This window comes from Stenella coeruleoalba (assembly GCF_951394435.1).
Source record: "Stenella coeruleoalba genome assembly, chromosome: 20".
Classification (NCBI taxonomy): domain Eukaryota; kingdom Metazoa; phylum Chordata; class Mammalia; order Artiodactyla; family Delphinidae; genus Stenella; species Stenella coeruleoalba.
In genome coordinates, this window is record NC_137166.1 from 43354368 (window position 1) to 43493857 (window position 139490).

The 139490-nt window shown below is 51.4% G+C and overlaps 8 protein-coding genes across 15 annotated transcripts; 4 read left to right on the forward strand and 4 right to left on the reverse strand.

Moving 5' to 3' along the window:
* Positions 1 to 1639: 1639 nt before the first annotated feature.
* Positions 1640 to 13109, reverse strand: PRODH2 (proline dehydrogenase 2; the record flags this gene model as incomplete). Of its 2 annotated transcripts, none has more annotated exons than XM_079908026.1 (10): positions 1640 to 1824; positions 2784 to 2869; positions 3258 to 3368; positions 6200 to 6366; positions 6472 to 6627; positions 6714 to 6794; positions 12264 to 12350; positions 12434 to 12572; positions 12663 to 12859; positions 12936 to 13109. In XM_079908026.1, 10 exons carry the CDS (start codon positions 13107 to 13109, stop codon positions 1640 to 1642), a joined length of 1383 nt encoding a protein of 460 aa, XP_079764152.1. The 2 variants fall into 2 exon arrangements, with proteins under 2 accessions (XP_079764152.1, XP_079764151.1); XM_079908025.1 differs by lacking the exon at positions 2784 to 2869 and adding an exon at positions 2622 to 2757 and having other exon boundaries at positions 1640 to 1872; positions 3257 to 3368.
* An 8851-nt stretch (positions 13110 to 21960) lies between these two features.
* On the reverse strand, positions 21961 to 39378 carry NPHS1 (NPHS1 adhesion molecule, nephrin; the record flags this gene model as incomplete). The annotated part of the gene is made up of 29 exons (XM_079906634.1): positions 21961 to 22408; positions 24456 to 24562; positions 24659 to 24752; positions 24908 to 24983; positions 25090 to 25114; positions 25255 to 25374; positions 27074 to 27130; positions 28774 to 28955; positions 29039 to 29150; positions 30523 to 30674; positions 30770 to 30926; positions 31022 to 31193; positions 32156 to 32277; positions 32784 to 32924; positions 33015 to 33155; positions 33572 to 33744; positions 33894 to 34023; positions 34249 to 34435; positions 35626 to 35750; positions 35853 to 35997; positions 36264 to 36421; positions 36606 to 36777; positions 36865 to 36992; positions 37176 to 37279; positions 37665 to 37746; positions 38394 to 38522; positions 38718 to 38840; positions 38917 to 39132; positions 39240 to 39378. The coding sequence occupies 29 exons, from the start codon at positions 39376 to 39378 to the stop codon at positions 22277 to 22279; spliced, it is 3801 nt and encodes a 1266-aa protein (XP_079762760.1). The 3' UTR covers positions 21961 to 22276.
* A 3568-nt stretch (positions 39379 to 42946) lies between these two features.
* KIRREL2 (kirre like nephrin family adhesion molecule 2) lies at positions 42947 to 50907 on the forward strand (the record flags this gene model as incomplete). The annotated part of the gene is made up of 15 exons (XM_079907004.1): positions 42947 to 42998; positions 43213 to 43362; positions 43980 to 44129; positions 44291 to 44451; positions 44829 to 44979; positions 45252 to 45357; positions 45474 to 45622; positions 45952 to 46079; positions 46171 to 46303; positions 46605 to 46705; positions 46868 to 47087; positions 47552 to 47656; positions 47973 to 48073; positions 48423 to 48488; positions 50017 to 50907. 15 exons carry the CDS (start codon positions 42947 to 42949, stop codon positions 50350 to 50352), a joined length of 2109 nt encoding a protein of 702 aa, XP_079763130.1. The 3' UTR covers positions 50353 to 50907.
* Positions 50908 to 52240: 1333 nt separating this feature from the next.
* Positions 52241 to 61617, forward strand: APLP1 (amyloid beta precursor like protein 1). Of its 5 annotated transcripts, none has more exons than XM_079907277.1 (17): positions 52241 to 52463; positions 53369 to 53512; positions 54340 to 54472; positions 54698 to 54810; positions 55043 to 55176; positions 55287 to 55471; positions 55933 to 56063; positions 56435 to 56509; positions 57377 to 57535; positions 57614 to 57742; positions 58660 to 58759; positions 59813 to 59920; positions 60167 to 60193; positions 60384 to 60454; positions 60693 to 60755; positions 60887 to 61030; positions 61147 to 61617. In XM_079907277.1, exons 1-17 carry the CDS (start codon positions 52335 to 52337, stop codon positions 61243 to 61245), a joined length of 1944 nt encoding a protein of 647 aa, XP_079763403.1. In that variant the 5' UTR covers positions 52241 to 52334; the 3' UTR covers positions 61246 to 61617. The 5 variants fall into 5 exon arrangements, with proteins under 5 accessions (XP_079763403.1, XP_079763404.1, XP_079763406.1 ...); XM_079907278.1 differs by having other exon boundaries at positions 60170 to 60193; XM_079907280.1 differs by lacking the exon at positions 60693 to 60755.
* A 3758-nt stretch (positions 61618 to 65375) lies between these two features.
* Positions 65376 to 73214, reverse strand: NFKBID (NFKB inhibitor delta). The gene is made up of 12 exons (XM_079908027.1): positions 73121 to 73214; positions 71364 to 71464; positions 71107 to 71167; positions 70496 to 70713; positions 70048 to 70238; positions 69860 to 69965; positions 69595 to 69741; positions 69426 to 69477; positions 69186 to 69334; positions 67098 to 67214; positions 66645 to 66809; positions 65376 to 65945 (listed from the first exon to the last, which is right to left on the reverse strand). The coding sequence occupies exons 4-12, from the start codon at positions 70646 to 70648 to the stop codon at positions 65892 to 65894; spliced, it is 1134 nt and encodes a 377-aa protein (XP_079764153.1). The 5' UTR covers positions 70649 to 70713; positions 71107 to 71167; positions 71364 to 71464; positions 73121 to 73214; the 3' UTR covers positions 65376 to 65891.
* A 1413-nt stretch (positions 73215 to 74627) lies between these two features.
* HCST (hematopoietic cell signal transducer) lies at positions 74628 to 75901 on the forward strand (the record flags this gene model as incomplete). The annotated part of the gene is made up of 4 exons (XM_079908122.1): positions 74628 to 74670; positions 75065 to 75088; positions 75504 to 75635; positions 75861 to 75901. 4 exons carry the CDS (start codon positions 74628 to 74630, stop codon positions 75899 to 75901), a joined length of 240 nt encoding a protein of 79 aa, XP_079764248.1.
* A 260-nt stretch (positions 75902 to 76161) lies between these two features.
* On the reverse strand, positions 76162 to 106123 carry TYROBP (transmembrane immune signaling adaptor TYROBP). Of its 3 annotated transcripts, none has more exons than XM_079907284.1 (7): positions 105542 to 106123; positions 101698 to 101874; positions 79102 to 79350; positions 78694 to 78720; positions 78402 to 78536; positions 78178 to 78221; positions 76162 to 76381 (listed from the first exon to the last, which is right to left on the reverse strand). In XM_079907284.1, the coding sequence occupies exons 3-7, from the start codon at positions 79151 to 79153 to the stop codon at positions 76322 to 76324; spliced, it is 318 nt and encodes a 105-aa protein (XP_079763410.1). In that variant the 5' UTR covers positions 79154 to 79350; positions 101698 to 101874; positions 105542 to 106123; the 3' UTR covers positions 76162 to 76321. The 3 variants fall into 3 exon arrangements, with proteins under 3 accessions (XP_079763410.1, XP_079763408.1, XP_079763409.1); XM_079907282.1 differs by having other exon boundaries at positions 78178 to 78224; XM_079907283.1 differs by lacking the exon at positions 101698 to 101874 and having other exon boundaries at positions 78178 to 78224.
* A 5966-nt stretch (positions 106124 to 112089) lies between these two features.
* Positions 112090 to 118840, forward strand: LRFN3 (leucine rich repeat and fibronectin type III domain containing 3). Its single transcript, XM_079907666.1, has 3 exons — positions 112090 to 112818; positions 114386 to 115822; positions 118212 to 118840. Exons 2-3 carry the CDS (start codon positions 114402 to 114404, stop codon positions 118675 to 118677), a joined length of 1887 nt encoding a protein of 628 aa, XP_079763792.1. The 5' UTR covers positions 112090 to 112818; positions 114386 to 114401; the 3' UTR covers positions 118678 to 118840.
* The last annotated feature ends 20650 nt before the right edge of the window (positions 118841 to 139490 follow it).

Here is a 139490-nt window from a genome sequence, read left to right on the forward strand (position 1 = left end):
CCAGTCGCTGCAGCTTTGTACCTACCGTTGGGCTCCGAGAGCGATCCCCATGTGGCTGCCACGTGACCCCGTGCACTATGGCGATCTGAGCGGGAATCCTAGGCTCGTGCGCACCAGCTGTCTCTGGCCACCTGTGCGCTTGCGCAGTAGCCTCCCTCCCCTGAGAGCTGCCCCTGCGGCCCTGAGGTGCCCCGGTAGGAGGGACAGCAATGGCCACCCCAGAGCTACTGACTGCCCCCTAATGTTACCGCCTTCTTGTTTGGGCTGGCGGGCCCTTTATGATCCCTGCCCTTGGCTGTCTTTCCATGCTTTTCACCCACACCCATGGGCGGTTTCCTCCATCTCAGCCCCAGCCTCTCTTCTTTGCCCCACAATGTCCTGATACTCTGCCTCTCTCTGGACGTCCCCTGGGGCCCTCACACCCACTGGGTCCCACGCTGGCCTCAGTATCTCCCCCAAACTGCATCTCCTCCCAGATCCCCATCTCAGAGTTGGACCCACTGTCCCCTCTTTAAGCCAGAGCCCCGGGCCTGGCCCTGAATGTCTCCCTCAAATCCAGCCTATCAGCTCCACGGCCCTTCCGCTCAGCCTCCTGATTGCTCTTTCCACCAGCCCCCTCCTCCCTTCCCCACACCCTGCCCTGCTCTACCCACCTGCCAGGATTCCCTACCCCAGCTTCCCCTGGGCTCTCAGGCGGAAAGCTCGAGGTCCACTCGCCGTGCTGCAGCCCAGGGACTCTCACTAAAGCCCAACCTGACTCTGTCCCTCCCCTGCTTCAAAGCCTCCTTACTCCCCAGTGCCCTTGGGACAGAGTCGATACCCTGCAGTGTGGCACCAAAGACTGCATCTTCTGGCCCCCCAGCCTCCATCCTTGTCCCCCGACTCCGCAGTCTGTTTATGCACATGCCCTTGTCCTGGAATGCCCTTCTCAGTATTTACTTGGTTATTCTTATGAATTCTCTGGGACGCCCTCTTGATCACCAGGTGTCTCCTCTGGCCTCCTACAGCCTCCAGGCTTTTCCCAACGTTGCCCTGATACTCTGCCTGGGCTCCCCTCATCACAGCCCTGACCACCCTGGGCTGTCGCTGTCTGAAGATGGGTCTGTCTACCCCTACTGGACTAAGAGCTCTGTGAGGCCAGGCCTGGGGTTGTGTTTGGTCACTGTTGTGTCCCTAACCCTGTTCACCTGGAAGCCTAGCTCAGAAGGAGCTTCAGTAAATGCTTATTAAATGAGAGAGCGGCTTGCTTCTTCTCTCTGTCCCTCCGTGGACGTGTGGCCTTAGCCCAGCCTCTAGATTTCAGTGCCTCTGTGTCTGCTCTTCATCTGTGCTCCTCACCTGGGCGTCCACTGGAGTAAAGCAAATTCCCGCGTGAGCCACTAGCTGGCTGAGTAGAGCTGACCCCAGGCCCATCGCAGGATCGTCTGCCTCAGGGTTGGTGGGGGAGCTCATTAGTCTTTGATCAATGCCCTTGCTATGCTCTAGGGTCATCTAAAGATCTCTCTTGAGCCACAGAGCCCCCTGAGCTTGGGCTGGCTGAGGCCGAGATGAGCCCTTCCCCAAGGAGGCGGCTTCCGTACAGGGCAGCTGCCTGGGCAGCAGCTCAGGACCTTTATTGACCATATGAGCCCTGGGGGTGCTAATGGGGTACCCTCAGGCCCCGCCCCAGCAGCCTCCGCCGAAGTTCTTGACTGAGCAGTTCCTGTTCCCTGCGGGCACCCCGCAGTACGCTTTGGTTCTCCTGGGCCCTCCGGATCAGGTAGGGGATCACTTCCTCCAGGGAGCCATAGGGGATGGACTTGTACACAGCATAGCCAGCCTGCCCTGGAGGGAGAGTAGTTGCAGGGTGTGGGCTGGTGTTTGGGGGAGAGGCTCCCCCAGGCCCCATCTGGAACAGAGATTTCCATTTCTGAGAACATGGCAGACTAGGTGGGTTGGACAAAATCTCCCACTGAAAAAACTAAAAATCCTGGAGTAAACATTAAAAAAAAAATCTTCTCAAAGTTATGAAAATGCTTAATCCAAGAATTAAGAGAAAGTGAGAATCCAGAGAAGGAAGGGTTACACAAGAAGCATTTCTATCCTGAAGGCAAAATTGGGCTGCTACTTAATGACTTCAAAGCTCAGGGGGTACAGAAATGGAGGCCCAAAGCCTGACCACGGTAAGAGTTATAAAGGAGAACTTCCCCAGATTAAGTTGGAATCCAAAAATCTAGACCCTCAAAGTAAGAGATAACAAGAAGTCAAACCTCCCACCCTCCCTCACTCCCGGGGAATGGCCTTGACCATGAGCAGAGCAAGGAAAAAACTAGAGAAATCCATCTCTGATAGGTTGTGGCCACGGGTTAGTCCCCTAAAATATTTGCAGCCTCAATTTGCATCCCTGGGATATCTCAAAAAAAACCCCTCAAGCTGTGAAGTTAGGGTACACTGACTTTGTACCCCTCAGCACCTGGCAGAAGAAAACATAAATCTTCTGGTCTCAGGCGCTGGTGAACAACACAGTAAAGAAAACAAAGCACACAGGTGACAAGATACCACGATGAAGAACCAACAGAAACCACAGACCGCAGACACAGAGACACAGGCCCGCAAGGCCTTCAGCTATGGGACAGATCTACCTGGAAGGGTCTGGCGCTCGGACCGGCTGCAGGCTCTGGATGGGAGCCTGGCCAGGCATTGTCTGGGAACGGAAGATGGGATCTGTTTGGGAGGGAATGAGGCCTGGGGCTGACTGGGTGGGATGTGGGAGTGGGGCTGGGAGGGACAGATCATTCACGTACCCAGTGCCAGGGAGACATGGTCACACATCCCCAGAAGTTGTCCAAAACAGACAGGCCCATCCAGAGGAATGCCCAGCTCCCACATGCTACAGAAAAGGCCACATCATCAATCCAGACAGTGGCTGGATCCAGAGCTGAAAGTCAGCCATGATGCGCTCATATGGCTGTGCTAGTTATTCAAATGTTGAAGTACTTCCAAACTCACTGATAAATAACCACTGCCCTGGGCCCCCTGAAGGATCCCCAGTGAGTCCCCACTTCTTCCCTGGAGCCCTGGGACCTCCCCATGCCCCAGCAAATAAGGGGCAATGCCTTGTTCAGCTGGGGCCTATGGGACCTGCAGGTGTAGCAGGAGTTAAATATTTTGAATATCCTCCCCAGATCCCCTTTGAACCTACTGGCCCACACTGTCCCTCCCCTTGTTCCACATCCACCACCCTTTGGGTACCTATTTCCCAGTCCCCTACTTCATACCGCTTGGTTGCCTGGTGAACAGAGTCCTCATTGTGGGAAGCCACCATGAGGGGGCACATGGGGCCACGATGGGACACCTGGGTCAGCATCAGCTCCAGACAGCGGCTGTAACTGAAGGGAGATAAAGGCCTGGCATATGACACCTGGTAAGTGAGAGTTAGGCCCCAGGGACTGGGGATTTCTGTCCTTGGGAGGTGGGGTGCCTAAGGGCAAGGACCCTGAAGTCGGGAAGTACCTGCATCCCACCTGCCTCCCCTGCGAAAGACATCCCCTCTCTGAGGCTTTTTCCTCTCTTTAACAACCCACGTTCACCTAACAGTGTTGTTGTGAGGATGGAGTGAGATGAGGGTGGACATACAGCCTCTGGCACAATGGCACTCCACAGCAAAGGGCCACATCACACAAGATGACATTTATCCAAGGTCATTCACTGCAGCAGTGTCTACAGAGCAGGGTTAGTAACAACCCAAATGTCTGTAAGTGGGGGACCGGCTAAATGAACACCCAGAGGAGAGTGGAGTGCCCCTGCGGGGGCAGGGAGACCCCGTGATTACATGGTGATGGGAGCGGATGTGAGCTGTGTCGGTGTGTTCATTTTCATATCATTTTGATTTTTGAATCATGTGAATGTATTATTTATTCAAAATCTCTATTAAAACATTAACGGTACTGTGCTGGAGAAGATGTGGAGAAATTGGAACCCTCCCACCGTGCTGGTGTGAGTCTAAAATGCTGCAGCCACTTTGGAAAACCATCTGGTAGTTCCTCAAAAAGTTAAACATGGAGTGACCATATGACCCAGCGATTCCAGTCCTAGAGAACTCAACTTTTTTTTTTTTTTTTTTTTTTTTTTTGCTGTACGCGGGCCTCTCACTATTGTGGCCTCTCCGGTTGCGGAGCACAGGCTCCGGACGCTCAGGCTCAGCGGCCATGGCTCACAGGCCCAGCCGCTCCGCGGCATGTGGGATCTTCCCAGGCTGGGGCACGAACCCGTGTCCCCTGCATCGGCAGGCGGACTCCCAACCACTGCGCCACCAGGGAAGCCCTGGGGTTTCTCTTTGAGGTGATGAAAACGTTCTGGAATTAGATAGTGGTGATGGCTGCACAATCTTATGAACATACTAAAGGCCACTGAATTGTACACTTTAAAATAGCAAATTTTACGATATGTGAATTATATCTCAGTAAAAAAAACCAAAAATGGTGCCAAATGATTAAGCCTATGGGACACAAATGTGCCTAGGAAGCTTCATGGGCTTGGATGCAAGCTTAGCCTTCGTGGCTTGGCAACTTGCTCTGGAAGCTTGGTGAGTACTTGCAATTCTACAGACCTCTCCTTGGTCCACTGTGAAATGGAATTGGGCTTTGAAAACTCCATGAAGACAGGGCCTGGTGGCCACCTTGGTTGCCACTGCAACCAGGGTGCAACACAGTTCCTGATCTAAATCAGGTGGTCAGGGACTTCCCTGTTGGCACAGTGGTTAAGAATCTGCCTGCCAGTGCGGGGGACAGGGGTTCGAGCCCTGGTCCGGGAAGATCCCACATGCCGTGGAGCAACTAAGCCCATGCACCACAACTACTGAGCCTGAGTTCTAGGGCCCATGAGCCACAACTACTGAGCCTGCGTGCCATAACTACTGAAGCCCGTGCGCCTAGAGCCCGTGCTCCACAACAAGAGAAGCCACCGCAATGAGAAGCCCACACACAGCAACGAAGAGTAGCCCCCACTTGCTGCAACTAGAGAAAGCCTGAGCGCAGCAACAAAGACCCAACACAGCCAAAAATAAATAAATAAATAAATAAATAAATAAATTTAAAAGAAAAATAAAGTGGTCAGCAAGTATGTATTGAAAGATAAATTCTGTTTTTTTTTTTTTTTTTTGGCTGCGGCCTCTCGGCTCACATGATCTTAGTTCCCCAACCAGGGATTGAACCTGGACCCCTAACAGTGAAAGCCCAGAATCCTAACCACTGGACTGCCAGGGAATTCCCTGAAAGAATAAATTCTTTCTTCCCAGGGCCATGGGATGGTGGCCCAAGGAACTCACAATGATTTGAGGTGAGTAAAAATGTGGGTTCCAGAGCCAGTCTGCCAAAAATCTTGGCCCTGCCACTCACTAGCTGTGCAACCGCGGGTAAGTGATTCCATTTCTCTGTGCCTCGATTTCATCCTCTGTGAAATGGGGATGATAATAATAGTATCTACCGCTTGGGTTGTTTATTCATTCTTTCAACAGATCTGTACCAAGCACCCACCACACAGCAGGCGCAATTTTAAGCACTGGGGGTTCAGCAGTGAACAAATCAGAATGCCCTGCCCTCCTGGGCCCACGCTCCCGTGGGTGAGATGAATAATGAGCAACCGAATGTGAAACCTCAACTGCTGATAAGTGCCGGAAGAAAAATAAATCGAAGAAGTGAGTGGGTGTGGAAAGTTCTAGTTTTTGATAGGAAGGTCCCCTGAGAAGGTACCAACAAATAAAGATCTAAGGAGGTGAGGGATTGAGCCACACCACTGTCTGGAGGGAGAAGGTTCTGGGCAGCGGGAACAGGAAGTGCAAAGGCCCTGGGGGTCATCAAGGAGGCCAGTGTGGCTGGAGTGAAGTGAGCTAGGGGACAGGATTGCAGGCCGCTGCAAGGATCTGGGGGTTATCAAGGGTGCACTGGGCGCCATGGGGGGATTTTGAACTGAGGAGGGACAAGATTTGAGGCAGGTTCCCTCTGGCTGCACGTGGAGACCGAATGGGGAGGGGGTTAGAGAAGGGAGCAGGAAGCCCAAGGAGGAGGCTGCTCTTCAGGTGGGAAGTGACGGTGTCCTGGACTGGGGAGAGGGAGTGTTGTGTGGACCCACACAGGACACTCAGTACCCTGGGGAGTGAGCTCTGATGAAAGGTTAGATGCTAATATTATTTGTCTCAGAGGCCAGCCTGCCCCAGTCCCACCTCTGACTGGTAGCCTTGTAGTCAGGCTGAGTGGGATCTTCGGTACCCTGGAGCCGGGCCACCTCTCTCTCCTTGTCCAGATATGCCCCTCGTACCAGCTTCACCCCGAAGGCCAGGCCAGCCCTGTCTGCGGCCTCAGCATCCCGCCTCAGCTGCTCGTAGGTATCCTGGCAGAGCACAGAGGCAGCTTCGGGTCAAGGTGCCGGGACCCCGGCCTGCGGTCCCCTCCCCCGGACCCCCCCCCCCCCGCCCGCCCCAAGTGCACCACACACCTTCAGATAGGCCTGGTAAGTGTTCCACACCCAGGGCCCGCCTTCCCTGGGGCCGTTCCAGCGAGTGGCCAGAGCGGCCACAAGCAGAGAGAGTGCAGGGTTCAGGGAGGTGTACTCAGCGTCCACCAGGAGCCTCACATGCTGGGCCCGGGCGTGCTGAGGGCGAGAGAGACTGTGGTCGGGCCCCCAGGAGTGACCAGCAAGCAGGTGCAGCGGAGCCAGACCGCGGCCGCAGGTGTTACCTGTACCACCCGGTGCAAACGGCTCAAGGAGGCCTGGAGATGCCGGGTTTGCTCGACATTGAGGCAGGAGACCTGGAGGTCCTGTGGGGGGTGGGGGGTGGCAAGAGCAGTTCAGGGCTACTGGACCCTTCCAGAGCCTAAGTCTTCTCTCCCCCACCAGCAGGAAGGGAAAAACAGTTTAGAAATTGTTCGAAATCTGAAAAGTAGCTGGATCACATTGATATTATTTACTGAGGGATAATACAATGGTTGAGAGCTCAGAATCTGAGTTTGAATCCTGGCTCCACGACTTACTGTGTGGCCTTGAACAAATCATATAACCTCTCTGGGCCTCAATGTTCTCCTCTGTAAAATGGGGGTGATGATAATAACTACCTCATGGAGTCGCTGTGTGGATAAAAATGGGTTAATATATGAGCTGTGCCTGGACATACACAGGACAGGACAGTGCCAGAATATGATGAGCGCTCAATACCTGTTATGATAATAGGTGGCTTCAGATGCCAGCTTATGTATTTAATCTTTACAACGATCCTAGCAGGCAGATGTTATTCCAAGCTCCGTTTTCCACTGGGAGACTGACGTGACTTGGAATTAGCATCTAGAAAGTGCTTGGAACAGTAGCCAGCTCAGAATAAGAGCCATAAGTGTTACCTCGCATTCGTCTCTTGGGACCTCAGTTTCCTCAGCGAACTTTGAAGGCCTCATTGCAGCTCACAAGGCTCGCCTGGTCTGACCCCTCTGCTCTCACCTCCTCCCACCCTCCACCTGGCTTACTGCCCTCCAGCCTCACGGGCCTCCCTGCTAGTCTTTGAATGTGCCAGGTACCTTCCCACCTCAGAGCCTTTGCTCTGGCTGTTCCTTCCGCCTGGAACACTTTTCGCCCAGATGTCCACTTACTTCACTCCAACCTCTCCGCAGGGTCTTTATTTCAATGCCACCTTCTCTATGAGGTTTTCTCTGGTTTGAACTTGCAACTCCCTTCCTGGGGCTTTCCCTTCCCCTTCCTCAGCCTTATTTTTCCCTACAATGGCTGTCTATACTTGTCACATATCGGCTTTGTTTTTTGTTTTAGTATAATTAAACATTTATTACATTTTTTCACACACTTATGGATAGAGTGAAGAGAGGGCAATGTTTCTCTGTGTCTGTCTCTGCGCCACACTCCCCATCTCAATCCAAGATCATTTGATTGTAAGGGAACAATAAACAGAAACCTTTCAAAAGAGCTCAAGTGAAAAGGCGGTTTACTAACATGGGGAAGCTCTCAGAGCCCAATTTCTTTTTTTTTTTTTTTTTTGCGGTATGCGGGCTTCTCACTGTTGTGGCCTCTCCCGTTGCGGAGCACAGGCTCCAGACACGCAGGCTCAGCGGCCATGGCTCACGGGCCCAGCCGCTCCGCGGCATGTGGGATCTTCCTGGACCGGGGCGCGAACCCGTGTCGCCTGCATCGGCAGGAGGACTCTCAACCTCTGCGCCACCAGGGAAGCCCTCGGAGCCCAATTTCAAAAGCACCTACTTTATCTGCATTAATAAATTTGATCCCCTAAAACAATTAAGTAAATATTATTCCCAATTTCCAGATTAGGAAACTGAGACCCCAAGGGGTACTAGAACCTAAACTTGAAAAAGAATGATTTTCCTGGCTGGGTGCGCTTCCCACCCCCCCACCCCCACCCCCACTCCCCGCGCCTCGGCACAGAGGCCCTGCAAGCCCCAACTTGGCTTTGGTTTTAACAATTGAGAGTCTCTTGCGCCTCCCAGACTAGCAAGTAATTACCTCGAGGGCAGAGATTTTGTTTATCTTGGTCATCATCCCCACCCCTGGCACAGCACCTGGAATGTGGTAGATGTTCAACAAACGTTTAGGGAATTGTTACATTTGTAATGTGGAAATAATAACTATCCCTAGTTCAGGGTCCTCTTATGGGGATTCGAGGGTGAATGTGACCTGCTGGTGACTCAGGGAGTCCAGCTGGGTTCAAAGAAACTGGGAAGTTAAAGGAAGAGGAACAGGTGGAATTTAGGGCTCCAGTATGGTCAACAGGATGGGTATGGATACCATCCTGGGGGAGAAGACTCTCCAGGAGAAGGGAAGGGTGAGGGGCACCTGCGGAGCTCTTCTCCCCAGTCAGAGAATTGTCTCCCTATGGGGCATCATCCCAGGAGAGTTCTGGGGTGTGAGCAGCTGGTGGAGCCGCCGCCCTCACAGAGGGACGGCAGGGTGCCACATGCAATTTCAGGTCCTCATTTACCCTTCACCACCCTCTGAAGTAGGGACTATTGTCATCCCCATTTTACAGAGGGGGAAACAGAGGTGAAGGCATAGAGAGTTGAAGTCATTCGTCTAAAATCACACAGCTTGGGACTTCCAAGCTGTGTCTGGTGGAGAATGGTTAAGAATCCGCCTGCCAATGCAGGGGACACGGGTCCAAGCCCTGGTCCGGGAAGATCCCACATGCCACGGAGCAACTGAGCCCGTGTGCCACAACTACTGAGTCTGCACTCTAGAGCCTGTGAGCCACAACTACCGAGCCCGTGTGCCACAACTACTGAAGCCTGCATGCCTAGAGCCTGTGCTCCGTAACAAGAGAAGCCACAGCAATAAGAAGCCCACGCACCTCAACAAAGAGTAGCCCCCGCTTGCCGCAACTAGAGAAAGCCCGCATGCAGCAACGAAGACCCAACGCAGCCAAAAATATAAATAAATAAATAAACTTATAAAATCACACAGCTTGACCTGGGATTTAAACCTCAGCATCTTCAGGCGGAGAGTAAATGCTTCCCTTGAACACATATAAACCACTTAGGACAGTGCACGTTGTGAGTGGTAAGTTCTCCACCATTAATTTTCTGTTTCAGACTCACCTGCTCCATTCATTTACTCATTTATTTAACATGTTTATCACATCTTGTCTAGGTGCCATGGCCTGGGATATGGCCGTTGACAGGACAGTTATGAATCGTGCTGTGGAGCCAGTGGCTGTGAAGACCAAGGATGGGTGGGGCCTGGGATCGGGATGGGGGTGGTAGGACTGCTCTGAGATGGGGACAGGAGGAAGGGGCAGGTTTGGGGAGACACAGGCCAGTGTGGGACCCAGTTGGTGTGAGGGGTCTGGGGGATGTCCAGGCAGAAGTTCCAGAGGGACTCAGAGGAAAGGCTGGGGCTGGAGACAGAAGGCAGGCATCATGAGCGCAGAGCAGGGAAACAGGCTGTAGGGGTGGGTGCGAAGGCCCCTTGGAGGGGAGTAAGGACTGAGAGAGGAGTGAGCCGGGACCTCGCCCTGGGGAACCTCCATATTTAAGAGTCAGGCAGAGTAAAACCCAACGAAGATTGAGAATGAGCTGGCAGAGGTGGAAAAGGAACACCAGGTGTGATGGTGTTGGGGAAGCCAAGGGAAGCTAGTGACACAGAGGGATGAGGGCCCCTCTGTCATCGTGCAGATGCCAGCCTGGCAGGGGCTTTAGTCTTTGAAAACACCCTGGGAAGAAATTACTATCACTGCCCTCACATGAGTAAACGAAGTTCATGAAGAGGTGAAATTCGGTACACTCCAAAGCTGATCCTTTGAAGCACTAAGTCCTGCTTCTATGTGTTCTGTGACACATATTAAAAATTACGAATTAAAAAAAGAAACCTCAGCAGGTCCCAGACAGCATGATTTGGGATGATGGAGACTCAGAAACCACCCGGGTGTCCATCCCAGGAGAGGTAAACCATGCGGCCAGAAGCAGCCATTAAAAACAATGGATTAGGGACTTGCCTGGTGGTCCAGTGGTTGGGACTCCACACTCCCAGTGCAGGGGGCCCAGGTTCGATCCTTGGTCAGGGAACTAGATCCCACATGCTGTAACTAAGAGTCCACATGCTACAACTAAAAGATCTCGCACGCGGCAACGAAGATCCCGCGTGCCACAGCTAGGACCCAGAGCAGCCAAACAAATAAATAAATATTTTAAAAAATGGATTAGATGTACACAGAGATGCTTGGAGGGATCTTAAAATCAGAGTGCTCAGTGAAAAAAGTAAGAAACAGAATGCCATAATGTTACTTGTGTGCGTTTAAAACTATACCCTCCACCCCCCACCCAGCCCCATTGATGGAGAAGGGCACAAGGGAACTTCCTGCAGTGATGGAAAGGTTCTATACCTTGATAGGGATTTGAATTGCTCAGATGTGTATTTGTCAAAGCTCATCATCAAAGGGTACATTTACAATGTGTGCATTTCATTGTATGTAAATTTTACCTGAAAAGAAATACATACAGAACTCTAATTAGCGATGTGCGTTCTGAAGCATTTGGGGGAGAAGTGTGCTGATGTCTGCAACTTACTTTGAAATGCAACAAAAAAATGTGGATTGATGGATGGATAGAGGAATGCATAGAAGGATAGATATGATTTAAAGCAAGTATAAGCCCAGTGGCATGGACATACATACACTACCAAGTGTAAAATCGATAGCTAGTGGGAAGCAGCCGCATAGCACAGGGAGATCAGCTCGGTGCTTTGTGACCGCCTGGAGGGGTGGGATAGGGAGGGTGGGAGGGAGGGAAGAGATATGGGGATATATGTATATGTATACCTGATTCACTTTGTTATAAAGCAGAAACTAACACACCATTGTAAAGCAATTATACTCCAATAAAGATGTTTAAAAATAAATAATAAATAAATAAAGCAAATATAGTTAAATGTTAACGGCAGCAGGTATATGGGTGTTCACTGTAAAATTCTTTCAACTTTTCTGTATGTTTGAAAATTTTCATAATAAAATGTTGGAAAAATATGCCCCCAAAGAGCATATACTTGGCAAAACAAAATCACAGTAACAAAGAGATACATGCTGCTGATGGCAGGGAAGGTAGAAATAAGATATGGAAATAAAGAATAAATGAAAGAGGGACTTCCCTGGTGGCGCAGTGGTTAAGACTCTGTGCTCCCAACGCAGGGGGCCCAGGTTCGATCCCTGCTCAGGGAACTAGATCCCACATGCATGCCGCAACTAAGGGGCCTGCCGGCTACAATTAAGAGCACACGTGCCACAACTAAGGAGCCCACCTGACACGACTAAAACCCGGCGCAACCAAATAAGTAAATGAATAAAGTAAATATTTTTCAAAAGTTACAGTTAATTAAAAAAAAAGAATAAGTGAAAGAACAAATGAGTGAATGAATGAACCAAAACCCATTGGTCTAATCATAGCTTCCAGCTAGTTAGCACACACTAGCATAGCTGAGTCGATTGATAAAATATTGATTACTTTCTTCTAGTTGGTAAAGAGCTGCTGTCTCAGTGTCTCCTCTGAGAGCTCCCAGCCCCCAGGCCCCTCCCCTAGAGTCCCCAGGTGACCCCTATTCCATTTATTCCAGCCATGCCCCAGGTCTGTAGCCACACTTATTCTGATCATTCTAAGCCTGGAAAGTAGAGGTAGTTAAACATTTCGAACATGCCTCTGGTGGGTGCCTGCTACCTCCAAGTCCAGGGGGCTCTGCTTCCCCCACATTCCCCACCAACCATTCAATCTCCCCCAGCCTGAGCTCCTTACCCGCCCAGAGTCCATGGCTTCAGCCAGTCTTTCAGGGCTCAGCTCCAAGGACCCCCCTGGCCTTCGGACGCGTGAGGTTAGCTCCTTCTGGAATGGGGTGGTAGATGGGGTAGCGAGGGGGACCTGGGGGGGCGCCCACCCCCTCCCCTCCCACCCTGCCGGTCCCTTACACAGAGCCGAGTGCTCATCAGCGCCGTAATCTTCAGCTGCATGAGGATGTTTCCAGTCGGGCCGGGGCTCTCCAGGAGGCCTCGTGACAGGTCCACACATCGAAGCATAGCGCTGAGGTTCCCCTCATACCAGGCCTCGCTGCCCAGCCAGCAGGCGTCAGGGTTTGGAGCCCACTAACCCCCTTCTTGCAAGCCTCCCGGCCACCCTGGTCCCTGGCCCCCTACTCACCCAGTCTTGACAGCTGAGTCTGGCTCCTCCTCAGTGGGCACCGCCAGCAGGGGCCGGAGGCCTAGGCTCTGCAGCTGTTGGACACAGCCCCTCACCTCCTCTGTGGTCTCACCAGCCACAAACTGCCCGTAGACGGATGCTCGGAGAAGCGCGCCCGAGAGCTGGGACCCCAGGAGTCGCTGAGACCAGGCTTGGAGCTGGGGTGACAGGGAGCGAGGGCTCAGAGCCTGGCCCTGGGGAGCCCCTGGGCCAGTCCCCACGGTCACTGCTCACCGCCAGGCCGTGGGTGACCAGAGGGGGCCAGGCACACAGCCGTAGTACCAGCAAAGCCCGGGTCAGTTCTCCTGTGCTCTTGAGGTGGAAGGCCCCACCATCAAAGCACAGGGGCTTCCAGCCCCCAGCGGAGGGCCCCGCTTGGGAGCAGAGCACACGACAGGTCCAGAGCATCAGGACTCCTCCGCCACTTCCACACCAGGTCAGGGGGCTTTGGAGGCAGCTGGTCCACCTAGTGCCCCTTGCCCGGCCAGGGGCAGTGACTGATTAACCAGACAGTAACCAGGGAAAGGTAAATCTTTAGGATCACAGGCTCCTTGAGGGGCAGTTAATTATTAACTTATGGGGACATAGTTCAGAATAATGGGGACAGGAAAGGAAACCCCCCAAAACAGCCCCCAACGACCCTCAGAATAACAGCTCACAGTTATTAGGTGCCCATCATATGCCAGTGGGTGTTAAGTGAGAATGTGGGCTCTGGGAGCAAGGCAGTGTGGCTTTGTGGCCTTGGGAAAGTTATTAACCTCTCTTGTTGCAATTGCTTCATCTTAAAATGGGAGAGAGGGTAGTGCTACTGAATAAATTTGAAAATGCACATAACCTTTTACCTATCTGTTCCATATTAAGTATATATCTTAGAGAACTTGAACATGGGCATCAGGAAACATGCACAGGAAGAAATGTTCCCAGCAGCATTGTTTGTAATAGTCCCAAATGGGAATTTCCATCAACAGGAGAATGGATAAATACATTGTGGTATAGTCATACAACAGAATACTACAGAGCAGTGAAAAGAGCATAAACTACTGACACACACAACCACATGGATAAATCTCACACACGTGGTGTGTGAAAGAAACCAGACACCAAACAGCCAGACAGGACATGCTGTCTTGTTCTATTCAAAAAACTCAAAAGCAGGGATAATGAAATGGCAATATAGTATGGGGGATACATACATGGGTGGTCAAACTACAAAGAAACGCAAGCAAGGAAATTATTATCACAAAAGTCAGAAAGGTGGTTACCTCAAGGGATTAGAGGAGTTGTAACTGGGTAGGGGCTCATGGGGGCTTCTATGTCCTTTTTATCTTAACCTGATGAGGAGTCACAGTTGTTCACATTATAAGTATTTTTTAAAGCCATACGTTTATATGTTACACTCCTGAATGTACAGTACATTTCACCATAAAATAAAAATAAGAAATGAATCATAGTGTCAGCCTCACGGAGTTGTTACGAGGATCCAGTGAGCTCGTGGACACACACAGCCTGGTATACAGTATGTGCTCAATACATACTGGCTGTGATCATTAAGTTTTGTGTACGTACAACCCCATTGGTGTCTATGCCCCTGAAGAGGTATATGACATTAATCACCCCTGTGTTTAGGGATCCCCAAAACCACCTCAGGCTCACCGATTCGCTGGAGGGACTCAACTCAGAAAAACTGGTTTACTCGTGGTTACGATTTATTACAGTGAAAGGATACAGATTAAAAATACCAAAGGGAAGAAGCTATGGGACACAGGAGACATACGACCTGGAGACGCCAAGACAAGACATAGGTCCTGGAGACACCAAAGCAAGCTTCTCATTGTCCTTTCCCAGCGGAGCCCAGGGAATGGTGCTCAATTCTCCCAGCAACAAAACACGAAAACACACATGGAGTGCCACAGCCAGGGACATTCACATGAGCCATGGTGTCCAGACTTTTTATTGGGGGTCAGTCACATGGGCATGGCCTACCTCCCACATGACTGACCTTAGTCTCCAGCCCCTCCAGGGGTCAAGTTTATACTGCACAGCCCAAGGACCCCAGGTAAACAAAGATACTCCTAACAAGCAGGATATTCTAAGGGATTAGAGGTTACCTCCCAGGAGTTGGACAAAATTAATCCTTTAATGCACAACCTCCCATTCACAGATAGTAAAAGTGGAGCCTCAGAGAGGTAAAGATGTCTGAAGTCACACAGCCAGTGGCCAAGTGTGGATTTAATGTCCTTGTCCCCTAAACCCCAGGAATAATCTCATCAGTAGTTAACTTTGAGGTCTGCCCTAAAAGATAAGATAAATCACTCTAAAATAATGATGTTCCAGCCTGGTAATATATAAAAAAAAATCACCAAGCACACAAGAAAGTAAGCCACCGTGAGTGAGGGTTAGCAGAAGCAACTGCTCCAGTTAACAACTGTTGCAAAATAAACTACCCCTAATATTGGTAGCTTTTAAAAATAGAGATAATTTATTTTGCTTACAATTTCTCAATTTGGGCAGGGCTCGGTTCCGTTGTTTGTTTCTGTTCCATGTAGTATGAGCAGGGTTGGCTCAACTTGGGGCTGGAGGATGCACTTTCAAGATACTGTACTTACGTGTCTGACAACTTGGTGCTGGCTGTTGGCTGGAGATTCGGTCAGGTCTGTGGGCTGGGGGCCTCAGTTCCTCTCCACAGGATGCTTGGATTTCTTTGCAGCATGGTGGTGGAATTCTTAGAGTGAGCATCCTAAAGGAATCAGGGAGGAGTTGTACTGCCTTTTATGACCTAGCTTTAGAAATCACAATGTCACTTCTGCCATAGTCATAAACTTGCCCTGTGTCAAGTCATATTGTAAAGAGCAAATCTTGATTTGGCCATCTTTGGAAAAATACAATATAACACAACAACAAACAAAAGATTCAGACCTGCAAGAATTTCAGATATTGGAATTGTCAAAATCAGACTACAGACTAGCCCTTTGTAAAATTTTTAAAGAAATAAAATATACAATCACAAATGTAAGCAAGCAACAAGAGAGTATCAGGAATGAAAAAAGTGGATTTGAAAAATAAAAGATGAAACTTTTAGAGATTAAAAATATAACAAATATAATTTCCACAATAAAAATTAAAACAGTGGATTAGACATAGCTGAAGACAGAACTTTTGAACTGAAAGATTTATCAGAGGAAATTACATAGCACAAAGAGACAAAGAGATGGATATATGAAAGAGAGATTAAGATACATCAAATATCTAATAAAAGACCAAAAAGCAGAAAATAGAACGGAGGAACAGCAATCTTTGAAGAAATGATGGCTGAGAATTTTCCAGAACTGATGAAAAACATGAATCCACAGTTCCAAGAAGCAAGTATATCCTAAACAAGATAAATACAAATAAATTCATGCCTAAATACATCAAAGCGAAATTGCACAACATTGAAGACAACCAGATCTACTATTTATCTTTGCATCCTCCAGAGTATAGCACGGACTAGATGCCCCACAAATTCTTATTGAATAAAATGGGTGGGCATACCAGGTCGAGATCACAGACGATTTAAAGACAAGGAGGTAAAGCATTTCTTCTTAACTACCTGAAACACAGAACTAGGATTGGTAGAAAGTGAAGTTGAAAATGACAGTGCGGTGGGGGGCAGAGGCTAGGTGGGGAACCTTGAGCTCCTGGCAGAACTGGCAGAACACAGCAAGCTGCTCAACTGTAGCTAGGGAAGGTTCTTGAAGTTCCCAGACGGTCCTTCTGTGGGTGACCACCCACTTCCTGCTGAGAGTAAAAGGGGCTTTAATATTGGCTCAGAGGCAGGGCAGTGTTCTAAGGGGGAGAACAACTGCGGAGGTCAGAGTCCTCTCGTTGGTTCTGACTGGGTCACCTGATGACCCGTAAGCCAATCACTGGGCTTTAGAAAATAAGACACTCTGGTTGGTCAGTTCCCAGGGCTATCCCTATTCGTGGAGCCCCAGGTAGAGTGGGCTACATACGAAGCACAAAGCATATCTGAAGTAGGAGACCAGGCAACGATGCTTCCCAAGAGGAGACTGCAGGTCACCAGGAAAAGGGTGAATGAACTCTGGATGACAGAACAACTGAGCTCATGAGTAATTCTGATGGTTCCGGAAGAGAATACATAACAAGAACTTAGAAAAGGGGTTGGCGTGTGGAAACAGCTAATAAATGCTGTCTGTCCGTTGTTGCATTTCAGCTATTCAGTGGCTTCGTATCACCCATAGGATAAAGTACAAACACCATAAGATGACCTTCGTGATATATCTTTGCCCATCTCGCCAGCCTCAATTCCTACCTCTCCCTGCCTTGACAGTTATTCTCCAGCGACAATTTTAAGAAAATCCCTCCGCACGCTGTGCTCCTGCGGTCTCCTATGTCTTGATGCCCTGCACAGCTACTTAGCCTTTAATATTGGGGCTCAGTGACGACTTAACATGCAGAAGACACTCCCACCACCACCACCAAGTTATTATCTCCAGCACAGACCCGTCCCCTGAGCTCCCAATACACAACAAATCTGGTAGATTGGTTCTTCCCAAAAGGGGCAGTACCGCCCCCTGGTGGGAGTTTTGGAAATTTGCGCAAACGTTTTTGGTTGCCGCGTTGACGGAGGGCGCTACAGACACTTTTTTTTTTAACATCTTTATTGAAGTATAATTGCTTTACAATGGTGTGTTAGTTTCTGCTTTATAACAAAGTGAATCAGTTATACATATACATATGTTTCCATATCTCTTCCCTCTTGCGTCTCCCTCCCTCCCACCCTCCAGACATTTAAGAGGCCAGCGTCAAGGCATGCTGCTGGATATTGCGTCCGCGTCCTGAACGACTTGAAAACATCGTTAAAGGCATTCATATGGGTAAAAAGATAAGTTTATAATTATCTTAAATTAATATAAATACGCATGCATGAAAAATTTTGGTATGGTTTAAAATATACGAACTTTTTTTCTGAAATGAAACTATACAGTAAATAGAGTGACAATTATAATTTATTTGTTCAGAACGGTACCAAGCGTTATTAACCATATCAGAAAATTATAATTCCAACCATAATGCCAGCTATGAGATATAATGTAAAAAATTTAATGATATATAACACACATAAAGAAATGTGCCCATATCACGAGTATTGTGTGATAAATTTTCAAAAAATGACAACACCTGTGTAACTAGCACCCAGGTCAAGGAGCAACATTATCAGTCTCGTAAAAACCCTCCTTGTGTCCCTTTCTAATCACTGTCTCCCTCTCCCCCAAAGGTAACCACTCTTGCCACAAATCAGTTTTGACTGTTTTTAACTTTAAAGAGATGAAATCATACAGTATGTTCTCTTTTGGGTCTGACTTTTAATTCAACACTGTCCACGTTGTTGCTCTAGATAGTCTTCATTTCCCTTATGATCTCCTTTTCTTAACCCAGCTTGAGCCAATCCGATTTGATCTGTCTGAAATTTGGAATAAAGGCACTACATTTCAGAGTCAGGCAAGGGTGTGGTGCTCTAGAACTGGGGGCAGTCAATTCCTGGACAAGCAATAATTATGGACAAAGAGGGAAGCTGGGTATCTACAAGGAGAGAATGGAGGAAATCTGCTGAGGGATGTAGACAAAAGATGATGGGACCAATGAAAGATAAAAAGAACTGGATAGGGCTTCCCTGGTGGCGCAGTGGTTGGGAGTCCGCCTGCCAATGCAGGGGACACGGGTTCGTGCCCCCGGTCCGGGAGGATCCCACATGCCGCGGAGCGGCTGGGCCCGTGAGCCATGGCCGCTGGGCCTGCGCGTCCGGAATCTGCGCGTCCGGAGCCTGCGCGTCCAGAGCCTGTGCTCCGCAGCGGGAGAGGCACAGCAGCGGTGAGAGGCTCGCATACCACACACACACACAAAAAAGAACTGGATAGATTTGCACAACCCATGAGACCCAGTTGTACTTCCGATTCTTTTCTTCTATGACATTGTCATGCACCTTTACAATGCACTTTTTAAAATCAACTTTTATTTTGATGTGATATCAGGCCTCCAGAAAAGTTCTAAGAAGGACACAAAGCATTTCAATACAGTTCACCCTCATTTCCCCAAATGTCAACATTTTACCTTTGTTTTATCCTTTTCTATCTCTCTGTATAAACACACATTATTTTTCTCAGTTATTTGAGAGTAAATTGAAGACATGATAACCTTTTACCCTAAACGATTAAGTGCACACTTCCTAAGAACAAGGCATTCTCTTACCCAACCATAGTGTAATAGAATTAACATTGACACAATATTGTTATCTAATCTACAATTCTTACTCAGTTTTGTCAGTTGTCCCCATAATACCCTTTATGGAAAATATGTGTTGCCCTCAGTTGCTATGTCTCTTTAGTCTCCTTTAAGCTGGAACAATTCAGTCTTCTTTTGTGTTGTATGACCCTGACATATATGAAGATTACAGGACAGCTGTTTTGTGGAATATCCTTCAATTTCAATATGTCTCCCTCATGATTAGGTTCAGGTTATGCACTTTAGTCAGGAATATCATTGACATACTGTTGTACCTTCAATATTTCATATCAGCAGGCCCATGATGTCAATCTCTTACATGCCTGGTAATGTTAACTTTGATCATTTGGTAATTACTATTTTTCCCCTTAGTAAGTAATGAAGTAAATGCCTTTTAGCTCTACTAATTTGAGTGAGTTTCTTCTCCTTGGAAATTATTCATTTCTGTATCAGTTTACTAAAGACCCCATTCAAACTGGCTTAAGGGAGAGGGTAATTTATGGTTGCAACTAACTAACTGAAGACGCCATTCAGATTTACCTAAGGGAAAAAGGGGAATGTTATAGTCCAGGAGTGGCTCTGACTTTGGGTATAGCTGGATCCGGGGGCTTAGCATAATTAGGAACTTGTCTTATTCAATGATATCTATATAAATTAAAAGGGGACTCGATTCTGGGCAGACAGAAGCAATAGATATCTGTTACATTGATTCAGACAGTAGCAAAGAGGAAGTAAAAAGTGCATGAAGAGACCCAACCACAGCCTGGGGGGTTCCTTTGGTGAGCCTTACCCAAGTGGTTTATGTGGTTCTGAGCAGCCCAGGACCTGGATTATCCACATATTTTGTTCCCTGGCCATAATGATTGGTTCAGGGGATGGACGTAAGACCCAAGCTGGGCTGACGAAAGACAGCCCCAAGACCTTCCAGAACTATTGGCAAAAGATGTACTGCTTCTGGAATGCCAGCCTAGAACGGCAAGTGCTCATCTTTGTCCCCAAATGAAGGCTCTACCTGAGAATGAAGTCAACACAGAGAACAGCAAAGCCAAGAGATACAGAGAGATAGACCCCTCATAGTTTTGTTTCAATAAATTCACCTTTTCTCCTTAGCCAAAGTGGAAACAGAATGTTGTATGTTTCTCCTCCTTCTCCTTCTCCTCCTCCTCTTCCTTCTTCTTCTCCTTCTCCGCCTCCTCCTCTTCCTCCTTCTTCTCCTCCTCCTCCTTTTTCTTCTCCTCCTCCTCCTCCTTCTCCTCCTCCTCCTCCTCTTCCTCCTCCTTCTCCTTCTTCTCCTCCTCCTCCTTCTCCACCTCCTCCTCCTCCTCCTCCTTCTCCTTCTCCTTCTTCCTCTCCTCCTCCTCCTCCTTCTCCTCCTCCTCCTTCTCCTCCTCCTCCTCCTCGTTCTCCTTCTCCTTCTTCTCCTCCTCCTCCTTCCCCACCTCCTCCTCCTCCTCTTCCTTCTTCTTCTCCTCTCTCTTTTTTTTTGGGGTGGGTGGGTGGGTGTGGGCCACCCTGCTTGGCTTGTGGGATCTTAGTTCTCTGACTAGGGATTGAACGTGCACCCTCAGCAGTGAAAGTGCAGAGTCCTAACCACTGGGCAGCCAGGGAATACCCTGTAGTTTTCTTCTTTGAACAGGAAAAATATACAATTAGAAAAATTCTATTCTTAGGAATGGAGTATTTTTTTAATTAAAGGGAAATCAGTTGGACTCCAATGTATTTGTGTATTCAAGTGCTGTGGTATAAAAACTTATTTTAGCCTATGCTGATAAAAAATAATATGTGGACAAACACTTGTGGGTTTTTAAAAAATATTTATTTATTTATTTGGCTGTGCCAGGTCTTAGTTGCGGCATGTGGGATCTTCGTTGCGGCATGCGAACTCTTAGTTGTGGCCTGTGGGATCTAGTTCCCTGACCAGGGATCGAACCCAGGCCCCCTGCATTGGGAGCACAGAGTCTTAGCCACTGGACCACCAGGGAAGTCCCTGGACAAACATTTGAACTAAACAGTTTTGACAATATGATTAATAAAATAGAACTGGGGGCCTAAAGAAAGATTATTCCTAACTATACTCTGTTCTCCATGGAAATAGACAGCTTCTCAGTTAACTTTTCCTGCTTTTCAATACAAAAAAATAAGAGACTAATAAGAACCTGCTGTATAAAAAAATTTAAAAATATAAGAATTCTCTTGCTGGGCTGCTTTATTATAGTGCCTTTTTAAAATAAATTTATTTATTTTATTATTTATTTATTATTTTTGGGTGTGTCGGGTCTTTGTTGCTGCGTGCGGGCTTCTCATTGCGGTGGCTTCTCTTGTTGTGGAGCACAGGCTCTAGGTGTGTGGGCTTCAGTAGTGTGGCTCGCGGGCTCTAGAGCGCAGGCTCAGTAGTTGTGGCGCACAGGCTTAGTTGCTCCGCGGCATGTGGGATCTTCCTGGACCAGGACTTGAACCCATGTCTCCTGCATTGGGGGGCGGATTCTCAACCACTGCGCCACCAGGGAAGCCCCTATGGTGCCTGTTTTTAAAGTCACTTTTGTTGAGGTGTAATTTATGTACCATAAAATGCAACCATCTTAAGTGTAGAGTTCAGTGAGTTTTGACAAATCTATACATTCATATAACTACCACCACAATCATCATAAAGAACATTTCTATCACCCCCTCAAAAATTTCCTCATACCCTTTCTTTGTCAGTTCCTTCCCATGGTCCCAGGCAACCACTAATCTGGCTCTGTCACTGTAGCTTAGCTTTGCCTGTTCTAGAATTTCTATAAGTGAAATCACATAGCATGTAGAATTTTGTGTCCAGCTTGTTTCAATAAAGGCTGTTTATTTTCTATAGAGTCTATTTATGTTTACATGTGTGTCATAGTTTATACATTGTGTTGTAGATAACTATGGAAAAGCATAAATCAAGCTATTTCAGATGTAGTTGAACTCAAAATGAACTGAGTTTTTAACATGTCTTTTCCCACTTCTGAAATGTTTACTTTAAAAAGCATAAAGACCCTCAGACTACCTTTTCATTATTGAGATGTCTTTTACAATTCACTGTGTCCCTATGGAGAACTCTAAATCCAACCCCAGGAGGAGGCTTGTTTATACTTTGACACCAGCTTGAACCATCTTCTGTCACTTACACACACCCCTCCACTTCCCTTTCTGAAAAAGTCCAGTCCCTTTGTGTCCAATGGAGATCACTTAACAAGCTCAGCCTAGGCTGGAATAAAAAGGACAGTTGGGATATTATGTCTTGCAGGTGTAGGAAAAGGGTGTTGAGAAGCCTCTCACACCAGCTGTCCCCTCAGCTCAAAGGGTAGAGCATCAGGTTCCATAGGGTCCAAATCTCCTGCCACCTGATCATAGATTCCTCTTGCATCTTCATACCTGTCTTCAGGCCAGTAGAGGTCACAGGAGCCCTGACAAGCAAAGGTAAAGTTAGAACCATAGAGAGATGCTCTGTGTGTCATCATTGCAGCTCTGGGGGATACAACCTCCTGCTCTACTTCATAGAAAAAAATGTTTTAGCGTCTAATTATGGGGGAAATTCCAACATAAACAAAGAGGAGAGTGATTATTATGTACCCCCGTGAGCCCATCACTTAGTTTCAACAATATCAACCTTTGGTCGATCTTTATTTATCTATATCTCTATCTTCTCATCCCCCACCCCACCCCCAACTGGATTATTTTTAAGCAAGTCCAAGATATCTTGTGATTTACTGTCAAAAAAGTAATTTAAATGTCAGACATGTGAAACTTTCAGTTAGCCCACGATATCAGATATGGGAATTGTGGAATGTGAGTCTTGATTCTGTCAGTCTTATGAAGGTCCAAGACATTCCCTCATCAAAATAGAAGAGATAAAAGACGATGTAGGGTGGTCGCTACTGGGGTTGTGCTGTCCCTAGATTTGGGAGAAAATGGTTCTTTTTGATCAGCAAACTTTAGAGCAGACTTGCCCATGGGCCAAATATGGCCCACTGTATTTTTTATTGCCTAAGAATAGTTTTACATTTTTTAATTGCTGGGAAAATATCAAAAAAAGAATGATACTTGTGACATGTGAAAATTACATTAATTTCAGTGCCCCAAAATGAAGTTTTATTGGAACTTAGCCACAATTGTTTGTTTATCTATTGTCTATTGCTGTTTTTATGGCAGAGTGAGTCGTTTCTAGAAAGACACTATATCCTGCAAAGCCCCAAATATTGACTATCTGGCCCTTTTCAGAAAGTGTGCAGACTGCATCTGTGCTTCGGAGGGCTCGTGTGGTTCAGCACCATGGACAGCATCGCGCACTTTCTTTCCACCTTTGCGGGGAGAACAGTTCCCCGTCTGGACAAAGTTGCAGAGGGAAATCTTTGGCCCACTGTAGCCAGAGCATTCGTCAAGGCCACACAGAAAGTAGGGGTTCTGCCCCACCTCCCTTACTGTGAGGCAGTAGGTGGGGCTTAGTTTGTGGCCAAGGTCCCTGTCAGCTGCTTTTGCCTGCCCAGCCACAATCTTCATTTCCCTCTGTGCTCTCCATCCCTCTTCCACTCTCAGCCCAGTGGATTGAATGGGGCTGGCCCCTACTCCCTGATGCCATGGGTGGGCACTGATTCAGACTTGTCCAATTAGCATATTCTACTCCCCACTTCAGTGGTTCAGCAATGAGTATGAGCAAAACTAAACCAATAAGCGTCTGCGTTGGGGCTTTGGAGCTACTGAAAAAGAGGCATTCCCTTTATTTGAAGGTTTCTAATCTAATAGGATACAAACCTGAATTTGTTAGGGACATCTTTAGAGAGGAAATTCTGGGTGGGCCTGAAGACATTTCTATCCCTTGACTTTTCCATTGAGTAGGCCAAAAAATTATTTCTCTATATCTCTCTGCTTAACCAGTATAGTGGAGATGGCTAATTAGCCAACCAAATACATACCTTCCTCCTTCCACAGTAACAGAATTGTAGTAGGGGATATAGCTGCCAGATAGGCTGCATTTCTCGGACTCCTTTGCAGTTAGGTGTGACCATGTCCATATTCTCACCAGTGGAATAAAAGCGGAATGCTTTTATGGGCCTGTATAATGGGCCTTTTATGGACCTGTATAATGCCTTTATGGGCCCGTTTCTGGGCCTGTACCATGAGTCAGGGTTGTGCCTCTCCCATGCTCTCTTTTTCCCTTTCCCACCAGTTGAAACCCACAGGGAACGGTCCCATCCATGTAAACTTGGTCAACTTACTAGAGGACAGCAGAGGAACACAACAGAAAGAACTTGGGTTCCAGAATAATTACATGCAGCAGGGCCACTCGCCTCTGACTGCTATGTGAGAAAGAAATAGACTATCTCGTTTAGGCCACTGGATTATGGCCAAGGCCTCTTTGCTACAGCAGCTGGCTTACCCTAATTAATACAAGCAGTAGGAGGTGGGTTTCTAGCACTGGCCAAGAAATATTTCTGCTGATACAAATCTCCTCACCATTGGTACTTCATCATAGAGGGGTCCCCAGGCCCCAGACGGGGCGTACAGTCTTTCCAGCTCATCATACACATGCCCAGGAAAAGCCATATTCTCCTCCTTAAGACCTGTGACACCTGGAAGGGAGAGATGATCAGGACACCAGGTCCAGATGTCAGGGTTACTTATTGGCAGGGGGGGGTTCCACTGTGTTCACCACTCACCTCGGGGATAAGACACCTCCTCCAGCATGGGGGGAAGCTGGGGGCTGAAGTCCCTCATGGAGTGGTAATAAGGCTCTACATCTGTTGTGCTAACCTGTCAATGCCCCCCCCCAAAAAAACAGATAAAGTCTTTTCCATCCTTTGACTCCATCATTCCTGGAAAGGGCAATGATTAACGTGAAGCTAACAGTGGAATTTTAGTCACTGTCAATTCCCTGTCAGGGGAGTGTCAGGACCACCCCCACTCACCATGGAGCTTCGAGTGTCACGGTCTCCAGTCCACTGGCTCTCCTCGTATTCATTCCTGACTCGGTCTTCCTCCGACCTTCCAGGATGGAGACATGGGGGCAGCTGGGTGTTGACCCTCTGACAGCTGTCTCCCTCAAACCTCCTCCCCAGAGGCTTCCTTACAGAAAAATATACCCACTTACCCTGCCTCTGTCTTCTCTGAGATGCCTGAGGGAAGTAGGGAAAAAAAGGGTCAGAAACATGGTCCTCGAGCCCACTTGGCCCTGGGATACCTTCAATATGCAGCCAACCCAGGGCTCCCATCACCCTTGGGCCTCCATCCCGGCAGGGGAAAGGTCCCTCCTCACCCTCAGCAAGACGCTTCAGTCTCCGCTGCCAGAGGAATCCCCCGACACAGGAGGCGTTAGAAAGCAGCAGAAGACCCCCAACAGCAAACAGCACAGGCAGCAGGGGCAGCTTTGAGGGTCCTGTGGGGACAATTGGTTTTAGACTTCAATTGGGGTTCTCTGGAAAAGCCTGCCCCTGACCAAGCAAAGTCCTCCTCCTAGGTCAGGAAAGCAGATGGGCAGGGGTTTCCACGTCTACTCCTTTTGCCACCCCAGGGAAGGTGGCTCCTTTCTCAAATCAGGCCATTAGCAGTGGGTCCTACCTTTGCCTAAGCCACTTGTATGGACTCAAGCAGGAACTTCAGCTCTTTAGCTGGGCATTCAAGACCTTCTATGATCTGGCCTCTTTCCACGTCCCCACTCTTGTTCATCAACTACTGACCCTCCAGCCACACAAAACTAACAGCTGGCTGTTTCCAGAATCACTGAGACAAACCCACACTTCTAAACTTTCGAATAGTCAAGTGTCTGTCTTTAAATGTCCTTTCATCTCAAGCAAACTTCGCTTCTCCCTTCAAACTTCATCTCGAATGACTTCCTCTTTGCACAAACTTCCATCCCAGACAATATCAGAATCCTCTGCTATATCCCTGAGAACAGGACTAAGTCCCTCTCAGCAGACATCTGCTTAGCACTCATTTCCCCAACTTCTGCTAACAGGACTCATTTTCCTTTGACGGTGGTTACTCCCTGCTCTCCTCAGTCTGGATGGCTCCCCAGGACTCCGTGGAGGACACGTGGCCTGACCTGGCCAATAAGAGCACCCATCCCTCTTCCCACGGTGATCAGTTCAGAGACTGGCATTTAACCTAAGGTGGATTTTTGCAAGAACATCTAGGACACTCTTCTGCTAGCTGCTAAGAAGTGAAATAAAAGCTGAAGGTGTGGGAGGATTTCTTTGCCTTCTTAAGAGAAGAATCCGAGAAGGAAGTCATCCGAGTTGAAGGCAAAGTTGAGAGAGTGAGAAACTGATCCTTGGTGAAAATTTTGAGCACCTGAATCCAGGCACACTAAGAGGTTTCAATGTCATGAGCCAAGCCATTCTTTTTATTGTCAACGACAGCTGAATTTCTGTCACTTGCAACCTTCTCAGACCCTAAAGGGGATTATTTGCAAAATGATCATAATTGTCTCCCTATATGCGTACCCTTGAGATTTTCCCTTCCACACTGACTCTGGATTGAGCCATGTCACTTGCTTCAGCCAATGAGACAGAATCAGAAGCTTGAAGAGTGCCTGTAAGTTGGAACTTGCCCTCTCCTGCTGCTCTTGGGATTCCAGTGACCACCTCCATGGGAACAAGGCAAGGAGACGCATGTGGCCCACTTACCTCCATTGTCCCAACCGAGAGCCAGATTGTCAGACGTGCGAGGAGGGGCCCCTCAGACCAACCAGTCCCAGCAGAGCTGCTACATGACTACAGCCCAGACCAGAACTGTTCAGCCACTCATAGAATCACAAGAAATAATGTTTGTTGCTGTAAGTGTGCATATTTGGAGTGGTTTGTTACGCGGCAAAAGCCAGCTGACACAGGCTCTGCACAGGGCATGGAATCAGCTAGTTTTTCATTTTGCTTTGTTTTTCAGAATTAAACTGAATTAGGAAGAGAGAAAATTTATCACATCCAGGTAAGAGGAAGAGCTAAGGATATGAGTGAGGGCCTACAGGGCAGAGCTAAGTCTTAAAGGGCTGTGGCCACAAGGAAGAGGAGGTGGGGTTAGAGACCAGACCAGAACGTTTTTTCCGGGAGAGAGAGGGTGTTTGGGGATTGAGGACTTGCCTGCGGGCTGCTCTGTGGGCAGCTGGTAGTCAGGTTCTCCAGAAGGTTGGTCTAGACCTGGGAGGTGAATATAGAGAGTGCAAATTAACACCATTAATCTGAGACAAGCCTTAAATATTTCTCAGCCTCCTATTAAGCTTTGCAACCCATTTTGAGACTCATGGGAACTAATTTATGACTTCTTAGGAATATTTCAAAGAGAACTGGAAACTGCTGATGATAATGACAATACTATTAATAGCCATTCTAACGCTAATGCTAATAATAATAATGCTAATAATAAAAATAATAATAATAAATTATTGATGAGTGCTTTATGGTGTGGAAGGTTCTTTTAACCTGAATTGTCAATTTGGGGGGTTGATCAAAAAAGATGCTGGAAAAAAAAAAAAAGATGCTGGGTTCTCAGGATGCCTTAATAGAGGTATAAGTTCTAGAGCAAGGGAGGTAAGTATAGTACTACTTTATGCTTTAGTGCTTAAAGGGAAAACTGGAATGGAGGTGGGGGGAAGGGAAGGGAAGATTGTAGGGATGGGAAAGAGTCCTTACTTCCAGGAGGAAAAAGGCTGCTCTGTCAGGAAGGGAAAGACAGAAAAAGGGAGCTTTCATGGGGCAAAGTAAACAGAAGGTGAGCAGGGGGCATTTCGTTAAATTAGCATCTACACAGCACTTACTTTGTACAGGGGCCTGTTCTAAGAGTTTTAGATATATTTTATTTAATCCTCACAACTGTCTAAGATAGACCTTATTTTCAGAAGCTGAGATACAGAGGCTGGAGATACACCTTATCTTTAGAGCCTGAGGCTCAAAGATTATACTGAGTCTTAAGTGACTTGCCTAAGGTCTCACATCTAGGAAGTTGCAGAGCTGGGACTTGAACCCAGGTTTGTCTGAACCAGGCTCTGTGTGATTAGCCCCTACACTGTAGTGTCTACCAGAGTCAAAATGTTCTCAGTCATATAAGAATTTATCCGTGTCATCAAGTTGCTGAATTTATTGACATAAAATTGTTTGTAATACTTCCTAATGTCCTTTAATGTCTGTAGGATCAGTGGTAATGTCCCCCTTTTCATTCCTGATACTGGGTAAGTGGTGTCTTCTCTCTTTTTTGCCTTGATTAGCTTTATAAACATTACTGATCTTTTCAACAAATCAGCTTTTGGTTTCATTGATTTTTCTTTATTGTCTTTTGATTTTCTAGTTCATCAGTTTCTGCTCTTTATTATTTCCTTCCTTCTGTCTACTTTGGATTTGGATTTAATTTGTCTTTGTTTTTCTAGTTTCTTAAGATGGAAACTTAGAGAGACAATTTGAAGTCTTTTTAAAAACAATCTAATATGAGCACTTAATGCTATAAATTTCTTGCTAAGCACTGCTTTAGCTGCACCCCACAATTTTCATGTTTTCATTTTAATTCGATTCAAATTCTCTTATAATTTCCCTTGTGTCATCAATCACATTCCAACAGTAGAGTCTAGTGGCAAAAACTAGTCTTTGGAGTTCATCTGCCTGAGTTTAAATCTGAGTTGAACTACTTCTCTGTAGTTCCTTTCACCTGTGTGAACTTTGACAGTTTGTTTAACCTCTCTGGGTCTCAGTTTCTCCATCTGCAAAAAGGGAATAATAGTACTGACTTCACTATACCACCCTATAAGTTCTCTGAGGAATTTTGCAACCTGCCCAAGAATGTCCCTTCCCACCTGGAGTGGTGACTGAGATCTGGGACCCTTTGTCAGCTATTCCACTGTCGCCCAGGGCATTGCTGGCCAGCAACCAGACCCTGTATCGTGTAGAAGGCTGCAGCCCAGTCAGTGTGAAGGCGGTGGCCTGGGGTGGTAGGACATTCACGTAGAGAAACCCTGGAGTCCCCAGAGCCTCATACCTGCATGAAAGGGAGGGCAGTCATTCAGGGAGGTGCCCCAGTCCTATTGGCTACCACCCCTTCCTGCCATGACAGGGACCCACCTGACTTGGAAACTTTGTGGCAAGCCCCCATCAAAGCCAGGCTTCCACTCCAGCCCCACCGAGTATGGGGTCATGCTCACGACCTTCAATCCCAATGGCGGATCAGGGCGGCCTTTGAGGTAAGGGATGGGGGACATAGTCAGAAGATACAGAAGGATTCTGAAAGATTCCTTCCAGATTCCTTAAGCATGATTTTAAATATACAGTCGATTCTCATTATTCATGGTGGTCATGTTCTCTAAAATCACTGTGAACCCTCAGCGAGCAAATACCAAACCATTGCTTCTAGGGGAAATGCAGGCTTAGATTCCCACGAGCCTCTAGTCACATTTTCATCAACCAATTAATACATGATCTTGTATTATGCATGTTTCTGCTTAAAGACATCTTATTTAATATATCTTGTTGATTCATTACCATTGAACTCACAGCCAGTGGTGCTATGACTCACACCTGAACGAAGCTTATCCAACACAAGTATTTTCTCCAAATGGCACACCACAGACTTCTTGAGCTTAGGAACACCAGACAGCACTTGAGTGCTGTGCTTGGGGGCCATTTTATTTAGCAAAATCACTAACAAAAAGGACGAAGGTGCAAACTATGAGAGCTGTGAGAAAGCAGAGTGTTGTCTTGCTCCACCGCAGCTGAGAATGTACTCATCGGGTGACTCAAAGTTTTCACCCGCTCTGTACAGTCCCCTGAATGTCTGAGAGAGCAGCATGAGTATTGATTTGAGGGTTATGAATAAATTTTAGCAGGCAAACATGCAAATACAGGCTCCACAAATAAGGAGGATTGACTGTATAATATATGTTTCTTGTAGTGGATTTTTGTGCCTATCTCATATCCATTCCCCTCATTTCTTCTGGTTACAGAACCCTGAATATCCATTGGAGAACCACTCGCCCACGCTCTCAGGCCACGTGCTTCTGATGGAAGTGACTCCACTCCTTGTAGGATGGACATGTGACTAGGCCTAGCCAACAGGAGCAACAATCAGATCAGGTTGTCTTCCCCTCACCACCTGATTGGATCAGGGATGGGCTGGGAGCCAAGTGGAACCAATGGATCTTAATTCTAGTACTTTCACACCACTGTTAGGAAGGCTTACTTTACTGTAAAGCTTCTCATAGTGGTTGTTAGATGTCTAACAGACATCTCACAATAAGGCCAACACAGAGATAAGCGGTCCTGAGAGGTGGGGAGTTCTTGATGACGGCTGAACCTAGATCCAGCAACTCCCAAAAATCTACTTTTCAGTTACTTGGGCCAATAAGAACCCCCCTCCATTTTTTTCCTTTGTGTGGGTTTCCCTAAAAATCCAGTCTCCATTGGGATTTCGGGGCAGGTAAAAACTCCATCCTCGTTCCTAAACACTTCTCAGGTTTCAGGAACACTGCCATTCTGAGAGCAACCAGAGACTTGGGGATTGACCTAGGGGAGCACCCTCCCAACACCCTCAGAGCCCACTCCCACCATACTGATGCTGACGAGTTGAATATCGGTGTGGTCCGAGCCGAGGGGGTTGGTGGCTGTGCACGTGAAGAGGGCATAGTCCTGGGCTGCGGACACGTTGGCAATGGTCAGGAGACTGCTGTGGACACCACTCTGGTGGTATGTGTGCTCTGTGTACCTGGAGAGGAGGTGTGGCACGGGCTCAGGGAGGGTGATTGGGGCTGGGGGATCAAAGTTAGGGCTGGACTGTTACCTGGCTAGGCCTGGGCTCACCTGGGATCCTGGAGATCCAGAGGGACCCCATTTTTGGTCCAAGTGAAGACGATATTGGGGACACCTCGGGCACGACAGTGGAGGGTGGCAGAACTAGTGCTGTCTCCAGCTGCAGCCACTTTAGTTAGAGGAGAGGGATGCTCCACGTGGGGGGCAACTAGAGGGGTTGGAGGTCAACATGAGGTGTATGGAAGGACATGATATGTGGACTTAGTGGCAGGCTTTGAAGTTAGGGCTTTGGTTGTTACTCACATCTAACAACAAGACGGACCAGCCCTCTGGCTGGAGGTGCCACCCCATTGTCCACAATGCACTGGTAAGCACCAGCCTGGGTCAACTTGGCATGGTGAATCCGAAGACGCCCTGTGGACCCCTTTGATATCTTCTCCATATCATCCAGGCTCTGGTCCTCCTCCTCTTCTCCCTGGAGGCACAAGACTCAGGAGATGGTCCCCAAGTCTGGCCCCAGCTCCATTATCCTCCAAACTGAGTCCCCTCTGTAGCCTCATTCTCCCAGCCACAATCACCATTTCTAGCAAAGAAAAAATGTCTGCTGTCATCCACCCATGCACCCAACCATCCATTTATCCAACCATTCATGCATGGATCCATCCATTCATCCATCAATCCATCCAACCACTCACCCAACCATTTATTCAACCATTCATGCTTGGAAACATCTACCCACTCATCCATCCATCCATGTATTTAACCATCCTATCCATCAAGCTCCCATTCCATCCATTCATCCATTCACCCATTCATTCATCCAACCATCTGTCTTCCTTCTACCTGTCCATTCACCCTTCCATCTCTTAACCCATCTACCCCATCTATTTCCTCATAGACACACACACCAATAAATACATGCATCTGTTCATCAATGCATCTAGCTACCTATTTATCTATCTCTCCATCTCTCCATTGACTTGTGCACTCACCCATCCATCCATCCATTTACCCATTATCCTTCCACAGACATCTTTTCCACTGATGGTGTATCTATCCATCCATCTACTCTCTAGTCTAATCTACTCATTTCTCTCATTCAATCATCTAACTGCCCATTTATTGATCCATTTATCCAGTCATTCACTTGTTCATTTGTCCATCTGTTCTTCCATCCAGTCATTCATCCATCCACCTATTCATCCACCCATCTACCTATCCATCCATATATCCACCCACCTGCCCACCCACTCACCTGGTTATCTATTTACTCATCCACCCATCCATCTGCCATTCAACAGTTATTTCTTGGAGCATGCCCAGACAAGTACATAGTTATAGAAGGTCATGTAGACGTGACCCCTCCTCCCAAGGAACTCACAGTCAAGAAATCACATCCCCCCAGGCCACTCCATTTACCAAAGGTTTGATCCTCACCAGCCTCTCCCAGTTGAACATCTCAGGAAGGATGGGATTGGCATCAACAGTGCAGACTATGTCCACAGAGCCCCCAATATTCACTTCAGTGGGGTCTTGGAGAGCTCGGATGATGGGAGCATCTAGGGAAGGGAGGAGCTTGGGGAAGGCACTTGGGCCCAGACAGGCCATGGTGGAAGAGGGCCCCAGGTGGGTGAGGCGTCTTAGAGGTGCCCGAGAAAGTCATGGGTGGGATAAAGTCTGCCTTTAGAGTAAAGTTCTCAAGGTTAATGAGGTTGTCCCCACCCTCTACTATACGACCGTAGTGACAAGAGTAGGTGCGGTGGACTTCCAGAATTGTGTGGCAGTGGGGCTTCCACAGTGGGCTTGGCTTCCTGATGGGAGTAGGTGGGCAGAGATTCTACATAGGGTCTCTCTAGTGGGCAGATTTCCCGAAGTGGACGTGGCTCCATCACAGTGGGGGCTCCCAGAGTGGGAGGCTTCCAGGATGGGTGAAAATCCCTGGGTGGGTGGGGCTTCCACAATGAGGAGACTCCACAGTGGGCAAGATTCCCTGGGTGGGTGTGGTTTCCATGGTGGGCGGGGTTCCCAAAGCTCCCTAGTTGCCTAGGTTGACGAGGGGGCTCACAGTGTACGTCCAGCCTCACGAGAGCTTCAGCGGTGCCCTCTGAGTTCTGGCAGTGCAGCTGGTAGAGGCCATCGTCAGCGCGGGTCACGTTCCATAGCTGCAGAGCTCCACCAGACAGGATACGATGCCGGGGGCCGCCAGCTGGGGGAAGTAAAGGTTGAGGGGCTTGCCAGACCCTCCCGTCCCGGAGTCCCGGAGACCTGCGCTCCTCTTCATTCCCCTTCCCTGTACCTGGGCTGAGGCGGTAGCCGCGGAAGGTCCAGTTGAAGGCCTCCGGGGCGGGGTTGGCAGACACGGACACGGGTAGCAGTGCCTCGCCCTGCTCCACCGCGGTCACCATAAGCACCTGCTCACCCAGGAACTCTGGAGGGTCTGCGGAGGAGGCGCCGCTGGGAGTCAAGATTGTTAAGGTTCGGATCCGGGGAGGATTTGAGATCAGGTGCAGGCATGAAATGTTAAAGTCGAGATCATGACTAGATTTTAAGGTTGTGGACAAGGTAGCAATTAAGTTCAGAGCTGAGATGGGGGTTAGGTTCAGGAGAAGCCAGAGTCAGCTTTAAGGATGGAAAGAGCGTTCGGGATGGGGGTGACGGTCAGGGGTAAGGATAGAGGACAAAAGGCAGGATGGGGGTTGGGCAGGATAGGAGCTGGTGCAGGGTCGGGTGTGAGGATAAAGGTCAGGAAAGTTTCAAAGTTTAGGATGGAAGTCAAAGACAGTATCAAGATGAAGACCCACGTAGTATAGGGTCAGGAGGGAATCAAGAGGGATGCCACGCCTGCGTACATACACAGCACGTTGAGGCGGTAGAACGCGCTCACGGTTTCCCGTAGCTCGGTGCTGTGGGCACGGCAGGTCACGCGGTGGCCGTGGTCGCGGGATGACATTCTCAGAAGGACGCTCCTAGCGGCAGCGGAGCCTTTGAATGGAGCACTCCGGGGCGTGGCGGCCACACCCTCCAGCCTGTGGACCGGGCAGGGAGTAGGACCAGAGCCAGAGTCTGGGTACTGCGCAGGGTACTGGACAGAACGGCAAGTAGGGCGGGGGCGGGATTCTGACTGTCAAGGAGCGTGGCCAGAACCAGGGAGCGATGGGGCCACTCGCACTCTCACCTCTCCCCCTCCTTGTCCCACGACAAGTTGACCGGAGGGTTGCTGCTAACGCTGACGCACGTCAAGTTTAAGGCATCCCCGGGGCGCAGCGCCGACGCGTTGGCCAGGATCGTCACGTTAGTTGGGGGGACTTCGAGAACCGGTGGGAGGAGCGAGGCTCAGAGGTGAGGAGGGGGCCCGGCCTGCTTCCGCCCGGCAGTGACCCTGGCCCCGCCCAGCCCCGAGCGCGCCGGGGCTCTGCGGCATCCACCCCTCCCCCAGCCGCCCCCCATCCCCAAGCCAGCAGCCACGGCTCTGGCTCAGTTCCCCGCCGCGGCCCAGCCCTCGCCCCCAGCCCGGCCGTGCGCCCCCTCACACTGCACCACAAGCTGCGTGGACGCGCTGAGCTGGCCGGCTTTGCATGTGAACTTGGCCTGGTTGTCCGACGGACCGGTGATCAGTACCAGTTCTCGGGAGAAGGTGCTCCCGGACTTCTCCAGACTTCCCAGCTGCACCCGCCGTGGCTCCTGCGGTGGCCGCGGCTCGGTCACTGTGCGCGAGTCCTGGGGGCCGAGAATGACTGGGGGACCGCGGGTAGCCCTGCCATTCCCCGCGAGACGCCCCACTGGGTTGGCTGCCAGCCCAGATAAAGCTTTTGTGTGATGAGGAAAAGGCGCCCCCTTCCGTGGGCACCAGCTAGGGTAGAGGAATGGGGACTGGAACTGAGCACATCCTACCGGAATCTCTCCCGCCGACTGGGCCCCCGGAGCCCCGAGATTTTGCTGTTTGATTCCGCCTCCAGTCCCACGCCTCACCACCCCCGCCCCCCCCCTCTGCTCTCCGGATGCCCTCGGCCGACCCTCAGCCCCACTCCTCAAAATTCATTCCAGCTATGTTTACCAGACACCCTACGCCAGGAAACTCCCTTGGAATTCCCAAACCTTTCCCAGAATTCCTTCACTTTTGCCTATCCTTAGTTCTTTTTCTTAAACTCCCCACCTTCCTCAAAGATTTCCTTTGATCTTTCCCTTAATTCCATTGGCTGGTCGCAAATTTCTGAATCCTTCCCCAATATTCTCTTATTATCCTAATCTTTTACTAGAATCCTTTGTATTGTCCCAATTCGTGGTATTTCTCCAAAACTCCATCCAATTAAATGGAATTCAATTTCGTTCCTATAATGTCTAGTCTTTCCCCCAGAATTTCCACTAGATTCCTAATTTCCCAAGAGTCTCCCAGAATTCTGCCAGAATTTTAAAATTTTAATGGAATTTCATTTTATTACCCCCAAGTCCCAAGAATTCAATTTAATATTAATGGATTTTTCAAATGTGCTGGAGAATTACTAGTCTTTCCCCCCAAATTTCTAGGTTTTGCCCACCATTGTCTTTGTTTCTGGAATTCTTAGTCGTTCCCTAAAATTCCTGCCATTTCACCTGAATTCCAAGATTTCACCAGAATTTCCTTTAATTTTAATGAAATTAATTGCCTTTTCTCTAGAATTCCCAATCTGGATCCAGAATTCTTTCTTTTATTCTAGAATTCTCACTGTTTTCCCAGAATTTCCTCACTTTTTCTAAGGTCGCATTTAACTCTCATGGCGTTTGTCTTTTCCAATTCCCTGCCGAAACTCAAAATCTCCAGTATTTTTCAAGAAATTCAGGTTTCCCAAGATTTCCCAAGAGGAGGAGAGAAGGGGCTTCATCTTTCCCCCACATTCCCGGCCACCCCACAACCCTTGCTTGGCACCAACCTTGTACCAGGTGAGGGAAGGGTCTGGATTGCCTCCAATGGCCAAACATACCAGCCTCACCCGGGTCCCAGCCCGGAGACGCTGCCCCTCTGGGGGGCCCTCAATCCATAGCTTCTGGGCAGGATCTGTGGGGAGAGCCAGGAAGAGTGGATTTTCTCTCCCGGCTGGGGCCTGAGGGTGGGGGTCTCTAAGGCATGGGGCACCCCCGGGTGACGGTGGAGTCTCACATTTCACATTCAGGGCGAGTGACTTCTTGAAGGTCTCCTTGGTGAAGGCCTCACTAAAGGCCTCACATGTGAGGGTCAGACCATTGTCCTCCCGTCGCGCCAGGAATGTCAGGTTAGACATGGAGATGTGGCCACCATGCAGGCCCTGGCAGGGAGCAAGCTTCAGACTGGGGGAGTAGGGCACCCCCATCCATGGTACCAGTGACTTGGGTCCACCCCAGACCCCAGCAGGGACACATGAATCATCTCCACCCTCTCCTCTGGTAGACCCAGGAGGCCCTGGGCCCCAGTCCATGCTAGCTCCCCAGACACCAAGGCATCCAAGCTGCCAGACCCCTCCTCTCCCAGATCCAGGAGTTGTGCCCTCAGCTCCCTCCTCCCTCAGACCCAGGAGCCCGGCCCCCGCCTCACATCCATGACCGTCTCCTCTGTGGACAGCAGCTGCCGCCAGCCCAGCCACCATCGCAGTAGGACCCTTGGGCGACTGGACTTGGTGATGCAGGAGAGTGTCACGTTCTTGTTCTCAGACTGGGATGCAGATCCCAGGATGGTAATGGCACTGGGGGGAACTGCAGGGATGACGGACAGAGAGACACTGAGCTGGGCTGCACGGCTCACAGATGAGCCCAGACAGAGAGGAGACTGGGGACAGACGATGAGGTTTTTGGCATCAGACAGGCATGATCTGGGGGCACAGAGAGATGGTTCTCTGGGGCACAGACTGACAGATGGGCAGCTGGCACCAGGACTCACAGGTGACCTGCAGCGTGACCCCGCGTTCCTGGATCCCTGTAGATACGCTGTTGTAGGCCTCGCAGCTGAGCCTTGCCCCATGGTCTTCCGGCCGCACGATCATCACTAACATACTGCGGGCCACTGCCTGAGTGTGCTCTGTGCCCCAGGCTGTGGACACTGGCTGGCCGTTCTGGAGACAGGGACAGGCCTGGCCAGCTCAGGGCCGGCTCCTGGCCCTCGCCCCTTCCCCCATCTCCAGACCTGCCTCTGCCCTCACCTTCAGCCACTGCAGTGTGGCTAGCGGATTCCCCCCTCGGGCCATGCACAGCAGCTCCAAGTTCTGCCCTGCCCTCGCGTGCCCCTCGTCCAGGCCTGGCCACTCAATGACAGGGGGTCCTGGGGGGACTGGGGAACAGCAGTCATGGGCCTGGGGACCCCATGCATTCCTTCCAGGCCCCACAACCTGCCTCTGAACCCCTATGTTTCCCTCTTGAGAGTCTGAGCCTTCCATAATCCCTGTGCTCCCCGGGCCCCCCAATTCCAGCTCCCCATTCTTAGTGCCAACAGTTGACTCAGTTCCCCACTTACACAGGACATTCATGGTGATTGAAGCCTTGATAGGGGTGTCCAAAGCTGGGCTGGACCCCTCACAGACCAGTAACTGCCCGTTATCCGAGCTCTGGGGTGTCACCCTGGGGTGGGAAGTTGGGGTTCTAAAGTCAGAGTCATCATCTGAAATTTGGGCAGTCAAGGTGAAGAGGTGGGCATGCCAGCTCCCCACACCTGGCCTAAGTCTCTATGATGATTTCCTTTAGGATTTAGATAGAGTTCCATGGAAGAGATTTCAGGGTCAACAGCGAGAACTGGGGTCGCAGAGGCCCACACCTGGCCAAAACCTTTGTACTTGATCCTCTGGAACTGGGATTCCATGAAGAAGTTTTAGAGGGTCAGGGTGAAGAATTGGGTCCCGGATGTTCCTACCTGACCCAAGTTTCCATGCTTGAATCCCTAGGATATGGGGTTTTCATGGAGAAATTTGGGGATCCGTCTGCGGGGAGGGCACCCCAATTTCCATACCTGGCTGTGGCCTCTGTGGTGAAGAGTTTCTCCTGGGATCCCTCATTCACATTAGCAGAGATGTCAGAAATTGTTTGTCCACCTTAGGGTAACAAGAAGGCTGAAGGGGTACCAGGTTTCCCCCAAGGTAGATCCTGGGGAGCATGGCCTGGAATTCCTCAGGGTGGACATACAACCCCTCCCTCCTGGTTCCGGAGGAAAAACACTATATCCATTCCCTCCACACATTCTAGCCTCCCTGAATCCTGGAGTCCTCACTCAGGGCTGAGTCCTGGCCTGGGCCTCTCCCCTCCTCTCCTTTTTTTTTTTTTGGCTACACCACCTGGCTTGCAGGGACCTTAGTTCCCTAACCAGAGATCAAAGCCATGCCCCCTGCAGTGGAAGTGTGGAGTCCTAACCACTGGACCGCCGGGGAAGTCCCTCTCCCCTCCCCTCCTTGCTGGGTTGTATTACCCACCCCCATCACCTCAGCTTCTCGTTACTGCACCAGAAGGACACCCGTATCTCTATCTGGAGCCTCGGCCTCTCCCCTGAGTCCCGGCCTAGCAGTCCTGTGAACTCCTTGGTACCTTTCCTGGATGTCCCCTCCCATCCACTGGGTCCCACAGTGGCCTCAGCATCTCCCCAGGCCTGTTCCTGCATCCCATCTCAGGAGAACCCTGGGCAGGGACACATCCCCTCCCCACTCCAGGGGCTTCCCGCTGCCCCCATCAGTTCACCCACACTCACTCAGGAGGAAGGTGATGTCAGGTGCTGGCTTTGCATCCCCAGACACACAGCTGACCAAGTACTCCTGCCCAGCTACCCACGTGACCGTGCTCCCTGCCTCGGGGGTCAGCTGAAGCACTTTGGGGGGCACTGGTGAGAAAGGGTCTGAGATAAGCCAGAGGATATGAGGATTTGGGCTTCGTGTCTCATTGCTCAGGAAATGAGTTCTGCACCCTGGGTCTAAGGAAGGGGGTGGTGGGGAACTGGGGTCTTGGACTCCTGGACCCTGGAGCTGGCAAGGGTGGAAGTCCAGACTCATGGGTCCTGGAGGTCTCTCACCCGTACCCAGGATGGAGAGGATCACTCTGGGCGACACGAGCTCAGGACCTGTTTCTGAGCGGCTGACCTGGCACTCATACCCTGCGTCGTCGCTGAGGTCACATGCTTCAATGTGCAGGTGGAATTCACCTGCAGGGAGGACCCCAGATCAGGGCCGCGGTTAGCCTCTGCTGGTGGCTCAGAATCTCAGGCTCTTGTCTCTTACCTTTCGTAGGGTCCCCTTGCAGGCGATACCGCGGGAAACTGGGGATCCTAGGATCAGGGCCTAGGAGCAGCCCATCTTTGGCCCATTGGACTGTGCTCCCAGGGGCGCTGACCCCACACCACAGCTCAGCGGCAGCCCCCTCCACCACCGTCAAGTTTTCAGGCAGAGCCCAGAAGCCTCGCGGGGCTGAGGCAGGGACTGGCACCTGGGCCAGGCCTGGGGACACAGAGGTATCAGTAGGAGAGGGCGGAGGGTCTGCCTGGAGAATGTGGGTGGAAAATGAGGGCCACCTGGCTCTGGTCACCGGCCAGGATCCCACTCACCTGTCATCAGCAGCCCCAAGAGGAGCAGCGGTGTCCAGATGGGGAGCCTCAGAGCCAGCCCAGGTCCTCTGCCTGTGGCTCCCACAGGGACCACTGCCCGCCTCCTGCGTCTGCCTCTGTCTTTCTCTGGGTTTTCCATGTCTCCGTCTCTTACTTTTCTCTTTGTTTCTCTTTTTCTTCTTCTCCTTCTCTGTTTTTCTCTCCTCCCAGGAGTCAGTCTCCCCTCCCCCACACTGTCTTTCTCTCTCCCTCTTCCTGCCCTAAGTCCCCTCTGATCTCCTTCCTGTATTCTCTCTATCGTGCTCTCCTGGTCTAAAGTTTCCTCTCTTTCTTTCTCTCTCTCTCTCTCAGTCTCTATCTCCTTCCCCGAAGTCAGTGTCTATTTCTCTTTCTTCTCCTGTGCCACTCCCACCCCTGGTCTCCTCTCACCACTCATAGCCCCTCAGGGAGGACCCACTGCTGAGTCGCGCAGGCCCTGGGAGCCCAGGAGAGCGAGGATGCGGTCAATGGCAGAACTGGGTCCAGTTCTCAGTCGAATCTCGTCCTCACACTGTTACCTCCCCCAGGCACCCTCCTGCGTCTCCAGCTTCAGGCCTCTGCCCAAGAAGCTCCTTCCGGCACAGCTGGAGCAAGAAATCCCCTGTCAGCACATGCCAGGCACATTCCTCGGTGCCTCCCCAGCCCCCATGACCCCAAGGGCCTGGCTTGGGCCAGGGGTAAAGGAGGAGCAGTTCAGACCCAGGAGGTCCCAGCTCAGTATGGGGAGCTGAGAGCTGGACCCAGCGTGGGGGTAAGACTCTTCGGCTCTTCCTACCCTGGTACCTGACCTTCAAATCCCTTCCTTCTTTGAGTAGACATCCCCCTCTCAGTGACGTCAGGGGTCTCTGCTGAGGAGTGTGCAACAGTGTGTGAGAGGGACTGGGAGAGTGCCGATATCTGTGTGCACACATATGTGTGAAGTGCTTGTGAGTGTGTGAGCATGCGTGTGAGCCTGGGGAAGGTGAGAGTGAGCTGTGATCTGTGGAAGTTTGTGCAGTGTGTAAATGTCTAAGGTGTTAGGTGTGCCTGGCAATCTGAGTGGGTAGGAGTGACAGGTAGGGTCCGAGGCCACAAGCAGTGAGCCCAGTGTGGGAACACTTTGGCAAGGGCCTTGTGAGTTCTAGTTCACGTAGCTTCCCTCTATCTCTTTCTGTCTCTTCTTGCCTTCTGGGTGTCTGTCTCTCTCCCTCCCTCAAGCCACGTCGATTTATTTTCCTATCTTTCTCCATCGCTTTGAGACTCTCCCTCTCTGACTCAGTGTCTTTCTCCCCCTCTCTCTCTCCATTAGGTGGTTACACGTCAGCCAGCCTTTAACTCTGTCACTGTCTGTGCCTGTATGTTTCTCTGTTTTTCGCTTTCTGTCTCTGTTCTCATCTCTATCTCTCCCCCACCCCATACTCTGTCTCTCACGCACACCAGGAGCTCAATAAATATTTGTTCTCAGTCAGCCTTTGACTGTGTGTCTTTCTTTCATTTGTTTCTTCATCTCTGAGTCCTCCTGATGGTTCACATCTTTGGATTTTATAACCATATGCTGCTTGGCCTGCCCTCCCCACTCCAGTGTGTGCATACACACCCACATGGGATAAGCTGCTTCCGCCCGCTTATCTCCTGCAGGAACTGGAACTGCTCGTTTTCTCTCTCTCTCCCCCACTATGACCCCCATCTGGTCCTCATCCAGAAACAAGATGAGGCATCTGGCCTAAGTCCCCACATCTCCATCCTTGATGCTCCCTCTAATCTCTCTTCTTGCCTCCCATTCCTGACTCCTTGCCCTCCTCCCACATTCCCTCTCCCGACGCCCCCACGCCTCCTGGGGAATGGGCTGGATGCAGCGGCCGTCACCAGATGGTGTCCCTCGGGGCCAGGGCATAGAGCTGTCCATTGCTGGGACCTTTAATTAGCACAAACCTTCCACCCTCCACCTTGGATGTTTTCCTTCTCTGGATATTCCTGGGACCTCAGGCTCTCCATCTTTCCATGCTTGTGGCCCCAGAGAGCCAGGAAGGGGAAGTGATGTCAGGTGTCTGGAAAAACAGCCTTACTACCTGACTTCCACCCCAAGACTCAGGAGTCCTGGACCCAAGCTCATCCTGTTTCAAAATCCAGGGGCTGGATCCCCAAAACAAAAGCCAAGAGTTCTAGAAGTCTGGGCCCCCAGGATCTACCCTCTCAGACTCAGGAGTCGAGGCCCCTTCTTCCCAAGGACCTGGGAGCTCAGGCCTCCAATCCTTCCCACCCCCCCACCCCCCATGCACACACAGGACTTAGGGCAGATGTTCACTGTCTGTTGATTTTCAAATCCTTCTGGTCCTGAGTGGGGGTGGGAGAGAGATTGGTGGTTAAATCCACTGACTCTAAGATTTAAGGCCAGATTTTCTGACCCCAGGTCATCCTTTCCCAACTACACTCTGCTGCAGGCAGGGGACCTAGTTGAGTCCCCAACTCCTCAGAAACTTGGCGTTCAGGACATTAGCTTCTCAGTCCTCAGAGGTCTGAACCCCTAGTCTTAGAATCCTGGGGATCCATGCCCCTGCTATTCAGGGACACAAGAATCTGAGCTCAGGAACAACGGAGTGTGGAGCCCCAGTCCCTACAGGCTCAAGAATGTCAGACCCCCAGTCCCCGCTCTGTCGGCTCAGGGTCCCTCCCACCTGCTCGGCCAGCTGCGCAGCGCACCGCGGGCCGGCAGCGTGGGAACGCCCCAGCTGGGCGGCATATAGCCGTCAGGACAAGCTGCGTGGTTCCCAGCCTCCCCGCCTGAGTCAGCCCGGACACCGCCGCCTCCCAGCCGTCGCCCGGCAACCACGGCCGAGTGGGGCGAGGGGGTGGTCCCGGACCGCAGGGTTCTGGGAAAGGAGGGGCTGGGGGCCTGGATTCCTGGATCTTAGGACGTGCTATGGTTTGCAGCGGTAGCAAGGCAGGCAGAGGGATATTTTGAGAAGGGGTTTTGAGGTGGGGAGAGCTGAACCTCCCCTTCTCGGAGGGTCCCAGCTGCCCCCCAGGCAAACACGGTGCCCTCTTCCTGACCCACCAGGCCAGAGGAGCCCCGGGCCCCGCTTCTCCGGGGCGCGGAAACTAGCGAGTCCCCAGGGGTTCCCATTTATAGCTCCGTTTCCACTCAGCGCGGTCCCTCCAGGACCCGGGCTGAGCAAGTTTCTTCCACTCCCTCCCCTCCCTCCTCCTCACCCCCAGCCATCCCCCAACCCCGGCAGGGTGCAGGTGTCCAACCCAGCCGGTACCCCCTCCTTCAACGCAGGTGTTCCAGCTCCCAGACTGAAAGGGCGCTGGGGTGTCCTCCCGCTGGGGGAACCCGGCCCTGCATGCCCCCATTCATCCGCTTCTGGGCCGCGGGAGTTTCTCAGCGGGAAGAGGGCGGGTCTCCCAGAAGGCGGGCCGGGGCGGGGCGAGGGGGATCAGGCCCTCCAGGGTCTCTCCGAGACCGAGCGCGCGGAACTGGCCTGCGTTTCAGAGCCGCGGAGCCTGCGGCGGAGCAGGCTAGGAGAACTCCGGGCCAGAGACAGGGGGTGCTGCTAGCCTGGAGAGAAGAGTTGGGAGCGAAGGGGACTCCAGGCTAGAGTGGTGGGAGGTGTGCTGCCGAGGAAGGAGCTGGCAGGGAAGCCAGTGCAACAGCAAGTCTGCTGGATCTTGGGGGACACACACTCAGGATGCTGGTCCCCGCACTCCTTGTCCTTCTCTTCTGCCTCAGAGGGCGTGCAGGTACCGCGAGGGGCAGGGGCAGATAAATACAAGAGAGGGTTGTTTGCCAGTTGTCGCTTTACTGTGGTAAGTGCAGCTGAGGGTTCAGACTCCTAGATCTGAGGGACCCTGGGCTTCTGGATCTGAGGGCAGAGGGGATTGGGGACTGAACTCCCTCCTGAGTGAGGGAACTCTTGAATGTGCTAAGCTCTGCTCCTCCGCCCCATTCTCCTAGGCCTGTCACCCCACTTCCTGCAACAGCCAGAAGACCTGGTAGTACTGCTGGGGGACGAGGCCCGTCTGCCCTGTGCCCTGGGCGCATACTGGGGGCTGGTTCAGTGGACTAAGGATGGGCTGGCTCTAGGGGGCGAAAGAGACCTGCCAGGTGAGGCTGTTCTATCTATTCAGGGAGGAGCTGACTCCAGGGTGAGGGTGTTGGGCTTGGGCTATGACTGAAGTTTCTATTTTGACGTTTTCAAGTTTGGGAAATGAATGGGCTCAAGGAAACATTTGGGAGTTCAGAATTTTCAGCTCCTTCTTTGGAGGTGACCCATAGGGTTTGGGAATTTTAATTTTTATTGTAAAATATTGCATAAGTGCAGAAAGGCTCATAAAACATAAATGGAAGATTTGCCAAATAATTCTAAAATAGACAGCCATGTAACGACTACCCAGGTCCATTGCCAGCTCCCCAGAAGCCCTCCTTGTTCCCTTCCCCTGTCATAGCCCACTCCCTCCCCACCCAGGAGGTAGTATCTCATCTGACTTTTATGACAATTGTTTTCTTGCTTTTTCTTTTTCCTGAATTTGTCACACACACACACACACACCCCACCCCCACCCCCCGCAAGTTTGCAGCGACTCTGGATTGGGAGAGGATTAGTGTCTCTCTGGCCCAGCACCCACTTTTGGTAGTGTCTTTCTGGTGTGGGATGTCTGGGGATGGAGGCCTGGGGCCAAGAACTCAGAACCATGGTGTGACTGCCTTTTCCCTGACTCCAGGGTGGTCCCGGTACTGGATATCAGGGAATGCAGCCAGTGGCCAGCACGACCTCCACATTAGGCCCGTAGAGATAGAGGATCAAGCATCCTACGAATGTCAAGCTACACAAGCAGGCCTCCGCTCTCGACGAGCCCAACTGCACGTGCTGGGTGAGGACCCAGCCCACTTGTCCCTGGGGAGCCCAGGCGGACCGCCAGTGCTAGCTGGGAATATGAGAGTCCGGGGAGAACGGAGGAGTGGTCGGTCGGAGCTGGGAAGATCAGGGTCTCTGGGCCCAGGATCCAGCTCTGACCTCAGATCCACCCTACAGTGCCTCCGGAACCCCCCCAGGTGTTGGGTGGCCCCTTTGTGTCTCTGGTTGCTGGGGTTCCTGCGAATGTGACCTGTCGGAGCCGTGGGGATGCCCGCCCCACCCCTGAGCTGCTGTGGTTCCGAGATGGGGTCCGGCTAGATGGGGCCACCTTCCGCCAGGTCAGGTCCAAGTCTCTGTGCCAGCCCTTGCTCATTCAGGGAAATTTGGGGGTCCACTCAGACCACAGGCTCTTCCAGAGGAGGCATGGGAGGGCAGGGATTCAAGGCTTGGGATCCTTGGTACGTACTTAAGTATAAGGGCTCTAGGGCTAGACTACCTAGGTTCAGATCCTGGCTCAGCCACTCGTTGGTTGATCTTCACCTTTCCATCCCTCAGTTTACTTATCTGTACAATGGAGTTAATAGTAGTATGCACCTCTAGGATAGCTGTGAGGATTAAATAAAGTAATATTTATAAATGCCTAAAAGAGCGCCTGACATAAAGTAAGTACTACCTAAGGGTAGATGAAATCATCGTTATTATTCATAACCTACAGACCCTGTTGAAGGAAGGAACCGCTGGGTCAGTGGAGAGCATCTTATCTTTGACCCCTTCCAGCCACGATGATGGAGCCATCTTGGTTTGCCGGGCTCGGAGCCAGGCCCTGCCTGCGGGGAAGGACACAGCTATCACACTGAGCCTGCAGTGTGAGTGCAGTTGGACACTGGGCCTTGAGCCTGAGGTCCTTGGGGAAAGAGGCAGCTGGGGCCTGGACTTCAGGGTATGAGAAAGGAGAGGGCTGTGGACCTCGGGTCCCTGGGGGAATTGGGTACTGGAAGCCTAGACTCCTAGCTGAAAGGGAAGAGGGGACTGGGGACTCAGACTCCTGGGGTGGAGGACCTGAGAATTGGACCACTAGGTCATCAATGGAGGTGTTGCATGTCCTTGCCCACCACTGACCATTGACTCACCTCTACAGACCCCCCAGTGGTGACTCTGTCTGCAGAACCACAGACAGTGCAGGAGGGAGAGAAGGTCACTTTCCTATGCCAGGCCACAGCCCAGCCTCCTGTCACTGGCTATAGGTGAGGACACAGATCATTTCTCCCCAGCCGGGAGAACAGTCTTGGGGAGGGCTGGGGCTAGGACGTGAGTAGGTGTGCTTCGGAAGCAAGGACAACACAGCCCACCACCTTCGCAGGTGGGCAAAGGGGGGCTCCCCTGTGCTTGGGGCCCGCGGGCCAATGTTGGAGGTAGTGGCGGACGCTTCATTCCTGACTGCGCCGGTGTCCTGCGAGGTCAGCAACGCAGTGGGTAGCGCCAACCGCAGCACAGCGCTGGATGTGCGATGTGAGCAGGGGCGGGGCCATGGGTGTGGCCAAAGTGGGGTGAGAGAAATGGGACTGGGGCTACGGTGAGGCGCGGCTCTGACGGACTGCGGGAGGTGGTGGGGCCCGAAGTAGGATTTAGGCGGGATTTGGCTGTGCTGGATCAGTACCAAAGTGGAGTAGGGGCGGGGCGCGAGCGGGGCTGGGGCTTGTGAGCCGGACTTACGAGCTGATTTGTGAACCGGGGGCTTAAACCCAATGGCCCTTGGGAGTGTCGTTTCGGAGTGGCTAATCCCAAGTCAGAAGTTGCATCCCTCCCTGGTCATGTGACCCCTCCTCTGTCTCCTCCAGTCGGGCCGATTCTGCAGGCAAAGCCGAAACCCTTATCCGTGGACGTAGGGGAAGACGCCTCCTTCAGCTGTGTCTGGCGCGGGAATCCTCTTCCACGGGTAACCTGGACCCGCCGCGGGGACGCGCAGGTGAGGCCAGACCTGGGGCTTGTGGCCATGGCTAGCAGTAGATGGGGCTTTCTCCCATGGTCGTGTCCCTGACGCCCCTTCCCTATCCCAGGTGCTGGCCTCCGGGCCCACGCTGCGTCTTCTCGCGGTGGGGCCGGAGGATGCAGGCGACTACGTGTGCAGAGCCGGGCCGGGGCTCTCGGGCCTGCGGGGTGGCGCTGCGGAAGCTAGGTTGACTGTGAACGGTGAGAAAGCGGTGCTTCCTAGTGGACCTGGCATGTCCTGGGATAAGAAGTGGGCAGAGGGGGCGAGGGCTAATGGGAGTGGGCGTGGCCTCGAGAAGGGGAGCTTAACTGACGGCTGGGGCCCTTGGATTGAAGCGGGACCTAGGGAAGGCAAGCCTCAGAGGGGTTCGAAGTTTGTTAAGAGGCTTGGCCTAGTTGGTCGGGGTTAGTGGGGAGTGCCCAGGCCTGGCCTCGCCTGCTTGAGAACGGGACTTGGGTGGGCGGGGCCTCTCCGCTGATTGGTCCACAATCTCCAAACCAGCTCCCCCAGTGGTGACCGCCCTGCACTCTGCGCCCGCCTTCCTGAGGGGCCCCGCCCGCCTCCAGTGTCTAGTCTTCGCCTCCCCCGCCCCAGAAGCCGTGGTAAGGAAAGTTCCCACTCTCGTGACCCTTCCAGCGGTGATCCCAGACCTCCTAGCCGGACCCCCAAAACTGCTGGGATGATCTGTGACTTTCCCGACGCCTTGACCTCCTCTTCCCGCCCTCCTTCGTCTCCTCAGTGACCCTCCTCTTCTGTGCCCCCAGGTCTGGTCTTGGGATGAGGGCTTCCTGACGGCGGGGTCGAGGGGTCGGTTCCTGGTGGAGACATTCCCAGCCCCAGAGGGCCGCGGGGGACAGGGTCCAGGCCTGATCTCTGTGCTGCACATTTCGGGGACCCAGGAGTCCGACTTTAGCCGGGGCTTCAACTGCACTGCCCGGAACCGGTTGGGCGAAGGAGGCACCCAGGTCAGCCTGGGACGTAGAGGTGAGACCCTGGGCCCGAAGACCCCAAATCTGAATATTTCAAGCCCCCAAAATGCCACAACCCCCAAACAGAGGACCCTCAAGTGCAGAGACCCCCAAACCTTGGGAGCCTCAAAACTATGAGTCCATTGAATCCTGAGATCCCCAAACAATAATTTCCCTCAAATACGGAATCCTAAACTAAGAGACCCCTCACACTTAGGGGCTCCAAAGAAGGCAACCTCCAAATATAGGCAAAGTAAAAATACCCTCAAAGTCTAAGACTCTCTAAAGCCAGGGAGTTTAAACTTGTGAAACCTCAAGTTCATGAGTCCTTAAACCCAAGGGACCCCAAGCTAGGGAACTGCAAAACTTGGAATCCCCAAACTTGGTGACCTTTGAACCCAGAGATTACCTACAAAAGCCCCAAGCCCTGTTCCCCAGTTCCTGCTCAGCATCCTCAGGAACCCCCTCTTCTTCCCACAGACTTGCTGCCCGCTGTGCGGATTGTGGCTGGAGTGGCCGCTGTGGCCATGACTCTCCTTATGGCCGGCACTGGGGTGGCCCTCTGCTGCTGGTGCCACGGCAAGGGTCAGTACCTGAGCCCCACCGCAGGCCCATATACAGGCCCTGCCCACTGACTGGCCTGGCCTTGGGACCTGGTCCCAGTCCTGCCTCTCTAGACCCTCACTGGCCTTGGCTTACATCCAGGACCTGATTCCCTGCTCAAGCTCTAACTCCGTCTCTTCAGGGTCACACACCCCTTACTCTCCTAGGCCAGAGTTCTCTCCCAGTCTCCCGACCTGATTTGCCCCAGTCCTCTCTCTTCCTGCGCACTGGTCTCCACAGACCGTGATCCAGCCCCATCGTTTACCTCTGCCCCCACCCCCAATGTCCCTGGCCTCAGCCTCTTTCTCCAAGCAAAAGAATCTGGTGCGAATCCCAGGGAGCAGCAACGGCTCCAGTTCGAGGGGTCCCGAGGAGGAGACAGGCAGCAGCAAGGACCAGGTAGGATGCCAGGGTCCCCAGACCTGACAGTACCTCAAGACCCAAATAGTAACCCAGTCCCAGTTGTGATCCCAGTCGCAACTGGGCGCCCCGAACTCAAAAAGAGCCGTAGTCCCAACAGGGATCCCCAGATCCAAATATCCCCCAAATCCAAATACACCCCTGACCCAATTATTCCCTAGACTCAATACGTCCCTAAGGCTCCTTGTTGTCCTGAGCCCAGACCCCAGCTCTCAGGTGCCCTTGGTCCCTCCTGCCTGGCCTCAGATGTTCAGCTGAGGGTCTCTGGGGTCTGGCACTGGGGCCAGAGGATCCTCTACACTCCCTTTCACTAAGCACCCTACCCCAGGGCCCCATCGTGCACACAGACCACAGCGACCTGGCTCTGGATGAGGAGGGAGCTCTGGAGACCAAGGTGAGTGTTGGGAAAAGAGGGGCTCCCTTCACTGTATCTCCAACTCTCTCTCCACTTCTTTCTGTTTATTTTTTATTTTTTTATGTTTGGCTGTGTTGGGTCTTCGTTGTTGCGCGCGAGCTTCCTCTAGTTGTGGCGAGTAGGGGCTACTCTTCCTCGCGGCGCGTGGGCTTCTCATTGCAGTGACTTCTCTTGTTGCAGAGCATGGGCTCTAGGCGTGCTGGCTTCAGTAGTTGTGGCATGCGGGCTCAGTAGTTGTGGCTCTAGAGCACAGGATCAGTAGTTGTGGCACACGGGCTTAGTTGCTCCGTGGTATGTGGGATCTTCCCAGACCAGGGCTCGAACCCATGTCCGCTGCATTGGCAGGTGGATTCTTAACCACTGCACCACCAGAGCAGTCCCTCCCTCCAATTCTGTTCCCTCCTTTTTCATTCTGTTGCCCCCAGAGCTGGCACCTAACCCCCTCCACCCACTTCTTGCTGCCTCCTGGGCTGCCTCACCCAACTCCAGTCTCAGTTTGTTTATCTGCTGACTATGCCCACATATCAGCCCCAGCCTTGGCCTCCATCTTGAGCCCCAGATCAAGGTTCAGTCTGCTTGTGCTTTCCCCAACACAGTCATGTTTCAGGCCTCCTAGATGCCTCTCCCTGGTTGCTTCACCCAGGCCCCTTCTACCTACCAGGTTCCACACTGGCCTCACATTTCCCCAAACTTGTATATCCTTTAGGGTCCCATCTCTTTTAGGCCCCACTGACCCCAGTCCCCAATCCAGAGCCCTCCTCTCTCTTCTCTGTACCTAGTACATGCTATTCTCTTGGCCCGAAACACTCCTACCTTTCTTCACATACCTACCTAATTCTCTCCATCATTCCTCTGGTCTCAACTCAAACGTTTCTGGTTCCAGAAAGCTCTTGCTTCCCTCCTCGTAGCCCTGATCATTCTGTCTGTGTTTCACCCGTCATAGCCATGACCACTGTGAGCTAGGCTTCCCCATCTCAGTCTGAAGATCCCCCCATAGCTGTCCCAGTCACTCCCTGAACTTCCTCCATCACAACCCTGACCTTCCTGGCTCTATCTAGTGATTCCTCGTTTCTCCTTTGGCCTGGATCTCCATGAGGACAGGGCTAGGTCTATCCTAGTGAGAGATGTCTAGGCATGCAGCACAGGGCATGACTCAGAATCAAAGCCTCAAGGCTGTTGGGCAAATGAATGAATGAATGTCTTGATCTCCATTTCTCTCTCTTGTTCCCTCTGCATCTCCTTCCACACCGCCACCGCTCAGCAGGCCTATATCCTTCTGTCTCTGTCTTTCTCTGCCCATCTCCTCTGTCCCTTCATCTCTTGTCACTGTTTTTCTGTGTCACTTTGTTCTTCTACCAGTCCATATGTCTCTGGGTCTCTGACTGCTCCTGTTTCTATCTTTTCGTCTCCCCCTAGGTCTGGCTCTATCTCAGTGTGTCTCTCCATCAGTGACCCTCACCCCGCTGTACCCTTACATACCTTACCAAGTCCCATTTTGTCCCCTCAGGACCCAACCAATGGTTACTACAAGGTCCGAGGAGTCAGTGTGAGCCTGAGCCTTGGAGAAGCCCCTGGAGGAGGTCTCTTCCTACCACCCTCCTCCCCCCTTGGACCTCCAGGGACCCCTACCTTCTATGATTTCAAAACACATGTGGGCATTGTCCCCCCCTGCAGGTTATATAGAGCCAAGGCAGGTTATCTCACCACACCCCATCCTCGAGCTTTTACCAGCTACATCAAACCCACATCCTTTGGACCCCCAGATCTGGCCCCCAGCACTCCCCCCTTCCCATATGCTGCCTTCCCCGCCCCCAGCCACCCACGTCTCCAGACTCATGTGTGACATCTCTCCAACTGAAGAGTCCTGGGATCTTCAACTTGCCATAATGGATTGTCCTGATTTCTGAGGAACCAGAACAAGTTGGCGACCTTACTCTTCCAACATTGAACATTGAGGGGAGGGAAAGATCGTTACAATTGTCTGGGTCATTGATATACAGTCAGCTCAGCCAAAGGGGATGCCCCAAGTGGGAGCAAGAAGGCCACTGTGCCTACCTCTTCCCCTGTGTAAAAGAGATGCAAGATGGCACATGGACCCTCTGCAGAGGGATGGGGGGGCAGGGGGTGATGGGAGTTAGGGGCAGAGAAGGAAGTTGTTTCCCAACACTGAAAGAAGATATTTCAAGATGACCACCTGCATTGAGAAGAAAGGCAACATAAGGCAGATTAAGATGGAGGACCTGTCCTGGCTCTCCCCAAGGGGCACTTTGCTTCACCCATGGAATTGCAGCCAGAATGGCCATTCACCCCCTGGGAATCCAAGATGGTCACTATCTTGATTTTTTCTACCTTCCTTAAAGGCCCTGGAAGAACTGGACCCAAGGAGTAAGGATAGGGTGAGAGCTGTTGTGGGGTTGGGGGGGGGGGCGGTGAGGGGGTGGTGTTGGAATCTGAGAATAAGCATATTTATGTTTAATAAAAAAAGTTGCGAAGTGAATGTCTTAGAGATTCTCCTGGCATTATTACTGTCTATCAAAGAAGGGGTCCATCGAAGCTGCCCCAAGGCCCTTCTTCTTACCCTAGACTATGAAGTGGCTGTAGAAAAAACCGTGAGCCACCCCCCAGCCCTTTGCTACCCATTGAGCACTCTAGGCTCTTTTAAGATACATCTACACAAACATACATGCACAGATGCACACACATGACAGGACTGCCCCAGTCAGCCTGGGGAAGACAATTCTACACTGCATTTTGAGGAGACAAAGAAGTGAGCCCTGAAGGGGAGGGGGCGAAGGAGAGGCTAGGGGTGGGAAAATAGAAATGCCCTGATCCTTACAGCAAGGATGGGGGTCAACTCTTATCTTGAGGTGCTGGCTACCTGACTCAGCTCATCCTTAAAGAAAGGGTCTGGGGGCTTTGGTTCATGAATCCTTGATCTAGGAGTTAAAGGTCTAGATGACTGGGGTTCCTGGGAAGCAGAGCAGAAGGCCTGGACTCGTGCGTCTTAGGGAGAAAGGGCTGAGGGCTTGGTCTCTAGTCCTGAGAGAGAAGGTACCTGGGACCCAGACTCCTGGATCTGAGGGAGAAGGGGACTGGGTCTCAAGTGCTATGTTCTTTTTTTTTTTGCGGTACGCGGGCCTCTCACTGTTGTGGCCTCTCCCGTTGCGGAGCACAGGCTCCGGACACGCAGGCTTAGCAGCCACGGCTCACGGGCCCAGCCGCTTTGCAGCATGTGGGATCTTCCCGGACCGGGGCACGAACCCGTGTCCCCTGCATCGGCAGGCGGACTCTCAACCACTGCGCCACCGGGGAAGCCCAAGTGCTATGTTCTTGATTGGGGAAACTTTGGAGGCCTGTATTCCTGGGGCCTCAAGAGACGATTTGGGGGTGGGGGCCGCTCTCCAATGCTTGCATCCCTAGAGGAGAAGCGAGATGATTTGTGACTATCTGGATCCGAGGGAGGGGAACACTGGTGGTGAGAGTCTTGAGGGAGAACTCAAAATCCCCAACCAGGAAACCCGTGACCCAGACTCCTGGCTAGGCGCTTGCATGGGGTGGGACGCCTAGAATCTCAAGGCGGCGGGGGCCTGGCGCAGGTTCCCACCCGGGGTTTCCAAGCTTCTCCGCTGTGCGCAGAGCTGCCACGCTATTGTCCTGGCCAGGAAGGCGGGGCCAGCGCGGGGCGGGGCTGGCGGCGCCGGCGCAGCCCGGGGGCGGCGGGAAGAGGAGGCGGCGGCGGCCGTGGCGCTGGGAGCTCCTGTCACCGCTGGGGCCGGGCCGGGCCGGGCGGAAGTGCTGGGGACGTGAGGGCGCGAGGGCCGGGACATGGGACCAGCCATCCCCGCCGCTCGCGGTCTGGGCCCGCTGCCGCTGTTGCTGCCACTATTGCTGCTGCTTCTGCGCGCGCAGCTCGCCGTCGGGAGCCTGGCCGGTGGGAGTCCCAGCGCTGCCGAGGTGAGGCCCGGCCGGGTCCAAGGGGATGGGGGAAGGGGCGGGACCGGGCCTCTGGACCCCGATGCGGACAGGTCCAGAGCAGAAAGCGCAGTCTTTCCAGCTCGGTGGCCGGGCCCCCCGGCGCCGCTAACTGCACTAGGCATTCAGAAAACCGTAAGTCCAGGCCCCATCTCCTTCATCATCTGTCGTCCCAGTCCCCTCCAGCCCGCAGCGTAGGAACTGGCTTTTCCAGAGCCCCTGGTCCCAGAAGTCCAGCCCCCCCAGACCCTCTCAACCTAGGTGACTCAGCCCCAGACCCTTCCCACCTGAACAGGACCCACCAGGCAGCAAGGCACCTACAGCCAGGAATCTGGGCCCCCTGCATCCTCTGGACCCATATGAGGCCTCCCGCAAGGCTCCTAGGACCCAGAAGTCTAGGCCTCCAGCCACCGCCCCCCAACCCAGGATGTAGCTCTCCATCCCTCAAGGACTTGGTGTCCAGGCCTGCAGGGCCCTGAAACCAGGCCTTGTGGTCTTTGCACCCGAGAATGCGAGCATGAGCTAGGGATGGAGGGAGGAGGGGCCAGAACGCCTGGGTTCTGACCTCCTCCCCCGCCATTCACGTTTAACCCTTTCAGCTCTAGTGCGGCTGAGCTGGGGTGAGGGCGGAGCCTGTCTCCGCGGCAACAAGGCCGCGAGAATCCCGGGGGACCCGGGTCGCCATAGCAACGGCAGAGCTGGGGCGCCCCCGCCCTGTGGGAGCTGTTTCCCGGGGAACCGAACGTCTATGGAGGCGGTGCGCGGTGCTTGGTGGAGGGGGCTGGTGCTGGGGGTGTGAATATCTGCGTCCTAGGGAGCAAAGGACCAGGGGAGTCACATGCCCGCGTCCCCCGTGCCCTCGCTGACCCCTCCGTCCCCACCCCCAGGCCCCAGGGTCTGCTCAGGTGGCTGGACTATGCGGGCGCCCAACGCTTCACCGGGACCTGCGTACCGGCCGCTGGGAACCAGACCCACAGCTCTCACGACGCTGTCTCCGGGACCCGCAACGCGTGCTGGAGTACTGCAGACAGGTAGGCGGGACCTACTGGGAGGGGCGTGGCCAGCAAGAAAGGGGATCCAGCTTGGGGCCGGGTAGCGCGTGAGAAGCTAGTCGTGCAAAGACAAGGTCCAGGGAGATGAGGGATCCAAGAAGGCATGGGAAACTAGGGGACGTGGCCAACAAAGAGGCGAAGTTAGGATAGGACAGGACCTGTTTCTGAGAAACTAGGTCAGGAAAGGGGAAGAACCGTGCAAAGACGGCCCGCTGAGGAAAGTGTCCAGTGAAGAGACAGAGTTTAGCAATAATGTGGTGGACTCCTTAAAGAGCAGGTGTAGGTGGACGTGACCAAAGGAGACGCAGGGCTAAGACAAAAAGACCTTTGGACCGGCGTGACTGGGAACGGGGTGGAACCCAATGGGAGAGTGGAAAGCTAGGAGGCGTGGCTATGAAAGCAGGTCTAACACAAAGAAAGGATACTTACTGAGAGGCCAGAGAGAGAGCCGAGGCTTAACGAAGGGAGGAATCTATGGGGAGATAAACCTGATAGGGGGAAGGGGCAGAGGCGACTACAAGAGAGGTGGACTTAGAGGGATTGAGTTTTTGGGCAATGGAGGGACCTTCGTTAAGAAACTGGACAGGCAAAGGGGCGGAGCCTAAGGATCGCGTGGCTTAAGGGAGAGGTACTAGGGGGCGTGGCCAACAGGCTTGAGGGGCTTAGATATCTAAGACCTGTTCTACAGAGAAGCGGGGCCTAGGGAGGAGAGGTCCTTATGAATACTAGAGACTTGAAAAGGGACATGGCCAGTGCAGAAGCGCAGGCGGGGCCGTGGGTTGATCACCCCCACCCGGTGCCCCCAGATGTACCCGGAGCTGCAGATTGCACGTGTGGAACAGGCGACACAGGCCATCCCCATGGAGCAATGGTGCGGGGATGCCCGAGGTGGCCGCTGTGCCCACCCCCACCACCAGGTTGTGCCTTTCCGCTGCCTGGGTGAGTCACAGGCTGGGGGAGGGGAACGGAAGGAGCGGGGGGGGGGGGGGGGGGGCGTCTCCGAGGGGTGAGATTCTGGCCCTGGTTTCAGGCTCACATTAGGGAGATGGATGCCTGGGTCCAGAGTGGGACAGAAAAGCCTATGAGGATAAGAGATCTGGATTCTGAGGAGGGTAGGGCTAGTGGCTGCGGCAGTGTCTCACATCGATGACCCCCATTTGCCAGAGGGTGAATTTGTGAGCGAGGCCCTGCTGGTGCCTGAAGGCTGCCGGTTCCTGCACCAGGAGCGCATGGACCAGTGCGAGAGTTCAACCCGGAGGCGTCAGGAGGCACAGGAGGTCAGGACTCAGCCCACTCATTCTCACCGCCCCCCAGAACCCAGGGATCCAGTCCTCTAACACCCTCCTCCTCCAGAACCCAAGAGTCTGGGCCTCAGCCTTCTCTTCCCAATGGGACAGAACCAGGAATCCAGGCTCCCAGCCCCATCAGCCCCCAAGACCCAGGCATCCAGGCTACCCCCTACCCTCTGTTACCCCACAGTCCTGGCATCTGGGCCCACTCTTCCCACAGGCCTGCAGCTCCCAGGGCCTCATCCTGCATGGCTCGGGCATGCTTTTGCCCTGTGGCGCGGATCGGTTCCGAGGTGTGGAGTATGTGTGCTGCCCCCCTCCAGTGACCCCCAACCCGTCTGGGACAGCAGTTGGGTGAGTGGGAGGGAAGCCTCCATGCCCAACCCAAGGCTCCTGAGGCAGGAGATGGAAGCCTGGGGGCCTGGGCCCAGGTTCTCATTGCCTTGGGTCTTCTGCTCCCTCAGGGATCCTTCCACTCGGTCGTGGCCCCCCGGGGGCAGAGTTGAGGGGGGTGAGGATGAGGAAGAGGAGGAATCCTTCCTACAGCCAGTAGATGATTACTTTGTGGAGCCCCCACGGGCTGAGGAGGAAGAAGAGGAGGAAAGAGTCCCACCCTCAAGCTCCCATCACCCTGCAGGGGTCAGCAAAGGTGAGGCAGGCTCTGCACCCCCAGTCCCCTCCACCCTTGGGGGAGGATGATTTAAGGGAGCCTTGGTATAGGGGCCTCTTTGGGAGGGACCTGTGGGGGAGAAGCCCTGTTGGGGGAAATGGGAGGGATGGGAATGGCTTTGAATAAAGTAGAGGTGGAAGGGGCAGCCTGTGAGGAATGCAAAGGGGGAGGGTGGTTTGGGGGTGCCCAGAAGTGGAGGAGTCATTTGGCGGGTCTGAAGGATTACTGGGGGGAAAGCTTAGAGGATAGTGTAATGGATTCCTAAGCTTTACAAGAACAGGCCCAGTTCAGAACCACATTTCGCATGAGGCCAGGCAGCAGCTATGGCTGAAGTGAACACATGAGGGTCTCCAGTGCGCTCTAGGAAATGCAGTTCTCTGGGAAGGGAAGGAGACCTGGAGCTGGGCTTCTGGCTGACTCCCTGGTTCCTGGCCTTGCAGTGACTCCCACCCCGAGGCCCACGGATGGTGTGGACGTGTACTTTGGCATGCCTGGAGAAATCAGCGAGCACGAGGGGTTCCTGCGGGCCAAGATGGATCTGGAAGAGCGCAGGATGCGTCAGATTAATGAGGTGATGGTGCCGGGGGCCCCAGGACCCCCCATAACGCAGAGCTCCCTAAATACCAGGAAATTCCTCAGGGACACATTGAGACTATCTTTAAAGAGTCCCCAAGTCCCCATTAACCCCCAGTCCTCAACACCCCCCCTAAGATGACCAGGGATCTCTGACCCACCTAGAATCCCACTGAGATGCCACCAGATTCTATGGAAACTCTGATGCATGGTACTCTTCCACTTTAAATTCTTTCTGAATCCTCTCGGGAATCCAAGAGGCAGAGGGACTTAAGGGATCTGGAGACTCTGAGGAAGGATGGGGGCGGGGGAGATGCAGTGGGTAGAGCAGGGTGGATTCTAGGATCCTGAAGCTCGCCTTGTCCCCAGGTGATGCGTGAATGGGCCATGGCGGACAACCAGTCCAAGAACCTGCCTAAAGCCGACAGACAGGCCCTGAATGAGGTAGGACGGCCTCCAGGGTGTCCTGCTCAGGCCTGTCCACTCCCTGGGGCACACTGGCTTTGTCTGGCCTCATCCAGTTTCACCCCTTCCTACTTGCGCGGGCCTCTCCGGGCCCCACCCTTACACTCGGCTCGGGCCCCTCTTGGCCTACATCTAACCCGACTTTGCTTCCCTCCTCTTCCCACTGGCCATGTTTTGCCCTGTCTTAACTTGATCCTAGCCTCTGAGGGCTGGCTCTGGAGGCCTCTCGCAAGCTGGGCCCCTGCAGACACAGCCCGGTCCTTCTCAGCCTCTCTTTGATGCTTGGCCCTGCTCCCTGACTCTGATCCTGCCCCTGTAATCTCCCTTTTACTCAGTCCCTCCTCAGTAGTCCCAGCCTCATGACTCTCTGCCCCACCTCTCTCAGCCTCACTTTAGTACCGCCCTACCCTGTGTAGACCCCACTTGTCTGCGCCCCATTACTTGACTCTTGCTCCTACCCAGCTCAGTCTTATTTAGTTACAGCCTGTCTCCAGTGGGTCCTGCCCAGGCCTGAGCCCTACCTTTCCTACAATACTTGGCTCCTTTCATCTCGACACAGGCCAGCTCTGTGCCTAGATTGTTCCCACCCATGTAGTGAACACCTTCAGCGGGGCTCCCAGCAGGCCTAGCCCTGCCCCCACTCCACCTGGCCCTGAAGCCCCAGCTCCACCAGTCAGTCTCCTGTCATCTAGTCCCACCCCAGGTTGACTCTGCCCAGGCCTAGATCCACTGCACGCCTCCCTCTCCCCCGCCACTTGACCCCATAGCCCTACCCTTCCAGACTGCCTTTGACCCGGGTTTCACCCCACTACACCTCTCCTGGCCCTGTGCCCACCCCCTCGCCAGCACTTCCAGTCCATTCTGCAGACCCTGGAGGAGCAGGTGTCTGGTGAGCGACAGCGCCTGGTGGAGACCCATGCCACCCGAGTCACTGCCCTTATCAACGACCAGCGCCGGGCTGCCTTGGAAGGTTTCCTGGCGGCACTGCAGGAGGATCCGCCTCAGGTGCGGGAGCCGTGGGGGCAGAGGGCAGGGGGTGGAAAGGGCTGGGGCAGGCCTGGGCAGCCTTCATCGCTTCCACAGCCAGAGCGCGTCCTGCTGGCCCTGCGGCGCTACCTGCGAGCAGAACGGAAGGAGCAAAGGCACACGCTGAGGCACTACCAGCACGTGGCTGCCGTGGACCCCGAGAAGGCCCAGCAGACGCGCCTCCAGGTGCTCAGGTTCTTCCAGCTCCCAAATTCTCAGCTAGCCCTCAGACCCCGACCTCTGGGACCCCATCCCTCTAACTCTTCTCTTGCCCCTCATACCCTCTTTCTATCCCTTGGACCTTCCTATCCCTGGAACCTCCCCCTTCTGTGCTTGGGACCCACTCCAGTCCCTCAGATCCTTACTTCTTGACCCTGGAATGCTGCCTCCCCGACCCCTGTGCCTTTGACCCCTTTCTTGAATTCCCACTCTCTGTCCCTCGACCCCACTTCTTGTCCCTTGGATTCTTCCTTTCCTAGAATCCCCCTCCTGTGCCTTGAACCCTGTTCCTGCCCCTCAACTCTCCTTTTTCCCTAACCCAACTTGTTCTCCCTGGAACCCTTGCTCTGTGCCCTCAGATCCTAATTCCTGTTTCTTGGATGTCCTCTTCCTGTCCCAGAATACTCCATTCTGTGCTCTTGAACTCCAAGTCTTGCCCTTGAACCACATCATTTCTATATGACCCTCCAATTCTTCCTTCTTCAGAACCTCCTCAAGCCTCACTTCCTATTCCTCAGACCCTACTCTCTGCCCCTCCTACCCACTTACCATCTTCTATACCATATTCCTTGTACCCTATACTTACCTTGTCTCCTGTGCCCCACCTTTCCTAGCAGCTACTCCTTTTCCTTCTTCCTTACTTTCTTTCCCAAGACGCTCACAGCCTGTCTTCTGTACATCTTTTCCTTTTCATTGTATTCCACTTCTCCTTCTCCAGTTTCCTTCCTCCCATGGCCAAGTCCCTGCCCTTGTACCCTACTTCCTGTACATTTTATGTGCTAATTTTGCTTGGACCCTCTTGACCTTCCTCCTTCACCCTGCCTCCGTTTCCCCATCTCTAGCCTGCACTGCTCAGTTCATCCCTCGTACTCACTCCCCCACAGGTGCAGACTCACCTTCAAGTAATCGAGGAAAGGATGAATCAGAGCCTGGGGCTGCTTGACCAGAACCCCCGCCTGGCTCAGGAGCTGCGGCCCCAGATCCGTGAGTGCCCAGTCCTGACCCCCAGCCTTTGACTCCCCTGCCATTTCAGCTATCTATTCCTGTGTAACAAACTGCAAAACTTAGTGGCTTAAATCAACCACTTTCTTTTCTTTTCTTTCTTTCTTTCTTTCTTTTTTTTTTTTTTTTTTTGAGTTTGGAAAACCAAGGTTTATTCCAGTCTTTCTTTAAATTTAAATGGTCCACAGTTCTTCAAGGACCTTCATTAGCATCACTTGAAAAGTTTGTTAAAAATGCAAGTTTAGGGACCTCACTCCACACCTATTGAATTAGAATCTTTTGAGACATGGATGGAAAATTTGCATTTAACAACTTCTTTGAGTAAATCAAATGCACACTGAGGATAGGAAATCTTCAACTTCTGGTCATAGGACAGCATGGACTAGGTATCACAGCTGTATTAAATCAACCATTTTCATTGCTCATGATTCTGCCGTCTGCTCTGGGCTCTGCTGGGTGCTTCTTCTGCCGGTCTTGTCAGTAGTCAAGCATGTCACTACATTTGGCTAGCAGGTCAGCTAAGGGCTGGGACTCTGGCACAAATGAGCCTCTCTCCCTCTCTGTGTAGGCTCAGGGCCTCTCTTCTCCATGGAGCCCCTCCACGTGGTCTGTCCAACAAGGGAGCTGGACTTCCTACATGGTGGTTCAGGCTCCCCATACCGTGCAAGTGGAAACTGCCAGGCCTTCTTAAGACTTGGGCCCACCTTCTGTAGGTTAAAGCAAGTCACAAACCCAGTCCAGATTCAAGCTGCAGGGCCTTCACAAGAGCATGAATACCAGAAAGTGTAACCCCCAGATCTACTGCAACTTCCTCCTGGATGTCCCATGCCAAACCCTAATTCTCCTGCTCTTTAAGGAGGCTGTTCTCTTGAACTTCAACCTCCATCCTCCAACACTCAGCTCCACTTCCCCAGGTCACACGTATGGCTCCCCCCCTCCGATCGCTCTATCGTTAGGATGCCATCCATTCACCCATTTTTGTTTTGTGGATCCCTGTGATCACAACCTCACCACCTTTCTGCATGTTCCCCTCAGAGGAGCTCCTCCACTCTGAACACCTGGGCCCCAGTGAATTGGAAGTCCCTGCCCCGGGGGGCAGCAATGAGGACAAGGGTGGGCTGCAGCCCCTGGATTCCAAGGATGGTGAGTTAACCCAAATCTACATAATCCCAGACTTTGGGGTACAGGTCCCCAACCTCAATTCTAATCCCCTAAAATCTGGGGGTGTCTTAGCCACCACAGTGAGTGGAAGAGGGTGGGAAGGAATGTCTGAGGTTGTAGAGGCCTCTGTAGGATCCTCGGCCCCTGGGAGGGGGCTTGCCCACACTATCTTTGGTGATGCTCTCCTCTCTTCACTGTTCCACCTGTCTTGCCTCCTCTGACTGCCAGCAGACACCCCCATGGCCCTTCCAAAAGGTGAGTATCTCGCAGAGTAGCCCCCAGCCACCAAATCCCTCTGAGTCCTTGAGCCCAGAATGGAAGAGGGCCCGTACACGGGGAACCCCAGGCCTCCTGGGGTGGAGTCCGGTGCCCCTTCTGACCCCCTCTTCAGGCGGGGGTAGCACCATTCTGGACTCTCAGGAATGAGATAGGATTTGGGGGGTAGGGTCCACAGAACAAGATGCTGCATCCTCTGAGAAAGAGAAGATGTCCCCCCTGGAGCAGTATGAACGAAAGGTAAGTTGGTCGGACCCACGGGCATCGGAGGGAGGATGGGCCAGGGGGCCTGGACTGCTAGGTCTGAAGGAGGGTGCTAGGGGTTTGGGTTCCTTGGCCTCAGAGGAAAGAAGGGACTGAGGACATGGACTTCAGGGTCCTAGGGAAGAAGAGGGCTGGGGGATGCCCTCTCGGGGCCCAGGGGAGGGGGAGGCAGGGGCCCAGACTTCTGGGTCCCTGACACCTCCTGCTCCCCCAGGTGAATGTGTCTGTTCCAAGGGGTTTTCCTTTCCACTCATCGGAGATTCAGAGAGATGAGCTGGTAAGAGGAGGAATATTGTGGGTACTTAGGGGAAGAGGTCAGACGTCAGTGGCTAGGCTGTGACTCCCAAAGCCACACAGGGCCCTGGTGAGCCTCCAAGATGACCCCGGCCCCATCTCCTCTCCTTGCAGGCACCAGCTGGAACAGGCATGTCCCGAGAGGCTGTGTCTGGTCTGCTGATCATGGGAGCGGGTGGTGGCTCCCTGATCATCCTCTCCATGCTGCTCTTGCGCAGGAAGAAACCCTACGGGGCTATCAGCCATGGAGTGGTGGAGGTGAGAGGCAAAGAGACCTGGAATGGGGAGGACTTCCAGAGCCTGGGAGTAGAGTGGCTGTGAGGTCTGCGGTCAGGCCCCTGTGGCCCACTCTGCCTCCCCTGCCCCTATTGCAGGTGGACCCCATGCTGACCCTGGAGGAGCAGCAGCTGCGTGAACTGCAGCGTCACGGCTATGAGAACCCCACCTACCGCTTCCTGGAGGAACGACCCTGAACCAGCCCCCTTCACCCCTTTGGCTGAGCCCAGACCTTCCCTCTTCCTGGAGCCCCAGAACCCCAGCTCCCAGCCTGGGAGAAGGGTCTTGAAAAAGTTCATTTCACACCCTTTGTGAGGGGGCTGGAAATTCTTATTTCCCCTGTCCAATTCCAAATTTAATCCCTAAGAAATCCCCAGGTATTCCCAGCTGCCTCCCCGCTTGGGACCTCCTCACTTTAATTTATTTTGTACATTTATGTATTGTTCCTTAAGGTGGCCACCAGTTGGTCCCACTGTCTGTTGTTCCCTTGAACTCACCGTCCCACGTGTCCCCCACTAATATCCCAATAAAGTCCTCTTCCCCACCAGGCCATCCTCCGTCTCTGTGGGGGAATCAGGGTGTAATCAGCTCTGGACATTGGTGTGCAAGCCCGCCCAGACCTCCTTCACCTCTTTAAACTGTTGGAGAGATCTTTAAATCTGGGCGGGGCCTTGGGAAGGGGCGGGGTCCAGAGATCTAGGTTAGGCTCCCACCCAGGAGCTTTCCGTGGTACTGAATGGGCAGCCACTTCTAAGCCTGTATCAGCTGGGTTCCAGGGTGGACTCCAAGGAGGCTGGGCTCTAGCAAGTTTCCCCTGCCTCCCACTCACCCTCATACACCGTCACATACAACATCCACCCCCAACCTGTGAACTCGATGAGGGACAGGGAATCTTGAACTGCTCTTCCCATCCTTGAGTCTTAAGCCCTTCTGGGGGAGGTGATAAGAATCCCCTTGGAGTGTGGAAATCCAGCCATGTGTCCCAGAGAGGGTTATGTGACGTCTGCAAGTGCATCTCATTTTGTGACATGTCAGAGTTGTCCCTCTACATATACTGTTACCTGTCTCAAGAGGGTTGTTATGAGGATTAAAAGGAGTGATATTTGTTGGGACATTAGAATTGTGCCTGGCATTTCGCAAGTACTTGTTGAACAAATTCTAAAATGACATGGCAGCAAACATACGGCACCCTGTGCCAGGAACTGCTCCAAGGCTTTCACGCACTGGCACGCTTAATCGTTATTTCTACCCCATGAAGTAGGTACTATGACTATTCTCATTTATAGATTAGGAAATGGAGGCAAAGAGAAGTTATGTCACATTCCCAAGGTCACCATCTAGGAAGGGATGAAGCTAGGAATCCAACCCAGGAAACCTGGCTCCAGTGCCCGTACTCTAGGCCATTTTGCTACCCTCCTGCCTAATAATTCATGGCCGTCCCATATGGTGTTTGGGTTGCTCACTGCAAAATTTTTTTTTTTTTTTTTTTTTTTTTTGCAAAATTTTAAGTGATACCATTCATCTCCTAGACATTGTAGATTTGCATTTTTACCACAACTTCCCAGTAGATAGCAGTAGTGTGCCATGTTCTAATATCAGGAGAGCACAATTTTCTGACAGATGGCTAAGGGAGGGAGCACGTATTTTTAACTCTTCCAACGGACCGATGAGCTCACAGTGATGAGCTCTACATAATATATACATGAATTATAGGTCATGTATATTAAATATAGATGTGGTAGGTATTGGGAGGAAAATGCCTACACGATGCAAGTTGGATACAATGCCACAGCTTTCTTAAGAACCCAGTTTGCAACATCATTCTGATACCGGCTTTACCATCAGGTATACTCAGACCATTCTAGTAGAAATCTATAACTAGCACCACAAGCAGGGGAAAAACTGCCTTTGTATTTTCACAGCCAAGGGTGGTTAACAGGCTAACAATAGGTAAGGAGCTCCAAGCAGGTGGGATAGGAAATGAAAGGCCATTTTGCTCAATACGCTCAGTGCATGATTCCCTAATAATATTTGCATTTTAATGGCAATACTTAGAGTAATTAGTTCAAAAACACTGTTTTTATTGAAATTCCAGCAGGAAAAATAACTTTACTATTGCTCATTTGATGCTCTTGTGCCCCTAAACCACTCTTCTTTTCCCACTGAATACGATTTAATTCTTCTTTTAGTAAAGCAAAATTTCCTAGAGACTTGTTATCACGTTAGTGGTGTGTGTGTGTGTGTGTGTGTGTGTGTGTGTGTGTGCGCGCGCTGATACATGTCAGGAAACACATCTTATATGTCAACAGAATCTAAGATGCCATCAAAAATAAGAAATACCGGGCTTCCCTGGTGGCACAGTGGTTGAGAGTCCACCTGCCGATGCAGGGAACATGGGTTCATGCCCCGGTCCAGGAAGATCCCACATGCCACAGAGCGGCTGGGCTCGTGAGCCATGGCCGGTGAGCCTGCGCGTCCGGAGCCTGTGCTCTGCAACAGGAGAGGCCACAACAGTGAGAGGCCCGCGTACCGCAAAAAAAAAAAAATAATAAGAAATACCATTATTTTATGTACCACAAGGAAAACTACGCAGACATTAAACTATGCCACCTGATGTAAAATGAATTCCAATTAAGTTCTTCCTAGAATTAATGAAATACAACATACTATTATGAATTTTCCGTGGGTCAGCTGCCCCTATGTGAGTACACACAGAAGAGCACACTCATGCTGGTCCGAGGCAGCTGACGTGGGAGACTTGTGCTGGCACCACCAGTAACTCCACCTCCCAATATTCTTGTTCTAGTGCAGTACCTTCCTCCCCACTGATTCTGGGCTTGGCCACATGGCTGACTTTGACCAATGGGGTATCAGCAGGCATGATGCAAGCAGGGGCTTTTTCTCTTGGAATATTCCCTCTTGGAGCTCCTGCGTGAGGAGATCCTCCTACCCTCCTGGAGGGACCACAGGGAGAGGGATGCTCGGCTCACTCTCAGAAGTTCCAGCCATCTCAGCTGAGCTATCAGACACGTAAGTGCTGTTGTCTAGGCCAATCGGGCCTCCAGCTGACGGCAGCCACGTGTGAGACCAAAGCAAGATAGCAGAACTGCCCAGCTCAGCCCAGCCCAGATCGCAGAATCATGAACAAAATAAGTGGTGCTGGACTTCCCTGGTGGTGCAGTGGTTAAGAATCCGCCTGCCAATGCAGGGGACACGGATTTGAGCCCTGGTCCAGGAAGATCCCACAGGCCGCGGAGCAACTAAGCCCATGCGCCACAACTACTGAGCCTGCGCTCTAGAGCCCACGAGCCACAACTACTGAAGCCCGGGTGCCACAACTACGAAAGCTTGCATGCCTAGAGCCTGTGCTCCGCAACAAAGAGAAGCCACCGCAAAGAAGCCCGTGCACCACAATGAAGAGTAGCCCCCACTCGCCACAACTAGAGAAGGACTGCGCTCAGCAACGAAGACCCTATGCAGCCAAAGATAAACAAAATAAATTTAGCAAAAAACAAAAGTGGTGGTTGTTTTAAGCCTTAAGTTTTGGGGTAGAGACACTGGCATATGCCCTGAAGTGTGCCTGGTTTGTTGTCCATGAGAGGCTCCAAGCAGTGGGGGCTACCGTGCGTCAGAGGGCTTTCTGGAGCGACGAGACTGGGACGGAGGACAGAGCAGAGGCTGTGGGACAGAGGTACAAGGGGGCATTGTGGAGGTCTTCCGTCTTTCGTTTGGGTTTCTCGGAAGCAGAGGCTTAGGCAAGGATTTGAGGACAGGATTACCTGCAAGGAGTGGAGAACATTGATAGGGGAGCAGGAAGGGGCCCAGAGAAGGGGAAGCTGCCAAGAGAGGGTACGTTCTCAAGCCAGAACCATGGTGGAGAGCCGGAGCTTCCTTCCACTGGGAGCTTGGAGAGCCCGTGCGGAACACACACTTCCCAGTTATCCCCATGGAGGCAGGGGACCTGGAGGATTTACATACCGTCTCCCTTCAGTCAGTCACTGGTTGAGAGCTGCTGGAGTGGGAAGAGGCACGATCCTTCTGGCATGGAAGTCTTGCCACACTCATACCCAGGGCAAAGCGGGCACCAGTCGTCTGAGAATGCCCACAGGCAGAGTCACGTGCCGGCCCTGGCAGTTAGACCACCAGGTGTGGACAGGGTGAGGGGGACAGGATATGGACTTGGCACCCGCCGTGTCTGCTACAACCCTCCACCCAGACACATCCACCCAACACGGCTCCTCAGCCGCTTCCCTGCACAATGATTAGAGATTAGACAGTAACGGTTCTAGTCCAAACTGAGTTTAATCAAGAGTTTCAGATAGGGGAGGGATTCACTAGAAATACTGAGGTCTGGGTCAGCGGCCTGGTTGTGTTCTGACTTAAAGCAGTAGGACCTAGGGGACTATGATCGAGAGTCCTTCCTATGTCTCAGGGTTAAGGACCTGAAGGGGGTGGGTCCTGGGGAGGTCAGGGGTCATCTTAGGAGCTCTACTAGGATGGTACTGGAAGCTCTTTTGGCGTACCCCAAGTACCATATAGGGGAGTTACATCTGGACCCCAAAAGATCCTGGTGGGGAAAGGGCTGGGGGTCCAGTGTGTTTCACAGAAACAATCAAGGGGCCTCGATTTCACAGAAATCATCAAGGGGGCTCCTTGTGGGTGGAGGAAGGGTATCACACCACCCCAAATATTGGGGACTGTTTACCCACCAACAGCCATTTTGGGGTTTTAATGTAAGACCCCGATGGCAGGACATTATGACGGGTTTGCAACATTAGCATACGCTGGCTGTCCCACAGGACGGTGGGGACTGGAAAATCAGTCCAGGTTCTGGGTTTGAGTCCTAAGAGGACAGGCCTGGGGGTGCCACACGGCTCCTCTTCAGTAGCTGCCGGAGCTGTGGACAAGACAAGACGGGGGAGAAGCTTGAGAGGTTGCAAGGAGAACAGGCACAGCCTGTTGGGGTGTGAAGTTGGGGGTCAGAGAGGAGTGAGTAGGGTCAGTTGGGTTTGAAGGTCAGAGGTTCTGAGTCAAGATGCGGGGCTGGGGGTGAAGGCTTGTTCACACAATGAATCAAGGCTCCTGAGCAAAGGTGTTGCTGGCTGGGCGTTCCCACCTTGGGATTAGCATTGAGGACTGGGAGTCAAAGGGGAGAAGCAAGGGGCCAGAGTCACATTTGGGGGTCAGAAGTCCCACTCTGAGGTCAGGACTAAAAGTCAGGGGCTGGAGGTCATGCTTGGGGATCAGAGGTCACACCTTGAGGTCAGGATACAGGGTTGAAAGTAGAGGTCAGGAGGAGTCACCATTATCAGGCAAGGGAGCAAACACTGAGGTCCAGTGTCATTTTTTTTTTTTGGCCGTGCCACATGGCATGTGAGATCTTAAATTCCCCAACCGGGGATGGAACCCATGCCCACCGCAGTGGAAGCGTGGAGTCTTAACCGCTGGACCGCCAGGGAAGTCCCTCAAGGTCACATTTTGAAGTCAGGGTTGGATAAGGGTCAAGGTCACCTTCTGAGATTACAAGTCACCCTCTACAGTCAGGAATGTTGGGGTCGGGGGTGCACCCTGCAGTCAGGGCGGGCTCAGTGCTCACCCCCTCGGGGCCCGGCCCCGGCCGTAGCAGGTGGACGGGCTGCTCGTTCTCCAGGTTGCGCAACGTTGGATCCGCTCCAGCTGCCAGCAGGCGCCGCACAATGGCCTCCTGGGCCGGCCCAGGGGGCAGGGCGGCCGCCATGTGGAGGGCTGTGTTCCCATGGGCCTGGGGACGGTGAGGGGGGCCCTGCTGAAGACGCAGGCTCAGCTGGCCTGGGCCCTTGACGGCGCACTTCATATTCCGTCACACCCGGGTCCCACATGTCCCTCCTCACATCCCTCAGAAGCCCCCTCCAGGGCCACATTCCACACACCCCTCTAGGCCCTACACGTGCCCCGTCCACGTCCCACACAGCAGCCCCTCCCCAGACACAGCCCGTGGGACTCCCAACATCCCACTGCCCGCTTTCTGCCACGTCTCACCCAATCTGCACATTCCAGCCTAGGCCCCTACCTTCATGTTGACAAAGGCCCGCAGGTCTCCCCGTGGCAGCGCCAGCAGCAGCTGAACCAGGGTCGGGTTGGCAGCCTGCACAGCCAAGTGCAGAACTGTCTTGTTGCTCTTGATCTCCTGTGAGGAGGGGAACGACAGAGGTCAGGCCAGTCCTCACACCCAAGCCTCCACCCATGGAACCCAAGAGCCTTTAGACACCCCGTCTCTCTTTTTCAAGCACCCAGGAGTGCCTTATACAGTTGTACGTGCTGTGCACTCTACAGGAATACCAGATTTAAGGGGGTGCCGTTCAGATCACACACATCACCGAACGGTACATTTATTAAGACAATTTTCCAGCCCAAGTATCTTTGAGAAAAAGATTTCTTTTCTATTCCTCCAAAGGAGCTCTCTGGACTAGCAGCTGCCCTGGCCAGCCCACATTCTATTAAACACAGTAAAATGCGCCCACATCCCTCATGGACTGTATTTTATCTATAAAGATGGGAACTGAGCAGCATTAATCAGTGGCCTATCTAAGCCTGTACCTACTTCCATACTGAACTGTTCTCTCTTTTTTTTTTTTTTTTTTTTTTTTGCCGTACATGGGCCTCTCACTGTTGTGGCCTCTCCCGTTGCGGGGCACAGGCTCCGGACACGCAGGCTCAGCGGCCATGGCTCACAGGCCCAGCCGCTCCGCGGCACATGGGATCCTCCCGGACCGGGGCACGAACCCGTGTCCCCTGCATCGGCAGGCGGACCCTCAACCACTGCGCCACCAGGGAAGCCCCTCTCTTCATATTTTGAAGCAAGTAAAGACATTTTCCACAATGAAACTTTACTATGTGCCTTTAAAGAATTTGTAATGATAATAAACATTAAAAATTGTGTGTTTAGACATAGAAAATAAACTTATGGTTACCAAAGGGGAAAGGGGATGGGGGAGGATAAATTAGGAGTTTGGGATTAGCAGATACAAACTACTACATGTAAAACAGATAAACAACAAGGTCTTACTGTAGAGCACAGGGAACTAGATTCAATATCCTGTAATAATCCATAACGGAAAAGAATATGAACAAGAGTATGTGTATGTGTACAACTGAATCACTCTGCTGTGCACCAGAAACTAACACAACACTGTAAATCAACTATTCTGCAATTTTAAAAAGAATTCTGGGTTTATATAGGGCAAAACAACCTAGCTGGCTCTATCAAAAAAATTATGAAGAGAAAACTCTAAAGGAGGGGAAGCTCTAAATTAAGAGCTTAAAAGGACGTATCACGGCAATGTGTGGGCTTTATTTGAATCCTAGTTTTGTTTTCGTTTTTTTTTCAAATGAAAAAAATAAATGTATGTCACTTTAGAGCCAAATAAAAATTTGAACACAGGATATTTGATATTATGAGACTTAATTTTTTTAAAGGTGGAATAAAGGTACTGAGGTTAACAAGAGTTCTTGTCTTCTAAAGACAAATATTTATGGGTAAAACTATAAGCTTGGATTTGCTTAAAAATAATACAGGAGAAGTGGATGGGAAAGGACTGGCTATGAGTTGCTGGTTATTTATGTTGGCTACATGGAGTTCATTATACTATTTTCTGTACTTTATCTATGTTCAAAGTTCTTGAACTAAAATGTAAAAATCCAAAACAATGAGTAGATGTTTAATTCTCTCAGCCAGCCTTTGAAGGAGCCACTGTCAGGAAGGAGGAGACTATACGTATTCACAGCTGGATTCTGGGGTCAGGCCACCTAGGCTCAAATCCCCTCTCTGACACTCACAAGGCAAAGTCCTTGAGCCTCAGTTTCCTTATCAGTGAAAGAGAGAAAGTAATAATAGTATACACATCAAAGTGCGTTTGTGAGGATTCAATTAGCTAATCCATGAAACAGTGTTTGATGAATAGTAAGTGCTTGGTAAATACAAGTTAAGATCAGTAATATTATTCCCAGTTGACAACTGGCGCACAGAGAAGTGAAGTCACATGTTCAAGGTCACACAGCTGGGAAGAGGCAAGTCAGAATTTGTTTCGAGCCCCTGGATATCCAGGCGCCCCCATCCCGCGTGCCCTCCTGGAGGCCAGCTGCCCACTGCCCAGCTCACCTGGCTGGTATGATCAGCACCCATGTGCAGCAACATCTTGACGCAAGCCAGCCTGTCCTGGGCCTGGGTGCTCAGTACTGGGGGATATAGGTCGGGGGGATGCATAGCAACGTTGAGGGCCAGGATGGCTGTGTGGAGAGGGGTGAGGCCTGCAGAGTAGAGACAGTGAAGACTCTACATCTGGAGCACCGACCCCACCCAGCCACCAGCCCCACCCACCCTGCCCACCACCCAACTTACCCTCGAAGTCTCTGGCTTCGATGTCAACTCGAACCCCTGAGTTAATCACAGCCTGGGAGGAGGAGGAGGTAGAGAGCTGGATTAGGGTCTCCCCAGGCCTCCTAGCCCTGAAAGCCAGGATCTAGGCAATCAGTCCATCCCACTCATCCCACCTGCCAGGTGAACATACCGAGAGAACTCTTGGGAGCCCATATGTAGCGGCCACGTGTAAGACAGAGCGCCCTTGATGGTCAGTGGCGTTGGGTTCCGCTCCCAGGTTCAGTAGATCCTCCACAATCAGGGGCTGGTTGGCAGCAGCAGCCACCAGAAGAGGGGTCTGCAGGAGTCAGGAAAGGTCAGTCTGGGCCCCCAGCCCCCTCCCCTCTGAAAACCAGGAATCCAGGCCTCCAGACCCTCTGCCCTCAGATCCAGGAGTCCAGGCCCTCAGCCCTCACCTTGCCCTTATGCTCACGAATGTCCAGATGTCTGTACGCTTGGAGCATCTCAGCTGCGGCATATGCGGCCCAGCGCAATCCTCGAGCCGCAAACAGGTGCAGGAGCCTGAGGATAGGTGGAAGGAAGCAATGAGCACAGCACCCCAGCTGAGCAGGAGAGCCTGCAGACTCCATTCCCCTATACTCACGTGTCTCCCTCCTCATCCTGGGCCAGCAGCTTTTGTGGCCCCAAAGCCAGCATGTGAGCACGGGCAGCGTCCAGGGATGGTCCGTTGACCACAGGAGGCAACTGTGGGGGTCCTGAAGGGAGTCCAGAACCTCTCCAGGATCCTGCCTGTGGCAGGGGAGGTTCTGCATAGGGCCGAGTATCCAGGGGGCCCTGAAGGGTACAGGTGATGGGGAGAGCCAGTCAGCTGAGAATTCCCTCTTTCTACCACACACACATACACATACAGAGTGCCAGGCAGAGTGGCTGGGCGTCCCATCTGCGCCAAGTGACCTTGGACCTTTGGGCCTCAGTTTTGCCCATCTGAGGAATGGGATCCTAATCCAACCCCAGACATCTCAGAATGCTGCATAAGGGCAACTGGGAATCTTAGGAGCCCTTCAGCACCCACCTCCCATTCTGTGTCTCACCTCCATCCCCAGGGGAAATGAACACGGCCGCCCTGGGTCCGAGTGTGAGTAGAAGTCAGGAGTCAGGAAACCTTCAGCAGCAGAAGCAGGGTAAGAGTAGGGCCTGTCCGTGTAGGCAGCATGCGTGTTGGGGTCCCAGTCTGGAAAGCCCATGGGGGGCGCCAGGCTGCCAAGTCCAGAACCCACAGTCTCCTGGTGTGCTGGGAAGTGAGTATGGCCTGCATGTGAGAGGAGGAGCAGAGGCAGGCCTGGTTACCAGAGTTAGGGAAGTCACAGCCCAGACAGGACCTGTGTGAGGGCCTGGAGTCCCCAAGGTACTGCAAGCTAGTACTTCTGGGGCACCAAGGGGCTGGAAGCTTGGACTTATGGGACCTAAATGCCTGGGACACTGAGGGGTTGAGGGCCTAGATTCCAGGCTGGGAGCCTGGGCCCCTGAAGGACTATGTGCATAGACTACTGGGCTCCAGAGAATCTGGCTCTCCTCTGCGGGTCTCAGCAAGAATGAGGGTCTAACTCCTAAGTTCCTGAAAGTTCTAAGAGTTGGGATGTTTGAGTCCCTGAGGGAAGCTGGGGCTAGGAGCTGAGGGAACCAGGTGAGTTTCCAGACTTACCAGCTTCACCCTCATTCACAGTTGGGGTCAGGGGCTGGGCCAGGGGAGCTAGGAACTGTCCCTGTAGAGGCATAAGCAAAGAGAAACAAGGGTGAATTTACCTGGCAGATTCCTCAGCATCCATTCCCCACCTACAGGGCATCTAAGTCAGGACTACATCTCTCATCAGCCCCGAGGGCCCAGCAAGGCAGCAAGTCCTTGCCCAACAGGACAAGGCCTCACGGGAGGTGTAGTTTACAGCGCTTCATGGGCCTCACCTGTAGCCCACCAGCGTCAGGCTGCTGCTGGCGGCGCCTTTGTTCTTCTAGGAGCTTCTTCACCGTCTGTGATGGGCAGTGGCTGCGTTCATTCCGGCTCACTGCTGGGTGAGGAGGGAGGGAAGTTATCAGGGGTCCTTACGTCACCCAAGTGCGCCGGGGAGTGGATCTGAGCGCCCTCTTCGCCCTCCCGCGCGGAAAAACTGGCACACTGATGCCGCCTGAGAACTCCAAAGCCAATCTAAGATTTCGGGTGCGGCGCCGCCTCCGCGGTTTCCTTCCTTTTGCTCCGCACTTTCCCCTCTGACCCAACTTTCCACCAGCGTCGTGGAAACTGAGGAAGGAGGTGGAGGGCGCCCTCTGCAGCCCCCCTCCCTCTGCCTAACACTTCCGTGAAAAATCCCACCCCACCCCACCCCCAGATCTCCCAGTTCTGAGGGATTCGGGGCGTCGCCGGGCATCACTCCCCAGAGACGCACATCCAGGTTCCCAATATCTCTCTGCCCTAGAAGCTGCCCTGATACTTTTTCCTCGGGATACCAGGCATCCGAGTCCCCAGCCCCTCTCCCTGAGGAGCCACGAAGTCACTAGCCCCCTAGCTCATTAGGAATCCAAAGGTTCAGACCTCGCCCCCCTCTTCAGAACCAGAAGTCCAAGCCCCACCTCACGGGAGTCTGGGAGACTCGCATACCCTTCCTCAGGACCCAGGAGTCCGGGCCCTCAGCCTACTCCCCTCTAGGACCTGGTAATCCCAGTTTCCAGACTCCTTGTTCGCACGACGCAAGAAGGCCGGGCCCTCAGCCCTCACCCTTCCGAGCTCCGCTCGAGCATAGGAAGGGTTAAGCGCCGGAGGGCGGACTCGGAAACCGCCCAGACGCGACGCACTGACGTCACGTCGCTCACGCAAGGGAATCTTCCATCTCCTTCTTCCTCTCCGCCCGGCGACCCAGGTGTCCCGCTCCGAGACGCGATGCGTGGCCAAGCGTGGAGCTCGTGGAATCCCCGCACAAGGGAAATTCCTGCTCAGCCCGGGGACCCGGGCCGGGTGGCGACTCGGGAAATCCCAGGGTGGGGCAGGGTCACGGCCAGAGTGCATTCCTGCGGCCAAGCTCCGGACCTTGCCCACCCAGACCTTGGCTGATTTCAAACAACGCCCCCAAGGACTCGATCCAGCCTCTTTTTCTACAGCATGGAGTCCGGGTCCCCAGCCCCCTCCTCCCAGGACCCAGGCAGGAGTCGGGGCTCCCAGCGCTTTCACCCCCGGGACCTAGGATTCAGGATCAACAGTCCTTTACCCCACCCCACGCCCCCACCACCCCGGGACTCAAGAGTCCAGAATCCCAGCCGCTCCGGGATCACGACCCAGGAGTCTGGACCCTCCGCCCCCTCCAAACACCGGGTACCCTCACTCTCAGCTTGATGCTTCACCCCTCACTCATTTTTTTTTTTTTTTTTTTGTGGTACGCGGGCCTCTCACTGTTGTGGCCTCTCCCGTTGTGGAGCACAGGCTCCGGACGCGCAGGCTCAGTGGCCATGGCTCACGGGCCCAGCCGCTCCGCGGCATGTGGGATCTTCCCGTACCGGGAAGAATCCGTGTCCCCTGCATCGGCAGGCGGACTCTCAATCACTGCGCCACCAGGGAAGCCCACACCCGTCACTCTTGATGCTCCAGCTCCGTCCCTCAGAGCCTCAAGAGTCCGTCCCCCAGGCCCTCTCTTAGGGGCCGAGCGTGCCTCACCTCCCCGCCCCTCCATTACCTCGGAGATTCCGTGTTGCGGATTGTGGGGCCCCAGGGCCCCGGCCTCGGCGCTGCGCCAGCCTCGCTGTTTCCCCGCGGAGCCGCCCGCCGGGTCCCCGATCTTGGGTCGGGTCCCCCCGCGACTTTTTAAACTGAGGTTCTGGCACCGCCCAGTCGTGGGGCGGGCCCCGTCCACAAGCCCGGGAGTCCCCGCGTTGCGCTCGAGCAAACTTGGTGTCTAAATGGGCGGGGCTGACTTTAAGAGCCCGATTCCTAAGTCTCCCCGGAAACAGTGATTGGGAACCCCGTGTTTGGTCTGAGGGAGAAGGGGCCTGAGGTAGCGGACTCCTGAAAGAGGAGGGAACTGGGGACCTGGACTTTTGTCCAGGGGGGTGTTGGAGGCCTTGACTCCCAGGCCCTGGGCTGGCCGAGGGGCGGGGGGACGCTGCCAGTATTATTGGGTCCTGAGAGAGAAGGGGGCTGGGGTTCTGAACTCCCTGGTCTCGAGGGAAGAAAGGTCTGTAGGTAAGAGTGATATAGGTGAACTCAAATTTACCCCCTTCCACACATCACCTTTCTCAGAGGCCAGTTCTCATTATTCATTCATCATTAAAAGTAATTACTGCAAGGGAGGTACTTTGCTGGGTGCTGTGGTATAGCTGTGAACTAAGCAGGCAGGAATTCCCAACCCTCAAGCCAACTGACATTCCAGTGGGAGGCTCATTCTCAGTTCCCATCTTGGTGACCATGTAAATCATATTTCTCCCCTGCCCTCAAGACTCTATGCTCTCCTGGTTCTCCTCCCTCCCTTGCTGCTCCTTCCGTTTTACTGGCTGTTTCCTCCTCTTCACCCATTCTTGGTGTTGGGAGGAGGTGGTGTTGCTCCTCTGTCTGTACTCACTTCCTTGATGATCTCATCCAGTCTCATGGCTTTAAATACCATCCATAAGCCAGCAATCCCCAAATTTACATCTCCAGACCAGACTTACCGCCTGAACTCAAAGAGGCAGCTGTGGTCATTCAGCTTCTCCACAGGGTGATCTATCAGGCATTTCCAACCCAGTTTGCCCAAACCTTGGCACTCTCCCCCCTAAGCCTGCTTCCCCTCTTTCTCCATCCTGTCAAAGGATGCTCTGTCTTCTCAGTTGCCTAGGCCAGAAGCTTTGGTCATCCTGGACCCCTCTCTCTCATGCACACTCATATCCACTCCATCAGCAAGTTTTGTTGGCTCTACCTTCAAAATCTTTCCAGGATCTCCCCAGTGCCCACACCCTGGTCCACCTGTCACGTCCCACCTGGACGATCACAGCAGCCTCCCTGATCTCTCTGACCCTCCCCCTAGTTTGTCCCTAAAGGCTGTCAGAGAGATCCATCACCTCTCCCCCTCCCACACACACACAGGAAGCAGGTGGCCTTGCCACCAGCAGAGTGACATCCGCTATTGCTGCCTCTCTACTCCCCATTGTTCCTCAGGACTTCTCTGGACCAAAGCCCTTTGACAGACCTCTTCCAGCCCCCAGCCCATCATGGTTCCTGCAGGCAACATCCCGTTCCTGCTTTTGCTCCCAGGTGAAGCCAGTGGTTATGGGGGGTGTTAGGCAGAGCTTTGTGAAAGGAGTGGCTTGGGGTGGCATCTGAAGGGAGGGGTGCTGAGGATGGGTCCTTCTCCCAGTGCCCTTGCCCTTCCAGAGAGAGACTTCTGGGCCTGGTTCTTTGGGGAGGGAAGCTGAGTTTGGATGGCTGCTGTTCGTCCCCTTCTCACCGCTGGGTGAGATTTCCCGTGAGGTGAGATTTCTGACTTCCTGTCTCCCTCCGTGTTTCTGGGTGCTTCCCTCCCATTTGGCCCCTCTTTCTTATTTGACCTCTCCCGAGTGGAGGCTACTTCTCAGGACATCACCTTTCCCTGCACCCTGTTTTGAGAACCACCTCTCCCCACTGATCTACCTCCCCTCTCCTTCCTCAGTGGCTGCAGCTCAGACGACCCCAGGTGAGAAATCAACACCCTGTCCCCTTTGCAGCACCGCTTCAGGTCCTGCTTCCATCCCTAAAGTGTGGCCTGTGGGTCCTGGATCTCACCTCACATCCCCGAATCAGAGCCCCCAGAGGATCTGCAGCCCTCTCTAGGTCCCCATCTCACCGTCCTCATCACCAAACTGAAGGCCCAGGGCCTCGGCCGTCCGCCAGCCTGTCTTCAGGAGTACTTACTATGCCCAGAGCACAGTCCTGGGAGCCCTGGGACACCCCCCAGCCTCTCTCTGGATCTCCCTCTCCCCTTTCATTCCCCAGGGAATCTGGGACACCCACCTCCAAAGGGACTTCCTCTGACCCATATGCCCAAAGCCCAGGCCCAAGTGTCTGGAACTCCCCTCAGCTGCCTTCTATCTTGGCTCCCACCCCTTCAGGTTCCTGTTCTGGATGTGGGCCCCTCTCCCTGCCACTCCTGGCGGGCCTCGTGGCCGCAGATGCGGTCGTGTCACTGCTAATCGTGGTGGTGGTGTTTGTGTGTGTGCGCCCACGCAGCAGGCCCACCCAAGGTGAGGGCAGGGACAGAGCTGGGCCTGAAGAGGCATGGTGTCCCTAGGGAGGGGGTCCCCAGGGCGGGTGCCCCCGGGCAAGCCCTTGAGGTTCTGGGGAAACCCTGGGGGCGGTGCTTAGGGGAACTCCTGAGGAAACCCCTGAGGCAGGGGGTCCCCAAGGAAGTGGAGATGTGGGTGGAAGGTGGGTGGTCAGGCCTCGTGCTTTCTCTCCCCCACCCCCAGAAGATGGCAAAATCTGCATCAACATGCCTGGCAGGGGCTGACTCCCCAGTAACTGCGACATAGGACTTCTGACCCTGTCATCCTGGATTGTGCGTGGCGGCACAGGGAATCCAGCCCTCTTCTGGGCTGGAATAAAGCAATTGAAATGCTCCTTGTTCTAATTCTTTCTCAGACAACCCAGGTTCCCCAAAGGCTCCCTCTCATTTAGCTGTTTCTGGGTCCTTGATCCACCTAGAACCCCGCATATCCCCATCCCGTCAGCCCAGGGATCTGGAATGACTCAACATTGTTTGTGTGCTCCATGTTTATTTGGGGGCAGTAGTGGGGAGAGGTCTGATGTCTCATTGTGGACACTCTGTGGATCCGTATCTTGGTGGGAGTAGGACTAGAGTGCTGGGCAGGCATCAGGAATGACTGGATCCAGGCATCAGGTTGCTGACTGCCCTGGTCTGGGCTCATTTTTAATATGGCCTCTGTGTGTTGAGGCTGCTGTAGACATCTGTCCTCTGGCCTTGGAGCTCCTAAAGGGATGGACAGGGTGTGGACCATCAGTGAAGGGGGTCCACCAAATGAACTGAAAATAAAATCTAGCCTTCTCCCAGTGGCCTGCAAGGCCCCTGGCAGCTTCTTCAACCTTGTAGCCATGAAAGAGATCTGGACTTTATTCAAGTGCCTGCAATGTTCCCCCTTCTCCTCTGCCTCATTGTTATGCCCCAGCCGAGGGGCCTTTGTGTGTGCTGTTCACTCTGCCTGAAACATTGGTCCCCTAGATATTCCCATGGGTAGTTCCTTCTCACCCTTCAAGTCTCAGCTCACGTCACTTTTTCATAGAAGCATTTCTTGATTTCCCCATCTATAGTTTCTTCCTCACACACTCGAGTCACTGTCACATCAATCTACTTTATTTCCTTCACGTTGCCTCCCCAAATGATCTTATTTGTTAATCTGCTTCAAGTCTGTCTCCCCAGGACTTCCCTGGTGGCGCAGTGGTTAGGAATCCGCCTGCCAATGCAGGGAACATGGGTTCGAGCCCTGGTCCAGGAAGATACCACATGCCATGGGGCAACTAAGCCCATGAGCCACAACTACTGAGTCTGTGCTCTAGAGCCCGCGAGCCACAACTACTGAGCCCACATGCCACAACTACTGAAGCCTGCACGCCTAGAGCCCGTGCTCTGCAACAAGAGAAGCCACCGCAATGAGAAATCCGCGCACCGCAAAAAAGAGTAGCCCCCGCTCGCCGCAACTAGAGAAAGCCTGCACGCAGCAACAAAGACCCAACGCAGCCAAAGATAAAAATTAATTAATTAATTAAAAAAAAAAAGTCTGTCTCCCCAACTAGGATGTAAGCTCTGCTGCTGTGTCTCCAGCATCTAGCATATATCGGCCCTCAACAAATTCCACCAAAGGAATGAATAAACTGGGGCTTTGCCCTAAAATTTCACTGTCCCCCACCTCCCCCAGTAACTGGAAAGCCCCTTCAGTCCTCTGGACCTCACAGAGCCGAACTTGAGATTCTTATACTTTACAAAGAGACTTTTTATCCACAAGTGAGGCAAAGCAAAGTTGGATGCAGACAAGTAAAACAGATTTCACAGAGCAGGGTTCACGATGGGGATGGGGTGAGGTTCTATGGCCCCAAGGTGCAGGCCTCAGATAGAATCCCTGAAATCATATACAAATGCCCAGTCTGGAGTTCATCTTTCTGGAGAGGGTCTGTTTGGCTTCCATTAGATTCTCAGAGGAGGTCATGACCCCCTAAAGGGTTAAGAATGGCATGGACAGGAGGTGGGAGATGGAAAGATGACATATGCATTATGGTTCTTAAGAAGGGTTTCAAGGATACTTGCACCGCCTCTAGATTATATGCACAATTTTGCATCTTTTGTGTGGATTTTTCTGAAGAGTCTCTGGCTTTCGTCAGTTTCTCAAAGGCTGCAGGGTCCCTCCCCCACAAATTCAGAGCTCCTCTCTTTAGAGTTACCAAACTAGGGTTGAATTATATCCTCTGCCCTTATGAGGACTTCTCTGAGAAATCAGCCGGTCCTGGGCTGGGCTTTTGGAGAACAATTGAGAGCCTGCCCTCTGGCTGAGACAAACTACCCCTGTATTTCCCCTGCACGCATTTTAAGCTGAGCATAAGGTGGTGATGGATCATTGAAAGCAGTTTTGGATGTTTTGTCTTCAAGCATTTGAGGAGCTGCTGGGAAAGTGGGCTTTAGGGCCTAGGTTCTGCAGGGGCTGGGGGAGGGGTATTTGGGACAAGACACCCTCAGGGCAGGAGTGAGGTGTGAGAAAGAAAAGCTGGTTTCCTCACCTGATAAGGCGACTCTGTCTCAGTGATGTGCTGTTTCCGGGTCACTGCTTGGGGGTGGGGAACAGCAGAGTTCAGAGACAGACGGGGTGAGAATCGGGACCATTTGGTTGCAAAAGCCGCCCCTCCATCACCTCCTTTTGGGTGGACGTGACTTGGGAGCTCACCCCTCCCCGCCAGGGAAGTCCTCAGAGGGTCCCAGGCCATCCCCGGCCAGCTCCACTCACCCTCCGTGGGCCCTCGCCCCCGAGGGACCAGCCGACCCAGGGAGTACACGGCCAGGGCGATGAGGAGGGTCAGGACCAGGTCCCCCAGCACGATCCCCGCCAGCATGCCGGGGCTCACGGAGGAGCAGCTGCAGTCTGGGAACGTAAGTGGCACAGGAGTCAGAGACCAGTGGGAGCTGGGAATTGGGAGGTGGTGTCAGTCATCAGGGGGTGGTGTGGAGAGACTGGGGAAGGGACAGAGGTGGGGTGGTCTTTGGGAGGTAGGGAGGGGGATCGCAAGGTCTAGGCCTACCTGCGTGGGCCTGAACGAGGCTGAGACCTGAGGAGAGAAAAAGAAGGTAAACTGAGACACGTGACTATGACTGGGGGTTGGGCAGAGAAGCTGCGTAGGGTGGGTCCTAACAGGCAGCAGGCGCAGGTGGAGAGCCACGTCTGGTGGGACCTGCGGGCCGGCATCACGGCCACCGGACTGTGTTACTTCTACATCGACGTGTCCTGTTGCAACACCCTCAGAATCCCCTCCCTCTGCTTCTCCCAGAGGCCAGATCTTGTGGGGCACAGGGTCTGGGAGAGACCCATAGGGTTTTGGGCCCCAGGGATCTGCTCCGGTATCATCCCCCACCCTTTGGTTCTCTCTTTCCGCCCTGTTCCCTTTCCTGCCCAGAACTGAGCCCAGGAGCTGCCGAAGCCCCCAACTCACCACCCACAGTCAGGAGAGACAGGAGCCTGTTGGAAGGTCCAAGGCCCCCCATGATGCAGGCGACGCTGCTGGACACCACAGTCCAAGGCGGGTGGGATGTGACGTAGTGTCCAACCAAGGAAAGGAGGAAGTCTGAGGTGGGTGGTGGCAGGAGGGAGGAGGGGACGATGGGGGAGGAGGAACGGAGACGGATACCACCAGAGAGTCAGGCCCAGACACCCCAGAGGGCCATGCTGCAGTCCCCAGTGGCTGGAACGAAGGGCAAAAGATACATGTGTCAACTCGACCTCCATCCCTAGGCAGGGGTCAGACATCATTATAACAGGAGGGTCTGTGGCTGACTGTGCTTGAAGCTATCTCTGCCTCTTCCTGGCTGGACAATCTTGAACAAGTCACTCAACCTCTCTGGGCCTCAGTTTCCTCATCTGTAAAATGAGGAGTAAAATAGTACCTACTTTATACTATTGTTGTGGGGAATCAAATGAATTAATATTTCTAGAACAGGGTCTGACCCTTGTCAGCTTTTTATAAGAACCAGTTATAATTACTTGACAATCAGAACCATGTGATGTTCATAGGATATTAAAAGAGAGCCATCAGGATACGGGTACTAACGACGTGCAGGCACCCCGTCCCAAGTGTTCATGCATTTAACCCCCAAGAACACTCTTCTGAGGGAGATGCTCTGATCCTCATTTTACAGAAAGATAAAGACACTTGCCCAAGGTGACACAGAACATAAAGGCAGAAATGGAACCCAGGACCCAAAGACAAATATTTGACCCTTAGAAAGAAAAAAGAACCAAGATGGAGGATAGGGAAGGAGAAAGTAGCGGGAAGGCAGAGAAAGAGGGAGAGGAATAGGCAGTGACACAGATGCACACAGCACAGATGCAGGACTGGGGCTTTGGGGTGAGGCAGGTGGGGGAAACGTGGTAACACTGGGCCAGGTTAGGCTGCTCGCACCAAATGAGGAAGTGGCTGGAAGCGAGCACTGACGGAGGCCACCCAGGAGATGACAAGGACTTCTAGCCCCAGCAGATGAGCTGGGGCTGGGGAAGGAGGAACCTGAGGTTAGGGCCAGCAGCAGCAAGCCCCCCTCCCCTGTCCAGGCGGAACACCCACAGCTCCCCAGGGGGCCGGGCTCAGGAGAAAAAAGGGGAAACTGGATGCTGGTCATGGGACAGACGCTGAGTGGCCTGTTGCGGGGGCGTAGTATTCGAGTCTGGAAGAGGGCCAGGGCCGAGTCCCAGGCAGCACTGGCTGCTAACATCGCCGCTGCCCAGGCCTGGCCGAGTTCCGCCGCAGAAGAATCAACACCCCACCATCACCACCACCACCACCAGGTCTGGAGGGAGTAGGTCCTGCAGGCCCTACTGGCGCACCAGGCATCTCAAGGTGGCTGAAGCCCAGCAAGCCGGGGGGGGGGGGGGGGGGCCGCGGGGGGGGCAGTCAGAGACCAGAGGAAGCTCTGAGCCGGGAGGGCTTTGATATGACTCGGGTGTTCCCAGGGCTCCCTCTGGCTGGGGGTGGGGAGCAGACTGTGGGGGGCAGGGGCAGGAGCTGGGGGCCAGGCTGCTGCAATGATCCAGTTTCTCGTGAGGATTTTGTGAGGTCTGTTAGAATCAGGCTTCCTGGCACCCTGTATATGCTCGATGAATGTTAATCTTTATCAACATCATTGCTGTTACTGTTATTAGTACTTCAAGTTTTCAGTTCTGGGCTCGCCTTGAGAAAAATCCTCCCTCTACCGCTCAGCCTTGGCCTCCTGATCTGATTCTTCCAACTGCAGCCAGGCCCAGGCTGTCCCCAGTCTACCAGCCCCACACCCAGGCAGCACCTAGTCAGAACAGATGTGGCCACAGGGCTGGATCAGAGTCCTGGGGCTCCCCTTTGGTTGACGAGATGTGGGGAAGTCTGAGGTGTCCCAAGGGAGCCAACTGGGGTGGTGGTAGATATTTGTGGGACGTGGGATAGAGGCTCTTTACCAACCCAAAGTGAAGTATTTCAATATTTTAGCGACAGGTACAACTTTACTGGTGCAGACCCCAATACGCCAGCCTGGGCTGGTCTCCACTCCCTGGTCTCCATTCCACCGGGAAAAGGAACGGGCTGAGATGGAGGGCAGCATCCTCCTCCCAGAGCCAGACTCCAGGAAGCAGCGTTGCCCCCCTGGCCACCAGATCTGTAAGTGTCTCAGTCTCTCCTGGCAGCAGCGCAAGAGTTGGGGAAGGTCAAAGTTGACTTTCCCAGAAGGCAGGCTGTGTGCTGAGTCTGTGACAAGCTTGCCTCTGTGGGAGCTACAGTCCCTCCCCACTCTCCCTGCTTCCACTTTTGCCCCCTACAGTCCATCTTCCCCACACCAGCCAGAGGAAGCTTTCTGAAAAGTGAGACAAATAACCCACTTTTTTAAATGGCCGGAAGATTGGAACAGACACGTCACAAAACAAGAGATGTGACTGGCCGAATAACATGTGAAAAAACACTCAACATCATGTTATTAGGGAGATACAAACTAAAACCACAATGAAATACACACCTACTAAAATGACAAAAAAATTTTTTTTTAAGTATTTATTTGACTTCACCCAGTCTCAGCTGTGGCATGCAGGATCTAGTTGCCTGATCAGGGATCAAACCTGGGCCCCCTGCCTTGGGAGTGTGGAGTCCCAAACACTGGACCACCAGGGAAGTCCCTAGAATGACAATAATTAAAAACACGGACCCTACCAAGTGTCAGCAGAGACGTGGAGCAATTGGAAATGTAAAATAGAACCTTGGAAAAGAGTTTGATAGTTTCTTATAAAGTTAAATAGTCACCTACGCATAGATCCAGCAATTCTGCAAAAGAAGGCATTTACCCGAGAGAAATAAAAACATATGTTCATGTAAAAACCTGCCCATCTCTGTGTCCTCCCCTCGGGCCTCTTTTCACCTCACTTCCCCTACTCGAGTTACACTGGTCTTCTTGCTGTTTCTTGAATAAGTCAAGCTCATTCTCACCTCAGGGCCTTTGTACCTGCTGTTCCCCCTGTCTGTGATGCTTTTCCTGAAGTCTTTGAATAATTGACCCTTTCTCATCCTCCAGGTGTCAACCCAAATGCTACACACTCACAGAGGCCTCTCCTTGTCACCACTGCTCAAGTCACCTCCTACCAATTTCATTTTCTTCTTGTATTTGTCATGCCTGAAATTCTCTGACTTACGTATTCCTATTTCTACGGTCCGCCACTTCCTCTAGAATGGAAACTCCATAAGAAGAGGAATCTTTCTGTCTTGTTCACCGTTGTGTCCCCAGCACACATAGCAGATGCTCAATAAATATTCTTTGGCTCTTGGCCCTAATGACCACCAGTGGTAACAGGTTGTATTAAACATGGCTCCTCGGGCTTCCCTGGTGGCACAGTGGTTGAGAGTCCGCCTGCCGATGCAGGGGACACGGGTTCGTGCCCCGGTCCAGGAAGATCCCACATGCTGCGGAGCGGCTGGGCCCGTGAGCCATGGCCACTGGGCCTGCGTGTCCGGAGCCTGTGCTCCGCAACGGGAGAGGCCACAACAGTGAGAGGCCCGCGTACCGCAAAAAAAAAAAGACTGGGACTTCCCTGGTAGCCCAGTGGGTAGGACTCCATGCCATGCTCCCAGTGCAGGGTCCCGGGTTCGATTCCTGGTCAGCGAACTAGATCCCACATGCATGCTGCAACTAAGAAGTCCACATGCTGCAACTAAGACCAGCACAGCCAAAATAAATAAATAAATATTAAAAAAACCAAAAAAGATCAAAAACCCAACTACCACTTCTGAGGTGTCAGGAGCAAAAGCAGGATACTGCACGTGGTCCCTGCACACAGCACCACCAAGTGGGTTGGCCAACCACCTAAGCCAACCCTCCGGCCCGGACCCATGAACCCACCCCTACCCTCACCCAATTTAAGTTACCAGCTCACTCCCCTTCAGGAAGCAAGCAAGGGGAACTGTTACTTGTTTTTGCTCCTTCGTGCTGCAGCACGAGTCCCAGTAGAGCCTTGCCTGAATTTCTCATCTGGCCTCTTATCAATTACTATTGATTAAGGAGTCCAAGAACGCTGGTTGGTTAGATAGATAGATAGATAGGGATATATAATATAGATATAGATATATATCCTGGGAAAGGGCAAAGATTGGCTCAACACAAATAATCTGCCCACCTCAAAACTGGGGTGAGGGGTGAAATCTGTAAGAAAATGGCAGGATGCATGAGGACACTGAAATGGAGCAGGAGGGAGGAACCGTCCCTAGAAGCAGCATGGGGGGATGCTGTTGGTGTCTCACCCATATTCCCTCAGCATTTACCATTTCCAAGCACACAACCTGGCTTCTGAGTGCCTGCACTGTGGCTATCTTCTTGAGGGCTCTTTCTGGCTGTTGCAACCCACTCCACCCAAGCTGGAAAGGGCCAGGGGGTTAATGCTCCTGGGAGCAGCTCTCTACCAATAACTGACGGGAGTTGGTAGATAAATACCCCAGCTCCCTCAAGACTTGGATGAACAACTCTAGACTGTTCTACAGTCTTCCAGGATTCCCCAGCAAGATTAAGCTCCAATTGCTCTAGATAACACACCCTTCATTGGCTCATCCTTCCCTGTCTCCCTTCCCCACTCCCTGTTGGTGTTCTCTGAACTTCAAGTAAATGGCTTGCACTTGAATCCTCTTTCAGCGTCTGCTTCTGGGGGAACCTACACTAAGACAAAGGGAGTTTAATTTCCAGAAGGAAAGAGGGGCACCGGGTCATCAGTACGATGGATGCCCATGACATCTCTTATCCCTACCCCTTTCTCAAAAGACTTGCTGCTTCCACAATTTGAAAGTAGGAATTATCCGTGCCCACCCCCTGGCAACGTTACACTTGACCCAAACATAGCAGTCAGGGTTCTTCGTTACATACCATAGAAACCAAGGCAACAGAAAAGGAGGTGTGTTCAATGATGTTAAGGAAACCGCTGAATCTCTAGGAGGGCCAGAGAAGCACTCCCGGGGCTACACAAATCTTAATGCCCACACAGAATTTTCTGCTAAGACTTCTGATGTTCACATCAGAATCGATTTTACAGGTTGCCTCCTTCTCACTCTCTTTCAAATCGAATCATGATGTGAGTACCAAAATACTTGCAGATGAAATATGATGTTTGGGATTTGCTACATAACGAGACAGAAGAGGGGAATGAGTGGTAAAGGATGGGCCATGGTTGGCCGGTTGTTGGGAGTAGATAGATTATTGAGGACTCCTCATACTCTTCTGTCTACTTTTCTGTCTTTTCAAAATTTTCCAAATTAAAAAAACAATTTTCAAACATGGGTGCATTTGGTTGGCAGAGTACGGAAAACATGCCCACACCACAGCTGCAAGAAAGGGTGGGAAAGTGGTCTCTGATTTCTAGACTGGGGAGGCCAAATTCATAAGGTAGGAAATTCCCAAAATGTAGAGCTGATGTTCAGAAAGCCCTGGACCTCTGGATAGAAAGCATGAGAATTGTCCAAAATACCAGGGGAACCAATCCATCTGGCCTGCCTTACCCTTCCTAGATAAGATAATAGTTTGATTCTTTGGTCAAAATAAAATGGAAAACCACAATGAGATACCACTACACATCTATTAGAATGGCAAACAACAACAACAACAACACTGACAATATCTAGAGCTGCCAAAGATGTGAACAGCTAGAACTCTTATACGTTGCCGATGGGAGGGCAAAATAGTACAGACCCTTTAGAAAACAGTTCGGCTGTTTCTTAGAAGGTTAAACATATTCTTACCATATGACCCAACAATCTCATTCCTAGGTGGTTTTTTGTTTTGTTTTGTTATGTTTGTGGCTGCACTGGGTCTTCTTGCTGTGCGCGGGCTTTCTCTAGTTGTGGTGAATGGGGGCTACTCTTTGTTGCAGTGCGCTGGCTTCTCATTGCGGTGGTTTCTCTTGTTACAGAGCATGGGCTCTAGGTGCGTGGGCTTCAGTAGCTGTAGCAAGTAGGCTCAGTAGTTGTGGCTCACGGACTCTAGAGTGCAGGCTCAGCTCAGTGCACGGGCTTAGTTGCTCCATGGCATGTGGGATCTTCCCGGACCTAGGCTCGAACCCGTGTCCCCTGCGTTGGCAGGCAGATTCTTAACCACTGCACCACCAGGGAAGCCCTCATTCCTAGGTTTTTACCCCAGAGAAGTGAAAACTTAAGTGCACATAAAAACCAGTATGCTATATGAATAGTGGCTTTCGTCATAATTGCCCAAAACTAGAAACAACCCAAGTGTTCGTCAACAGATGAATGGATAAACAAACTGTGATACTTCCATACAATGGAATACTATTTGGCAATTAAAGGGAATAAGCTACTAATACACACAACAGCACAGACACATCTGAAATGCATCATGTTAAGTGAAAGAAGCCGGACTCAAAAGTCTACATACACGATTCCATTCATATGACATTCTGGAAAAGGTAAACTATAGGGACAGAAATCAGATCAGTGCCTGCCAAGGGCTGGAAGTAGAGGGAGAGGTTGACCACAAAGGGAAATCCGGGAGTGATAGAATTCTATATTTTCATCGTGGTGACAATTACATGGCTGTATGCATTCTTCAAACCCATAGAAAAATACACTAAAAAGGGTGATTTTTACTCTATGTAAATTCTACCTGAATAAAAAAAATTGTTTTTGTTTTTAATGAAATGACAGCTGTAAGCACCAAAGAAACTGGTAAAGAGGTTTCACAATCTCTTTATTTCCTGTCAGTTATTTCCTATCAGTGGATGACTACCCAGATGTTTCCCACTCTGGCGTAAGGGAAAGTGCTAGCAAGCACTGTTTGGCTAGAAGGTGAGTGAGCCTGAATTCTAGTGATCAGCAAACATTGTTTTCTCCCCTTCTTCTATTGAAATAGCATTTGGAATTGGGCATCTGGTCCCCTGGCCAAGACTATGTTTCTCAGTCTCTTTGGAGCCAGGTGAGGCCTTGTAACTGTCTTCTGGCCCATGGAATGTGGGAAGAAACAAAATGGGCAACTTCTGTCTTTTTGTTTGTTTTGTTTTCAGTTTGTTTTTTGGCCACGTTGTGTGGCATTCGAGATCTTAGTTCCCCAACCAGGAATTGAACCCGTGCCCCTTGCATTGGGAGCACGGAATCTTAACCACTGGACCGCCAGGGAAGTGGCCCGGTTGTGTTTCTGAAGGCAAAAGTGTGCCCTGCCCGTCTCTGCCCTTCCTCTTGGCTGGAGTGTGGCCCTGACACTGGCAGTGGGCACCCATCTTAGACCACAATGGCCAAGTTTTACTCATAAAATGAAGGCCTTTTAAATATAATTAAAGCAATACTTGATAGATTTATCAACTGTGTTTTACCCATATCATAAACGCAGTCATTACCAATGAATTAGAACTCTGCAAGCTGATTTGAAGGGATTTTAACTGAGAAAAGCAAGATGCAGAGAAGTGAATCTAGTGCGATTCCAAACAATGACCAAAAAGAATCCCTTATAAATATATGTATACATGTTTGCATATTTGAGTGATGGTGGAGTAAACTATGTAAGGATACACCTGGGCCGCTAACGCTGGTAATACCGGTGACTTGGATCAGGATAGGAGATGGGGGAGGGTAATCACAAAACAGGGTTGAAAGGAAAGGAACTGGGACATCCCTCGTGATCCAGAGGTTAAGACTTCGCCTTCCAACGCAGTGGGTGCGCGTTCGATCCCTCATCAGGGAGCTAAGATCTCACATGCCTCGTGGCCAAAAAACCAAAACATAAAACAGAAGCAATATTGTAACAAATTCAATAAAGACTTTAAAAATGGTCCACATCAAAAAAAAAATCTAAAAAAAAAGTGAAGGAACTATATGAGAACAATGTGGGTATAACATGATGCCATTTACATAAAATGATATAAGTAAAATTGTGTATATCTGCATAGAAAGAAGTATGAATGTGTAGTCAAGTGAATGCCAACTGTGGTATCTCTGGGCAGTGGGATTTAGATTATTTATTTTTTTAAATTAATTTATTTGTTTTTATTTTTGGCTGTGTTGGGTCTTTGTTGCTGTGCATGGGCTTTCTCTAGTTGCGGCGAGTGGGGGCTACTCTTTGTTGCAGTGCGCGGGCTTCTTATTGCTGTGGCTTCTCTTGTTGCGGAGTGTGGGCTCTAGGCATGCGGGCTTCAGTAGTTGTGGCACGCGGGCTCAGTAGTTGTGGCTCACAGGTTCTAGAACGCAGAATCAGTAGTTGTGGCGCACGGGCTTAGTTGCTCTGCGGCATGTGGGATCTTCCTGAACCAGGGCTCGAACCCATGTCCCCTGCATTGGTAGGTGGATTCTTAACCACTGCGCCACCAGGGAAGCCCTATATTTTCTTACTTTTAAAAATTTGATTTTTTTTATGGGGAATATATTTAATCTATGTAATTGGGGGAAAAGATATTTCAATATCAGAAAACACAACAAACAAATAAATTCAATTTTGCAGAAGAAAAAAATACAGGACTTCTTCTGCCAGGAGTGGTGTTCTAAAGAAATCAGAAACCACCCTCCATTGGAGAACAGATAAAAATGCAGGATGAAGTCTATGGGAAAAAAAATTTACTAAAAGCAGCAAAGCACTAGTAAGAGGCTAAGGAAACAGTACTGAAAACTCAGAATAAAACAAGAGAGGAGTTCAAAACTCAAATGCCTTTGGGACAAATGCCTTCATTTGTCCCGAAGGCATTTTCCAACTCAGAAGACAGTCTGAGAGTAGAGGAGCAAAAGTAAAGGCCCAGATCCACCCAGACTGGCAAGTCTGAACCTCAGCTCTTCATTTTAAGCTGAAACCTGAAGGCCATCACACTCAAGGTAAGAATGAGCCCGGAGTCACCTAGCTTTCATGTGAACTTGCAGTTTATCCTTATACCCCCTTCACTATGCTATAGCTACACGAATTTTCAAGAAAACAAAACACAAGTTTGAAGTTTTTATCAGGAAACTGGAAATTATAAAAAGTGAGAGAGGTTTTTTTTTTCGGTATTCGAATACAAAACAAAAAGCAATCTAGAACGGAAAAAATATAATCACTGAAATTAAAAACTCAATGAGTGTGTTTAATAGAGATTAGACATAGCTGGAAAAAGGAGGTAGGTTAAAAAAATTAAGAAAAAAACTATCCAGAATTCAGTAGAGGCAGAAACTAACACACCACTGTAAGCAATTATAATCCAATAAAGATGTAAAAAAAAAAAGTATAAATAAATAAATAATCCCCACGGAGGGCATAAAGCAACTTTCCTTCCAGGGCCCTCATGAGGGACTCCCAGCTCAGCAGAACTCCTGCAAACAAAGATAAAACACTCCTGCACTTCCCACTGTGGCCCCTTGGAACCCTCCTGACACAGCTGTCAGGCTGAGGAAGGGCTGACCAGCCTCCTGACCCCAGAAGGAGTGCCCGTGTTCTTGCGCGTTCGAAGACACCCCTCCCGTAAAAGGACAGCGCCAACTGCTGAAGGATTACTTCTACACTGGTCTCTCCTAACTGGTGGACAAGAGCAAGAGAGGGGACACAGGATGGTCGAGGGATGTCATCATGGGTTACTTTACAGGAATCCCAGAGATGATGCAAGGGCAGACATCAAAGAAGAGAATAGTCGAAGCCTTCAGGTGACAAAAACATTCTGGAAATAGATAGTGGTGATGGTTGCACAACACTGTGAATGTACTTAATGCCCCTGAATTGTACACTTTAAAAATGGTTAAGGGCTTCCCTGGTGGCGCAGTGGCTAAGAATCCTCCTGTCAGTACAGGGGACACGGGTTCGAGCCCTGGTCCAGGAAGATCACACATGTTGCGGAGCAACTAAGCCCATGTGTCACAACGGCTGAGCCTGTGCTCTAGAGCCCGCGAGCCACAGCTACTGAGACCGCGTGCTTCAACTACTGAAGCCCACACGCCTAGAACCCGTGCTCCGCAACAAGAGAAGCCACTGCACATATATACACTACCAAATGTAAAACAGATAGCTAGTGGGAAGCAGCTGCATAGCACAGGGAGATCAGCTCGGTGCTTTGTGACCACCTAGAGGGGTGAGATAGGGAGGGTGGGAGGGAGACGCAAGAGGGAGGAGATATGGGGATATATGTATATGTATAGTTGATTCACTTTGTTATAAAGCAAAAACTTACACACCATTGTAAAGCAATTATACTCCAATAAAGATATTTTTTAAAAAAAGAGAAATACAGAAGATAGGATGAAAGAGAATTTCTAACTTATTTCATTGTAGTCATAGAAGAATGGGGTAGAGGCAATATTTGAATAGATCATGACCAAGTTAGAGTTATAGTAAGAAAGCAAGATGGGTTGAATATTAGAAAATCAATGTAAACCAGCACATTAACAGGTTAAGGGGGGAAGCATATGATTACCTCAACAGATGCCAAAAGTTTTTGATGAAATTCAACATTCTTTCAGAAAACTAGGAATAGAAGTGAATTTAAATATTTGATGAATAACTATATATAAAATAGACAACTAATAAGGACCTACTGTATAGCACAGGGAACTCTACTCAATACTCTGTAATGACCTATATGAGAAAAGAATCTAAAACAGAGTGGATACACAAATATGTATTACTGATTCACTTGGCTGTACACCTGAAACTAATAGAGCATTTTAAATAAAATATACTCCAATAAAAAAGTTTTATAAAAATTTGATGAATAGCACTACCAAAACCGACAGCTAGCATCACTTATGGTTAAGTATCAAAACATTTAATGGTTAAATATTAAAAGTTTTCCTTCGGGGACTTCCCTGGTTGTCCAGTGGTTAAGACTTTGCCTTCCAATGAAGGGGGTGTGTGTTTGATCCCTGGTCAGGGAGCTAAGACCCCATATGCCTCAGGGCCGAGAAACCAAAACATAAAACAGAAGCCACATTGTAACAAATCCAATAAAGACTTAAAAAATGGTCCACATCAAAAAAAAATCTAAAAAAAAATGTTTTCCTTCTAAGTTTGGAATAAGACAAAGAAAGATGCCTATTGTCATCACTTCTGTTCAATTTTGTCCTGGAGACCTTAACTCTGAAGTAAAGCAGGAAAATAAATAAAAGGTTATTGCCACCATTATTAATAGATTATATGATTCTGGCTAAAGAAAATTCAGAAAACTCTATAGACTAATTTATTAGAATTCATAACAGAATTTAGTGAGGTAACTGGATATAAAATCAACCTACAAAAATCAATTTTATTGCTATATACCAGCCATAAACCAAACAAAGGTGGAAAAAAGTAACACTTTACATTAGCATAAATGGCCAAGTAGCTAGTAATAAATCTAACAAACTATATGAAAAGCCTGTACAGGGAAACTCTGTAAAAGACTTTTAAAAAAATCTAGATAAATGGTTTGATATACCATGTTATTGGATTTGGATAGCAGTTTCCCCTAAATTTACCTATATATTCAATCCATTCATAATCTAGACTCTAAAAGCTTTATTCTGTGGAACTTGCAGATGGATCCTAAATTTTACACTGAAATACAAAGAGCCGATTATAACAAAGATACTCTTAGACAAGAACAAGATGAGAGGTCTCTCACCCTACCTGATATCAAGACTTATTGTAAAGCTGCTGAAGGAGTGAGTGGAAGTGGTTTAACCACTTTGGAAACAGTATGACATTGTTTTTCCCAGTGACTCAGAACTTCTGCCCCTCTACCTGTATCCTGGGGAGACTAGTGGATGGACACCAGGAAGCCTGTATAAACCTCTTCACAGCTGCGCTATTTGCAAAGCCCTTCAGGGGAACCAACACATATGTCCATCACAGGAGAATGGGTATGTATATTGTAGCCCATTCACACAATAATGATAATAATTATCCTGGATCCACAGAATAAACACAGTAGATACTAATACTTGCTACAACGTGGATTTATCTCACAAACAGAATGTTAAGTAAAAGAAGAAAAAGCCATATACAAAAGAGTACATGCAATATGGTCCTCATTTGCATAAAGTTTAAAAATAGTCCAGATGAGACTACAGTGTTTAGGAAGCACAGGTAGGGGGAAAAACTATTAAGAAAAGCAAGGAAGGGAGTCTATCAAATCAAAATGGTGGTAACCTGTCAGAGAAGAGGAAGCTTTACGAATAAAAAAGGACAAAACATTTTCTAGACTGCACTGATGACCTCTTTTTTTTCTGTCGCGGTAGATGGTCGAGTGTTCACTCCATGATTCATTATGCCGTGCATTTGCTTTTTGTTTGGGGGTTTTGTGGGCTCTTTTGATAGGTGTTCTATATGTCACAATAAATAAAATTTAAAAGATCTAATAATGCTTGCTCGTTGTGAAAATTTTGAAAAACAGCAAAATACAAAAAGAAAAAGAAACTTCACCTACATCTGAGAGACAACCTCATTACAGTATTTTGTTATATTTCCATCCTGTCATTTTACTGGGTATATTTTTATATATTTCTGACCATATCATATATGCAAATTTGCATTCTGCCCATTTTTGCAACCAACTTGTATTAACCTGAAACAAGCAGCTATATTCCCTTTGACTGCTCATTCATGACGTGACCTCACTGTTACCCTCGCTATTTGCCCTGGGAAGAAACCAAAGAGATGACCCTCAGAATAAATTAGACACCAAAGCTAAGATTTTATTTCTCTGTCCACCTATGCTTAGAAAGAGTGGTGGGCTGAGTCTCCATTTCCCTTTTCCCCTTCCCACTGCCTGGAGCATGGATGTGGTGGGAGCCACCTTGGACCACTCAGGCCGGGACGCTCCCCTAGGGATGGGAGAGCCATAGGTCAAAGCAGTCTGCATCTCTGATGCCATAAAGCCTCCATACTGACACCATGAAGCCCTGGACTGCTTATGCTTGGTCTACTGGTGAGAGAGAATTAAAGTTCTCCTTTGTTTAAGCTGTAGTTATATTGAGTTCTGTTACGGATTCATGTCCTACCTAACATAGACCCTACCTAAATGCTCATTATATGTGAGTATTTTCTTGGGACTTCCCTGGTGGCGCAGTGGTTAAGAATCCACTTGCCAATGCAGGCAACACGGGTTCGAGCCCTGGTCTGGGAAGATCCCACATGCCACAGAGCAACTAAGCCTGTGCACCACACAACTGGACCTGTACTTTAGGGTCCACGAGCCACAACTACTGAGCCCGTGTGCCACAACTAATGAATCCCGCACTCCTAGAGCCCATGATCTGCAACAAGAGAAGCCACTGCAATGAGAAGCCTGCGCACCGCAAGGAAGAGTAGCCCCTGCTCACCGCAGCTAGAGAAATCCCGCGGGCAGCAATGAAGGCCCAATGCAGCCAAAAATAAATAAATTAATTAATTAATTAAAATTTTTAAAGTCTCTTAAAAAAAAAGAAGTATCATTCTTAATTGGTTCATAATATTGTGTCCTGTGAAGTTACTGAATTTTTCATTCACTCATGCATTCATCCATTTATTCCATCACATATTTGTTGAGTGCTTACTGGGCCCCTGGATGGGTGATGGGTATGCAATGGTGAATAAAACTGCCTTCCTGCAGCTTACATCCTAGTGGAAGAAGACAGGTGATACACAAGAAAACAAATAAATAAACAAGATAACCCTTCTCTGTGTTCAGATACAGCATGTTCCCAAATATGTAGCAGAGACTAATTGCTCACTAAAACTGCCCCCTTTGCCCCTTTGCACACAGCTGGACCACATTTCCCATCCTCCCTTATAATCAGGTATGTGAGCCAATGAGCAAGTGGGCAGATGCTGTCTGACTTCCGGGTGTGATCCCCCAAACCTCCCACTTAGGATCCTCACCTCTTTTAACATTCACCAATGGAGAGGACTAAGTGCAGGTGCAGGGAAGCTAAAGGAGCCCAGAGGTGCCAGGTGGGAGGAGCCTGGGTCCCTAAGTGGCTCTGAGGAGCAGAGCTACCCCACCTGCTGTATCATACAACCCTGTGAAAGAAGATAAGTTGCATCAAGCCACTGAGATTTGGGGGTTCTTTGGTTACAATTGCTAGTAATTTACCTTGCCTTATACACATGAAGAAAGGGCTCTAGGGCTTCCCTGGTGGCACAGTGGTTGAGAGTCCGCCTGCCAATGCAGGGGACACGGGTTCGTGCCCCGGTCCGGGAAGATCCCACATGCCGCAGAGCGGCTGGGCCCGTCTGAGCCATGGCCGCTGAGCCTGCGCGTCCGGAGCCTGTGCTCTGCAACGGGAGAGGCCACAACAGTGAGAGGCCCGCGTACCGCAAAAAAAAAAAAAAAGAAAAGAAAAGAAAAGAAAGGGCTCTGGTCAACTGCAAAAATGGCTCCAATTTTTCACCCCTCCCTGGCTCCTTATCCTTTGCCATCTGACTTCACAGCATCTTCCATCAAAGGGTGGAGTCTATTACCCCACCCCTTGAATCTGAGTAGGTCTTGGGCCGTGAGGTGGCAATAGAATGAGAGAGAAGAAATGGCATGATAGTTGCCAACAACTGCTAAAGAACTGAAAATGAAGTCAGAAATAAGTAAATACATTCAGGAAAAAAATGCCTAGGAGGTACCCTCATACAGTTATCATGGACTCTAGCATGTTGAGGAAAATTCCTGCAGCTCACCTAACTTCTTTCAAGCCAGCATTTCCCACATTTATTTTATCAAGGAGTCTTTATTCTCAAACACCAATTAACATCCCATGGATCTTTGTCAAATGCTAGTAGGACACAGTCAAATTATTTCCAATTAGTTTTTGTTCGTTTCGCTATTATTTTTAAAATGGTGTTATAAAAATCCTTGTAGTGAAATCTTTTCCACTTGCCGGATCCTTTCCAGGGGCTAAGTTCCTAGCAGGGTAAATGGTGAATTAACAGATATGCACATTCTCAGGCTTTGGACTCAGGCTGCCCAATCCTTCTCTGGAAGGGTCACTCCCATTCACATCCCAATCATAGTGAATGTGAACAGGGTCTTCCATTTCCCTGAACTCTCCTCACCAAAGGGAACCACATTTCAAACATCCTTGCTGATTTGACAGACAAAGGGATGCATCTCAGTATTTCAAGTGGCAAGTTATTTGAATATTACTGGGGATAAACTTGCCTTTCATCTTTTTTGGCCATTTGTATTTCTTCTTTGAATTGTCTTTTCATATTAATTACTCATCTTTCTTTTGGGTATTGGCTTTTCCTGTTAATTCCACATTAATTTATTAATATCTTTATTACATTAACCACTTTTCTATCATACCTGTTGCAAATATTTTTCTCTACTATTTATTTAACTTCAATTTTAGTCATGCCCTTTTTTTTTTTTTTTTTTTTGCGGTATGCTGGCCTCTCACTGTTGCGGCCTCTCCAGTTGCGGAGCACAGGCTCCGGACGCGCAGGCTCAGCGGTCATGGCTCACGGGCCCAGAAGCTCCGCGGCATATGGGATCTTCCCGGACCGGGGCGCGAACCCGTGTCCCCTGCATCGGCAGGCAGACTCTCAACCACTGCGCCACCAGGGAAGCCCCGTCATGCCCTTTTTGAACATATGGGATATTTAACTTTTTATACAGTCAAACCCATCTATCCTTTCCTTTGTAATTTGTTCTTTTTTTAACAGGATTTTTTAATTTTTATTTATTTATTTATTTTTGGCTGTGCAGCACGGCATACGGGATCTTAGTTCCTCAACCAGGGATCACCAGGGATCGAACCCATGACCGCTGCAGTGGAAACACGGAGTCTTAACCACCGGACCGCCAGGGAAGTCCCTGTGATTTATTCTCTTAAAGTTCAGAAAGTCTTTTCCAACCCAGAGGTTATTAAATATTTATTTCATCTTCAAGATTTTTTTTTCAAGATTTTTATTGTGTAATTTTCTTCCCACATTTTCCTCTAGTCCATCTGGAATTTATTTTCATTTATCATGCAAGATGAGGCTCCAAATTGATATTTTCCCCCAAATGGCTGAGACATAAACCCAGCTGGTATGACATTATGTTTCTGTTCTATAATACATTCTTGCTTTCTTTACTCTGTCTTTGGCCAATCATTCTGGTACATTACCCAGGATGATTGCTCTTACACTGAAATCACACTTTATATTATATGAATTCCATGATTTTGCCTGTCTTTTCACCAGTGTATCCACAGCACCTAGAACAGAGCTTGGCACATGGCAGGATCTCAATAAATATCTGGTGAAAGAATAAATTAGTGAATGAATCAGTGAATGAGTGAGCAAATAAATGAATGCATACAATATGCCAGCCCTGATCTGGGCAGTGAGTGTACAGAGGAAGAGGAAATAGTTTACTCAGTGTGTATCAGGTAGCCATTGCTGCATAACAAAATTCCCTACAACTAATGGCTTAAAACAGCAACCATGTTATTATTTGTTCACTGTCCTGTGCTTCAAGATTTTGAATAGATGCAGAGATGGTTTGTCTCTGTTCCACATGATGTCAGCTCTGGTTAGAACATCCAAGAAAAAAAAGAACATCCAAGAGAGCTTCTTCATTTGCGTGTCTGGTGCTTTGGAAAAAGTTCGAATGGCTAAGGGATAACTAGAACAGCTGAACTGGGGTCATGTATGAGGGGCATCGATTCTCGCTGTTACCTGGCTTCCTTAGGTCTCCACATGGCCTTTCCATGTGGTCTCCCCAACTCAGAGCTCAGAGCTCCTGAGTACACAGAAGCAAAAACTGACAATCTTAAGGCTTAGCCAGGAACTGGCTGGGGGTGACTTCTGTCATATTCTATTGGTTAAAGCAAGTCACATGTCCAAGGCAGATTCAAGGGGAGAGGATTATATGAGTGTGAATAGGGAGGTATATCTCTTTGGGAATTTCAGCATAACTGACTTCCACAATCCATTAAACGGCTGCTTATTAGCCATTCACAAGGGTCAGGCAGAAAGCAGGTGCAATGGCAGGCCACACAGACACAGGCTCCTGAAATGCAGTGAGTGTAGGGGCCCAAGGCATTGCTGGGCCCTGAGGCAGGTACCTCTCCCAGTCTGAGAAAGGAAGTGGCTTCCGATGGAGGTAACCCCAGATATGTGTATTAAAAATGAGAGCACAATCAGTTAAATGGAAGAGCATGTACTAAGGTTCACAGGCGAGAAACCACTTAGAGATTGTCTTGGTGAATCCCTAAAGTCCAGAGGCAGAGAGATGAGGTTGGGGCCAAATCAGGGTCTGTATAATGTGGAAAGATGGGAGCCCTGAATGCCACTGTAAGAAAGTTAGCATTCATCTTGAAGAATAGTGATTCCCAATCAGCAACTGGGTATCAGAATTACCTGAGTTTAAGAGGGCAGACAGCAGAAGCAAGAAGAACAACAGTTCTGCAGCCTGTGGAAGGAAAACCACATTCACAGAAAGATAGACAAAATGAAAAGACAGAGGACTTTTTACCAGATGAAGGAACAAGATAAAACCCCAGAAAAACAACTAAATAAAGTGGAGATAGGCAACCTTCCAGAAAAAGAATTCAGAATAATGATAGTGAAGATGATCCAAGACCTCAGAAAAAGAATGGAAGCAAAGATCAAGAAGATGCAAGAAATGTTTAACAAAGACCTAGAAGAATTAAACAACAAACACCTAGAAGAATTAAAGAGCAAACAAACAGAGATGAACAATACAATAACTGAAATGAAAAATACATTAGAAGGAATCAATAGCAGAATAACTGAGGCAGAAGAACAGATAAGTGACCTGGAAGACAGAATGGTGGAATTCACTACCATGGAACAGAATAAAAAAAAAAAGAATGAAAAGAAATGAAGACAGCCTAAGAGACCTCTGGGACAACATTAAATGCAACAACATTCACATTATAGGGGTCCCAGAAGGAGAAGAGAGAGAGAAAGGACCCGAGAAAATATTTGAAGAGATTATAGTTGAAAACTTTCCTAACATGGGAAAGGAAATAGCCACCCAAGTCCAGGAAGCACAGAGAGTCCCAGGCAGGATAAACCCAAGGAGAAACACCCCGAGACACACAGTAATCAAATTGACAAAAATTAAAGACAAAGAAAAATTATTGAAAGCAACAGGGGAAAAACAACAAATAACATACAAGGGAACCCCCACAAGTTAACAGCTGATTTCTCAGCAGAAACTCTACAAGCCAGAAGGGAGTGGCACGATATATTTAAAGTGATGAAAGGGAAGAACCTACAACCAAGATTACTTTACCCGGTAAGGACCTCATTCAGATTTGATGGAGAAATCAAAAGCTTTACAGACAAGCAAAAGCTAAGAGAATTCAGCACCACCAAAACAGCTCTACAACAAATGCTAAAGGAACTTCTCTAAGTGGGAAACACAAGAGAAGAAAAGGACCTACAAAAACAAACCCATAACAATTAAAAAATTGGTAATAGGAACATATGTATTGATAATTACCTTAAACGTGAATGGATTAAATGCTCCAACCAAAAGACACAGGCTCACTGAATGGATACAAAAACAAGACCCATATATATTCTGTCTACAAGAGACCCCCTTCAGACCTAGGGACACACACAGATTGAAAGTGAGAGAATGGAAAAAGATATTCCATGCAAATGGAAATCAAAAGAAAGCTGGAGTAGCAATACTCATATCAGATAAAATAGACTTTAAAATAAAGAATGTTACAAGAGACAAGGAAGAACACTACATAATGATCAAGGTATCAATCCAAGAAGAAGATATAACAATTATAAATATATATGCACCCAACATAAGAGCACCTCAATACATAAGGCAACTGCTAACAGCTATAAAAGAGGAAATCGACAGTAGCACAATAATAGTGGAGGACTTTAACACCTCACTTACACCAATGGACAGATCATCCAGACAGAAAATTAATAAGGAAACACAAGCTTTAAATGACAAAATAAACCAGATAGATTTAATTGACATTTATAGGACATTCCATCCAAAAACAGCAGGTTACACTTTCTTCTCAAGTGTGCACGGAACATTCTCCAGGATAGATCACATCTTGTGTCACAAATCAAGCCTCGGTAAATTTAAGAAAATGGAAATCATATCAAGCACCTTTTCCAACCACAACACTATGAGATTAGAAATCAATTACAGGGAAAAAAATGTAAAAAACACAAACACACACACACACAAAAAAAACACAAACACATGGAGGCTAAACAATATGTTACTAAATAACCAAGAGATCACTGAAGAAATCAAAGAGGAAATCAAAAAATACCTAGAGACAAATTACAATGAAAACACGACAATCCAAAACCTATGGGATGCAGGAAAAGCAGTTCTAAGAGGGACGTTTATAGCAATACAAGCCTACCTCAAGAAACAAGAAAAATCTCAAATAAACAATCTAACCTTACACCTAAAGGAACCAGAGAAAGAAGAACAAACAAAACCCAAAGTTAGTTGAAGGAAAGAAATCATAAAGATCAGAGCAGAAATAAATGAAATAGAAACAAAGAAAACAATAGCAAAGATCAATAAAATTAAAAGCTGGTTCTTTGAAAAGATAAACAAAATTGATAAACCATTAACCAGACTCATCAAGAAAAAGAGGGAGAGGACTCAAATTAATAAAATTAGAAATGAAAAAGGAGAAGTTACAATGACACTGCAGAAATACAAAGCATCCTAAGAGACTACTACAAGCAACTCTATGCCAATAAAATGGACAATCTGGAAGAAATGGACAAATTCTTAGAAAGGTATAACCTTCCAAGACTGAAGCAGGAAGAAATAGAAAATATGAACAGACCAATCACAAGTAATGAAATTGAAACTTGATTAAAAATCTTCCAACAGGGCTTCCCTGGTGGCGCAGTGGTTGAGAGTCCGCCCGCCGAGGCAGGGGACACGGGTTCGTGCCCCGGTCCGGGAAGATCCCACATGCCACGGAGTGGCTGGGCCCGTGAGCCATGGCCACTGAGCCTGTGCGTCCGGAGCCTGTGCTCCGCAATGGGAGTGGCCACAACAGTGAGAGGCCCGCGTACAGCAAAAAAAAAAAAAAAAAAAATCTTCCAACAAACAAAAGTCCAGGACCAGATGGCTTCACAGATGAATTCTATCAAACATTTAGAGAAGAGCTAACACCCATCCTTCTCAAATTCTTCCCCAAAATTGCAGAGGAAGGAACACTCCCAAACTCATTCTATGAGGCCACCATCACCCTGATACCAAAACCAGACAAAGATACTACAAAAAAAAAAGAAAATTACAGACCAATATCAGATGCAAAAATCCTCAACAAAATACTAGCAAACAGGATCCAACAACACATTAAAAGGATCATACACCATGATCAAGTGGGATTTATCCCAGGGATGCAAGGATTCTTCAATATATGCAAATCAATCAATGTGATACACCATATTAACAAACTGAAAATAAAAACCATATGATCATCTCAATAGATGCAGAAAAAGCTTTTGACAAAATTCAACACGTATTTATGATAAAAACTCTCCAGAAAGTGGGCACAGAAGGAACCTACCTCAACATAATAAAGGCCATATACGACAAACCCACAGCAAACACCATTCTCAATGGTGAAAAAATGAAAGCATTTCCTTTAAGATCAGGAACAAGACAAGGATGTCCACTCTCACCACTATTATTCAACATAGTTTTGGAAGTCCTAGCCACGGCAATCAGAGAAGAAAAAGAAATAAAAGGAATACAAATTGGAAAAGAAGAAGTAAAACTGTCACTGTTTGCAGATGACATGATACTATACATAGAGAATCCTAAAGATACCACCAGAAAACTACTAGAGCTAATCAATGAATCTGGTAAAGTTGCAGGATACAAAATTAATGCACAGAAATCTCTTACATTCCTATACACTAACAATGAAAGATCAGAAAGAGAAATTAAGGAAACAATCCCATTCACCATTGCAACAAAAAGAATAAAATACCTAGGAATAAACCTACCTAAGGAGGTAAAAGACCTGTACTCAGAAAACTATAAGACACTGATGAAAGAAATCAAAGTTGACACAAACAGGTGGAGAAATATACCATGTTCTTGGATCAGTAGAATCAATATTGTGAAAATGACTATACTACCCAAAACAATCTACAGATTCAATGCAATTCCTATCAAATTACCATTGGCATTTTTTACGGAACTAGAACAAAAAATCTTAAAATTTTTATGGAGACACAAAAGACCCCGAATAGCCAAAGCAGTCTTGAGGGAAAAAAATGGAGCTGGAGGAATCAGACTCCCTGACTTCAGACTATACTACCAATCTACAGTAATCAAGACAATATGGTACTGGCACAAAACAGAAATATAGGTCAATGGAACAGGATAGAAAGCCCAGAGATACCATGCATAGAAACTCATGCCCCTATGGTCAACTAATCTATGACAAGGGAGGCAAGGATATACAATGGAGAAAAGACAGTCTCTTCAATAAGTGGTGCTGGGAAAACTGGACAGCTACATGTAAAAGAATGAAATTAGAACACTCCCTAACACCATACACAAAAATAAACTCAAAATTGATTAGAGACCTAAATGTAAGGCCGGACACTATAAAACTCTTAGAGGAAAATATAGGAAGAACACTCTGACATAAATCACAGCAAGATTTTTTTTGATCCACCTCCTAGAGTAATGGAAATAAAAACAAAAATAAACAAATGGGACCTAATGAAACTAAAAAGCTTTTGCAAAGCAAAGGAAACTCTAATCAAGACAAAAAGACAACCCTCAGAATGGGAGAAAATATTTGCAAAGAAATCAACAGACAAAGGATTAATCTCCAAAATATATAAAGAGCTCATGCAGCTCAATATTAAAAAAACAAACAACCCAATCCAAAAATGGATAGAAGACCTAAATAGACATTTCTCCAAAGAAGACATACAGATGGCCAAGAAGCACATGAAAAGCTGCTCAACATCACTAATTATTAGAGAAATGCAAATCGAAACTACAATAAGGTACCACCTCACACCAATTAGAATGGGCATCATCAGAAAATCTACAAACAACAAATGCTGGAGAGGGTGTGGAGAAAAGGGAGCCCTCTTGCACTGTTGGTGGGAATGTAAATTGAGACAGCCCCTATGGAGGTGTCTTAAAAAACTAAAAATAGAATTACCATATGACCCAGCAATCCCACTACTGGGCATATACCCAGAGAAAACCATAATTCAAAAGGCACATGCACCCCAATGTTCATTGCAGTAGCCAGGTCATGGAAGCAACCTAAATGTCCATCGACAGACGAATGGATAAAGATGTGGTACATATATACAATGGAATATTACTCAGACATGAAAAGGAACAAAACTGGGTCATCTGTAGAGATGTGGATGGATCTAGAGACTGTCATACAGAGTGAAGTAAGTCAGAAAGAGAAAAACAAATATCGTATATTAACGCATATATGTGGAACCTAGAAAAATGGTACAGATGAACTGGTTTTCAGGGCAGAAATAGAGACACAGATGTAGAGAACAAATGTATGGACACCAAGGAAAGTGGCGGGGGGGTGGTGGTGTGATGAATTGGGAGATTGGGATTGACATATATACACTAATATGTATAAAATAGATAACTAATAAGAAAAAAAGAGAATTACCTGCGTTTAGATATTTTGAAGTGTCTACATAATATCTGGGAGGAGGGATGTCCAGTTGATAACCATTCTATACATCAAGAGAGGGTCTGGGCTGCAAATAGGGCTTGGAATCGTAGCCGTGTAGTTAGTCATCAAAGCCACCAGACTATAACAGAGAAGTTCATCTCAGGAGAATGTCTAGAGTCAAGACAGAAAAGGACTCCTATCAGTGCCTCAAATAACATTCTTTGTAGCAAGTTCCTCACATCAAAAGGTGGGATCTATGTAGCTTCATCTTGAATCTGGGTGGGTTTGTGACTGCAGAAGTGATGCTGTGGGATTTTTGAGGCCAAGTCATAAAAACAAACAAACAAACATACAGTTTCTGCCTGGATCTTTTGGAACACATGCTCTGGAAGAAGCCGGCCACCATGTAAGGTCACCATGCTGGAGTAGCCACGTGTAGTTGCTCGGGTCAACAGCCCACCGAGCTCTCAACCGACAGCCAGCAACATTGCCAGCAGTGTGAGTGAGCCACCTTGGACATCAGCCCCTAGAGTTCTCAAATGACCCCACCCCAGTCAACATCGGACTCCAGCCACAGCACAGACACCACACGAGAACAGCCCCACTGAGGTCTTTGTGAATTTCTTTTTTATTTTATTTTATTTTATTGATTTTTGGCTGCATTGGGTCTTCGTTGCTGCGTGCCGGCTTTCTCTAGTTGTGGCGAGCAGGGGCTACTCTTCGTTGCAGTGCGCGGGTTTGTCATTGCAGTAACTTCTCTCGATGCGGAGCACAGGCTCTAGGCGCGTGGGCTCAGTAGTTGTGGCTCACAGCCTCTGGTGACACCACCTCCTCCCTTTGTTCTTCCCGCCTGGAGCAGCAGTGGCTTCCCACTGCTGTTAATTTCCGATGGCTTCACTGGCTCTTGTTTGGCCCCTCAGCACCTCCATCTGCTGCATAACCACCCCTATGTGTTAACGTCCCTCTGTTCTTTGTTTTCTGTATCCTCAGCAAGCTCTCACAGGTATAGCAGCTCCAGCCTACTGGTCCCAAGTTGGAAAGTGGGCTCTGTGTTGTCAGATATCCCAATGTGGCAGAAGCCAGAAATCAGGATTGTCATGGGGAACGTTCTGAGATTTCAAACACCATGGATGCCAACGGTCCTCTGATTTCAGAGTAGGTGGAGGAAGCTAGAGAGACTGAGGAGGAGCAGCTGTAGAAGTTCACGTGCTGGGTCAGTGAAAAGACCTTTTTTAAGCACCTACTGTGTGCAGGCACTGTGGGAGGAGCTGAGGACAAAGTGGTGGGCTAGAGAGATGAGTTCCTGCCCCCGTGTGCATGCATGATAAGACAAATGAAGAAGAACAGTGTGTGGTACGTGCCATGCTGAGAATGAAAGGTGGGTGACATTGTGTGAACATGGGTGCAGGGAGCCGGGCTTTAATGACACATGGCAGCATGGAGATGAGGACATCTAAGCTGAGGCCCGAAGGAAAAGAGAGAGCCAGTCCTACAAAGAACCGTGTTCTCAGAAGAGGGAATGGCCATCACAAAGTCCCCGAGGCAAGAAAGAGCTGGGAGTGTGAGCAACAGCGAGAAAGGTGGCAAGGCTGGGGCAGAAAAAGCGAAGGGCGAGCTGGGGGATGATGTGAAGGTGGGGAGGCTGCAGGGGCCACAGGAAGGAGTTTGGATTTTATTCTAAATGCAATAAGAAGTCACTGGAAGGTTTTAAGCAGGGAAGTAATGTGATCTGATTTATGTTTTTGGAGGAGCCCCAGAGCTGTGTGTGAGAACTACAAGTAGGGTAGATGCCAGGAAACTACAACTACAACTACAAGTAGATTAGATGCCAGGAAACCAGTTTGTAAGCAATTGCAGTGGTCCAGGTAGGACCGAATGATGCTCAGACCACAGTGCTAACAGTGAAGGGGTGAGAAGTAGGTGGGTTTGGGAGGGTACTGTGTCACAGAAACTGGGAGGGGAGTTTTCAGACAGGAATGGTCTGGAGGGCTTGGTAAAATGCAGACTGCTGGGTCCCATCCCCAGAGACTCTGGTTCAGTAGGTCCAGGGCGACAGAGAATTTGCATTTCTAACAAGTTGTCATGTGATGCTGATGCTAACGCTAACGCCGCTGGTCCAGAGATCACACTTGAAAACCACTGGTCTAGAACAACACTTTCTACTAGAAATGTAATGTGAATCACATAGGTGATTTTAAAATTTCTAGTAGCCACACTTAAAAAGTAAACAGGTGAAAGTACTTTTAATAAAATAGCTCTCTCGTGTATTTTATTATTAATATACCCCAAAACTATCGTTTCAACATGTTATCAATATTTTTTAAATTCTTGAGATATTTTACATTCTTCTTTTTGTACTGTCTTTGAAATCGCAGTGTGTATTTCATACTTACAGCACACATCTCAATTAGAACTAGTTAACCTCTCAAAAGCCACTTGTGTGGCTAGTGGCTACCCTACTGGACAGCATGGGACAGGTCCATTATTACAGGACCAGTGAGTTGAGGATGGAGAATTGCCTCTTGAGCTTAGCAACAAGGAAGAGGTTTAGCAATAGGCGCCAACATTTGTGAAATAGAGGGAGAGAGATGGAGGGGAGATCATGGAGACACTTCCTTCCTGAGGTTTGGCTGTGGTTTCATAATGGATGGATCAGGCCGACAACACTCAAACCCAACACTGAATATTAACATCACACAAAAAAAGAAACATCCAGGCAGTATTATGTGCTTCCTGATGGAAGGACTTGTCATCACCCACGAAGCATACTTACCCCTAAATTGAATCTGAATCCGACCCAGCCTCTAGATTTACCAGTTTGCAGGGCATACAGGGGACCGAAGAACATATTAAAGGACACCAAGAAGTGCAACCAGACTGTGAGATAGATGGGAGTGAGGGGGAACTGTCATTGAATAAGACTTAAAGAGGTACCAACAAAATGCAATGCACTATCCTGTTTGGATTCTGATTTGAACAAGCTAACAGTTAGGAGACATTTATAAGATGATCAGGGAAATTTGGTGATGGGTTGGATATTGGATAATATTATGGAATTATTCGTTTTTTAGGTGATAAAGGTTTTTTTTTTTAAGAACCTTATATTTTAGAGATACATACAAAAGTATTTATGGATGAAATCATATGATGTCTGGCATTTGCTTTAAACAAATTCAGCCAGGGAGGGAAGCAGAAAAAATAAAACAAGACTGGTCATATGTTGATAATTGTTGGATGGGTAGCTGGAGGATCATCGTACTATTCTATTTTTGTGCACGGTTGAACGTTACTATAGTAAGGTGGTTTTTTTTAAAAGGGGGTGTGGCTATAAAAGGAAATGAGAGAAAAGAAGGATTTTTTTTTTTTTTCCTCTTAAGACTGGAGCACTGGGACTTCCCTGGTGGCGCAGTGGTTAGGAATCCGCCTGCCAATGCAGGGGACACGGGTTTGAGCCCTGGTCTGGGAAGACCCCACACGCCGCGGAGCAACTAAGCCCACGAGCCACAACTACTGAAGCCCGTGTGCCTAGAGCCCGTGCTCCCCAACAAGAGAAGCCACTGCAATGAGAAGCCCACGCACCGCAACGAAGAGTAGCCCCCGCTCGCCACAACTAGAGAAAGCCCGCAAAGACCCAACGCAGCCAAAAATAAATAAATACATAAATTAAAAAAAAAAAAAAAAGACTAGCGCCAAGGAAATACTAGGGACAGTGGAGATGCAGGAGAGAGCCTCACGGCTGGTGAGCTGGTTCCAGGACACACACAGTGTGGGGCGGGGGGGGGGGGGGTGGAGCGGGGGGCCGGGGATCCCGCTCTTCCTCGAGTAATGGACTGCCTACCCTCCACCGCTGCTTCAACTTCAGCTCCGCGTCTGTGCAGCCAGGGGCACCCACCAGCTAAGGTCCAGCGGGCGCTACCGGCCACCCACGCCTGCGCAGCAATCCCTGCTTCCCGCGCGGGCCTCAGTCCCTACACCCCATAATCCCCCGCGCCGCTCTGGAGGCGCGTCCTCTGTCGGGGCGAGACCTCCGCTTCCAAGATTTGAGCAAGGTGAGGCAGAGGGTGTCGCGTGGCCTTCCGGGAAACGCAGTTCGCATGCTGACCCAAGCCACCGCTTAACCTGCCCTCAAGCCTACGCGCCCCACAATGCGCCGCGCGCGCAGCTGCTGAACGGTGTGTTGCTGCCCCCAAGTGGCGATTGAGCGGTTACGCCCTGGCCTGGGAAGGGTGCTGAAAGGGATAGGGGCGAAGGCGGGACTGGGGACTCCCTGGTCCCTGGGAAGCTCTGGGAAACCTTTCCAGAGGATGAGGCCCTCAGACCTGGGCCAAGGAAGGTGGTGAAGAGATTGCAGGTAGGGCCAGCTATGAGAATTACATGAAATCAGAACAATAACTGTTGGCTGCATATTATCATTATTATTACAGCTAGTACTTAGCGAGTAAGCACTTAGATGCCAGGCCCTGCTCCCAGCGCTTTACTTGTATTAACTCATTTAATTCTCCCAAAAGACATTTGATTTACTATCAGCCCCCTCTTTACAGGAATGGAATTTAAACCCAGGCTGTCAGTCTTCAGAGTCTGAGAGTCTTCAGAGTCTTCTTCACTATGAATTTAACACCCCCTGATCATTCTATTAAATGATCCCAAGATTGTAATTAGCACAGGAATCAACTCTAGATGGCCATTAGCAACGTGGATCTCTTTGAGTTGATGGTTATCAGCATGTGTTCCTGCCCAAGTTTATGATTTAGCCCTTCTCCAGGACAGAGTTTGCAATCAACATAGATTTATAATTAGCACATGAATCAGAACATGGGATCAGAATTCTGATTAGGGATCAGATTTCACAGGGGTCAGATTTCTGATTAGCACTTGAATCAGCAGTGGTTTGTGTTAGGAACTGGAATCATAGGTTTCTGATTAGCACACGGGTCTGCACACAGGGATTATGTTCACACCTAGAAAGCTCTATCCCCTTTTGGTCCAGGTGACCCCCTCAAATGTTGCCCCCATCCCTTCCCTGAACCCCACCCCAACCGTCACCAACAGACAGACAGACTTGGTGGTTTCCTTGCCCCTCCCCTCTCTCCCATCTTGTTCATAATGAAATATCACAGCGACAAGCACAGGTTCAGAAATCATCTGTTCTCTTTCTGCCCTGTGAGGAGACACAATTCCAAAGCCTGGACTGTGTCTCATTCATGGGCATGTTCCCAGCATCGGGCCTGACACACAGTAAGGGCTCAATAAATGCTTAGAGAAGAGTGTCGGACTCTCACCATTATCCTTCTGCAGTGACCTAAAGGTTTATCAAATCAAGTCAGATTCTCTTTGCCCTCAAAGGAGTCAAATTTGTGGTCACCCACCCCAAAGGCAGGGAACCAGGGTAGATGGGTGGGTGGGTGGTCAGGGTGGGGCTGGGAACTTCTCCCTGGAGCAGGACTCCATGTAGTGGATGGAAGGAGATCCCATAGCCTCTTTCTGCTGCTTCCCCTGAGGTTGTGGATCTGGTGGTGGTTGATGTTGGCTCCATTATAATCCACACTCTCCTTGCATAATTGTGACTGAGAGGGAGATGCCCAGCCTAGAAATATGTTCTCAGCCCCCCTTGCATCTCACCAATAAGATATGAGCAGAAGGGAAATCTGTAGAATGTCACTTCTGGGCCAAGTTTTTTTAAGAAGCTGCTGAAACTTCTCCACTCTGTCTCCTCCCATTTGCCAGGTAGAAGCAGATAATTCTGAGCCCTAGGAAACAATGGAGGTGCAAGATTAACAAATCTGGCATGTGAATCAGCAGATGGAGGATAGCTGCCAACCACGCAGGACACCTGTGGCAAGAAATAAACTATTGTATTAAGTCACTGAGAATCAGGGGGTTACTTGTTACAGCAGCTGGCATTACATTCACTAACACACTGATCCTTCCTTTCTGGCCCCAGATATCAGTAAAGCTTGAGCCCTCCTTGTCATTCTGTAAAATGAGCCTCTAATCCCCAACTGTGGCATTCAGGCTTTCACAGAGCAGGTCTATACAGTGGCCCAAAGTCTCTTATGTTTGCTAGTTAAAAGTTTTCGGCATATTTCCCTCCATTCTTTGCACAAATGTAAACCTTTCCCCATGTTCTTATGGAAGTGTTCTTCCATGTTGATAGCTGGAAGTCATTAAAGCAGACCTTGAAAGTTGCATTCCGTCTTCCACGTAGTTCAGCAGAACCTCATGTAGAGAGTCTCCTGGTTGCTGTGTAGAAGTCAGTGCTTGTTTGGGACCCATCAATCTGATTTAGGGTGGTTAGAATGCGTGTACGGGATGTGGATGGAGAGGATGTACTCATCTCCTTGCCCCACTCTTTTGACCCCTCCACATGGGGGTGCACCTTCAGACATGATCTTTAAAGTGAGTCCCTAGTTCTCAGCTCTGATTCATGTGCTAATTACAAAGCCAAGCTAATGTCAATGAACCCCATTGACTGGACTTGGGTTGTACAAGGAGTTGGTAGGTACTAGTTGAGGATAAGGAGATACCACCTCCATCCCTTCTTGCGCTAACAACCCCCTGACTTGGAAGGGGCCTAAGTTTATTTATAAAGCGACCCCTTTTTGGCAGACAGACTGAATCCGCTGGTTTGAATGTGTGTGTGCACACATGTGTATGCCCAGCCCATGGAGGTGTCTGATGTGACTCTCTGAATATGTTTCTGTGCATATGTGTGGGAGTGTGGCTCACACATGTGTACAAGAGAGAATCTGTGTGCAGAGTGTGTTTCTGCACATGTGACCTCTCACATGTCTGAGTGTGAGTCTGTGTGTGTGCTTTGGAAGTGTGTCTAAGTATTCACTTTTGTATGCCCCTGTATTTGAACATGAGTCCAGGTGATATAAGGTCCATGTGCCTGCTGTGTCCATGTGTGTTCTGGTGAGCTTCTGAGTATGTGATGTGCATGTGTGAGTATGGATGTGTATTTTGGGGCAGATTCTGTGTGTGGATATGAGCAGTTCCCTTCCCCCCAAGTCTCCCTCAGCTCTCAGGCAATTTAACTTCATTCTTCCTGCTGTGGCTGTTTCCACTGCTTCTGTCCCCTTCTCCAGATGTGGCAATTATGTAAATGCAGCAATTAAGCGGAGTCCCCCAAACGAGCATCCCACCAGGATCCCCTTCCAGGAGCCAATGAGAGATGACAGCACATGCAGACACATACACGGTGCTATTCAGGCACCACAGGGACCACCCCCCAGACTGCACATGCTGTGGCATGAGGGCACACAAACGGCATGGGGGTCCCTTTGCCCACCTGCTTCATTCGTACTTATCCTTAAGATCTCAGTATAAAGACCCCCTCCTCCGGGAAGCCCTCCTGACTCCGGGGGTGGGGGAGTTGGGGGGAGAAGGGTTGGACTCTGCCTCTGGGGCCCACACCCTCTGTTTCCCCCTTGAGAGCCCTGACCACTGTGGCCTGTGCTTTGTCATCAGAGCCCTTATTATTTTGCCCTGTGCTTCCCCTAGCACACTTTGACCACTATGGCCTGGACTTCTGTCATGACAGTCCCAATCTTTCTAGCCCAAGCTTCTCCCATCCCCACGCTGACCACGCCAGGCTGTCTAGAGATGTGTCTTACTCCCTTTTAGAATGTGAGCTCAGTGAAGCAGGACCTGACGCTGTCTTGGTCACACTTTTACTGCAGTGTCATCTAGCACACAACCATGCCCAGAAATCCAAAGTAAATGTTGAACTAGCATCTTGGCCTCTGCCTTTCTTTGTTGCCAAATCTCTCTTTATGTCTCTAAACATGTTAGTTTCATTGGCACACATTTGGGCTGCTGCATGCCCTCAATTCACAAGGTTTTGGCATAGGTGTGGTGGACAGTACCACACACATTGCAGATGTTCCTGGTTTAGCCCAGTGGTTCTCAAAGTGTGGTCCCTGGACCAGCAGCATTACCATCACCTGGGAAGGTAGACATGCAAATCAGAAACTCTGGGACTGGGGTCTGGAGATCGATGGTTAACAAGTCCTCCAGGTGATCCTGATGCAGCTAAAATGTGAGGACCTTGGGTCTAGTTCATGCAAGTCATCCCCCTGCTTTTCCACCTCAAGATCTCAGATGGCTCTCAGTACCACCCCCTCTCACCAAGGGAGAGTCATCACCAAAGGGGGCAAGGTTCTGTGGACAAATGCCCCAGCCTCTCTGAACTTTGCAGCAGGGAAGGAAGGGAAGGAACGACAATTCTGATGTGTTCTACAGGGTTCCTTAATGTTCCCCAGCAGAACTGAGCCCCAGTTGCCCGAAGAGGTAACCCATTCCTCGTCTGCACCTTCTATTAACTTTGTTCCTCCTCTGCCTCACTCTTCCCCCTCCCTCCCTTGCCTATTTCCTGGGGCCATACACCAAATCAGCCAGATCCTCTGAATTCTTATCCCAGTCTGTTTGGGATTGTCTCCAAGTATTTTCCTCTATCTCCCCCACCTCCACTTCTGCAGCGTCTCTGAAATTTCTCACCATCTTTCTGAGCTTCTGAGAAACCGTATCTGCTGTGCTGGGCCAGGAGCACTGATGAACTTTGCTAATGATTGGGAAAGGTGGACCCTAGAGCTGAGTTAATTTTGGCTGCAATTTTTCAATACACACAAGTGGAAGGAGCCAAAAGTCTGTTCTGAAACCTTCAGCAGAGCTAGGGATGCCAGGGTGGATGTGCATTCATGCCCCCGCCCCCAACAAGGTTACTTTACTCCTCTGCTCAGTTGGGGGTTCCCGGGGGTGGTTTTTGATCAGGTCCCCCCAGGGTAGGGCCATGACCACAAGCCAAGGCTGTGCCCCCTTCGGACGAGGGTTTGCAACAGATTAAGTCCCCCACGCTGCTATAACCAATAGCAACGTTCCCAGCGAGGCTTGTAGACCACGGCCCACATTCCTCTTCCTGCAACACCATCTGCCAGGAAACATGTGGAACCCACCCCCCTATCCCCTCCTCCACTATCCTCCACAAGCATCAGCACAGGAAGACACCACTCCTGGTGAGTCATGTGTTAGTACAATTCTAGTAGGATATTCTGTGGGGCAGTGGACCTGAGTTGGGGAGAGGGGAAGGCAGTGGACATACTTTTCTGGGTCAACCCAGCCAACCCCCTGCCTCTCTCCCAATTCCTAATTTCTCCTTCCTCCATGGGATATCTGGCCAGTGTATCTTGAGGTCTAGCTCTAAATCCAGAGGGCACAGGGTCTTGGAGCCAAGTTTTCCCCTTGCAGCCAGGGCAAGGAGTCTTGGGAAGGAGCAGAGTCTCCCCTCTGGCCTGAAAGATCAGGCTTGTTGCTGGGCAGGTTTCAAGAAAGGAAACTGCACCTGAGGGAAGGACATCCCAGAGAGGTGGTGCTGAGGCACGGGGACAGAAGGATACAGGCTTCTGTGGGGGCCGGGGGCTCTGGGATGGAGAACCACATTCAAGGCTGTGAATGAGAACCGGACACACACATATATACACGTACCCATCCTCATAGCTGAGTTGCCCCAGGTCAGTCTGTCTCTGTCTCTGTCTCTGTCTCTCTCCCATTTCTCTGTCTCTCTGACTTTATCTCGATCTCTAACTTGTGCTGTCCCTTGTCTCTCTTTCTCTTTCTGGGTCTGTCACTGTCTCTGTATTTCCATCTCTCCTTGAATATGTGTGTCTCTTCCTATCTCTCTGTCTCTCTATCTGCCTCTCTCTCATTCTACTCCTCTCTGTCCCTCAATCTAAGCCTGCCTTTTTATCTGTCTTTCTCTATCTCTGTGTGTCTCTCTGTCTCAGTCTCTGTGTCTCTCTCTATCTCTCTGACTCTCTCTTTATCCAAGGATTCTCCCTCCGAAGCAAAGCCAGAACTACTCCGTGAGAGGTGAGGCCAGGGGCGCGCCTTTGAGGGAGGGGACCTGCCTACACCTTTAAGTGCGGGCGCGCGCGGGGCCTGCGCCTTTAAGCACGGGCGCGCGCACGGCCCTGGGTTCCCGGCGAGGAGGCCTCGGGAGCGCCCGGACCCGGCCCGCCTGCCCCGCACCTGCCCGGCCCCCGCCCCGGCCCCGGCGGGGGAGGGGTCTCTGAGCGCGGCCCCTCCCCCCTGCGCCCCGGCCTGTGCTGCGGTGCCCCCACCCCGCGTGTCCGTGTCTGTCCAGGCCTCGCCCCACCCCGGCCCCCGGGGCTGCCTGGCCGCCCCCCCGCCCCCACCGCAGCCGCCCCCCTCCCTCTGGGCCAGCCCCCGCCGCAGCCCGGGAAGCAAGTCGGGACGCCGCCACCCCAGATCCAGGACCCGCACCCCGAAATCTGGGGCCTGCACCCCGAGATTGGCTCCAGAGATCTGGAAGCCCAAGCCTGGGAGCCTGATTTGGGGCTGGGACCCCAAGACCTGGAGCCCGAACATCAATATCTGGGGCTGAAATCTCAACATCAGTCCCTGGGACCCCAAGATTTGGAGCCTGAACCCCAAGAATTGGAATATGGACCCCAAGATTTGGAGCCTGAACCTCAAGATTTGGCATCTAAAACCCCAGATCTGGAGCTGAACTCTGAGTTCTGCGCCTGGGACCTTGAAATCTGGGACTGGATTCTCATTTCTATACAGTGGAACCCACTATCTGGGACCCCAACCCTGAGACTTTAGGCCTCAGATCCCAAGATCTGAACCCTGGCATTCCAAAGGGCCTAAACCTGAGTTTGGGCCTGAAGTCCTTGCTGCAAACCCGAATACTGAAATTTGGGGCAAATCTTGACTCAGAGCCCCAGTATCTGAACCCAGCACCCCAGTATTGGATCCCAAGACTGGGCTTGGGACTCAGAGCTTAAACTCTCCATTTGACTGTTGAGTATCCCAGGACTGGAGCTGGGAGACCATGACTCCAAGCAACCCCAACTGGGGCCTGGGTCTCTAAAACTGGACCCTTAGGGGCCCAGTATTTGGAGATCTAGGACCCAAAGTATCAAGGATATCAAAGTATCAAGACTCCGTGGCCACAAATCTGAGCTGAGACACAACAGACGGTCCCTCTCCAGAGGCCTTGGGGACAGGGAAGGAATGACCAGGCACCCCCTCCAGACCCCTGACCCCCTTGGAGCTTGAGGACTCTGCTCCCTGGGGTTGCTTCCAGCTCAGGTAAGACTACTGGGAGACCCCATGGTGGGGAGGGACTTGGGAGGAACTTTGTGACTGGGGGTGGAGGTAAGGATTACCAGGTTCCCCTGGGCACCTTTGGAGTTTCCCCAGGAAACAAATATCCCCTCACAAGGGTCTGTCTCCAGCTCCTGCTCTGCTTCAAACACTCTCTGGACATTTGGCCAGCCCTGCCCCTCTCTAACCTCCTCTTCCCCAGTTGATGGCATCTCCAGGTCTGTGACCCACTCACCACCACCCCCTCCCCCCCCCCCCGCCGGCTCTCCAGCGTCTTCCTACCATCTGTCTTATTTGATCATCTCCAGCTGCCTCTCCTGTCCACCATTCCGCTCTCCAGTCTCCTTTCTCTGCCTCTCCTCTCACTGACCGTCTCTATTCACCTCTCCTCTCTCTGATCATCTTTGACACTTCTGTCCACTGTTCTTCTCTCTGGCTACCTCTGGCCACCACTCCTCTCAGTGACCATCTCTGTCTGCCTCTTCTGTCTTTGATCATCATCTTTAACCCCCCTGTCCACAGCTTCTCTCTCCAGCCACCTCTGTCTACTGTTTCACTCAATGACCACCTTTGACATCGCTGTCCAAGGTACCGCTCTCTAATCATCTTTCAGCAGCTCTCGTGACCGTGTCTACCCCTGACCCTAAGCCTTGACCTGTGACTGTCTCTGACCATCTTTGACCTCTTTTTCTACCACTCTTCTCTCCAGCCGCTTCCATCCATCTCTCCTCTCTGACTTCCTTTATCCGCCTTTCCTCTCTCAGACCATCTTTCACCATCTCTCTTGCCCTCCACCCACTCCTGACTCCAGCTGCCAGTCTGTGACCATCCTGGCCTTTATTGACCACCTCTCTTCTCTCTGTCTCTCTTGCTCATTGGTGTTCTCTGATCATTTCTAACATCTCTGGTTGCCTTTCCTCTCTCTGATGACTTCTCCCCACACCCATCATCCTAACCAGCTGTCCCATGTCCAGCTGTCTCTGACATGTCTGTCCTCTCCTCCTCTCTCTGACTGCCTCTCTGCCTTTTGACCATTTTGGACCATCTTTGACCATCTCTCCTGGATCTGACCACCCCTGGCCACTTCCCATCTCTGTCCACTTCTGATCTTCTTGACCATCTCTAACCACCTCTCTTCTCTGGTCACGTCTGGCTACTTCTAATCATTCCCACTACCCTGACCAACTCTTGTCTCTTTGGCCATCTCTGAGTATCTCTCTGACCATGTCTAAAGCTCTCTGGCTTACCTTCTATACCCACCTTGACTACTGATCCTGTTCTCTGACTGTCGCTCACTGTTTCTAATCACCTCCCTTCCCTCTGACCATCTTTGCACATGTCTGCTCCCTGGGTTCCCCTGGGAAACATCTCTCTGAGTCTTTGACCGTCACCTCTGGCTTTTGATCTGTCTGACCAGTCCTCTCTCTGACCATCTTTGACCAAGTCTTCTGCTCTGTGACCTTCTCTTCTGGTCTCAGACCACCCCAACCCCCTTTAGCCCCCCCCAACTTCTGGCCTCAGCCCGCCCTAACTCCCCCCTTCTTCCCTGCAGGCCGCCCCTGCCCGCGATGGCCGTCCTCCCTCTGCTCCTCTGCCTGCTGCCGCTGGCCCCCGCCTCGTCTCCACCCCAGCCAGCCACACCCAGCCCGTGTCCCCGCCGCTGCCGCTGCCAGACACAGTCCCTGCCCCTAAGCGTGCTGTGCCCGGGGGCAGGCCTTCTGTTCGTTCCACCTTCGCTGGACCGCCGGGCGGCCGAGCTGCGCCTGGCGGACAACTTCATCGCGACCGTGCGGCGCCGTGACCTGGCCAACATGACGGGCCTGCTGCACCTGAGCTTGTCACGCAACACCATCCGCCACGTGGCCGCCGGCGCCTTCGCTGACCTTCGCGCCCTGCGCGCTCTGCACCTGGACGGCAACCGGCTGACCTCGCTGGGTGAGGGGCAGCTGCGCGGCCTGGTCAACTTACGCCACCTCATCCTGAGCAACAACCAGCTGGCAGCGCTGGCGGCTGGGGCCCTGGACGACTGCGCTGAGACACTCGAGGACCTCGACCTCTCCTACAACAACCTCGAACAGCTGCCCTGGGAGGCGTTGGGCCGCCTGGGCAACGTCAACACGCTGGGCCTCGACCACAACCTACTGGCTTCCGTGCCCGCCGGCGCCTTTTCCCGCCTGCACAAGCTGGCACGGCTGGACATGACCTCCAACCGCCTAACCACCATCCCACCCGACCCACTCTTCTCCCGCCTGCCGCTGCTGGCCAGGCCCCGCGGCTCCCCCGCGTCCGCCCTGGTGCTGGCCTTCGGCGGGAACCCCCTGCACTGCAACTGCGAGCTGGTATGGCTCCGGCGGCTGGCGCGGGAGGACGACCTCGAGGCCTGCGCCTCCCCGCCGGCCCTGGGTGGCCGCTACTTCTGGGCTGTGGGTGAGGAGGAGTTTGTGTGTGAGCCCCCCGTGGTGACACACCGTTCGCCGCCCCTGGCCGTGCCTGCCGGTCGGCCAGCCGCCCTGCGCTGCCGGGCAGTGGGCGACCCCGAGCCCCGTGTGCGCTGGGTGTCACCCCAGGGCCGGCTGCTGGGCAACTCGAGCCGAGCTCGCGCCTTCCCTAACGGGACGCTGGAGCTGCTGGTCACCGAGCCGGGCGATGGCGGCATCTTTACCTGCATCGCGGCCAATGCAGCTGGCGAGGCCACGGCTGCTGTGGAGCTGACCGTGGGCCCCCCGCCGCCCCCCCAGCTAGCCAACAGCACAAGCTGCGACCCCCCGCGGGACGGGGATCCTGATGCCCTCACCCCGCCCTCTGCTGCCTCGGTCTCTGCCTCCTCCAAGGTGGCTGACGCCGGGCCCCCTACCGACCGTGGCGTCCAGGTGACTGAGCATGGGGCCACAGCTGCTCTAGTCCAGTGGCCAGATCAGCGGCCTATCCCAGGCATCCGCATGTACCAAATCCAGTACAACAGCTCAGCCGACGACATCCTCGTCTACAGGTGCAGGGTCCAGGCGGCGGGCAGGTTGGGTGGGGGAGCGAGGTGGAGGGAGGGCTGGAGGAACACCTACTGATACCCCAGGTTGCAGCACTGGAAATGAGGCTGCAAGGTTACAAAGGCAATCAGACAGCAGAGGTAAAAGAAATCAGGCAGAGAGGGTGAAAGAAATCTGGCAACAGGGGTAAAAAAGAAAGAAGGCAGCAAGAATAAATACTAATCAGGACAGAAGAGTAAAAAGATAATTGGGGGTGGGGGCAAAGTTGAGGGGATACAAACCAACTTAAGTAGTAAAGAGAAGCTGGGTATTTCCAGATGACAGGGCTAGACTCAAGCCAGTCTGCAGGAAGAAAAAGAGATCAAGCGGGAGAGTACACAGATCATGGGAAAAATGCAGTGAGGCAGCCTGGCTGCAAAGGAACTCAGACCAGAGGCTAAAAGGAAAACGGGGGAGGACGTTACATAGAGATTAGGCTTTGCGTTCGTGCAGTGCGACCTGCTCCATGCGTTTGGAGTTCCAACGTGGTGACATCTCAACTTTTGGTTTTCTAAATCAAATTAAACCTAGTTCAAGCTCCACCTCTGGGTGAACAGGAATGTTCAGTCGACCACTGCTGGGGGCTCCCTTCTCCCTTCTCTTGTTGCAAACACAAAACTTGGGGTTTACGCACTCCAAGAGGCGGGTTACATAACTTCTGCCCCCAAGCCGGAGAGCACATGGAACATCTGCTGTGGCCACATGTGGTCACTAGTGGGCTGTCATCCAGATGTGCTGACACATCCGACCCAAGTCCAGGCTTGCATGGATGCCTGTGGATGGCTCCCTGTTCTCACTGCCAGGCTGGGCCAAGGGTACAGTCCCTGACACCTGGCTGCAGAGGACTGGGCCTCCCAAGGCCTGGGGTCTTCACCTTGTAAACCCAGTACCTGGGTTCCCTGTGCCTCCCCAGAAGCCCAAACCTCAAAAGATAGTCACTTGATTTCCTTTTCAGTCCCGGAAATCCAACGAGCTTTTTCCACTCCCTTTCGTAGACAGTGGTACTCAGTAGATTCCATGGAGGGCCCACCCCTGAAAATCACACAAGTCCTATCTACCTTGCCTGTCAGGGGACGGGACAAATGCTCTCCGAGATCATCACCCTCCTAGAGATAATCATGGAGTTCCCTCATTAAAGCAGTTTAAGAATAAAACAGATTATAAAACAAGTTAAATCTGCAACAGGGCGCCACGCTACAAAAGGAAATATAGTGGAATTGGGTACTAAGGGTAAAAGGGAATGGGAAAAATAAGGATAAATAGAAAGCAGGCTAGAGAGATAAAAGAGAATCGGGACAGAAGTGGAAAGAAATAAGGCAACAGGGAGAAAAAGAACTCAGCAGTGATGACTGAGGCACATCAGTTTAATGAAAATGGAGCCAGATGACAGGACTCACTGGAAAGCAGGCTGTGGGTATGGTAATAATAACACAGCAGCGGCAGCGGGGCTTGGGGGACATTCATTGGCAGGTTAGAAGGAAATCGGGCATCAGCAGTATGGGGGGATCGGGTGGTTAGATTAGAGAGAATTCTAGGTTTAACACTAGAGGAAGGTCAGGCAGCTGGAAAAGGGAAACCAGGCACCTGCTGGAGGAAAGTAAGAGGAGCAGAGGGAAATTAGGTGAAGGTCTAGAGGGAGACTGGGAGGTGGGATTAGAGGGAAATTGGATGGGCGTGGGGGGTGGTGTGGCTAGAAGGAAATGGGCATCCGGTTAGAGGGATACCAGACAGCATTAGAACAAAACTGGGTGCTGAGTTGGAGAGATGTCTGGCAGTAGGGCTGGAGGGAACTCGGTGGTGGGCTGGCGGGAAATGGGGTAGTAAACTGGAGAGACTCGGGCAGTGAGCTAGGGGAGAGTAGGGTGGGGGGACCAGCGTGAAGTCAGGCAGGAGAGTGGAGAAAAACTGGGCAGCAGAGCTAGAGGGAACTTGGAGGTTGGTGGGAAATTGGGGGGCAGTGCAGGATGGGAACCAGGCAGTGGGGTATAAAATGAAACCCCACATGGGGGGCAGTGGGGCTAGCGGGAAGCTGGGCAGCAGCGCAGAGGGGAAGCGGGCAGCGGCACTAGAGGGAATTTGGGCGTTAAGGCCACAGGGAGATCACATGGGTATTCGAGCAGTGGGAAAATGAGAGGGTGGGCTCGGGTGAAACAGGCTAACAGAACGGGGGGATATTGGGCAGCTGACGGGTATCAGACCAAAGGGAATTCCGGTAGTGGTTACAGGGAACTCAGGGGCTAGGATGAAATGAGACAGTGGCCTGGGGGGAAATCCTCCAGCTCGGAGGGTTGGGGCAGAGTGCAGGGTGGGTACTGGGCAGCCGGAGGCCTGACTCCCACCTGTCTGTCCCTCCAGGATGATCCCAGCCGACAGCAGCTCCTTCCTGTTGACGGACCTGGCATCAGGCCGCACCTACGATCTGTGTGTGCTAGCCGTGTACGAGGACGGCGCCACGGGGCTGACAGCCACACGGCCTGTGGGCTGCCACCGCTTCTCCACTGAGCCAGCGCTGCGGCCCTGCGGGGCCCCGCACGCACCCTTCCTGGGCGGCACTATGATCATCGCACTGGGTGGTGTTATCGTGGCCTCGGTACTGGTCTTCATCTTCGTGCTGCTCATGCGCTACAAGGTGCACGGTGGCCAACCCCCGGGCAAGACCAAGGCACCTGCGCCTGTCAGCAGCGTTTGCTCCCAGACCAATGGCGCCCTGGGCCCCACGCTGGCCCCGCCGGCTCCTGAGCCGGCCGCACCCAGGGCCCACACCGTGGTCCAGCTGGACTGTGAGCCCTGGGGGCCCAGCCATGAACCCACGGGACCCTAGCTTCGTGCCCACCTCTATGGCCCTTCTGGCTCCAGGGGTAGCAGGACCCGGACACCCTGTGGGACCTGGCTTCAGACTCACCAAATTGCTCACGGTTTTTAAAACTCTGATGGGGAGGGTGTCGCGGGCACCGGGACACAACAAGAAAGTCCTATTTTTCTAAGCTTGGGCCTGGGCCCTTGCCCTTGTCTCTGTCTGTTGGGGCTGGGGGATCGTTCAGGGGTCTGGAGCTGGGATGCCCCCTCTGGGGAGAGAACCACCCCCCAGTTCTGTCTGAAGTCCCTGGATGAGGTTGAGGATGGTTATCCCTTTAACCAACAGACAGTCCTTGAGTGTCCTCTCTGGGCCTGCCCTGCGCTGCGTGGCGCTGCAATGCCTCAGGCAGCCCCCAGCCCTGCCCCTCAGACAGTGATAGCTCAGAGCGAGCGGAGCCGTGGTGAGGAGGGAAGCCTAGGAGACTGCAGGAGCCCAGAAAAGGTGCCGGTCTCAGCCCAGGGTGTGGTCAGGGAGGGCTTCATGAAGGAGACGTGATCTGAGAATGGCGTCTGAAGGAGATAAATGGGCAAAGAGCAGTGGGAAAGGTGTTCCAGGCAGAGGGACAGCCCAAGCAAGGGCTTAGGGAGTGCCAGGCACTGGGGGTGCCGTGGTAGAAGTGAGGCAGGAAGGGTGGGCAGGGTTCAGGACCTCCAGGCTGAGGAGCTCAGACTCTAACCTGATAGTACTGGGGAGCCACGGAGGAGTCTATGCAAGGGAGGGAGAGGGTCAGGTTTGGGCTTTAGGAAGATCCTTCTAGCCATTATGAGGAGGGTGGACCAGAGGAGAAGACTGAGGTTGGGAGCCTGGGGGAAACCAGGGCAGGGACCTGGGTGGGTGAGGATAAGGCTGGACCAGAGCCGGCCTGGGGGAGGGCACTAGGGGGTGGGTGAGAGAGACATTCAAGAAGCTGAGTGGATGGGTTATGGAGCTGAAGGGCTGTGGGGGAGAGAAGTGTCCAGGGTAAGGCCCAGGGCTCTGGCCAGGGGAGAGACAGTGGAGCTGACCTGATACAGGACCGGGGAGGAGGGGCAGGTTTGGGGAAGATGCTGAGGCCAGTGTGGGACTTGGTGGATACGGAAGGCAGCTGTGCTCACCACTGTACCACCAGTGCCTCTGGGACTTGGTGGATATGGGGGGGCCCAGAGGATCGGCATGCCACCAAGGCGTGGCAGCCAGGAGGCCTTAGGACCCCTGGTCTAAGACTGGAACTGGGGACAGAAATGAAGGCTCTGTCAGCTGTGATGGGGAACTGAGGCCACCATATTCTCCATATTTAAGGGACAGGCAAGTAAAACCCTAGACTGAAAAACAAAGACTAACTAGGAGCAGTAGGTGAAGGGATGGATTGACGCAAACCAGGCAAGTCAGACCCAGGTGACTCTTGTGTTTAATGATATCAAGGCTGCGGTGACCTCAGCGAGAGCAGTGTTAGGGGATCAGCTGGGCGGTTGCCACATCCAGCTGATCTGAGAGGAGGAGGGAGCGTAGACCCTGTGATTCTCGGGGTCTAGGGCCTGGTTCAGGTTGATCTGGGCCTTTCTGCCCCATGTCTCTCCAGGGCTGGTCGTCCCTCAGTCTAGGTCTGCTCTAGGCTCCCCCACTCAGACACCAGGCCTGGAGGTTTGCAGGACTAAACCCTGGGCCTTGGAAATGTTGAACCTCACCGGAGATCCAGGAATGGGATGGGCAGTAAGAGGAGAGCGCTCCCTGACTTCAGCCCACCTGTAGTGGTCCAGAGGCAGAGATGTGGAGGGAACTCGGGTCCTGTCATTCTTCTCTGAAGTGATGTGTGAGGGGGCATGGTGAAGGGAGCCCAAGACTGGCTGGGCCGTTCTCGTGATCTGGCTCACTTGACTTGTCCTCGTGGGATAACATCCTAGATTCTGGTGAAGCTTTCTAGTTGGGTGTAGGCCTTGGAAATGATCCTACCTAGTCGGCCAAGGGAACAACCTAAGTGCCAGGGACCTGATCTGACTCCTGAGTCCTCCCGCAGCATCCGGAGTCCTCCTTCTTCTTCTTGTGTGTTACCCTCGGTGGCTGAGGTCAGGTGAAGCCATCAGGGAGAGCAAGGTGTCTTGGGGAAAAGGGCCCAGGGGGTGGGAGGATGGGATGGATTCCTAGCGCCAAGCTACAAAATACCAGTTTCTGCCATGAGGGGGAGCCAGAGTGCGCCATCCCTCAACCCTCCTTTTAAAATCTGAACAATTTATTGTGTGCCCACTGTGTGCAACGTGCTAGGGATTCAATACTGAACAAATACAGGCCTGTCCTGCCCTCCCATATCTCACCATTTGGTGGGGGAAACAAGGGTCAAATTAACAAGTGTAAAGCACGTGTGGTGACAAGACAGGTCGTGCAGGAGAGAGCCTTGGAACGGTGAGACCCTATAACCAGGGGACTTGACCCAGGAAGAAAGGTTGAAGGAGGCTTCCTGGAGGAAGTAACGCCTCTGCCGAGATGCTCAGGCTGGAGTTAACTACACAATGGGTGGAAAGGGCATTCCATACAAATGGAACAGCACTGCAGGAGGCCAGGGGGCTGGAGTGGGGTGAGGATAAAGGGGATGATGCCGTGTGGAGGCTGGAGAGCCAGAAGGGGGCAGATGACGCAGGACCCTGTAGGTGGCTTGGAGGAGCCTGGGTTTTATTCTCAGTGGCACGAGAAGCCTTTGGAGGGTTTTGAGCCATGAGGAGAGTAGTGCTCCCTGATCTCAAGGAAGCTGGCAGTTCTGTTTGCATGTTCAGGACAAAGGTGAAGCACAGAGACCAGGGAGGGGGCTACAGTGATGGTCCGGGCCGAAAAGTGGCCGGACGAGTTTGGGACCTGAAGTGGATGGATTCAGAGATTTGAAACTACCTCACCAGAGGCCTCCATCCCCTACACAGAAGGGGACAGAGTGGACCACTGTCCAGCTACCCTGTTCTCAGGCTAGATTGCAGAGACTGGGAAGAAGAGTTGTAGAGCCTAGGTCTCTGATATCCGAGGACCCATTCCTTAGAAGGGGGAGCTGACTTCCCTGTAGTGCAGGAATTAAGGACCTTTTCTAGGTTCAAGTGCTAGGACTGAGGCCATGGCTGGTCGGGGGGAATGTGGACACAGGAAATGCAGGCCCAGAAGGCGGACACACACCCAGTGGTAGCTTATGACACATTCAGAAGTCGGAGGTGGGAGGAGGCCCATGGGGGCAGGCTGGTCCCTCTAACGTGGTCCCCTTCTGCCTCCTGCACGGGATGCCTGGACCATCCCCCACCCCCAGGCAGAAACAATACAACTGTGGACAAATGGTGACGTGTGTGGAATTTAAAGTTAAAATGTAGCTTGTCCAACATTGCCTGGCTGAGTCCACCGGTTTCCTGAGCTCAGAGAGTGCTACTCTTTCCACTGTCCATCCTCCATCTGGCTTTGAGGATGCCCTGCACATTTTTGAGGCCAGCTTTCCTGGGGCCAAAGCTCCAGGCTATTGAAGCATTTTCTTGAAGACACTGTAGTCCTGGTACCAGGACTCTCCCCTGTCTGGGTCCTACCAGATCCAACCCATGTGTCCGGGTGTGGCTAATCCCCCACAGGCCCTGAGTGTCTGGACATACCTGTGATCCCCTGAGAGGCCTCAGCCAATGCCAAGCCTTCACAGCTCTTTACCTGGGCACATATGTGGGAGAATCAGACAAAGGGTCCTCAGAAAGGGGATGTTTCTTTTCTAGGTTGAACTTGGGCATGGCTCCAGCCTTTGGTTCCTCCCTGATCATGCCTCACAAAAGCAAGGTTAAGTATCAAAGCTCAGTGTTGCCTTGACCTGTGCAGAGTGATGCTGGGAACACAGTGGTGACCAACATAGCCCCAGATCCGGCCCTTATAGAGTTCAAGTCTGATGGAGGAAGTAAACACTCACCAAACAGTGGCAGCTCAGAGTGGTCAGGGCTGGGATGGGGGAAGCACAGGCAAAAATGATGAGGGCGTGTTTAAGCCCAAGGGACTCTGGGAGCCCAGAAGGGGCTCCTAACTGAGCCTGGAATGGGAGGTGGGGAGAATGCAAGATTTCCTGAAGGCAGGGCCGGCTTCATGGCAGCGTGCCCTGTGTAGTCGCCCAGTGCCCTGTGTTTAAAAGGACGCTGTGCTAGGCTGATGCCCTGCGGTCACCATCATGAAATTCTTAACGATTTTTGAACAAGGGACTCCACGTTTTCACTTTGCACTGGGCCCTGCACACTTGAAGGATATACAAAGAGAGCCGGGAGAAGAGAGGGTCTTCCAAAGAGAGAGAACATCGTATGCAAAAGAGAGGAAGGGAAGAGAGAGGATTGTGCATTGGAGAGCTGGCCAAAGTTCTGTGTAGCTGGAGCACAGAGTGCGAGAAGGGGGGATGGTGACAGGTGAGCTTAAGAAGTGGGCGGACGCCTGCTGCCAGGCTCACGAACTGCGACTCCACGCCAGGGGCACTGGAGCCACGGGAGGGGCAGGATCTGGTTTGGACCTTAGATCTATGGTGGGGAGGGGTACACGGCACAGAACAAGGTCAGGGTGGGAGGCTCATTTGCCTTAGGAGGGGTTGGGAGTGTCTGGCCACTGCTTAGGCTTTTGAAGAGCCTTGAATGCTTGGGTGACAGACACCCCAGTGTACCAGGAGACTGGCTGGGGAGATTCCACAGTCACAGGCTGAACCCCGAGCTTCATTTTCACTTGAAGATTTTCACTGTTGAGGGTGGGAGGGGAGTACACAAGGGTAGGTTAAAGGGTGTCACTGGTAAGTACTTGAAAATCTTTTTATATGAGAACTCACATGCATAGACTGATGGAGGTGAATGCAAAATTGATGAGAATTTAGAGTATAAAACGTGAGACTTCAAAGGACTTTATTCTCGGTATATTCTGGCTTCAACTCTGTGGAACCCCCGGGGTGCACTTCACTCTGGATGAAACATCAGTTCTTTGGGAACTTCCTCTTCATCCACAGCGCTGAATGCTATGGTCCCCAGGGCTGGGAACTCACCGCCTTCCTGCTTCTCCACTCACCTCTTTCTGGGGCATCACCCCCAACACACCCCAATGCCCCCGTTTTCCCTCTCTGCTGAGGCCCTCCACATCGCTGTCCCCGGCCCTGGCCCCTCTCCTAAACCCCGAGCCTGGCTTACCTTGGCTTCCTGGACATCCCCCAGGCCTCTCACACACACTGGTCTCACACTGGCCTCAGCTGCTTCCCACACCTGCCCCTCTTCCCGGGTCCTGTCTCAGGGCAACCCCCACCCAGCCTCCTGAAGAGCCCACCCACCTCCCCTTCCTCCCTTCTCAGGTCCCATCCTGTTCTAGCTCTGGCCTCATCCACCTGGGTCCCTGCATCTCCTCCCCCTGGGCTTCTCATCTCCTCCCCCTGGGCTTCTGGCCTCAGTCTCACTCTCTGGTCCAGGGAGTCTTCCTAAAGCCAAACCTGGCCCTGCTCTGCATGGAACCCTCCATGGTTCTCCAGGGTTCCCGGGACAGGGTCCCAGTTCCTCAGCCTGGTGGCACAGGCCTTGCCCCCTCCCCTGCTCCCTTGCCTAGCTCCATCTCTAGCACATGTGTTCAGGGACCTCCCTGGCAGTCCAGTGGTTAAGACTGCACGCTACCACTGCAGGGGGCACAGGTTCCATCCCTGGTCTGGAAACTAAGATCCCACATGCCGCGTGGCGTGACCAAAAAAAAAAAAAGGCTAGCACATATGTTCTCCACCTCAGGCTGGAAGGGATCGCTGCTCCCTGAAAGGCCCACACCCTTATACTCCCACACCTTCCCTCACCTTGATCCCTATGCCCTCCCTCACCTCCTCTGCTTGTGATGAAGAGCCTGGGAAGGATCTTAAGCAGGTGTGAAATGAAGCTACTGAAAGAAAGTCGGTTCCTTCTTGAATTCTCCCCCTACTCCTCCCACCAAAGGCAAGGGCTCTGGGGGGAAAGGGACTAGGGGTGCAGGCTCCTGGAACCTGAGGGAGGGAGGGGCTGGAAACTGTATCCAAGGTCCCTTGCCTTTCCCTGTCTAGAGCCCCAGGCTTGCCATTCCTCCCGAATCCTCCATGGACGGTGCGGCTCCACTATTCTCCGGCTCAGGACTTTCTGGGAGGATGGGAGTGACTGGAAGCCATTGTCTTCCCTTGGGGAACTCCACCCCCCAATCCTCCAGACCTCCACATCGGGCACATGGTGTCCTCTCCCGCCTGGCTCCAGTCCTAGGGGTCCAGGCCCCAGTCCCCACCTTCAGGTCCCCAGTCCTTCTCCCTCACACACAGAAAACCAGTTTCTATCCCCCTCCTTCTGCAGGATCCCCAAGGCTCCTGGCACCCTGGCGCCCTCCTTCCCAGGATCCCAAAAGTCCAAGCCTGAAGCTCCTCCCTCCTCAGCAGGCTCAGGAGCCCTGCTCCTCTCCTCCTAGGAGCCCTGGTATTCTTGCTTGCTCCCTTCCAGCCCCTGGTTTGTAATCCTCTGTCTCAAACTTGGAGCCGTCACCTCCTCCAAACACAACCACTTCCTCCACACTCGAAGGCCCTCCTCTGAAGAAATACCTTTCCTGTCTCTCTTGGCCTTTACATCTCTCCACCACGTTCAGCCCTCTCTACATTCCTTACTCTGCCTGTCTCTCTCCCCACACCCATCTCTCCATCTCCCTGTAATTTTCTTGTATTTTTTCCTCTCCCTCTTTGAGTGTCTCTGCTCATCTCTGTCTCTCCCCTCTCCCCTCTCTATCCCTCTCCCTCCGCTCTCTGTCTGCCCCTCCTCCCTGACCCCGCCCACATAATTAAGCCTCATTATGGTCCGTGGCACCAGGTCAGGCTGGAGCCAGTGTTAATGGGGACCGCAATGTGCTGACCCTGGGAGAGTGTTGAGGGCCAGGCCCAGGCATCTGGAACTATAAATGCCCCCACAATGTGCCCGGCCTCAGTCTAGCTCCTGGCAGGTGAGATCCCCAATCTTGCCTTTTTCCTGGGGCTTGGAGGTCCAAACCCTTCTCTGGGATTCCTCTTGTGTCCCCTTCCACTCCTGCAGTAGGAGGGCTGGAGGACAGACTGGCAGGAGAGACTGCACTGACTAGCCTGGATCTGTCCACTCCCTCTCCAGCCGTGGCTGCCCCGTGTGTGAGCACCTGCCCCGCTGTGCCTTGGTGCCCTGAGTTTCCTATGGGGTGAGTGACCCATGGGAGATGCAGAAGGCTGGTGAGCTGGCCTGGATCTACAGCAGAGGACTGGTTGTGTCGTCTGGGGTTGGGGGGGCTGCCTGGCAAGTTCTGCAACAGGGGATTGGCCACAGTGGAGCTTCTTGGGACAGGGCCCTGGCCAGCTGGGACAAAGGACTATTTGGGCAGACTCTGTGACAAGGAATTGGCCAAACTGCTTGTGGGAAGGGGAACAGTCAGGCCTTTCTGGGACGACGGCCCAATGGAGGCAACTTTAAGTTAATGTGTATGTACCATTGTTCCGTGGCCTTTACGTATATTATCTCGTCTAATCTTCCCATAGCTCTGTGAAGTGTGGGCTAAACACTACCTCTTACAGATGAGGCAAGTGTGGCCCAAAGAGGTTAAATACCTTGCCCACAGTTCACATGGCCAGGGAGTGGTAGAGTCAGGATTACAATATAATGTGTTTGGCCTCAAAATCCACCGGATTATGCTGACTCCTTCCTATCCCCTCCCGGTTCCCTCAGGCCCAGGGGCTGCGTTTGTAGGTTTCCAGGGCCATGACATCATCATGGCTTTCTTGGAGTACCGGCGCTGAGGCCAACTTCCGGCTGTACGTGTCGCCACCGCTCAAGGGGCCCCTGGTGCTACTGAGGCCGCACCCGATGCACCACTGCGTGGGTTCGCGGCAGGCGGCGGGCAGCGAGGTGCGCCTAGAGGCGTCGCGGCTGATGGGAGTGACAGTGATGACCGCGAGTAGGCGCGCCTCCCCGGACACGGCACTGGCTCTTCCGCGCCACCTGCTGAGTACTCATTACGTCGTGGTGACGCCGTCGCTGCAGCCCCACGACCCGCACGAGGAGTTTGCCATGGTGGCAGGCGCTCGGCCAACGTGCCTGAGCCGCAAGCCTCCCGTGCGGGTCCTGCTGGACGGAGTCAAGCACGCTGCCCGCCGGCCCCTCCTCGTACACCTTGAGCCTTTCCAGGCGCTGCAGCTGCAGAGCTCAGAAGACCTGTCAGCACCTGCGTGGTGGCCACTCATCCCGTCGTGCTGCTGACTGGTCACAGTTGCCTGCAAGTGGGAGACAAGGCCTGTGGCCACGTGTCCAAACTGCTGTCCCAGGGTCTCTGAGGCCCCGTCTACGCCGTGCCTCCGTTCGCGCTGGCGTATCCCGGGCCCCGAGACCTCGTGTACTTGGCGGCTGGCAGCCCCGGCGGCGGACGTTTGTGGAGAAGGCGGCGCCGGAGGAGCGCAGGCTCTGCGCCCTGTCTCCTCACTGCACTTCGACGTGGACCTGGTGCGCTCGCTTGTGCTGCGCTCCTCGGCCCGTCTGTCTGCAGGTGCTTTTTCTGGGCGGGGCCGCGGACCTCGGCGGCGTCGCCTACGATCCTTTCTTTTCTCTCGGGCTCCCAATGGGCGCGTTCAGTCTAAGTTTAGCGCTCAAGGAGCTGCCAGGCTTTCCCAACCGGCGGCCGCTGCCCAACCTGCACTGGAGCTTCATCCCCGCCGGCCCTGAGCCGCATCACGGGCGGCATTCTGGCCACGGCCAAGCCCCGGCTCAGGGCTTCGCCTGAACCGAGCTGGCCTAAGAACCGGGTCGCGGGCACAGCGCCGTGCACAGCCTGGAGACGCGCGAGGCGTCCTTCTGAGTGTTCAGCTTAAGCACCGCCCATGGCGGGGGCTTCCGGATCCAGGCCGGTGGGTAGCCGGCGGTGAGTGAGCAACCCTGGGGCCCAAGAGAGTCCGGAGGTGGGCACGTGATGGGATTTCTGGGGATGAGGGTCGAGGAAAATCATAATAATACATTCGCTTGCTCACATAGCAGCCAGAGAGAGAGTTTCTAAATTCAAGTTACGTACCTCCCACGCAATCATTCCACCTCACTCCCAGCAAAACCAAAGTGTTTTATAAGGCCCCACAGGATCTGCTCCCATTACCTCCCTGATCTCATCTCCTCTCTTGTCCTTCCCTCACTCTATTCCAGCCACACTGGCCACCTTGCTTGAGGGCCTTTGCACTGGCTGTCCCCATGATATCCTTATGGGTCGCTCCCTCACCTCCTTCAAGTCTTTGCTCAAACGTCACCTTCCTACTGAGGCCAACCTGACTGCCCAATTTAAAATCTCAATTCCCAAAAAAAAACAAAACAAAAAACAAAAAAAAATCTCAATTCCCCAACCTCTACAATCTCTAGCCCTTCCCTGCTTTTTTTCATAGCACATAAAACCTTCTATATACTTACTTATTCTCTTTCTTTGCTACATATTATTCCTTGAGGGTAATATAGTTTTATGATACACAGTTAATTGCACAGTTTTAAAGTATCCAGCCTGGTGAATTTTCGCATGTACGTACACACCCATGTAACCATCACCTAGATCAAGTTATAGAACATTTCCATCACCCCAAATAGCTCCATGACGTCAGATCTTTACAAAAATGTTTTGCACTGTTGTATCGCTGGCACCTGTGAAAGTGCCCAACACTCATTAAACATTTATGGAATGAATAACAATAATAATTGTTATACTTTGTTAAATGTGCACCACATTATATTCCAGGCACTGGGCTCAAACAGGAAGTTACTGCTGAAGGTCACACGCTCTTTTTCTTTATTACAGTATGAAATGTGAACAATGGGGTGGGAGATGGGATAAAATAATAATAGCTAATGTTGAGTGTTTAACCTTCCTGCTAGCTTTTGAGGTAGGCTCTATAATAATATTGTAATAATTCCTTTTTTTTCCTGGAGAAGGGAGGCGGAAAGGCTGGAATTCAAATCTTTTGCCAAATTCATACAGAAAGAAAGTGGCAGAGCCAGGATTTGAACCCCAGTCCACTTGCTTCCAGAGCACAAGGTTTTAACCACCTTTTTGTTTTGTTTTGCTTTTTGTACTGCCTCACAAAGACTTATAATCAAGACTTATGAGCTGAGTGATACGTGCTTTTATATATATGTACATTATGTAATGTAAATCTCATAGCCACCGTGGAGGCAGATCTTTCTATTACTCCCATTTTATATAGGAAGTGGTTGAAGGTTGAGGTCAAGAAATCACCACCCAAATCTGCACACGGAGCAGGTGGCAGCTGTGATCCCAAAATTCGCTCAGGATGCTAAGGAAGATGTGCCTCTCCACCAAGAACGCGGCCCTCCACGCAGATTCAGTGTAACCGGATGCTGACCATAGTCCTGAATTATGCTATGGGAATCGGGATTTTCCCGTAACGCTGGAATAAGGAGCTACCATCCAATCTCTTTCTGTCCTGAAAAACAACAGGAGAACAGGAAGATGAGAGAAAAGTGAGGGATACTCAAAGGCTGGGGTTTCTTAGAAACGAAGACATGGACTTCAATTCTTTTATTCATAATGGCTCAGAGCCAGGCTCTGGAGCCAAGAGACCTGGATTCAAATCCTGCTTAAAGTCATGTGATCCTGGGCCCATCACTTCACCCTCTGACCCTCTATTTTCTCCTCTCTGAAGTGTGGTAATAACACCAACAACATTATAAGATTTTATGGCATTTTAAAAAATGAGTTAATAGAACAGTGCCTGGCATGCAGTAAATATTTGCTGTTATTATTTTTCAATATGTTTAAAAATATTTACCTCAGGCCAGGCCTTTCCTAAGCACTGGAGATGCAACAATGAACAACATAGACAACACCCTTACCCTGGGGAGCTGACATGTAAGCTCATATTCTAATCCACACCAATACTCTATATCCCATCTTGATGGAAAATGTGCAAAGCCTTACAGAACAAACAAGGTTATTTCTTTAAAGTTCACTTTGTAGATGGCTAACTTCATGAACTAACAGCTATGAAAAAATAACTCCCCTCCCTGGGAATTGGGGGGGGGATATAGGTCTCTAATTCCCACAGGATATGTACACACACACACACACACACACACACTTCTTTTTTGTTTTGTTTTGTTTTCAGTACGCAGGCCTCTCACTGTTGTGGCCTCTCCCGTTGTGGAGCACAGGCTCTGGACGCGCAGGCTCAGCGGCCATGGCTCACAGGCCCAGCCGCTCCGCGGCATGTGGGATCTTCCCAGACTGGGGCATGAACCCGTGTCCCCTGCATCGGCAGGCGGACTCTCAACCACTGCGCCACCAGGGAAGCCCCCCACACACACTTCTTAAGGCTGCTTAACAGGGCAAGTTGCAAGTCCTCACTGACCAAAATCAACCTACAGATGTGATTGGACTTATGGGCACAGATATTTTTAAATAATTGATATGGCTGTTTTTAGATGAAGCCTGTGCTCGCCCGCTCATCAAAGTTCTATTCTACACCCAGGCTGTGCTGATCATTTCTGTATTGTCCCTCAGCCCCACCCTTCTCTTTCCGCTGATATGGGCCCCAGTTCATTTTATACTGGGAACCCTATTAGCTTCTGAATGCTGAGTCTTTAATGCCAGGGAGCCTGGATGCCAAGGGTGTGGAGGCAGGTCAGGGATAAGATTAAATGCCAGGATTCAATTCTGTGGCGTCCTCGCCTCATCTCATCTCCAGATATTCTGACTGAGGAGGCTGTGGACCCTCCCATGGAATCTCATTCCCTCCTAGCGTCTTCCCTAATGATGCTACTCCCGTTCCCAGTCTCCTATAAGGACTATGCATGCTCCAGTGGGACCACATGTCACCTTTGCAAAGCACAAGGCTAAGTGTGTGCCTAGCACACAGGCCACATATGGATTCAAGACCATGTCCAGTTCCAACTCGGTATCTCTGAGGGACTCCAAAACAGTGTCCAACTCTCAACCCTGGTAATGGCCAATCCAGGATCTGAGAGCACACCTGAACCAGGGCTTTTACCTGTGGCCGTGGCTTAGCTGGGGCTTGCACAAGGGGCCGTGAATGGAGCCTGGCCTGAATCTGTAGCTGTAGTTGAACCAGCACCTACACCTGTCTCCCTGCCCATGCTCATGGCTGAACCAGAGTCCAAATCCAAGATAGCGTCTTGGTCTGGGTCAGAAACTGCCTTAGTGGCCAAGCCGGGGCTCAAGGTCGTGGCAGTGACTGAACCAAGCTTAGAGGCTGTGGCTGTGGGGAAACCAGAACTTGAAACTGTATCTGGGTCCAAAATGATGTCTGTGACCAAATCAGAGATAGCAGCTGGGACTTCCCTGGTGGCGCAGTGGTTAAGAATCCGCCTGCCAATGCAGAGGACACGAGTTCAAGCCCTGGTCCGGGAAGATCCCACATGCCGCGAAGCAGCTAAGCCCGTGTGCCACAACTACTGAGCCTGCGCTCTAGAGCCCGTGCACCACAACTACTGAGCCCGCTGCCTTGAGAGGCAGTGGGCTCAGTAGTTGCCCTTCAGTGCCACAACTACTGAAGTCCACGCGCCTACAGCCTGCGCTCCGCAACAAAAGAAGCCACCGCAATGAGAAGTCCGTGCACTGCAACAAAGAGTAGCCCCTGCTCACCGCAACTAGAGAAAAGCCCATGCAGCAATGAAGACCCAACGCAGCCATAAATAAATAAATAGATAGTGGCTGTCTCTAGTAATGGGCAGGGGACCATCACAGGGGGAAACTCCTGGGCCTCTGGGTTACCACACATCTACACTCTGGATGGCTACTCTTTCCCCATGCCTGGGGGCTGCGCCTACATCCTGAGCAACTGCCCTCAGACCCTACCCAGAGGCCTCCGTTCCTTCCAGCTGTGGGTCGCCTGCTCTGGAGGGAGACAGCTCATGTTTTGTCGCAACGCACATCCCTGACGTCACCATCACTGCTGTCAAACAGGAGTTCCGTTTTTTCGGGTAAGAATCACACTGTACGGAATTCCGGGAAACCCCATCCTTCTCTGTCCCTCATTTTTGTCATCTGTAAAATGGAGGCAATTATACAGGTCCACAGTTTTCTTAGCTAAAATGATCGGGGCCAGGTGCATTTCAGATCTTAGAATTTCAAAGGGTCATACCATGCAAATGCCACATATTATATAATACCCCTAGCGGGTGTTACAAAATCACAAATATTAACGTCTCTGCAGTGACATGTCTGAATATTCATACCAAATGGGATAAATTAAGACTACAAGCAGCCACATGTGAGGGGCTATTGCTGCCAATTTAGTTCTAACATCAAACACACAAAACATCGCTCAGTCTTCAGACCACTTTTGCATTGGGGGATTGTAGATAAGGGATTGCGGATCCCTAGCACCTACCTCGTCAGGCTCCTGTGAGGTGGGAACGAGTTAACGCATGAAGAGCACTTGGAACAGAGTCCAGCTCATGGTAAGTGTCATATGAGGAATGTTTGCTATGTTTATTGTCCCCTAACCCTGGCATCTGGAACCTCCAAATTCTCTGAGCTTTGGACATATCCTAGGACCACATGCAGCCACTGGCACGTCCCACATTTTTCCTCAGGGAAGGTTTGGGGACATTGCTCTGGTTGGAAGCCTGTGGGAGCTAGACTCTATTTAACTGTGGTTGCTAGCGGGGCAAACTGATGGAGGTTATGGATGTACAAAGACACCTTTCAGCACCTTTCATCACTATAGAAAGACAATGGACTCTGGAGCCAGATGGCTTGAGTTCAAATCCCAACTTGACCACTTGTTATTTATATGATCTTCGGCAAATTAGTTAACCTCTCTGGGCCTCTGTTTCTTCATCTGTGAAATCGGGATGACGTAAAGACCTAACGCATAGGGTTGTAGTGAGGATTAAGTGAGATAATATAAGGAAAGCTCAGAAGGTGTATGTTGCTAAGACCTGATGCGTGAGCCCATGATGGTCCATACTCCTCTCCACATCTCTTAAGAGCTCACCCTGCCACTTAGGAGTCAGGAGTTCCCCAAGTGCTCTTATGACTCCCCAGCATCTAGCAGCCTCCACTCCAGGTATCCAGCACCCTCAAATTCTCAGGGCTCCAGTTTTTTGTGTTTTTTTGCGGTACGTGGGCCTCTCACTGTGGTGGCCTCTCCCGTTGCGGAGCACAGGCTCCGGACGCACAGGCTCAGTGGCCATGGCTCACGGGCCCAGCCGCTCCGCGGCATGTGGGATCTTCCCGGACCAGGGCACGAACCCGTGTACCCTGCATCGGCAGGCGGACTCTCAACCACTGCGCCACCAGGGAAGCCCAGGGCTCCAGATTTTTACCCTCACCACTTGGGCCCCCATCTCCCAGGGACCTGACACTCCTGAATTCCTTCCTTGATTAAGGAATATTTTATTCTTATGTACCAGAACTTGTTCAAGAAACTGAGGACACGTCAGCAACAGAGACAGACAAAACCCTTGTTCTCACGGTGCTTATAGTCTAGCAGAGAGAGAGAAGCAATAAATATAAGTTAATTACATAGTATGTTAGAAGATGCTACGTGCTAAAGAGAAAAAAAATAGAGCAAGGAAAGTGAGATGAGGATTTCTGAGAGTACAGTTTTAAATAGGAGGGTTGTAACTTAAGCCAAGTCTTAAAGAAGTGAGGGAGAGAGCCATGTGGGTATCTGAGAAAAGAGCATTCCAGGCAGAGGGAACAACAAGTGCCTAAAGTGAAAATCTGCCACCCATGTTAAAGGAACAGCAAGAGGTCCAGGCTGAAGTGGGATCGTGGTGCCGAGCAAAGGGAGAGATCATGGGAGTCAGGTTGTGTGCAGCAATGTGGGCTCTTGCGGTAACTTTGGCTTTTATTCTGTGTGAGGTGGGAACCAAGGAAAGATTTTGTGCAGAGGACGGTTGAGATCACTCGCGTGTAAATAAGATCCTTGTGGCTGCCATGTGGGAAACAGACTATGGGGCTTGTGGAGGAAGACCAGTGAGGAGGCCTGCTGCAATGCTCCAGGCAGGAGATGATGGGGGCTGGACCAGGGTGGAGGTAGTGAAGGAGAGTAAAAGGTGGGTTGGGAACCTTCTGGGGGGTGGCGTGGGGGCATAAAAACAGAAATCATGGGTTGGGAGAAGAGAGACACTCTGACCTGGAAGATCTTGGAGGAGGCTCTTGGTAATTGTGGGAAAGACCTTTGGGTCCTGGCTGAAGGCTGTCCTATTAACTAGAGGAGGTGGGCACTCCTAGCTCCTTAGTGGGACAACTTATCTGGGTTCCTCAGAGGAGGACTTCTGAGTTTTGCATGAGGACAGAACTGGGTATTGGAAACAAGACTCCTGGTTAGCAGATGAGGGTGAGACCTCGCAAAGCCCCAGTACCCCAACCTTCAACCCCCTCAGCTTTCATCCCTCACCCCTCCTCAAATGCTCAGGAATTCAGCCTTTCTGGTGACCCTGGCTCTTGGGTTGCCAGGTGAACCAGCAGTGGCTACAGCTGTCGGCAGCCCTGAGTATCACAAGGCTTTGGTTGTACTTCCGCAGCTCCGAACTACGGGCAGAGGCAGGTCTGGGGCAAGAACCGCCTGCACTGCACTGTCTTTGACTGGCAGCTCGCGATGTCTCTGCAAGTGACCAAACGTTACCGTGCACACCTGTAGGGCCTGTGTGGAAACTTCAACGGGGACCGGACCCATGATGTGGGAGGTCCCGATCTGCGTGTCTTCTTGCATAATTGTGCCCTGCAGCCGCCTGATGCCCCGTGCCAAGCCCCCTAGGCTGCGCCCTGCATCAGACCTGTGTCCCCACCAGAGACCCCAGGGCCCTGTGCTGTCCTCGTAGGTCTGAACGGGCCCTTTAGCCACTGCCATGACCTGATGCCACCTAGACCTTTAGAGACCAGCAGCAGTGCTTGGATCTGCCACGAAGAGACAGCTTCCCAACTACCCATTTGTGCTTTGCGACTTGCAGTTTGTGCGTGGCCCTCCAGGTCTATGGGCACACCTATCAGCGCCTGGGTGTCAGTGTCAGGAACGCATAAGTCTTGGGCTCGGGGTCTGCGGGTCCTGAGGGTGGAGAATTCTAGCTCCTGGGGTCCAGAACTACTCAGTTCTAAAAGGCAGGATTCCTGGACCTGATGCATGAAAAAGTCCTCTAGGCAGCGAGGACTCCAGGCTCTGGAGTGAGGGCTCTGTGTCCCATGGCCTGACTTTTATGTGCTGGAGAAGGGACTTCTGGTTTCTGAAGACAGAAACTTTACTCTGTGAGATGGAGTTTGCTGGGGCTGGGGGCTGGAAAGCTTCCACTCTAGGGCCACCAAGCTACCTGAGGATGCTTTGGCCTGGGCCTTCAGCCATAGCTTCTTGGTGGGTTCCCTGAGCGAGTGTCCCGATGCTGCTGGCAAGATGCTGTCACTGCCACCATGCTGTCACTCTGCCAACCACCAGAACCCCAGCCCACTTTGCCCACATGTGTGACATCCTCTTTCACCTCGGGGCCCTTCCAGCTGTGCCCTAAGCTGCTTGCACCAAACCCCTGTGTCCAAGATTGCATGGTGGACGTATGCCTGGGCATTGGACTATGCCCAATGCTAAGTGTCTACTGTGAAACCTGCCAGTGGCTGGGTGGCCAAGTCTTCCGCTGGCAGAAACTGAGCCAGTGCAGTGGGTGTCCAGGGCCTCGGTCCAGCCTCTCCATCTTTGCTCATCTGGGGCCCCCCTCCTGACCCAGTTTCAGCTCCTTGTTGCCCATCTCAGGGTGCCAGCCGCTCCCTGCACAGGTTAGTCCCTGAGACCTTGTACTTCCCACTGTGCCAGCCTCCAGCCACCCCTCCACGGCCCATTATGGTCCAACCTTTGCCCATCCTAAAGTGTCAGCCCAGCTCTGACGGCAGTCCAGCCCCCAGCTCTTATCCTTCTCACTTCTCAGTCCTGATTATGGTCCAGCTCTTCAACCCTTACCTCTCAGGAGCTCAGAGCCGTTCATGGTCCAGCCTCCAAGGCCTTATCCATCCCAAATCCTTATGGGTCAGCTGTGCCTCTGATCCATGGTTGGCCACCTGGTATTTATCCCTTTGAGGGTTAGCTTCAGCTCTGCCCAAGTCAAGCTTTCCAGCCCTTACCCCTGCAGGGCCCCAGATGCCCCATCCCAGCCCCAGAGGTGGGGGGTGAGACTCCAGCAGCCACTCGCCACCAAGGAACCCTCCATTCCTACTCCTTCCCTCAGGCCGGCTATGCCCTGCACGCCCACACTACTCGCTGTGCACTCCGGGACGGCCAGACACTTGCGCGGGGCTGGAGGGGCCGCCCGGCTGGGAGGGTGACCGACGCTGTTGCGGGGGCTGCGTGTGCAACGCGGGCCTTGTGCTAAGTGGTGTCACCTGCGTGCTCACGGCTCAGTGCAGCTGCTCGAGCGCTGGCCGGCTGCTACCTCCCCCCGGTGCACCGCTGCCGCGGCTGCCACCTTGGCGGCCAGGTGGCCTGCAAGCCCTGCCGCGCAGCCCGGGGGCAGCCCAGGCCTCTGCCTCGCCTCGGACGAGCTCTGTTACCCCACCTTTGAGGGCGTCACCTTCCACCTTCTGGTCGCCAGCACCTATTCGTTGGTGAGCACAGGCACGGGTTGCCTTCGGCGTATGTGGCCCTTCGAGGTGGTACCGGAGATAGGCTCACGGATGCTCAAACTCCGTCACGTGTTGCTCCGCACACAAGGCCACCGCTTCGGCCTCGACCCGCTGCAAGGATGGGGATGCGTCAGGGTGAGCTCCTGCCCTGTGTCTGCCACTTCCCTCCCATTCCCTCTTCACCCCAGCACGCCCACCCCACCTGTCTCTCCCATCCTCCAGTCTTCATCTCCGAGTAGTTTTTTCCTCTGCCTGGGTTTCCCTGCACCTTCCCATGCTCCCCAACTACCATCACCTTTTCCCCACTCCAACCCAGCCTCCCCTGACCCTGGTTGCTGCTTGCCCAGACGCCTTCCCTGCGTGCCCCTCTCTCACCACTGCCCTTCCTCTGGCCTCTCATCCCCTGTCCGCCTCCTGCCCCCCGCATCTCCCTCCTCTTCCCTGGCTCGACAGCCCTCCACTGCCTCCCCATCCCCCAGTCCATGGATGCCCTCTAGGTCTGTCTCCTGTCCTCCTCTCCCCTCTCATCCTTCACCCGCATGCCCACCCCACCACTCTCCCTCCCCTCCCTTCCCCCACCTCCTGTCTCCACAGGCGTCCTCCCCCTCCTCCAGCCTTCCTCCTACACAACACCCACTCCCAAGCCCACAGCACCCACTCCCAAGCCCACAGCACCCACTCCCAAGCCCACGGCACCCACTCCCAAGCCCACAACACCCACTCCCAAGCCCGCAGCACCCACTCCCAAGCCCACGGCACCCACTCCCAAGCCCACAACATCCACTCCCAAGCCCACGGCACCCACTCCCAAGCCCACAACACCCACTCCCAAGCCCACGGCACCCACTCCCAAGCGCCGCCCTGAACGCCTCTCCCCTTGACTCCTCTCTCCCCCTTCCTTCACCTCCTCGTCAGTCCGCTCACCCCTCTCACCCCTCTGCACTCTCCCCTGTTCTGGCACACCACCTCTCTCAGCCTTTGCACACACACCACCACTCCGTCTTCTCCCTGATGCTCCCCAGGCCCTGATATCCCCCCTCACTCTAGGCCTCCTTTGGCTGCCTGCCCTTCCCACTGACCGGAGGTGGGTGCACACCTTCGCGTGGCCGGGGGCGCCGTCTGTGGTGCTCGTGGCTTGGAGGCCAGTGGCTGCTCTTCCAGTGCAGCTCCCATGTGAGCCTGCCGCTGCCTGTGACCTCCTGCAGCTTCCCATGCAGCCTCTGGGGCAACTTCAACAGCAACATGAAAGATGACCTGCAGCAACCGAGGCCCGGGTCTGTGCTGCGCTGTGTTCCTGCCCAGATGCCAGCTGTCCAGCAGCCACTGAGGACAGGGGCGCAGACCCAGCACCTGCGGCCTCCTGTGTGAGCCCAGTGACCTGCTGGTACCCTGCCACCCATGCCTGCCACCAGAGCCCTTCTTCTGGGCCTGTGTGGCCGACAAGGGTCCTGCCCACAGGAAACTCAAAGTGCTCTGTGCCTGCCTGCAGGCCTCCATGGCCGCCTGCCAGACGGCTGGTGTCAGTGTGCAGCCCTGGAGGGCACCTGGCTTTCGCTGTGAGTCATTGCCGGTGGGGTCGGCAGTGCAAGACCACGTCTGGTCTTCTGTCATCCCACAGGTGTTAGTGGAGGACCAGCATGTGCCAGGCCCACGAGGGAGATACAGCGCCAAATAGGACAGAATCCTGCACACATTCTTGTTGGGAAAACAGATCTTATCTCTTAGCTACATTTACAGAGCACCCATTCTATATCAGACCCTGTGTTGAGACAGTGGGTCTCAAATTATTGTCCCTAGACCGGCAGCATCAGCAACACAGGGTCTGTTTACAGTGCAAACTCTTGCCCTGCCCCAGATTTACTGCATCAGAAACTCTGGAGTGGGTGGGACCAAGCAACCTTTTGTAATGAGCCCTTCAGGAGATTCGGATGCTAGGCTAGGTTTGAGAACCTCTGTTTGACCTGCTTTAAGTCAGCTCACTCCATCTTTGAACCGCTCTAGGAGATAAGGACAATCATTGTCTGCTTTCTACGGTGAGGAAACTGAGGCACAGAGAAGCTAAGTACTTCCCTAGATCTCAGCCAGTAAGCAGCAGACCTGGCCTTTCCACCTGGCTGCAGAATCCTCCTGGCCCTCTGTGCTTTAGTATCTTTCCAACAATAATGTAAAAATAGTTCCAGTAATAACATGAAAAGAGCAGCTGACTTTATTGAGTACTTGCTCAGTGATAAGCCTTGTTATTACCTTAACTGATTCTCGCAACAGCCCCATCAGGCAGGTTTTTTTTTTTTAATTTATTTATTATTTATTTTTGGCTGCATTGGGTCTTCGTTGCTGCACACGGGCTTTCTTTAGTTGCAGTGAGTGGGGGCTACTCTGTTGTGATGCGCAGCCTCATTGCGGTGGCTTCTCTTGTTGCGGAGCATGGGCTCTAGGCATATGGGCTTCAGTAGTTGTGGCGTGCAGGCTCAGTAGTTGTGGCGCACGGGCTTAGTTGTGGCGCACGCGGCATGCGGGATCTTCCTGGACCAGGGCTTGTGTCCCCTGCATTGGCAGGCAGATTCTTAACCACTGCCAGGGAAGCCCTATCAGGCGGGACTCTTAGTGGCAGTGTCAGAATCCCAAACTGGGGAAAGAAAAAAAAGGACTTGAAGCACATATAACTACAAAGACAGAGGGTATTTCTATTTTCAGGCTTAGCTGGATTAAGAATTTTCAATTGCAGTTAGAAGAAATCTGTTTCTCTCCTTCTCTCTCTTGGTCTCTCTTCTGTGTCTTGGACTTCCCCTCCCTCCTCTCTCTGTGTTAGCTTTATTCTCAAGCAGATTCTTCCCTTGTGGTAGCAGCAAGGCTTCTGCAACTTCAGGCTGACAATTCGACCAGCTTCAAAGCCCTCTTCCAAAATGTAACACCCTTTCCCCACTGGCCCCAGCCAAAGTCCTAGAGTCCCTACCCATAGACTTTGCTTGACCAATTATTGGGGCCAAAGGAGAGAGGAATAATCTGATTAGCCAGCCCCGATTCCTGTACCCACCCCGGAGCCTGGATGTGGAGTCATCTCAACCTACATGTTGAAAGTAAGGATGGGTGGCTGTCAAAAAGGAGGTATCATTATCAGAAGGGTGGGAGGACAAAAAAGACATCCACTACTAGAGTTTACTGACAGGTTCCGCACAGGCCCAAACAGGTGGATAAGAGGTAGGATCACTTGGTGGTTCAAGAGA

Coding starts and splice junctions, on each gene's coding strand:
- APLP1 (XM_079907277.1), top strand. CDS start 52,335: ATGGGACCAGCCATCCCCGCCGCTCGCGGTCTGGGCCCGCTGCCGCTG. Junction 54,811..55,042: donor GGCGTCAGGAGGCACAGGAG/GTCAGGACTCAG, acceptor CTCTTCCCACAG/GCCTGCAGCTCCCAGGGCCT. Junction 58,760..59,812: donor GGAGCTGCGGCCCCAGATCC/GTGAGTGCCCAG, acceptor TGTTCCCCTCAG/AGGAGCTCCTCCACTCTGAA.
- NFKBID (XM_079908027.1), bottom strand. CDS start 70,648: ATGGGCTTTCCAGACTGGGACCCCAACACGCATGCTGCCTACACGGAC. Junction 69,335..69,425: donor CGAAGCCAGAGACTTCGAGG/GTAAGTTGGGTG, acceptor TCTACTCTGCAG/GCCTCACCCCTCTCCACACA. Junction 66,810..67,097: donor GGGCCTTTGTCAACATGAAG/GTAGGGGCCTAG, acceptor CACCGTCCCCAG/GCCCATGGGAACACAGCCCT.
- TYROBP (XM_079907283.1), bottom strand. CDS start 79,153: ATGGGGGGCCTTGGACCTTCCAACAGGCTCCTGTCTCTCCTGACTGTG. Junction 78,721..79,101: donor GTCTCTCCTGACTGTGGGTG/GTGAGTTGGGGG, acceptor TTCTCTCCTCAG/GTCTCAGCCTCGTTCAGGCC. Junction 78,225..78,401: donor GGGGCGAGGGCCCACGGAGG/GTGAGTGGAGCT, acceptor CCCACCCCCAAG/CAGTGACCCGGAAACAGCAC.
- LRFN3 (XM_079907666.1), top strand. CDS start 114,402: ATGGCCGTCCTCCCTCTGCTCCTCTGCCTGCTGCCGCTGGCCCCCGCC. Junction 115,823..118,211: donor GACGACATCCTCGTCTACAG/GTGCAGGGTCCA, acceptor CTGTCCCTCCAG/GATGATCCCAGCCGACAGCA.